The 121,896-nt window shown below is 43.9% G+C and overlaps 5 protein-coding genes across 13 annotated transcripts in view; 1 reads left to right on the top strand and 4 right to left on the bottom strand.

Annotated features, from left to right (window-relative positions):
• Positions 1-1,400: 1,400 nt before the first annotated feature.
• Positions 1,401-8,563, bottom strand: Xkr8 (XK related 8). Of its 2 annotated transcripts, none has more exons than XM_071617528.1 (3): positions 8,151-8,563; positions 5,265-5,485; positions 1,401-2,799 (listed from the first exon to the last, which is right to left on the bottom strand). In XM_071617528.1, the coding sequence occupies exons 1-3, from the start codon at positions 8,441-8,443 to the stop codon at positions 2,102-2,104; spliced, it is 1,212 nt and encodes a 403-aa protein (XP_071473629.1). In that variant the 5' UTR covers positions 8,444-8,563; the 3' UTR covers positions 1,401-2,101. The 2 variants fall into 2 exon arrangements, with proteins under 2 accessions (XP_071473629.1, XP_027792778.1); XM_027936977.3 differs by having other exon boundaries at positions 5,265-5,461.
• A 756-nt stretch (positions 8,564-9,319) lies between these two features.
• Positions 9,320-32,396, bottom strand: Smpdl3b (sphingomyelin phosphodiesterase acid like 3B). Its single transcript, XM_027937089.2, has 8 exons — positions 32,336-32,396; positions 22,701-22,914; positions 19,128-19,225; positions 14,920-15,063; positions 13,782-13,954; positions 12,365-12,545; positions 12,146-12,279; positions 9,320-9,685 (listed from the first exon to the last, which is right to left on the bottom strand). The coding sequence occupies exons 1-8, from the start codon at positions 32,394-32,396 to the stop codon at positions 9,320-9,322; spliced, it is 1,371 nt and encodes a 456-aa protein (XP_027792890.2).
• Positions 32,397-42,933: 10,537 nt separating this feature from the next.
• On the top strand, positions 42,934-62,936 carry Rpa2 (replication protein A2). The gene is made up of 9 exons (XM_027937259.2): positions 42,934-43,222; positions 43,429-43,538; positions 47,518-47,619; positions 47,750-47,863; positions 54,697-54,771; positions 55,414-55,530; positions 60,554-60,661; positions 60,864-60,958; positions 62,268-62,936. Exons 1-9 carry the CDS (start codon positions 43,213-43,215, stop codon positions 62,350-62,352), a joined length of 816 nt encoding a protein of 271 aa, XP_027793060.2. The 5' UTR covers positions 42,934-43,212; the 3' UTR covers positions 62,353-62,936.
• Positions 62,937-69,556: 6,620 nt separating this feature from the next.
• Themis2 (thymocyte selection associated family member 2) lies at positions 69,557-85,230 on the bottom strand. The gene is made up of 6 exons (XM_027937101.3): positions 85,087-85,230; positions 80,004-80,144; positions 77,380-77,790; positions 73,714-74,780; positions 70,738-70,897; positions 69,557-70,350 (listed from the first exon to the last, which is right to left on the bottom strand). Exons 1-6 carry the CDS (start codon positions 85,178-85,180, stop codon positions 70,295-70,297), a joined length of 1,929 nt encoding a protein of 642 aa, XP_027792902.2. The 5' UTR covers positions 85,181-85,230; the 3' UTR covers positions 69,557-70,294.
• Positions 85,231-104,269: 19,039 nt separating this feature from the next.
• Ppp1r8 (protein phosphatase 1 regulatory subunit 8) overlaps positions 104,270-121,896 on the bottom strand; it is a 63,493-nt gene continuing 45,866 nt past the window's right edge. For 6 of the 8 annotated variants that reach the window (XM_027937092.2, XM_071617522.1, XM_071617524.1 and 3 more), the window contains 5 exons: positions 117,100-117,253; positions 114,925-115,145; positions 112,811-112,955; positions 108,145-108,209; positions 104,270-105,713 (listed from right to left, as the gene is read on the bottom strand). In XM_027937092.2, the coding sequence (XP_027792893.1) occupies positions 105,360-105,713; positions 108,145-108,209; positions 112,811-112,955; positions 114,925-115,145; positions 117,100-117,253 (939 nt within the window). In that variant the 3' untranslated portion in view covers positions 104,270-105,359. Of the gene's footprint in view, positions 105,714-108,144; positions 108,247-112,810; positions 112,956-114,924; positions 115,146-117,099; positions 117,254-121,896 lie in introns of those variants that run through there. The other 2 variants (XM_027937094.2, XM_071617525.1) reach the window with 2 other exon arrangements.

Here is a 121,896-nt window from a genome sequence, read left to right as displayed (position 1 = left end):
CCACATTTTCTTTATCCATTCATCTGTTGAAGGGCACCTCGGTTGGTTTCATAGCTTAGCTATTGTGAATTAAGCTGCTATCACCATTGATGTGGTTACTTCACTATAATACGACCAGCCCTTTATTATTTATTTATTTATTTATTTATGATACCCAGGATTGAACTCAGGGGCACTTAACCACATCCCCAGCCCCCTTTTGCAGGTTACTTAGAGACAGGGTCTCACTGAATTGCTTAGGGCCTCGCCAAGTTGCTGAGGCTGGCTCTGAACTCAGAATCCTCCTGTCTCAGCCTCCCGAGCCACTAGGACTGTAGGTGTGCACATCGCACCTGGCCAGCCCTTTATTTTTGAGACCTAGTGTTGCTATGTTGCCCAGGCTGGTCTCAAACTTTCAACTCTCCTGACTCAGTCTCCCTAGTCACTGCGATTACAGATGTACACCACCATGCCCATTCTCATGTTAGCCTTTTGACTGGTCTGTGAAATGCAGAAGTCTCAAAGACTGTAGGATTTGCAAAATTCTTTCTTCCTATAACATTCTATGTAAAACATCTTCCCGGAGCCTCTTCCTGGTGCCAGCCTTCAGCTCTGGGTAATCCTCAGCTTCAGGCCAACACCACTACAAGTCCTCCTTCATCCAGCGGAACTGCAGTCCTCAGGAATAGTATTTGCAATCTTCCTTACCTTAATAGTGACTCCAGGTCCTGCTCCTTATCACATTTATAAGCAACAGGCTATAGTCACTACTAAAGCTTCTCTCCCTCACCTTTAGGGATTACCAGTTCCTCAGGGAGGTCTTTCTTGGCCATTCTTTCTAAAGTTGCTAACTCCCACTCCCAACATACAAACACCTTCCCCGCTCTGCTCTATTTTTCTTTTAGCACTTAACACTATCTTAATAAGTAATCCTGTTTATTGTGTCTCTCTACTATAATAAATAACAGAACTAAACTATTCCAGATGCCATCACAGTAGTAACAAAACCATCTTCTCAGACTCCAGTGTCCTCTTCCTATTCCTTGTTTCTCCAACCCACAGACTCCTCCAAGCAGCAAAAGACTTCACCTTCCTGGGACCACTGCTCACAACCATGTCCCTTAAGTGATCTTACCATATAACCTCAAAGAGCTCCCAACAAAGAACCTTCTGCACATGGCCTCTCATACTTCCTAACCCTAAAGATGCTTGTAGCTGCTCCCACTAGGCCCAGCAGCAGAGCCGTGGTAAGAGAAAGCACCAAGTCCACCAGATCCAGGTTTCGATTCCCTGCTGAATGTGTGGGCCAGCCCACTCAGGCTCACCAGCTCCTGAAATTTGGAGTGTTCCAATTTTAAATGATTCCACATCCCTGATCCATTTTTTCCGGGAGAGGTAGTAGACTTTAATGACACAGACCAGAGGATTGCACAAGTTTTTAATAATAACATATTAATACTGTTAAACAAAAATAACACGTGTCCTCACTGGCAGCAACACGTATATATACACATTCTCTTCCTCTCACATCAACTCTGAGGTAGGAGGTACACTGGTTAAAGAATAAAAATACTCAATGGGCTGTGCATGGTCCAGACCACAGGCCCACAAGGCACTTGGGCAAAAAGCAGCCCCTGGAGGAGCCAAGGCTGAAACAGCTGTGCTAAGACCGTGGAGGTGCTGGCAGGGGCTGTGCAGAGTTGGTCCACCAGCCTTTGAGATCCTACTCAGGATTGGCTGGAGCAGGCAGAGGATGAAACTATAGAGCAGCAGCTGGTTCCACAGTTAGAAAAATGTTCCCAGCACATAAAGTGCTCTCAGTAAACATTTGTTGAATGAACTGAACAAATGGGGTAGTGCAGGGAAAAATTCCAGAGAGCCAGCCCATAGGTGTCCTGGGGCCTTCTAGGCAAGATGAGGAAAACAAGGGTGGCATGGCACTTCCACCAATTACTTGAAAGGTGAAAATACCAGCCATGGGAAGCTCTGGGACACCAGCTATACTGGTTGGGGAAAAGGAGAAAAGTGTCTCCTACATAATAATTGGCACCTTTGGCCCTCCAGGGCCCAGGCCTTCTCATTCTATTACACTGTGAACTCCCTAGGCTGGTCTGACCCTGCCTCAAAGGACCCCATTCACCTCTCCCTTCCCTGACAAAGCAGCCTGATTCTTAGCCTTGGGGAAAAAGTTCCGAGCCAAGTGAATCATGCGCCTGTTCTGAGGCAGCTGACTGTGTGGCAAAGGAGAGAGACTTCGGGCCCCATCCACCCGGTCAGGCTCCCAGCGGCAGCTAGGGTGGAGCCAGCGGTAGTAGACAAGGCGCAGAGCCAGACCTAAAAGTAAGCAGACACCGCCCAAGGGAAGCCACATGTGCAATGGGAGCCAGGTGCTATGAGTCACCCAAGTGACCGCCAGCAAAACACTGTCACTTAGGAGGAATGCCAAGTGAATGGTGGCCCGGCCTCGGGTATGGCCCTCAGACACATTAAACCAGGAGAAATAGAGGATGGTGGCCACTGTCGCCCGGTACAGCCACTCAGAGGTAGGGCCTGGCATAAAGTCTGTGCCCTGAAGCCAGATCCAGAGCAGCAGCACCAGCCACAGGCCCAGAAAGTGCAGGGCCACATAATGGGGGAAGAGGGCTGAGAACAGGGCCACCGCCAGGACTCGGGGCCCCAGTAGTAGCAGGTTCCACAGGAAGTAGATGACAGAGGAGCCCAGGCTCAGGAGGGGCTTGGAGGGAAGGCAGGTGCGCAAGGCCTGGTGGTAGTCCAGCAGTGCCCATGAGATGCCCAAGAAGGATGTGCAGATGCTAAGCCCTATAAAGAATAAGAGGAAACAGGTGAGCTCTGTGAGCAGCCTGCCTAGCATCCCCAGGCACACAGGTACCCTGGGGGTTCTCCTAGCAGCCCTGAGTTGGGTATTAGAATGCCCCCACTTGTAGACGGGAAAACTGCAGTGCCAGAACATTCAGTGAGTTCACACAACCAGAGGGCAGGGATTCAGTTGTGTAGCCTGACCTCACCAGGAGGCTTTACTTTAGGTGCTATCCTGGGACATCTTTCAAGAATGAGAAGGTATGAAACTTGGCACCCTTCGGCCTTGGCTGCACCCTGAGCATCTTCTAAGGACCCATAACCCTTCCTTTCTCAGAAGAGCTTAAGCTTTTCTTGGGTCTGAAAATCAGTTATCAGAAAGGGGCTGATTTCTCCATGTCAGAGAGGTCTTTGCCTGCAGCTGTCCTCAGACTAGAAGAGATGTCCCTGTGGCATGGCAGAAGTTCTCCTCATTCCCCTCTGCTCCCTTCCATGGACAGCATGACCCTGGACTTGCTTTCCCAAGATCCAGAAGCTGACGATAAGGTATTTATCCCACATCCTCGTTGCCCAACCTGGACTGGAACCCTAGGACCTCCAAGGAAAGATGGAAGCAGTCCTGAAATGTCTCTAGAATGCTTCCTCCCCTTTCCCATCCACCTAATTCACTCAAATGTTTATTGGGAACCTATCATATACCCATCAGATCTGTGGCCATCCCTGTCTCCAACTACCCACCTTCTAGGTTTGAGCAGGGCTAAAGTTTTTCCAGTTTGTCCAGCATGCCACAGCCTGTGACTTTTGACAAGCTTGTCTGGTTTATTAGTAAAGCCAGAAGCACATGCTTCACTTCCCTTGACCCACTCCTCCTCACCCTACAAGCCCCAGCTTGAATATCCACTGGGGTCACCCAGCCCACACACTCCTTGTGTCGGGTATCTCTATAATACCCCACCCACTTCTGCATGGAGTCTGATCACACTAATTATTACCTACTTCCTTATTTCTAAGTTCTTGGAGGGTAGAGAACAGATTCTGGCTGGACACAGTGATGCACACCTATAATCCCAGCTACTAGAGAGGTTGGGACAGGAGGATTAAAAGTTTGAGGCCAACTTGGGCAACTTAGTAAGACCTTGTCTCAAAATTAACTAAAAAAGGATGGGGATATAGCTCAGTGGTAAAGTGCTTGCCTAGCAGGTGTGAGGTCCTGGGTTTGATCCCCAGTACTGCAAAAGGCAGGCAGGCAGGCAGATTTTGCTCACCTGGGATAATGTTTGCTAAATAAAAAGTTGAGAAATCAGTCTCCTCCACCCAACATATGGTATAGTCTGTCTCCACATGGCTCTGGTCCTAGATATTTTAGCACCTTAAAACAGGAAAAAAAAATGCACCCAATGAATGCTGACTGACCCAGGCTGTCACTTTACCTTTTATACCTCTTTCCTCTGGTATAAAGTGAAGATGGACTCCTGTGTCACACTAAAAGTGATGGCAGAGTGGGGACTGGGTTCTTTGGGAGGCTGTGGCATTTTTAGCAGGGGGCTTCGGGATGTACTGGGGTGGCAAAGGCAAAGCGGAGGCACTGGACTCTGAATGAGCTGTGAGTTGGAGTCTAGCGTGGCCACCCTTGACTTTGGGCAAGTTACTTCCCTTTTCCGAGAAAGCCTCCCAAGACTCCTTACTACACAAACTTTCCCAGTGGTTGTTGAGGCTCTGCCAGCCTCCGCCACCTGCCTCTGTTTTCCAGTCACTCAGCACATTTATTGTAACTACTTGTGTTTATAGTCACTCATCCTGGCTGGGCAGAGGCTCCGCGTGTCTTACTCACTGCTGTGTCCCTAGCACAGTGACAGGTACAGAAGAGATGCTCAATAAAAACTTGACTGTATGAAGGTACTCAATAAATTGTTTATTGAATAACAAGTTGCTTATTATATATCAGGTACCCTACATGCTTTATCTAATATCATCAAACTAATAAAAATTATAATTAAGATTTATTATGTGCCACTGAGCATTATATGTAGCACCCCATTTAATCCTTTCATCAGTTCTATGAGGTAGGGTTTTTTTTTTTGGTACTGCAGATTAAACCCAAGGGTACTTTAACACTGAATTACATCCCTAGCCATTTTTATTTTTCATTTTGAGGCAGGGTCTTGCTTGCAATCCTCCTGCCCCGGCTTCCTAAGCAGCTGGGATTATAGGCATATGCATTGCATCTGGCAAGATCATACATTATGTCCATTTTTCAGATGAGGCCAAACTGATACTCAGAGAAGTTATGCAATCTTCCATACTTATGCAGCTAAAGATTAACTTTAGATTTGAACCCAGATTCACTGCCTAAAGTTTGGTCTCCTATTTTCTCAACAGTCATTCTAAAAAAGCAAATATATTGCTGACATTGAAGGGAAATTCTGCTAATCCATAAAAGGAGGGCCAGTTGCTGGCCTGGTACTCACACTGGTAATACTCAGCGCGGCCACTCTGTAGCACGATGGCCAGCCCCAGTGTGAGTTGTGGCGTCGTTTCCAGGAAGGTCTCAAAGAGCCGCAGCATGCTGATGTCCAAGGACAGGAAGTCGGCATAGGCCAGGTCAAACTCGGAAGGCTCCTCCTGCTGCCACACCAACAGCCCCTGCTGCAGCCCCTGCAGGCATCTAGGCAGTACACACAGATGCCCACTGGGCCAGGTCAGCGTCCAGTGAATTCCTCAGCCTCTTACCCATCTGGCAGATGCAAACAGTCTCCAATCCTAACTTGTCCACTCATATGGTAGAGGGACTTGGGCAAGCTACCTAACTTCTCTGAACCTCATCTATAAATTGGGATAAACACAACTTTTAGTCCTGCTGGTTAGGCACTGCCCCAAGAGCATCACAAACCTTGTCCTGTTTACCCCTCACAAGAGCCCCATTTTACATCTGGGGAAATGGCATCAAAAAGCTAGTAGTGGGGCTGGGGATATAGCTCAGTTGGTAGAGTGCTTGCCTCCATGCACAAGGCCCTGGGTTCAATCCCCAGCATCACAAAAAAAAAAAAAAAAAAAAAGCAGCAACAGCTAGCAGTGAGGGAATCAGAAAGGGACCCAAAACTGTTTGAATTTGAAAGGCATGCTATAAAGTTGTCCAAGGCAGTAGTTCTCACTTTTACTATGCCTAAGAATCTCCTGGGATCCCGTGGGCAAGGAACTATGGAGAGCTTCTGAGCATGGGCAACATGGGATCAGATTGTGCCCTAGAAGACACTGGCTGGGGCGAGGAGGAAGGGTGGGAAGAGTTACAGTGGAGCAGAAATCCCATTTTAAGAGGATGCTGGAGCCAGGCACAGTGGGACACACCTGTAATCCCAGTGACCCAGGAGGTTGAGATAAGAGGATTCCAAGTTCAAGGCCAGCCTCAGCAATTTTGCAATGCCCTAAGCCACTTAGCAACACCCTGTCTCAAAATAAAAAATAAAAGGACTGGGGATACAGCTCAATGAAAAAATACCCCGGGTTCAATCCCTAGTAACCCCACCCCCAAAAAAAAGAGAGATTTCTGAAACAGCCCAGGGACAAATGGGGGGTGCAGGGCTGGCCCAGATGGGTGGGGATAGAGACTAGGGCAGAATTAAGGTTGTCCACACAGGCCTCAGGGATTAATTGGCCTGAGGGGACAGTAGTTCTGCACCCAGAACTGATCTCACTTGGCTCTAGGGGGAGAGTCCATTCCCTCCATGCAAATTCATTCATCAGATGCCAGCTGTCACTTGCCTGTATAGACCTGATAACACACTGAGCGACAGGCAGGCAGGGCTCTGTTGGGGCTCTCCCTCACAGGAGCTTCTGCCTTTGGTCCTCTAATGCCTCAACAGAAGCCCCCACTTCAGCCTTGTCACGAGCAGGAACAGAGACCCTATTTTCAAGCCAAAAGTCAGCAGAAACAGGAGAAGGCAAGATGCATGAAGCACTCATGAACGCAGGCCCAGTGAGGCCTCCCAGACAGTAATACTGTGCCCCTCCATATCCCTCTGGGTTTTACTGGTGTCTCCTGCAGTCCCTCAGGAAAAATGGCGACATCAAAGCTCCTCTCTCTACTTCTGGAGACTCCATGCAGCTTTGTCAAGGCAAATCTGAATAGAATTTGTAAAAATGGACTCCAAAGCAGATTTCGCCTCCAGCCATCCTAACCCAGACCACACAATGAAGTCCTGACTTCATGGCATGGCTCTGACCCTTTGATTTCAGTTTCACTGTCTCTACAGGCCCCTGCTAATTCTAAAAAGGAGCATAGTCTGCACATATTTTCGGAGACCCAGCCTGTGCCCAGCCCTGGCTGGCTCCAGGGGTGTTAGATAAGTCAAACTGCATGATCTCTTTGTTGTTGTTATTGTTTTAATGGTACTGGGGATTGAACCAGAGGCACTTTACCACTGAGCCACATCTCTAGTCCTTTTATTTTTTATTTTTCGTTTTAAGACACGGTCTCACTAAGTTGCTTTGGGGCTCGCTTAGTTGCTGAGGCTGGCCTCAAATGTTTGATATTTCTGCCTCAGCCTCCCAAATCACTGGGATTACAGGAGTTCATTAGGGAGCCCAGCACACCTCTGCCCTCTTGCTCCATCTGGGGATGGGAAGCCAGTGTTGAGGGAGAAGCACACAACTGGGAAAGAAAAGGGGAGAGGGAATGAGCATGCTCTGGGGGTTCAGGGCTGCTGAAACTCACAGGGTGGCCCACATAATCATGAAGCTAGCTGACATTTGTTGGATGCTTACACTATGCCAGGACAATTTACAGGTGTCATTTCATTTAATCCTCATAAAAGAGAAGTAGGCATTGCAGCAATGAGTAAACAGATCTTGAGAGGTCAGTGACCTGCCCAAGGCCCTGCCCAGGACTAAAAGGCACAGCAGCGCTGAACAGTGCCAGCACAGCCTGAGGTACCTTCCTACTCCTTCCATTGACTCCTCACAACTGACCTGCCTGCCAGACCTCTCTATCCGCAACTGCCTCTTTCCATAGAGGAGAACACTGAGGCTCAGAGAAACGCAGAAAGGAAGTCACAGGTGGCATAGCCAGACACGGACTCCAGAAAATCTGACTGCGAAGCCCTCTTTCCCTCTTCCCTGAACACCGCTTTCCTTCACCGGAACCTGACGGGTAGGGCTAGATGAGCTCTGGGGACTCTAGACCTGGATTCTCTTTCCTTAAGGGTCTGGAGGCTCAGCTGCTGAGATCTGGTTCCTCTTCTGGCGTCCATCCTCTCCTCCCACCCCCTTCAGGGTGTCAGGAGTCTCGCCTCTACTACCAGTAGCCCAGGTGCAGGAGGTACCGATCTCCCTCCCCTTTCCGAGAGCGCGGCGCTCACCTGTACAGGTAGCCCAGCTGCAGGAAGTGCAGCAGCGCCAAGCAGCGGCCGGGAGGCTGCGACTCGTGCAGACCAACGGGGTCGGCGCGCAGCCAGACCCAGCTAAAGAGTTGCAGCGCCACCGATGCGAGGACTAGCAGCGCCAGCACCAGCGCGGCCCACAGGTAGCGGCCGCTGAGCGCATACTGGCCGGCGGCCCACAGGTCCGCGCCCAAGTCGAGCAGGAAGGCGGCGGTGCCCAAAACGCCCAAGATCAGATCCCGAAGGAGAACGGCGCGGGACGACCAGGGCATGACCCGCCAGCCTCTGCCCGTTCCCTCCCCTTGCCCCTGGGACCCACACTCTATCCCAAGGTCGCGGTCGCAGGAAGGAGGCGGGAGCAGCCTTTAGGGCAGCCCCGCGCCGGGGCCTGCTGGGCGGGACTTCCCAATCCCGCCCTGTCCGGGGAGGAGCGAAGCTGGTGTATTGCCCGAGCCCCCAAGCCAGCCCTTCCGCAACCCAAAAGGCGCTCCCGAATCTGGTCCTGTCGCCAGCCCTTGGGGTTTCTCGGACCAGCTCAGTGGAGCTGCGAGGGCCAGGAAGACCGATGCCTTTTGCTTGGCTGGCTTCTAATTGACTGGTTTTACATTCAGGAGCCTGGAGACTCCAGAAGGAGAGAATGGCGGGAAAACTAGAGCCTAGAGTCCAGGCAACAACCGTGATCCTTTACGTTTACATTATTGCAAACCCCAACGAGGGCGGGGCGCCGGGAGGGAAAGACATATTCTGATCCCTAAATGCAGTATTTTTGCAAACTACAGGTGCTCAGTTTAGACTTGAGCAGGGGATACACCAGGAGCACCGGACGGACAGGGCACATCTTCATGGTGGTTCATTTTGTCAGGTGATTGAGTGCACTTGAACTGCAAGTGACCCACTTTAAACATCACTTACATATTAAAAGGAATAATGTACAGAATAAAATGCACCATGAGCATTGTTTTGTGGATAAGACATGAAACTTTAAAGAAATGTGCTTTTGGAGGAGTCTTTGGGGCTTCGTTTTCTGATCCGGCAGTCCCAATCTAGTTTACTCCCCTCGGATGCGGGGAAATGGGGGTGAAGTTCAGGGGGTGGTGCTGCTCCAATTTGCCAGGAGGAAGACGAGCTAAGCACGGGGACAAACAAAGTCACGGTGCTAACAGTGCGTGCAGGCCCAGAAATGATGCCAGCAGGAGTGGCAGCAGGGGCTCAGGCGCAGTGGCAAAAGCCTGTAGGCAGGTGGCATAAGCATTGAAGGCAACCTGTTGGATGGCACACACGTGCTCTGTGCGGCAAGGCTCACCACAGGATGCTAAGTCGTAGCTGACTGAGTTGTAGACGTAGTAGCGCTGCAATGTGCCCTGGTTGGTGGCGATGCGGGTCAGCGCAGAGTGCATGGAGCGGGCGCCTGCATCTGGCACCCCATAGGCCTCAGTCAGCCGGTACTCGAGCTCCCAGCGTGGGCTTTCCTGCGAGTTCGCCAGGCTTAGGTTCATGAAGTAGGTCACCATGTCCTGAAGAGCGGGCACAGGGTTAGGTGAGCAGTGAGCAGTTGTTTAGTTGCACCCCTAATTCTACCTTGCATTTACCCCTACATTCTTTATAGTCGTAATAATGACTGCTATTAGTGAATGTGTAGCCACCTACCAGGTATGCTTGGCAGACATCCTCTGATGAGGTAACTGTGCTTATTACCCCCAATTTACTGATGAGACAATGGAAGGCCTAAAAAAGTTAATTCACTTGACCAGGGTCATATAGTGGCATGGGTAGCATTGGGACCCAGGTTGTTTACCCCACTGCCTATTTTCTGTTCCATAAGGGAGTAGCCGGTTGACAGAGGTTATAGAACTGTAGTTGATGGGGATGTAGAATACATTCAAGCAAGACTCCTTAGGGCCCAGAAGCATCTTCAGGTCTAGAATCTGAAAGGTCCTAGACCCTTTCCAGTTAAATTTGTGGCCACCAAAGATCTGCCATGTATGGATGAGAGCTGACAATCTGGGCATATTACATTATTACTTACACTTACAAAAGGAGAAGCTAAGTGCCAACATGGACAACAGGCTACACTGCTGGGGGTTGGAACCCAGGGCCTCGCACATGCTAGGAAGTGCTCTACCACTAAGCTATACCCCAGCCCCAAGCCACACTCTAAGATTCCTCAGGCTTCTTTCTCTACATGAGAATCAAGAACCTAAATGATTTCACCTGTCCCTGACTGTAAATGCCCTCCTCCAACTTGCTTTTTCCTGTCCTTTTTAATTTTTTTATTTTTGAGACAAGGTCTCATCAATATGCCCAGGCTGGCCTCAAACTTGTGTTCCTCCTGCCTCAACCTCCCAAGTCACTGGAATTACAGACAGTTGCCTCCATGCCTGGCTTCTCCCAGCCATTTCTACTTGGATGCCAAACTGGATCTTCCCTCTGAAACCTCATCTTCCTGCAGTCACCCTGTCTCAGTAACCAGAAACTTCATCTTCTCAGTGCTCAGGCCAAATGCCTCAGAATCCTCCTTCATTCCTCTCTGTCATGCCCCATATCCCACACCAGTCCACTAGCAAATCCTAGTTACTCTGCTTCCAAAATACCTACAGGATCAGACATTTCTCACCAGTGCCCTGCCACCACCCTGGCCCAAACCACCATCATCTTGAAGTTGGTTTTTGTGACACTTATGTCCTAACTGCCCTTCTGCTTCTCCCCTTGCCCTGGTGACCTGTTCTTGGCACAGCATACATGGTGATTCTGTAAAACTGTAAGTCAGAATATTTTTTGCTCTGTCCCAAACCCTCCCAATTCAGAGTCTTGTGCCCTGCATGACCTGGCCTCACCCCTTCCACTCTTCCCTGTGCCTTCCACTGTGGCCACCCTGTGCTCTTCCCCTAATGCGCCCAGCACGTTCCCACCCCAGGGCCTCTCACTTGCTGTTCCCTCTGTCTTCCCAAGACGCCCACCTGGCTCAATTTCTCAATTGATTCAGAACCCAAATGTCACCTTGCCTGTGACCCTTTCCTCCTAAGAGCACACAAAACCCTTTACCATCGCTACCCTTCTCCTCTTCCTGTTTTTTCCTTCCTGGCTGTACTCTCTGTCCCTACTCAATTTTAACCTATTCATTTATTATCTCTCTCCTGTCAGAACATCAGGTCTAAAAGGGCAGCAAGCTTGAACAATGTCCTGAGCCAGAACAAGACATATCACAGAGGCTTCATGTTCAACATTTTGTTGAATAGATGAAGGAATAGTATTCCTTTGGCATTTCAACAATCATAGCCATCTTAGGAGGTGAGGGCTTGCTTGACAAGTTAGGGCCTAGAGCCTACTCAGTATTTGGGAAGAGGTGGGCAATGGACTTGAGATCAGAGTGTGGGAAGCCTCAAATACCAAGCCAAGGAGATCCAACTTTATCTTGAGGGCACTGGAATGACATTTGGACAGTTTGTTGTCTGTTTTTGTTACTGGGATTGCTTGAACGCTGAAGCACTTTACCATTGAGCTACATCCCCAGCACTTTTTATTTCTGAGACAGGGTCTTGTTAAGTTGCTTAGAGCCTCACTAAGTTGCCAAGGCTGTCCTCGAACTTGCTATCTTCCTCTCTCAGCCTCCCAAGTTGCTGGGATTACAGGCTTGCACCAAGGCATCCCACTCATGTGGATGAAAGCAGTGCTTCAGAGAGATGAATCCCTTCTTTGTGTATAGTGGTTGGGTTATTGCATGCAGGTCAGGTGGGAGACAAGAAGACAGGGAAGGAGGCTATGGCAACCATCCTGGACGAAGGAGGATTTGGGGAAGAACTGACTTGCTTTAGTGGCAGGCAGCTCCAGGGTTCTGAACCTGAGCCTGAGAAGAGTGGAAGTAGCTTGACCTTCCTGAGGCTCAGGGGTCGGCAGCAGGTAAGCTGGCTGGCTGAGAGTTAAGGAAGTCCCTCTCACCCTCCTCCTCTGGCCCCAGCAGACCCAGGGCCCCTGACCTGTAGCTTCAGTGTGGCTCGGTCATACTCCAACACCCGGATGCCTGGATTATTGGCCCCGTTGACGACTCCAGGTAATGTGGTTTTCCACGGGGTGACCCCAGGTGTGAGAAACATGACGCTTATGGGGGCACCTTTTAGGAGAGACAAAGTGGGACTGAGAGAGGTTGGTGAGAGAAGGAGGGGGGCATGCTGGCATTTGCCCTCCAGATCGAGTACCTGCATCATCATAGAACATCCGGAAGCTGTCGGTATGGTGGTGCCCAAAGAACTGCCCTGCTATGACTCTATGGTGCTTCCGGACCAGCTTCAGGTACTCCTCATTGAAGTCCTCCCGGAACCACGGCTTGTTCCGTGTCTTCTCAAAGAAGCCGGGGGGCACGTGGCCAATAATGTACACCTGCAAGGAAGGGGTGTCCGGGACACAGATGTTCTCTCCGGATCCTCATTTCTACCTCTTAAAATGCCCATCTCGGGGCTCGGGATGTGGCTCAATTGGTAGAGCGCTCGCCTGGCATGCGTGAGGCACTAGATTTGATCCTCAGCACCACATAAAAATAAAATAAAGATATTGTGTCCATCTAAAACAAAAAAATAAATATTAAAAAAAAAAAACTGCCCATCTCCCAAAGGCAGGTGGGCAGCTCACAAGAATCTCCTCCCCGACATTCCTCCCATTCTCTCCCCTGACATTTGCTCTATACCCCAAAACAGGTGAGTCACATGCCTTCCCACCTCTGTGTCTTTGTCCATGCTAGGCGTGCCAACTGGAGAACCCTTCTTGTTTTCTATAAATCCTACCCCTACTTCCGAACATTGCTCCAAAATCACCTCCTCCATGAAGCCTTCCTGTTCCTTTTAAGACTAGTCTTCTCAGAGAGCTTGAGCATTCTTATGTAGCATATGCTACGTAGCCATGTATGTTCATGTCTTACACTCCCTGAGTCACTTGGTTAATAATCCCTGGCTACTCGGCCACCTTTGCAGGAGACAGAACAGGAGACAGGATTAAGAACATGAGCTTTGGAGTCAAACTGCTGCTTGGACACCAGCTGTGTCACTCTCTGAGTGTCAGCTGTCTCTCATCTGGAATAGCAGCTACCTGGTGGAGTTTTCAGAGTTAAATGAGATCATCCATAAAAAGCACTGAGCTTGGCATCATGAGTGCTCATGAGCGCTCACGAGCACCAGCCGTGATACCCTCCTGGAACATTCTGGGCAGTGCAAGAACTCAGGCCCATGAGACACTGTGCCAGTCCTTGAGGTGCCAGCCCAGCAGACTAGATGGACACATCTCAAGGCCAGGGCATCCCCCTGAGATCTAGTGCACAGTTCAGGTGGCCAGGGTGGTGTAGGAGCAGTGGAAAGAGCTCTGAACTTGGGGTCTAGAGACTGGGGTTCTACCTCCTCTCCATCATTTACTGGGTGACTTGGGACCATCACTGTTCCCATGGGCCTCAAGGTCTTCATCTACACAGGCTCCAGGACCCTCCTAGCCCACAGGGCTGTCGTGGGAGTAGAAGCTGCCCCTTCTAAGATGTGTGCATCTCAGGGTGGGCAGATGAGTTTGTGCCAAGTGGGAAACTTGTTCAGGAAGTAACCCAGAAGAGAGGGAAGAAGAAGCAGGAGCGCTCACCATCTCCCCAGCCTGGGACGCATTGGTCAACACATCTTCCAGCCACTGGAACTGCAGGCCCGGATCAGCCATGCCAGCTGTCTGCTCATTGTTGCTGTAGTATAGGTTGGTGTTGAGGACCATGATGCGCCCCGCCCTGCTCGGACCTGGCAACTTCTCAGAATAGAAGGCACCTGGGATGTCACAGGGAGAATCTGAAGGGGGCTCCTGCCCGATTCCACCTCACTCTCCCACCTTCTCCTTCCCACCTTTCCCCTACGAGGGGCAGTGAGGAGTAAGACCAGGGGCTCTGTCATTCATTAGCTGTGCAATTTGAGAAAGTTACTTCACCTCTCTATGTCTTAATTTCCTCATCTTCTAATGGGAATAACAATAATGTGTGTTTGCCCATCCGGATCCACTGTTGACCCTCCTCCACTCAGCTATCTGTTCCAGGAGCTGACCTGTTCAGACTAAAGCAATGGGCTTCTGCGCTGCAGACTTGTGGTTGGTTTAGACCCATGGGGAGTCCCAGCAGCAGGAGACAGAGGAAAGGGAAGAAAAGGGTCAGGCACCCCTGGGGCTGGCTGGGTCTCTGGACCAGTGGTTCTCAACCAGGAAAGTTTTGACCCAGGGAATATTTGACAATGTTCAGAGAAATTTTTAGTTGTCACAACTGGTGTGTGAGTGGCATCTAGTGAGTAGAGGCCAGGGTTGAAGCTAAACACTCTACAATACTCTCACAGAGGATGGCCTTCTATAAGAAAGAATCATCCATATCCAGGCCACAATGTCAATGGTGGCAAGGGTCAAACCAGGTTGAGCTGAAAGTCAGCTCCTTCCTCGGGTTGCTGTGAAGATTTTAGAACTGTGCTTAAGAGACGCTGGCATACAGTAAATGCTGAATATCTATTGGCTTATGATCATCATTAATACTGTGAGGTTAAAAGCACAAACTTTGGAGTCTGTCCTGGATTCTGCTCTCAAGCTTGCCTTTGCTAAGCTGTGCAACCTCAACCAAGGGATTTGATACCTTCAGGCCTCAATCTCCTAATCTGTAAAATAAGGATAAAATCAGTACCTATTTCAAGGGATTGTTGTGAAGATGAAATTAGATCATACAGTAAGTGCTCCTTACAGTAGCAAATGGCTTTTGTACCTTCTTTGAAGAGAGTGACGGATTCGTTACTAAGCCATGGTCTCCATAATTCTGCTACGTGATTGTAGATGTTGTTGCTCTGTGCTGGGAACTGGTTTTTAGGGTGAAAGTCATGATTTCCCAAAGCTGCGTAGACTTTAGTGTCTGGGAGGAAAGGAAGAAATATTTTTACAATATGCAAAAGAGGGCTGGGGCTGTAGCTCAATGGCAGAGCACTTGCCTAGCATGCGTGAGGCACTGGGTTCGATCCTCAGCACCACATAAAAATAAACAAATAAAATAAAGGCATTCTGTCCATCTACAACTACAAAAAAATTTTTTTAAATATGTAAAAGACTTGATGGAGTTAGCCATTTTCAGTTGACTACTGGCCATTGGAGCTGATGGGAAAGAACAATAACAGATGAAGAAAACACAAAAATAAGTATTAGAAAACCACATTTGATAAAATCTGGCTGAACTTTGATCAAGTCTGGGAAGGAAGAGCAGTGAGTTGAAGGATCCCAGCCCCTAAACCCATTCCCAGCAGAAAATTTTTTGGTCATAAGGAGGCCCCAGATGATAAGGGGAAAGTTGGAGGGTCTAAATAATTCATTATCATCAGCAGCCACTTGATACCTTGTCAATTCCAGATCCATCTTACTGTTAGGGGAACAGCCTCATTCACTCTGAGAGGACTTAGAAGTTTCTCTCATTCATGAAGTCAACAAATTTTTATTAAGCACCTACTGTGTGTCAATGCATAGACCTGGGAGCCAGGTTCTCACTCGCAGTCCCAGAGGATCTGCAGCACAGTAAGTTACTAGGTATTGAGTAATTAGAGGTATGAGCGCTGTTTAAAAAGGGTTGGGGGGGCAGGTTATTTGCTATGGGAGTGATAATGAAGGTCTGAAAGTGGGGGATTAGGGGATGCCTCCCTGAGGAATTGGCCTGTGAATATGTACAGTGGGATAGGAGAGCTCAGCGGACTTATTTCCTCCTTGTTAACAACCTTACTACTGCTTTTATTTTATTTTAGGCTCTATGTCTGACACACAGTAGGTGCACAACAAATATTTGATAATGCATAAAAACCCCTCTAGAAAGAGAAGGGGTAGGGGGAGACCCTCTTGTTCTCAGAGACACGGGCCTTGCTCATATACAAGTTTGATACATCCCAGGGAGTGACCTTGAACCACCGTGAGAAACAGGAGCCTTCAATTCCGGGCTGGGAAACGAATGCCTCTAACAAGCCCATTGCCATGTATAACCTACATGATCTGGAAATGCAAAGAACTCTGAATCAGGAGGAGGTTGTTTAATGGTTTACCCTAACTGCCCGGAAGCAGCTCTCTAAAGTACATGCCAACAGCCACTAAGAATCCTGGGAAGGGCTGAGGGTGCAGCTCAGTGGTAGAGCATTTGCCTACCATGCACAAGGCCCTGGATTCAATCCCCAGCTCTGAAAAAAAAAAGTGAAGGAAAAAAAGGCAAGAATTATTTTAAAAAAAAGCACAAGCCCCCAGGGTCCTAAAGGCAGATGAGAAGGGAAGGAATCACTTCATTTTTTTTTGAACTGTTGCCATGTGCTCCTTGCAAACATAAGGTCCTGTATCATCCCTAAAGAAAAGGCAACAGGGAAACATCATGTCCCTGAATGCCCCCTTTCTGTTCCCAAGAACCTAGCCAAGTTAAGGGAACAATGACGGGAAGCCTCGGCCAGAAGTTTCAGATACATATATCTTGAAGGACACTGGCTTTCTCTTACACACACTGGGGACTACGACACTCAGTAGAAAGCTGTAGAAAGCTTTCTTGCACATACACCAGGACAGTTGCCCCTGAGGATGCTGATCAGACAGGCGAACTAAGCTAATGCTGATGATGTCACTGCCTCTGCAGCCCAACATATAAAACTCCTCTCTGAATGGGACAGGTGCAGAACTGAGAGTACTATGGAAAGGATCTGTGTTATTCATCCAGCCAGGACACTGGACAAATGCCACAGGGGAGAGGAGGCTCTGCTTGACAAAGTGCCCTGAGGGAGGAGGTGCTATCTGTCAGCCTGTTGCCTCTGAACTTCCTTGGAGCAGTCACTCATCTCTTGTAAACTTTCCCCCAACAAATCGCGCGTCTTGCAAGACTTCATATGGCCTTTCAGCAACTACCCCACTGCCCTGGCACAACTGGACATGATAGCTCCATCAAGGGCATGACCTGGTATCTTGTTTATTGTCCTATCCCCAGCCCCTATAGTGGTGTCTCACTCATAGTACGTGCTCAATAAATTTTTGTTGATTAATCAAATGAGTAAATGGGTTACCTTTTTTCATCACCATAACAACCCAGGGGGCAGAGACAGGTCCCAGTGTTCTCTTTTATTCACAGGAAGAAAACAGAGTCTAGATGAGATTACCCAGTCAGAATGTGGCAGAGTAAGAATTAGGATCTGGTTTTTGTTGTTGTTTTTAATTTTATAAACCTGCATGCTAGCAAGGCAGGGCCAGTGTCCTCAGTGACTGGTGGTCATACAGGTGATATAGAACACGAAATCTCTGTGTCCTTTCCTCCTCTTTTTTAAAAATTAATTTTGGGGTGCTAGAGATTGATCCCAGGGCTGGGTATATGCTAGACAAGTGCTTTACCACTTTCTCTCGAACAAATTGTTTGACCTTACTTATTTAAAATGGGGGTGTTCTGTTTGGCCTCTGTTATTATAATTCTCCAATAAGATAATGTTTCATTTCTTCTCTTCCATTTTGGTCTCATTTTAACATCTCTAAAAGTGAGTTGTGTCTTCCCATGATGGTCATGAGAAAGCACTATGCCATTCTCAACTGGTAGCATTGTCTTCTTGGCCATACATAAAATAATGACATATCATTTAGTCAGTGGCATCTTAGATATTAGGAAATTTAATAAATGTGCCAGGGTGACCTAGATTACAAAATCTTATCATTTATATTTGTGTGTTAAATCAGAGTAAAAAAAAAATTTCTTATTCATTATTTCACTTCTATTATAGAAGTTCCACGTGGAGCAGAGGAAAGAGGCTCAAATTGGACCTGAATGTGAATTCTTCCCTAGAAAGTGACTAGCTCAGAGCCACAGTTCCCTATGTATGATTTGGAGTAATAGTACCTTTTGCTGGGTGAGGAGGATGTCCTGGTTTGACCCTAAGTAGTAACATCTGCTGGAAGATAAATAAGCCCAAATGCATCTGGTTTGGGCATGAGTTAAATAAACTGGAAAAGGTTGAGTTAAATAAGCTGGAAGCTTCCAGGCATCTCTTTGACCTAGTTGTTTTATGTTAAGGGGAGGAGGCAGAGGGAGTGATGTTAAGAACAGTGTTCAGATTAGGATTTAGGGCCTCACCCTTGCCACATGACCTTGACCAGTGGACTTGACCCAAAGGCTCAGTAGCAAAGGTAAGCAGGTAAGAGCTTCCCTCTCTGGGACTATCATGACAATGAATGAGCTAAAATGTGAAATTCTCAGTGTGGACACTTGGCTCAGTTATTAATGCAACTGTTACTTATTTTTATTATCATTGTTCCATATCTGGATTCTGGGGACCCATGATCAAGACTTTTAGAAGGAGCAGCTGTACTAGAACTGAAGAGGGTGTGGGCAGCTATCTCAAGTCCCCAGCTGGCAGCCTGTGGACTTGATTCAGGCCCCAGGACCTCGCATTTGGCAGAGCCCACTGACACACATATTCAACATGAGATGGGGCATACGGACCCTCTCCTCCCTGTTGTGTGCCCCAAAGTCATTGCCTCACTCCATCTCCATACCTGTCTGTTCTGCCAGGCTCACAAGGCCTTGAAAGCACACAGACAGCACCTTGGCTAGAAATCAGCTTTTCCCAGAGGCCTTGGCAGTCTGGATGGTTTGAGGACAGCAAATACCAACTCCAGGGACACAGCAGGACATGTGTGTAAGCCCACATGATGCTTACCCAAAGACACCACAAAAGTGTAGACAAATGAGAAAGGTTTGAGTCTAGTGTTCATAAAGAAGGAGCAGAAGGTAGTAAAACACAGGCATCTCCTTCCGTGTCCCTTGCAGGATTGTGCAGAAGGTAAGAAATGGTCACTGTGAAGCACCTGGCAGAGGACCTGGGCAGCAGCCATCATGGTCAGAGGAGAAAAGACTCACTGCTGCTGTCGTACCCCTGTGCCAGGCACCATCTGGAGTTCAGGGACCAATCAATGGCAGAGTCTTACCTGGAAAGACCTCCCTGAGGAGGCTGGTCAGGCGCTCCACAATTTCCAGCACAGCTGCCTCTCCCAGCCTCTCATTGGGCACGTGAGGCGTGTCATCACTGAAAAACACCACAGAGACAGTGGGGGTAGGAAACACAGAAAGGGACAAAAGAAGAGGAAGGGACAACACTGCAGTGAGAAGAAAGTTGTGGAACTGGGCTTCACATATCCACATGAAGGGGAATGGTCAGGCTGGAGCAGAGACAGAAAAGCATTCTAACATGGGCTCTGCCATTTGCCTGCTGTGGGTCCCTGGCCTGGTTCTTAACCTCTCTGAGCCTCTATTAGCTCATCTTTATTTATTTATTTGTTTGTTTGTTTGGTGCTGAGGTTTGAACCCAGTGCCTCACGTGTGCCAGGCAAGCATTCTACCACTGAGCTACAATTCCAGCCTAGTTCATCTCTAAAACAGGGGATAATAGGCACCAACTCATAGAGTATTGATGAGACTTCAATAGAGATGAAAAAAAAAATATATATATATATATATATATATACACACACACACACACATATGTGTATGTATAACATATATAATGTATTAACAGCATCTGTTAGGTTGTCATTAATATTAGTTATTAGCATTATTACTTTCTAAAGAAAAGAGGTTTATTTAGCTCATAGTTTTGGAGACTGGTGGTCCAAACAGTCTGGAGCAGTTTCTGGTGAGGGCCCCCATTGGCTGAATCACATCGTTGCAGAAATATGTTTGCATCTCTATTTTTGTCATTTAGGGAAGAAAACTCTGCAGTCCCAGTCCCACCTATAAGCCCAGAGGGAGCTCAGGGTTGAGAGGCACCTCTGAATTCTATTCCTTTCCCTAAAGAGCTCTAAAGAAACTGGAGCTGACTTCAGAGTGCAGGGTTCAGATCTTCTCTAGGGCAGGTCCAAGGCCATTTTGTCCCCCATTCAACTGACCTAAATTCTTGGGTTCACCTAAAAATCTCAGCAGGGTGAGGGGAGAAGGAAGGAGAATGGTGACAGGCAGAGTTCGGGGAGTAGCAGGAGGCAGGGGTAATCCAGACAATCATATCCTAAGGCCTCAGCTAGACCGAACAGTGAGGCAATGGCTGTCTAGGTTCTCACCCAGGGAAGTTCATTAGCTTAATGCTAACCACTAATGCTACTGTTGCTACTAAGAGCTCACAGCTGGCTTAATTTATGGTGGGTTCTTTTCTTTTTTTGGTACTTAACCACTGAGCCACATCCCCAGCCTTTTTTATTTTTATTTAAAATTTTTTTTAGTTATAGATGTACATAATACCTTTATTTTATGTATTTATTATTTGTTTATTTATTTATTTTATGCCGTGCTGAGGCTTGAACTCAGTGCCTCACATGGGCTAGGCAAGCATTCTACCACTGAACTACAACCCCAGCCCTGCCCTTTTTATTTTTTACTTTGACACAGGGTCTTGCTAAATTGTTTAGGGCCTTACTAAATTGCTGAACTTGGCCTTGAAGTTGTGATCCTCCTGCCTCAGCTCCCTGAGGCTCTGGGATTACCAGAGTGCTCTACTGTACTGGGCTTGTGCTTAGTTTGGATATGGTTTGAGTGTGTCCCCCAAAGATTTGTGTGCTGGAAGGTTGGTTCTCAGTGTGGTAATGTTGGGGGTGGTAGAACCTTTAAGAGATTGGGAGCCCTACTGCAAGATAATTAAGTCATGGGTGTGTGCCCTCAGGAAGTATTAAGGTAGTTCTCACAGGACCCCAGCTCCTGCCAGAGTGGGTTGTTATTTAAAAAAAAAAAAAAAAAGTGAGCTTGCCAGCTGGTGACACATGTCTACAATCCAGCAACATGGGAGGCTGAGGGAGAATTGCAAGTTCAAGGCCAGCTTCAGCAACTTAGCAAGACTCTGTCCCAAAATGCAGAATAAAAAGGGGATGTAGCGCAGAGTAAAGTGCCTGGGTTCAGTCCCCCAATAACAAAAATAAAAATAAAAAAGTGAGCTTGGTTCCTGATCTCTCTGGTTTCCTATCCTTTCATGTGACTGCCCCTCTCACATGTGTTCCCACCCTGATGCCATCACCATGTTGTGATGTAGCCAGAAGGCCTTCACCAGAGCTGAGCAGATGCCGGTATGACACTCTTGAATCTTTACAACTGAGATCTAAATAAATTTGTTTTCCTTATAAAGTACCAAATCTTGGGTATTTTGTTATAGCAACATAAAACAGACTAATACAATAGCCACATCTACTCATTTGTTCCTCATAATAACCTTACAACATAGGTTCTATTATTAGGCCCATTTAACAGATAAAGAAACAAGGAACAAAAAGGTTAGAAATTGTTCCTAAGTGTATAAGCTAGAAAGTGAGGGGCCAAGATTTGAATGTAGTCAGCCTGGCCCCAGGGGCTATGTTCACACATAATACATCCTACCATGTCTCTGATACCCTCATTAAGGCAGTAAAAATTGCTGTTAGTCCTGACAAACCCTTGGGGACAGGCCAGGAATGACATGGAATCAAAACTCCACTTTTTAATTTTTTTTCTAGCTGAGAGGATTTAATTTGTTTCACAGAAAACAAATCCAATTTCCATGGGCTGTTCTGCAAGGGTTTGCAGCTCTCTCAGAGAAGTAAACTTCTTTATAAATGAGGACAGCCAGGGGCATTGTGGGCTTCATCCTGCCTTCCAGAAGTGTCCATGGAAGCTGGCAGATGAACACTAAGTCTGAGCTCCCTCCAGCCCTTCTCCCCAGCTCCCCTGGTTCACCACTTGTTGTAAGATGTCCTCTCCAATCCTACCACATGGGTCAAGTGTCCTGTGAAGCTCCCATATGCCCCAGGTGACCCTCTTTCCTCACTGGGATGTTGTGATTTTGGAGGCTTCTCTGCATTTTCTGCAAGACTGAGCTCCTTGAAGGCAAGTCTGTGCTTGCCATCCCCGATCCCCAGGGTCTACCCCAGGGCATGTGACAGGTTGACCCACCAAATGAGGGAGTGGGCAAGGGCATGGGGAGCCCTTGAGTGAGGAGGAGGACAAGTGCCCAGGAAAGTTGAAGGTCTTACAGCTGCATCCTTGTCGGAGTAACAGAAAGTGAGTCTCTGTGGCTGAGGGGAATCACCCCTCCAGCTCTCCCCATAACAAGTAGTACCCTGACCCACAAGTACTCTAGGGCCACCAGGAAGCCCAGGGGTGGCATGCAGCTGACCAGAACACATGGCCCCGAAGCTGGACCACTTTCAATCCTCATCCCTTCTTCCTTCCCTGGATTTGGATCTCTCAGGCTTAAAGTCCCTAAAACACAAAGGGTGTAGCTCTCTTATCCCTCCCTAGCTTAAAACCTGAGTTCTTCAGGTGCCCAGATGGGCTATATCCCTGTCCCCAGCTCCAGTGAAGGCTGTGATCCACTGGGACCAGAACACAGAGGTTGAGAGGAGTCTTTGGAATCAGCCAGGGTCCCTTGGCCAAATTACATAAGTTCCTGAAACAGGACCGATGGGAGAACTAAAGGAGATGATGAGGACAAGAGACCCACTTGGAAGGTGCCCCATGAAGGGGAGTTCTGTCATGACTGCTCTTACCCCGTCCAGAGAATGAAGTCTGGCTCCGGCTCTATCTCCTTCATGGCGTAGATGGAGGAATTGATGAGGACCCAAGGAGAATCACAGAGGTAGTCACCCCAGGGGCCTGCATTGGGCACCGGCTGGGAGCCTGCTGATGGGCACACCCGGAGGGGGTCTTTGGATACTGTGTAGTTGGGGTCGAGGTGCAGGTCAGAGATGTGCCAGAACTTCCCTGCAGAGGAAAACAGACCTTCTCTCAATGCTGATCCCTTTGTGAGCTTGGATGGGAAAGAAGTCCAGAGGAAGCTGGGCTGGGGCGGACATGCTGCACAGGTGGACGGAGGCCCTCTCTGGGAACCCAGGTTCAAGAACGAGGGCCCAACAGCCAGGCTTTGACCAGGATGGTATTGAGCAGAGAAAAGGCTTCCTCCATCCCTGACCCGTGCCCCTTGGCAAGACCCTTTCTATTGCCCACCCCAGCATCCATAGTGGCCGTATGGGGGATAGGGCTTCATGACCCTCAAGATGCTCAGACTAGGGTGCTGGTTTTCAAGCAAAGGCAAGAGTGAATAGAGGTTAGTGCTCAGGCTCTGGAGCCATTTATGGGCTGTGTGACTCCAGGCAAGCAAGGTCACTCTCTGAGCCCATTGCTATAGCCAGATCCTGTCATCTGCCAGTGGAATACATACAAAAATTTTTACTGGAGGAGACTTGTACCCCAAATGAGTTGGAAGATCTAACTAATGAACACCAGCAAAAACCCTGTGGGATATGGGCAGCAACAAAGTCTTCGAGTACTAGATCAGAGAAGAAGGAAGGTGATTCAGTGTGGGCTGAGTTTCCGGTGTGGGTGAACCACGGTAATTCTGGATTCAGGGTGGCAGCTCAAGCAGCTGGGAGTGGTGCTGTTCACTGACATGGGTTCAATCCTCGGCATTGCATAAAAATAAATAAAGATATTGCGTCCATCTACAACTAAAATAAGGATTTAAAAAATAAATAAAATGGCATTGTTTTTACTCCCTTTACACCCAGCTCCAAACCAAGGGAAGTTGAAATGACAAAAATATTCTTGACATCATACGGAGAAAGGAATCCCAAGAACAGGTCAAACAAAGTGGGCTTCTCATGTGTACCCAGACCAAGCAGCTTTAATGACTGCTTATTGAAGGAGGATTGAACAGGTCTGGCCCGTTTCCTAAATCCTGTGTTTCTAGCTAAGATTAGGGTGAAGACTAAGATATCCTCACTTTTCTGCTGTCTCTTCCTCCTCCACTTCCTGGGTCACTCACAGCACATAATCAACATCTCTCACCCAAGTCTGGGCTGCTTCTGTTGGTTTCAGGGCTGGATAGCCAGGACCTCACCCAAGCCACATGATATTCCATGTGAATCCAGGACAGGCCCCTGACTCTCTTGACTTTTCCTCCTGGATCTTCTTGAGCTCTTGCCCACCTCTACTGATCTAAACCTTCAGAAAAGGATCTGAAACTTGTTTAGACTAAAGTGTAAATGACTGATTAAGCAAATCATTACCCCTCCCATACACTGTACAGTCATCCTCACCACAGCCCTGGGAGGTTTTGATCATTATCCTATTTTAAAGATAGGGAAACTAAGGTTTGGAGGCCAACGTGTCTGAGATCCCATGGTCAATGGTGGGGGGTAGCCTATGGCTCAGCTCCCCTCCCAGAGAGACATGATTGCTAAGGGAGTAAAAACAATTCCATTTTATTTATTTTTTAAATCCTTTTTTGTTTTAGTTGTAGATGGACACAATATCTTTATTTATTTTTATGTGGTGCTGAGGATTGAACCCAGTGCCTCACACATGCAAGGCAAGCACTCTATCACTGAGCTATAGCCCCAGCCCGCCATTTTATTTTAGATGTGCTTTTTTTTATTGACAACATATGTCTGCATTTTTTTTTAATTCAAACTGAGTCTTTGCTTATAATGGGTGGAATTTAACCCTTTCACACATATTGTGATCCCTAATGTATTTGAAATTGTTCCTATAGCGGGGCAAAACCCTAAGCTAGAGTAAAAGATCAAACTGCCCCATTCCGATTAGTAGGTGGGCACAGCTACTGGACACATGCTGAGTGGGTCACATCTGTGTCTGAGCCTCAGACTAGTTTGGCCAGGCTGATGCAGCAAGAGGCCTTTGTCCTTCTTGTGGTTCCTCACTTCCTTGACCTTGACAGGAGATATTTCCCTGCTTCAAGTAGGCTGTTTGTCAGTTAGCCACAAAAACTGAGCAATTTGGCCCATGTGACATCAGCTCACAGTGAACATTTCTCCACCTCCAAAACTGGTGCTGGAGACTCATTTCCGTTGTCAGTTTCTAGCAAGTGTGTACAACCGAAACTCATGCCAGCCTCCCTGGCACTTCCTTCTGTTGGGTGTGTGTGTGTGTGTGTGTGTGTGTGTGTGCACATATCCCCCAAGACCTAACTTCAGAGGTGGCCAGGATTGTGGAAAGAACCGCAGAGAGTGCTAGAGATCCAAGCAGGTGGCTCTTCCTCCCGTCACCTCATTGTGGAAGCTTGGATCTCTGTGACCTCATCTGCTGCTAAGCCCAGTTCTGCCTCCTCAGCCATGACTCATTCTCTTCACAGGGCGTCTTCCCTGGCTTCCCCAGCCGTGCCCAGTCTTCCCCTGTCATCATACTGTTGTTTGTTCCTCCTCATTCAGGCCTTAACCCAAAGGTCACCTCCTCAAAGAAACCTTCCCTGATCTGGTCACTAGCTATGGCCTTCTCCAGTTTTATTTTCTTTGGAGCACTCTCAAAAATGGAGTTATCTTGCTGGCTTGCTCATCCTCCATTCTCCAGTGTACAGTGTCAGCTCATGAGAGCACAGAGCCTGTCTTGTTCCCTTCTGTGTCCTGAGCACCTAGAACAGTGCCTGGAATATGGAAGATGTGCCAATATGTACTCAGACCATGGGCAGGATGAGTCAACCAGGAAGCACTTGGAGAATGTCAGCTAGGAACCTGGCCCATCAAATGCTTGCCTCACTGTATCCTTACAACTATTGTGTGCCCTGGGGATTTTTTCATTTCTTCTTTCTTTTTGGTGTGTGTGTGTGTGTGTGTGTGTGTGTGTGTGTGTGTGTGTTGCTGGGGATCAAATCCAGGGCTCTGCACATGCTAGACAAGGGCTTTTCCACAGATATACACCCTCAGCCACCATCCCCCCACTCCCTCACTATGTTACCCAGGCTGACCTTCAACTCCTAGGCTCAAGTGATCCTCCTGCCTCAGTCTCCTGAGTATCTAGGAATATAGGCACATGCCACTGCACCTGGCTGAGGTCATTCTGGCTGACTTGAGGCCCGGGAAGGAGGATGTTATAATACACATACCATAAGCGAATAGGAACCACAGTTTTCTTTGGAATTGACTGCAGGTGGTAAGGCTCAGGCCCTACTCCAAAGGAATTAAGCCCTAATTAGCATGTGTTGGAGAAATCCTGGGCCCCAGGACCTTGGGTGGGAGCACCCAGGTGGGAGGTGGCCATCTGGTTTCTTTCTGGAGTTTGGGGGGGTGGGTTTGGTTTGTTTGTTTGCTGTTGTGATGCTGGGGTTTGAACCCAGGGCCTTGATATTAAACAAAGTTCTATCACTGAGCTTCATCCCTAACCCTGGTCATCTGGTTTCTAATCCAAGCTCTTTCATGTATTGCCCAAGGGACTTTGGACAAGCCAAGCCACCTGGCTTTGCCGAGCCCAAGGATGTTGATATCTGATCTGTTCCCTGTGAGCATCAAATAAAATAATGAACAAGAAATGGCTTGTAGAGAAAAAATTCCAACATACCATACTGTTACCTGTAATTACCCCTGGTCCAAGAGTGAGGCTGGAAGGTATACGGAATTTTTTACTCTAACACTACCTTTTAGACAAGAGCTTCCCAAACTTCACTGTGCAGATGCCTCACCTGGGTATCTTGTTAAAATTAGGAGGCTTTATACAGACTTGCAATGCTTAAATCTTTTACTGTAAACTCTTATACTGAGGTTTTATTTATTTTTTTTATTTAATTTTTTGCGACACTGGGGATTGAACCCAAGGGCACTCTATCACTGAACTATATCCAAGTATTTTTTTTACATATTTTTTAATTGTTGATAGAACTTTATTTTTTATTTATTTATATGTGGTGCTGAGAATTGAACCCAATGCCTCACACATGCCAGGCAAGTGTGCTACTGCTGAGCTGCAGCCTCAGCCCCATATCCAAGTATTTTTATTTTGAGGCAGGTTCTTGCTAAATTGCCCAGGCTGGCTTCAAACTGTGATCCTCCTGCCTCAGCTTCTCAAGAACAGAAATGATCATAGTGCACTGAACTCTGCTATTAGCTGTCAATATGACCTTGGAGATTATCTATATTTATATCTATGTCTGTATCTACATCGATCTATCTACCTACCAACCTATATCTATATCTATTATATGTGGTCCTTTAAACTTGAACAGCATCTTATCATGTACATGCACAATATCACTTAACTATAACACTTAATCTTTCCTCTGCTATCATCCCTATTTTATAGATAGCAAAAGAGAGGCTCACAGTCACATAGGTATTCAAGGAAGGACCAGAGCAGGATCCAACCCACCGGTTTGGGGCAGTGGGTTGTTTTTGCAAGAGTATACATAAAATTTGCAATCAGGGAAATCTTATTTTGAATCCTGCCTCCTCTGCCGCAGTCTGGCTGGGCACAAAATAACCGAGCCGCCATGAGGCACTTGTAGGTTCAAACAGGAACTCCTTTATTGCCCGAACTCCCGGAACGCCACCCACGGGGCCCTTTCAGGAACACCACACACCAACCGGAACTCCCTCCACCGGAACTTCACCAACCAACTTGAACTCTCCAGGAATCCCCGCAAGAGCTCAACAGGATGGGGAACTCCGCAAGAACTCAAAAGTAGTGGGCTCCCAAGGCAGCAGGAGCCGCCCTATTGCCGGACAGCAAGGGTCTAATACACAACTGAATACACAGCCTGTTTCAATCCAGCATCATCCAGTCATAGCAATTATACACAGCTTCCCTTAATTATCATTATTTTAATGGCTCGCTGGCGTCACCTCTCAACCACTCCTTCTGGCAAAAATGCCAGGCGTCATCCCAACTTGGCTATGGCTCTCAACACTCCTCCACACAGGCCATGGTGATTTGAGCCAGGTATTTCCCTAGCTGAGCCTCAGTTTCCTCATCTGGAAGATGAAAATGAGAATGCCCTCAGCAAAGGTGGGTTGTGTGGCTGAGTTATCTCCTATGGAGCACCTGGCCATGGGATGAGCAAGCTAGCCAGGGCTCATTCCCTGGGCCAAACTAGCCTTTGGGCCTCAGTTTCTTCTTTCTCTCTCACTCTCCCTTTTCCCCTTGTTCCCTCTCTCCTTTCTCCTCTCTCTCTCTCTCTCTCTCTCTCTCTCTCTCTCTCTCTCTCTCTGATTTGTCTCCTCCCGTGTGAGAGGAAAGCACTAAACAAGGTTCTCTATAGGCCCTCCCAGATACTATGACTTTGTCTTTTATTATATTATAACCCACACCACAAAGGGATCCTGATTCTTATTTCAGTCCTTGGCTACTGATGTTCAGCAATTAATCCCAAAGCACTTGGATTATGATTCCTTCTCTGTAAAATAAGCCACACAGGGTTCTTTTGTCAAAACCAACACTTGCTGTACTTGTGCTAACCACCTGGATTACTCCTCTCACAGCAGCTCCCCAAGTTAGACAAGGAGTCAGAGGCTCGGGCCAGACACTCTGGGGGCTATCAGTCCCCTTCCCCAGCTGGTCCTGCTCCCTCAGACTTGAGAGGCTGTTTCCAGTTACCATGCTAACTTGCACTGGAAGAACTTGTCTGTTTCTCTGCAATTTGAAACTGAGGAACAAGTGGAAAGTTTCACAGGTATGTGGTGGGGAAAAGGCACTAGCAGCTTGGCCTCCACCAGAGCTCTTGGCCAAGGAAGGGAGAGGTAGAAGCCCCACAGCTTCAGGTAAGCAGGGAAGGCTGCTCTCTGACTGGGTGTCTCAATGTTCTCTTGCACTTCAGGAAGATATGGAATCTGAAGAGGAAAAAAAACTTGCAAGGGAATTATTTTTAAATTACTTTTGTTTTAAAATTAGACATATGTACATCCCAGCAAGTTTGGAGAGAGAAGATAATACTTTAAAAATCTACTATCCTAGTCAGGTGCAATGGCACACACCTATAATACCAGTTATTCTGGAGGCTGAAATAAGAGAATCGTAAGTTTGAGGCCAACCTGGGCAACTTAGCAAGATGCCATCTTTAAAAAAAAAAATTCCAAAATAATGTGTAGAAAGATACAAAACTTATCTCAGGCAGATGCTATGTCTCCCAAGGACTCCTTATCTGTAAAATGGGTATAAGGGTAACAGTACCTACTTTACAGAGGCTATCCAAATCAAATGAAGCTGGGCAGGGTGGTATGCCCCTGAAGTCCAGCCACTAAGAAGGCTTCAGCTCGGGAGTTCAAAGCCATTCTGGGCAATATAGTAAAACCCTGCATCAAATAATAATAATAATAATAATAATAATAATAAATTTAAAATTTTTTTCTTTTATTTTTCAAATAAGTTTCAAAAGGATAGTGTATGCCAGGTGCCTAATATCCAGTCTGACCCATTGTAAGTACTAAGTGTTAAATCTTGCTATTTTTGCCAGGCACAGTGGCACACACTGGTAATCCTAGTGGCTTGGGAAGCTGAGGCAGGAGGATTGCAAGTTCAAAATCAGCCTCAACAAAAGCAAGGCATTAAGCAACTTAGTGAGATTCTGTCTCTAAGTAAAATAGAAAATAGGGATGGGGATGTGGCTCAGTGGTCAAGTGCCCCTGAGTTCAATTCAAACCATGGTACCAAAAAAAAAAAAAAGATTTGGAATAAATCTTACTATTTTCCTTAGTGGCTTGCTTGTATTTATATAGCATTGTGTTATACACAGAGTGTAACTGGACAGCCTGGGTTTATGTCCAGACTCAGACACTTAGATGTGTAACCCTGGGCTAGATGTTTCTCTAAAGTTCAGTTTCCTTGTCTATAAAATGGGGATGATAATACTTCGCAAAGCTGTTGTGAAAGTATGATGCAAAAATAATATATGTAGAAATTTTAATGGTGACTTGTACTAAATATTATTTATTGTTTTAGTTTCATTGTATTGTCTTGAAAACTTTCCACCAGATGGTTAGCCCATAATCTACTCAGCTATTTTATTCTTGCTGACAATTTTTTATTATTATAAACAATGCTACAATGAATATCTTTGTGCAATTAGGGAGGAAGGACATTCCCTAGGCTGAGGTTAAAGTGCCTATTGGCATTTGGATTTGTAAGAAAATATTTAAAAATGAAAGAGTGAGGGAGTGGAAGATTCTTTCTATCATTCCCAAACCACAAATCAGATGGGCAGTGTCAAATCCCCCCAGGGTCCTGGGGTATCTGTCTCCAGGGCAGAAGGAGGACTGTCATTCATAGCCTTCTCCTGAGCAGGTTGCCCACTCAGGGAACAGTCCTCTCAGGGATTTTCCTAGAGGTACCTTCCACCTCTAAGTCTCAGCTTCTGAAGGTCAGTCCTTCCCAGGCAAAATGCCTCCTGACCACCTAACACTGGTGTTCCTCCTTGCTGGCTTCTGCAGATGCCTGGTCACACCAGCAAAGTTCTTTGCCAAGGTCCCTTTTACTCTTGAGTGTCTAAGAAGTGGACTGACCAGAGGAGATCCTTAGGAGACACTGACCCTTTGAACTCCAGCCAGGACACAGAAGTACTGAGTCCTGCACCTCAGTTGTCCCCACCTCAGAAAGGACAGTTAGATCCTTCCATTTGCTGAGGCCAAAAAACAGTGGTGTCGCCCTCGATCCTTCCTTCTCTCCCACAGCCAATCTTTTTTTTTTTTTTTTTTGGTTGGGGGGACACTGGGGATTTAACCCAGGGGTGCTTAACCACTGAGCCACATCTCCAGCCCTATTTTTTATTTTGAGAAATGTTCTCGCTAAGTTGCTGAGACTGACCTCAAATTTGGGATCCTCCTGCCTCAGCCTCCAAATCACTATGATTACAGGCCTTCACCACCGCACCAGGCATCTGACAGCCAAATTTTATCCAGATTGGAGCATTTCCCTTCACCCCTACTTCTACCACCTGCTCCCAGCTCCACCCCGTCTCACTGGATGACAGCAGTGGCCTCCTCCCTGCATATATATATTTATATATTTTAGTTGTAGACTACATAATACCTTTATTTATTTATTTATTTTTTAGAGAGAGAATCTTTAATATTTATTTTTTAGTTTTCGGGGGACACAACATCTTTGTTTGTATGTGGTGCTGAGGATCGAACCCGGGCCGCACGCATGCCAGGCGAGCGCGCTACCGCTTGAGCCACATCCCCAGCCCCTATTTATTTATTTTTATGTGGTGCTGAGGATCAAACTCGGTGCCTTTCATGTGCTAGGCAAATGCTCTACCACTGAGCCACAACCCCAGCCCCCTCCCCCCCCCCCCCCCCCCCCCCCCCCCGGTTTTCTTGCTTCTCCTTTAGCAGGAGACAAACTATTCAGTTTGCCTAGGACCAAGGGAATTCCCAAAGCACTGGATTTTAAGGAGGAAAGTCTCAGATGAACCAGGACAAGTTGGTCACACTCCCTGAACCCATTACACTCTCTTCCCAATACCACAGTCCAAGTCAAATCATATTATGTTTAAAACCCTTGAATGATGTCCCATTTCATTTTGAGCAGATCTGAGTCCTTAAAATTGTCCTCAAGGTTACCTGTGAGCTGGCCCCAGCCTCTACCCCCTTTGCACTGATGATATCCCCTGTCATCCCTTTGTCTGCTCTGCTCCAGCCACACTGACTTCCTTGCTGTTCTTCATGCATATCACCCATGCATCCACTTTAGGGCTTGTGCATCTTCTGGCCTCTTACTGGAATGTTCTGACATCCACATGGCTCTCTCCTTCACTGCCTCAGGAATCTTTGCGAATGTCACTTAGACAGCTCTTCTCTGGACGCTCTGTGCATGCTCCCCTTCCCCGCATTCCCTACCTCCCTATTCTATTTTCTTATTCTCCATAATACTTATCTCCTAGAATACTATGCATTTGTTTATCTGGGTTTTTGTTTGTTTCTTCCCAGGTGAAGGAATGATCTGTGAGGACCAGGACTTTGTCTTCCTCTCTGCCTTCTTCCTGGACCCTAGAATAATGAATGCCTGGTACAGAGAAGGCCCACCACCAACATTTTTTTTTTTTTGGCTTTATTTTGTTAGGTGGTGCTGGGAATCAAATCCAGGATCTTGCACATGTTGGGCAAGCACTCTACCACTAAGCTGTACCCCAGCCCTCTACCAGTGTTTTTTGAATGAGTTCATGAATCTTTCCTACCTCTACCAATCCACAGGCTCTTACACACATAGGGCATTAACAAAGTCAGGATCCTATCCCTGGCCCCAGGTAAAATCTTCAGGCTTCTGGCTTGCTGCCTCTCTCCACAGCCTCCCTACCTTGCTATTTTTAGCAGCACTTTGTTTCCTGTGAGTGGCTTCCAGGACCTGCTGAAATCCAAGTTCACAGTACAAAACAAAGACATCACAGTCATTCCTGACGCCCTACCTGGTTCAGCCCAGGTGACGACCCAGTGGGCCAGGAAAGTCAGCCACTTGAGCAACCTCATGCTGGGCAATCTCTTCGCAGCAGCAGCAGCAGCAACAGCAGCAGCAATAGGTTCTCCAGAACTTCCCAGCTTGTTGTTGCAGGACATGTGCCTGAGCACAACTTCCCGTCCTGTACCTGTGTTCCAAGTGATCCAGGGCACAGGCTTCTCTTGCTTTTCCTCCTTTGCCCAGCAGGGTGTGGGCGGAGGAAATGTACTGGTCAGGGCAGAAAGGCCGGCCTTTGCACTCTTCAGTGGGAGCAGCACTATCTTGCCAGGAGATGTGTGTTAGAAAGAGTTCATATCTTTTAGGGATATACACTGAAGCATTATGGGCAAGAGGATATAATCTCTGTAATTTACTTCAAAATAATTCAGTAGGATTAAAAATGTTTCAGTCCAACCAGCAACTGCAATCTCCAGAAAATTCACCTAACCTCAATCACTGAAATGCAAATATCCACTTTCTGATTACATTACTCCATCCCAGCAGAACTGACAAAACCATATGAAATGGCTGGCTTTGGCCATCAAAAGAACTTAACTGCTAGTAGAAGATGCTCAAACACAAATGAACCAAAACTTACAGTTCATTCTGCCAGGAACCATGTAGTTGGGAAACGGTGGGACTGGTTAGCGCCTGCCCTCCAGAGGCAGGGTAAACCACTGGATCCCAGCTCAGCAGTGAAATGACAAGCCCAGAGGAGGATCAGACTCAGATAGTGGAACCTGAGAGTCTTCTGGGAGAAGATAACACAGGCTTAATGCCTTTGCTTAGTTGTTGTTTGCATGCTGGGGATCAAACTAGGGCCTCACTTTTGCTAGGCAAGCACTCTACTACTGAGCCACACCACCAGTCCCAATCAATCAGCTTAATCTTAATGCACAAATAGGAGTTAGCAGAAGGGAAAAACCAGGGAGGAGAGCATCCCAGGAAGAAGGAACAACTTTTCTAAAACACAAATTGTGTTACTTCTTGATCCTGAGACACTTCTGTGTCTCTCCCAGCTCCGAGCTCAAACAAATGAGCACACCCTGGGATGCTTCAGCATCTCTGCCTTTATTTATTTACTTACAGTACTGATATTTATATCTAGTAAGGAAGAAATTTAGCCAGGCAAAATTTTTTTTTAGAGAGAGAGAGAGAGTTTTAATATTTATTTTTTGGCGGACACAACATCTTTGTTTGTATGTGGTGCTGAGGATCCAACCCAAGCCGCACGCATGCCAGGTGAGCGCGCTACCGCTTGAGCCACATCCCCAGCCCATAGCCAGGCAAAATTATGCCTATAATCTCAGCTACTTCAGATACTGAAGCAGGAGGATTGTAAGTTTGAGGCTGGCCTAGGGGCAACTTAATGAGTCTCTGTCTTTAAAAAAAAAAAAATCCATGGCTAGGCAGGTACTTCAGTGGTGCAGCACCAGTCTAGTATGTGCAAGGCCCTCAGTTTAATTCCTAGTACTGAAAAAGGGAAAAAAAAGATTTAAAAAAATGCAGAGAGGTACGGAAGTATCCCAGGGAATACTGTCAGGTATTGTTGGACCTGGGCTCTTGGGGCAAGGGAAAGAGAAAGCAAGCAAGAACCAGATATGCTCAGCTGTTTGAGCTTACTGCTATAGGAGCCATGGAAGAGTCTTAATTAGGAGCAAGACACAACCCAATTTGCATTTAAGAAAGCTGGGCTGGGGATGTGGCTCAAGCGGTAGCGTGCTGGTCTGGCATGCGTGCGGCCCGGGTTCTATCCTCCGTACCACATACATACATACAAACAAAGATGTTGTGTCCGCCGAGAACAAAAAAATAAAAATATTAAAATTCTCTCTCTCTTAAAAAAAAAAATAAGAAAGCTGACTGACTCTGTAAAAGATGGATTTTAGGGGCGACCAGCAAGGAACCTGAGGCAGAAAAGTTGTCTTGGTCCATTTTGTGCTGCTATAACAGAATACCTGAGTCTGGGTAATTTATGAAGAACAGAAACTTATTGGCTCACATGTCTAGAAGCTGAGAAGTCTAAGGTCAAAGTGCTGGCATGTTTGGTGTCTAGTGAGACCATTCTGTCTCCACGATGGTACTTTGAACACTAAATCCTCTGAGGGGAAGAAGGTTAGATCCTCATATGGCAGAAGTGCCAAGGGACAAAAGGTTCAACTTGCTCTTTTTTTTTTTTTCAGTTGGACACAATATCTTTATTTTTTTTTTTAATTTTTATGTGGTGCTGAGAATCGAACCGAGTGCCTCACGCATGCTAGGCGAGCGCGCTACCACTTGAGCCAAATCCCCAGCCCTCAACTTGCTCTTTTATAAATAATATTAACCCCTCCTCCCAAAACTGCCACAATGGCAATCAAATTTCAACATTTTTTTTTTGTACCATAGATTGAACGAGTGCTTAACCACTGAGCAACATTCTCAGCCCTTTTTATGTTAAGTTGTTTAGGGCCTCACTAAGTTGCTGGGGTTGGCTTCAAACCTGCAATCATCCTGCCTCAGCCTTCTGAGCCACTTGGATCAACATGTGACAAACATTCAAACCAGGCTGGAGTTGTAGCTTGGTGGTACAGTGCTTTCCTAGAATGTGTGAGGCACTCCGTTGGTTCCTTAGCTGTTGAACCATGATGCAAAGACTACTGACTCCAATTTTAAACCAAGTTAAAGCAAGCTTATATTGTGTACACAAGAGAGCTGATCAGCAACTGCCTCACCAGAAAAAAACAGGGCCAGAGGACAGCATCTTGTCTAAGGCAAGGCGGGGAATTTACAACCAACAGGGTCTGACCAGCATAATACAAGGGCAGGGAGCAGATTAATGATCTACATGGCTTGACATCTCAAGGTAGGGAGTAAACTCAGATCCAACATCAATGAGGAGCAGCTGGGATTTCGGGGAGGGTTGTTATCTGGTCAGGAAGAGATGGGCACGGATAAGTTCAAAGCACGGTCAGGAATCCCAGGCAAGTTTTTAAAACATCAAAGTATGATCAGGCCAAATAGAAATCTTAGTATTGTAAAATAAAACAAAAATGATCATGACTTTATTATGAGGCTCCCAATCTTTTTTTTTTTTAAGTTGTAGTGGACACAATATCTTTACTTATTTTTATGTGGTGCTGAGGGTCGAACCCCATGCCCCACGCAAGTGAGGCAAGTGTTCTACCACTGAGCCACAACCCCAGCTCCCCCGAGGCTCCCAATCTTAAAATAGAATTAGGCTGGGTTCATCGAGCACCACATAAAAATAATAAGTAAAAGTATTGTGTCCATCTACAACTAAAAAAAAATATTTTAAATAATATTCAGGTCAGGTGTTTAGCTCAGTGGTAGAGTGTTTGCCTCGAATGTGGAAGGCCCTGGATTTGATCCTCAGCACCATATAAAAATAAAATAAAGTTATTGGTCCATCTACAACTAACAAAAATATTTTTAAAAGAAGAAGAAGAAATATTCAAACCATAACAGAAATCCTCATGAGGAGTGGGGAGAGTTTACATTAGGAAACTAATCAGTACTGGTAGGGAGGAATTAACTAGACTATGACAGTTGATCAGTTGGGGTAATTTGTGTTCTCACCTTTTTTTTCTTTCAGTGCTGGGGGTTGAACTCAGAGCCTCACATATACTAGGCAAGCACTCTACCACTAAGCTACAATCCCAATTCTATATCTGCTTTTTAAAACCCTGTTCCAAGTAGATAGACAAGATTGCTTTTGTGGGGTGGGGAGCACAGTGGAAAGCCATAGCACATTGAAGATAGCTACTTTCAGGCTTTTGTCCTCTGTTCTGTTAGTGAGGATAGTAAAAGTAGGGAGGGGACACCAGTGGGGTGGGGAGCAGACAGAGGTTGTGTTCCAGAAGAGTCCAGGTCATCTCTAGGAGTTAGCAGATCCTCACATTGGAAGTCCTTGGATATTTGTTTGGGTTCAGTAAATATTGAGTGTGGATTAGGCTGCAGACCTTACAGACAATGTGGTGAGTAATGGAAGACTCTGTCCTGGTAGAGCTTGCATTCAGCAGAAGAATGGACACCACCCAGATGAATCCACAAAGCCCCCAATGGGCAGAGCCGCAGCAGAACTGTGGAGAACTGTGGCCCCCAGGAACAGTACAGGCTGTATCAGTAGTGCCTACAAACCATTAAAACTAAAACTCCATTCCTGTTCAGAGCCCTGGGTCACTCCAAGCAGAAAGACACCATCAAAAATAACCAATGAGGGCTGGGTTTGTGGCTCAGTGGTAGAGCGCTTGCCTAACATGTTTGAGGCCCTGGGTTCGATCCTCAGCACCACATAAAAATAAACAAAATAAAACTATTGTGTCCAACTAAAAAATAAATATTAAAAAAAAAAAAAAAAAACCATCGAGAGTGAATTTTCTGCCAGTCCAGAGGGCTTGGGCTCAGAGACCAAATAGTATTGATTTTAAAAAAATAAAGCTATGTGAATTTTCTTGTATGCAAACCTGTGGCCTGATTCACAACTTCTGGAAGGCGTCTAGGGCATCCTGAGATCCTTTTAGAAGGTAACCAATGGGACTGGTGGGGGCAGGGCAGGTGAGGGGTCTAGGGCCACCACCTCCCCAGGGCTGAGCAGGGTATTGGCAATGAGACTCAAAATTGGAATGAGGGGAAGAATCAGGAGCATAGGAGATTCTCATAAACTCACCTGAAGGGTACTGGGATCCCACTCACTTTTGACTGGGGTACAGGGGCTTCCTTTAAACACTCAGCTTTTTGGTCAGTATTCCCAAAAGCCCCATCACCATCACCACCACTAACCTATAAGACATCTTTAGGCAAGTTTTAAAAAGCACTTCTCTAGGCCTCTGTGTGAATTAGGAAAAGATTCCCTCAGGGGCTGGGGGTGTAGCTCAGTGGTAGAGCTAGAGCCTTTGTCTGGGTGGAGGCCCAGGTTGGATCCCCAGCACCACAAAGATGAAACATAAGCAAACAGAAAGGAAAAAAAAAAAAAAAAGGAAGAGGGAAAAGAAAAGATGCTCCTATCCCTGATGAACACAGCTGGCACCAAGTGGAGCCAGAGGGGAGTCCTGTCCCACCCAGCCCTCTACCAGGAGCCTGTTACTAAAATGGTAGTGGCTTCTTCGTGGGCCAGGTCTGACCAGCTGGCCCAATCTGTGCTGGGTTTTCTGGGGAAGTAAACAGATCAGAAATCAAAGAAATCTTAATGATTCGGATTTTGCTTTTTTTTTTTTTTTGGAGGGGGGAGGGTACTGGGGATTGAACCCAAGGGCACTCGAACACTGAGCCACGTCCCCACCCCTGTTTTGTATTTTATTTAGAGACATAGTCTCACTGAGTTGCTTAGCACCTCACTTTTGCTGAGGCTGGCTTTGAACTGGAGATCCTCCTGTCTTAGCCTCCTGAGCCACTGGGATTACAGGTGTGTACCTCTGGGCTGGTTTAGACTTTGCCTTCTTAAGTACAAAGAATCCCCTTCTTTAAATGACCAAAAACATTTGTTTGACTCTTGGTAACTGTAATTTTCAGAAAATCTCCATCACTCTTAAGGTAAAAGCATGTTGGGGTGATACTAACAAGAGGCAAGCATTCTTCACATTCACCTTTGCATAGCCCCTTCAATCCCATCAACTCAACAGTGTACACAAAACAAGCACCCTTGTGGCAAATCCCTCCAAGGAGTGGAGTGGTGGGTGGGGGCCAGCTCTCAAATGCCAAAGACCTTTGTCCATTCCTAGCCTTGGAGCCTCTGGGAAGGCAGGCTGCAGCTGTGGTAGATCTGGGGTTCAAGTTCACAGAGAACATAGTCCAAGAAGGTCAGGAATGGGGTCGGGACAGAATTTGTGAATGCTGACATGCGTCCCAAGCACTCTAAAGCAAAGGTACATTGCTCTTTTGCCCTCATACAATCATCTACTCATTCTTCAAATGTTTATTAGCAGATACTGAGCCAGGTGCTGGTGAAAAAAGTATGAACAAAAATGTTTACAGTTTAGTGAGATAAAGAGGCTTTAGGCAGATTCACACAGATAAATGTAAAACCATAACTGTGTTGGTATCTGGTTTGGATGCCATTCTAGGACCTTGAACTTCTTCCTATAGATCATAGGGAGCCACTGAAAGTTTTGGAGCAGGGGAGTGAAAAGATCATAGAATAATTATTCAAAATATTCCCTCTGCAGCAGTGACTGATCCAAAAGAATAAATATTTGATGATGGAACTGTAGGGACAAACGAGGCAAGGCACTGAAGATAGCAGGAAACAGTTTTATTTGGCTGCAGCCAGGTTCAGGGGCACAGCTTTTGCTGTAATCAATTAATCCCCTGAACCTCGAGTTCAGGGAGTTTCAGAGTTTTATACCCAGTGTGTAAGAGGAGGGGCTCAGAAGTTCACAGTCTGCAGAAGTTCACATAAAAGCAGCTCTTTCTTTCAAGTTAACTCTTTAAGGACAACACCTGAGAAGGGGAGAGCTTCTTCTCCCCTTTCTTTCCTCCCCCTGCCAGCTGTTACCATGGAGCCCAATTGTAACTTATCTTAAAAATGTAGACATCTCTGTGAAGCCCAGCTCAAGGCCAGAGGCCTTGTTTGCACATTTATTCAAAGTACTATACTTGATATGTTTGTGAAAACTAGTAAGGGGGTGTCCAGCACTTGGAGTGCTGGTATGTTCTCCGCCAGTGGCCAAGTAAACAGGGCGACACGAAAATAGTAAGTTTATCTACATTGGACTCTTTTGCAGAGACTGCTGACAGTCCTAAAATCAGCCATGTTGAAGATTTCTGGAGAGGCCCAGTTAAGATTTTTCAGTTGAGAAAGGCTAGGAATGGACAAAGGTCTTTGCCACTTCAGAACCTGGGAGGCCTTAAATTATACCATAGAGTTGTTTCTGCTGTAAGCTGAGTTTTTGTAATTGCTGCTCTTTAAAGAACTCAAAGACAGCCAGGTGCAGGGACACATGCCTGTAATCCCAGCTACTCAGAAAACTGAAGCACAAGGATCACAAATTTGAGATCAGCCTCAGTAATTTAGCAAGACCTTGTCTCAAAAACAAAGGAAGGCTGGGGATTTACCGCAGAGATAGAACACCCTTGTGTTCAATACCCAGCATCAAAATAAAAACAAAACAACAAACAAACAAAAATCTCATAGAGAAATTCTAAATTTGGCCACAGCTGACAATATGGGCACAACCAAATATTCACTGAGGAAACATGCTTCATTCGTGGTTCTTCACCTATAAAGTTCCTTGTCACCCAGGTTCACATTGAGAGTCAGTTCAGGGTTAACACATCTCTTCGTACAAGATATGCACTCATAAAACCAATAAATGTATGTTGAAATAAATGAAGTTGACTAGATGAATAAAAAAATTAATGACTAACACACCTTAAATCTTCCCCTTTTCTATGACTTCTGCTTTATCTGTGTTTTATTTATTTATTGTACTGGGGATTGAACCCAGAGGTGCTCCACCACTGAGCTGCATCCCTAGCCCTTTTTTATTTTTTATTTTGAGACAGGGTGTCACTAAGTCCTCCAGGCTGGCCTTGAACTTGCAATCCTTCTACCTCAGCCTCCCAAATCACTGAGATTATAGGCAAGTGTACTGCACCCAGTTTATCGGTCCTTTTCTTTCCCTCTGTGTCTGGTGTGGTTCGGGCCCCCACCGTGGCTACCTTGGTCTGTTAATCCAGTTTCCTAACAGATCTCCTTGCCTCTTATCTCAAGCAGCCCCAGTACTCCCTCACTCTGCCCACAAGATCATCTCAAAACCTGGAAATGATTTTGTAACTCCCCTGTTCTAGAACCTTCAGTGGCTCCCCATGGCTGTGGTGAAAAAACAAAGTTCTTAGCATGACAACTAGATTGGGCACTATCACCCCTTTGTAGATTTCTCTGTCTGTCCTCCTGGGTACACTTCTCCCTGGGGTAGTCTAAAATTGCAAGGTTTGGGGTTGTAGCTCAGAGGTAGAACATTTGCCCACCATGTGAAAGCCTCAGGGTTCCATCCCCAGCAACACACACACACACACACACACACACACACACACACTGCAAACTTTTTAGCAAAGTGACTGTAAGCCTCTTTTTGTTACTATTTGATTGACAACAGTGCCAAAGTACCAAGTGAGGGCTCAAGTGCTAATGAGGTTGAGGGAATGAACAACAAAAAAAAAAAAAAAAAAAAAAACAACGGAAAAAGCATAAGGAAAGACAAAGCATTGTGGGAAAGACTTGGGCTCAGGAGTTATGCATTGCTGAAATTGCTCCCAGCTCCTCTATTTAGCAGCTGTAACTAGGCTGACCACTCAGTCTCACCAGAGTGGCCAAGTGCACTGATGTAGTTCTCAAAGGTCAAAGGTGGCCCACACCTGTAATCCCAGTGGCTCAGGAGGCTGAGGCAGGAGGATCGAAAATTCAAAGCCAGCCTCAGCAACAGCAAGGCGCTAAGTAACTCAGTGAGACCCTGTCTCTAAATAAAATACAAAATAGGGCTGGGGATGTAGCTCAGTTGTCGAGTACCCCTGGGTTCAATCACCAGTACCCCCACAAAAAAAGAGGTTGGGGGGGACTGTGGTTGTAGCTCAGTTGTAGAGTATGTGTGATGTACTGGGTTTGATTATCAGCACTACATATAAAAAATAAATAAAATAAAGGTCCATCAACTAAAAATATATATTTTTAAAAAAGGATTGAGGACATAAGTCAGTGGTACAGTAGAGTGCCCCTGGATTCAATCCCCCAGTAAAACAAACAAAAAATCACAGGAGTTGGGCTGGGGATGTGGCTCAAGCGGTAACGCATGCGCGGGGCGCTGGGTTCGATCCTCAACACCACATTAAAAAAATAAAATAAAGATGTTATATCTACCAAAAACTGAAAAATAAATATTTTAAAAATTCTCTCTCTTCTCTCTTTCTCTCTATCTTAAAAAAAAAATCACAGGAGCAATGACATAATGAGGTAGGTATTCTTCATAAATCAGCCAGAAACCTTGAACAGCACCTCTCTAGGGTATGTAGTCATCTTAGTTCCAGTGAGGAGTGGAGGGGTGGGGCTATGTCCATGGGACAGGGTATTTCCTGTTTGTCTAAAAACAAAATTATGACATTTTGATTTAAAGTTGCTTTTTTTCTTTTTACTGTGCTGAGTATCAAATCCAGAGCCTCTCACGTGCTAGGCAAGCTCTCTACCACTGAGCTACACATCCAGATTCCTGATTTATTTTTAAACATTATGATCTTATTTGTTGAATTTATGACTAATTGAACCCCAAGTGATGCCAATGAACTTGAGTGTACCTTCATCTTAAATTCCCCAGAATGCTATAGTCTTTATTTCAAATATATTCATATTAGACATTAAAAATATGCTTAATATCAGACTGTATGTTTCAACTACCTTCGGCTTAATAAACTAATGCCACCTTGGTATGCCTCAGTCTTCTCTCCTTGGCTATATCTTGTTTATTTCTCAGTGATTTGGGGGCTTATAGAATTACAGAATCTAAGAAAGAAGTGGTACAGAAATTAACATGTGCTGATGTGCTGACTGCTGCTACTTTTTGTTTGGCCCACAATATGTTTTTCAAAATTTTAAATTTATTTATAAACATGTAAAATTCAGAAATTTTGACATAAGAAAAAAGATTTGTCATCTTCTAAAAAAAATTTGATGACCAAGCACCTAGCAACAGTTATTATAGCAGTTATTATTATTCTTGTGTGGTTTTTGTACAGTATAGAAAAAATATTTATTGAAAATTACCTGCTCCAACCCACCATATTTAGTTTTCTTGCCTGAACCCCAGTTGTCATTATGAGCTCTTGACCCAGTTCTAGTAGATGCAGTAACCACATCGGTTAATGGAATCACCCTCCCTGGGCTTGAATGCAGACTCCAACAATTTAGCCTTTCTGTGCCTTAATTACGTCACTTGTAAAACTGCAAATAATAGCACATCACAAGATTTAGTAAATGTGGTAAACATGGTGGTTCACGCTTGAAACCCCAATGACTTGGGAAGCTAAGGTAGGAAGAATGCAACTTCCAGGGCAGTCTCAGAAAATTAGAGAGACTCTGTCTCCAAGCCGTAGCGCGCTCGCCTGGCATGCGTGCGGCCTGGGTTCGATCCTCAGCACCACATAAAAATAAAGATGTTGTGTCCCCCGAAAATGAAAAAATAAATATTAAAATTCTCTCTCCCCCCCCTTAAAAAAAAAAAAGACTACCGTGTGGGTGGTGTTACAGTGAGACAATTTGACTCCTTATGATAAAGAAAAGCAACCCCCCGAGGGGTAGCTGGGAGGCTACCTAAGGTGTGCAAATGCCACATGACGATGAGGCCAGAACGTCAAACTGGGATCTGTACAAATAGCAATTTCGATTAAGCGTCGATCGCCCAGTGACATTTGGCGGGAACTTGAGAACTTCGCGCAAAGGAAGTGACGTAAGGGGTCGTTCACTTGACAGGAGTGGAATTACGCGTTTTACGGAAGTGTTGTTTTGATTGGCTGTTTTCTTTAGATACCATCCTATCAGCATCTCGTACCTCGTTTCGTTTGCTTGTGCGACAGGTTTTGCCCTTAGTAAAGATGGCCGCAGAAGCTTCTGGTTCTACTTGCGGCTGTGCGCGTTTTGGGAATCCTGGCCTGAGGAGACAGGAAAAAGCGTAGGATTCGTGAGCGTTGATTGGCCGAAGTGAGAAACGTCATTGGCGCTCACTGGCTCCGTCATTCGCGGGAAGGAATTTGTGGCGCCAGAAAAAAGTAGAAACAACGTTGTCGCAGCAGCGGGATTCTGAGGAGTTCGGCGAGCCCTCCAAACCGGAACTTTCTGGACTTCTTTCCCAAAGAAATCGCGACATGTGGAATAGTAATGATGGGTGGGGCTGGAGGAGGAGAGGCGGGGGAGGATTTAGCCGGAGCGCGAGCCTCGGGTGGGAGAGACAGGTGGCGGCGGGTGGCGCGGGGAGTGTGGAGGAGAAGTTGAGGAAGATGGGGCAGTGTTTGGGAGGCCTGAAATTTCTGCTCCCAGACCCGGCAGACAGCACAGATACTAATACTGTCGTTCAAAAACAGGTGGATTTGAAAGCTATAGCAGCTCCACCACCTTTGGGGGAGCCAGCAGCTACACTCAGTCCCCGGGGGGCTTCGGATCGCCGACACCTTCCCAGGCTGAAAAGAAATCAGTAGGTTGAAAGACTTTGTTTTGTTTTATTCCATTCTGTTCTGAAGCTCTTCACTCACCCATAAGAGAAATTTTTTGAGGCGAAGTAAGGGTGTTAAACACGAACTGATGATGTCCCATGTCTTTATGATTAGATGCTGTAAACTTTAAAAATGACATTTTCCGGGCTGGGATTGTGGTTCAATGGTAGAGCGCTCGCCTAGCACGTAGGAGGCCCTAGGTTCGATCCTCAGCACCACATAAAAATAAATAAATAAAATAGAGATATTGTGTCTAGCTACATCTAAAAAATATAGATTTTTTAAAATGACATTTTCCCTAATTTCGCATCCGCAGTTCTTCGGTTTTGTTTTGAACTTGACCATAGTTAGTGAATCAGTCTTGTGGAAAAACTCTGAACTTATGTTAATAACTTGTTTTACATTGTTTGTGTATTCAGAGGCGTTTTCTAATTAATTTTGGGGAGGTAACAAACTGCAGTGGAAAGAGCATGATTCTCTTAACTTTGCTTGCAGCGGAGCATTGCATACTTTTCTTGACCCATTGTGTCTATCGTTTTAGATACAGAACATCTATAGAAAATGATAAAACTTATAGGACATCTATAAAATCGCTCAATTAAGTTTGTATAGATGACCTGCATAAAGAACAGTGAGTCGATGGAATATTATTAATCTTCTTGGGAGTCAGTTTGGCACCCACTAAATGAGGTTAACACATACTTACCTTACAGGGTTGTAGAGAGACTTAAATACAAAGTGCCTTCCTGGTATAAAAGGGTCCCTGATGTTATTACTAAAAAGAATATGGGTTTTAGAGGCAGAATACATAGGCTACATAATTAATTTTGCCTTTTAAGTGGCAGTCTGACTTTGGGGAAGCAACTTGAAGCCTGTGACCCTTCACTTTTCACACTGGTTGATGGTACCAGTACTACTGATATCACAGGATGGATCTGAAAATTGGTAAAGAGAACATGTAGGAATGTGATCTATAGGAAGCTGTCTAAATGTTTATTCACTCTTAACCATATGCTGTTGGATTCATCTTGTAATACAGAATTGATTTGGCTTCTCTATAGATGTCAGATGTGTTGTTAAAATTCAGTATGAGCAGGTTGTATGTTGCCATACAGGATGATAAGCCTTACCTAATACTTTTAATTCAGAAGTATGTGTGGGTGGTGGTGGAGGGGAAAATTCACTGATAATTCCTATACATTTGGTCATTGCTTTATATTTTTTATGCAGATTATTTCATTTAGTTGTATAAGGTGGTTATTCCAATGTACAGCAGAGATTCAGTGTATTTAAGGACATAGCTAGTGAGTAATTGGAAGCAGAGAATGCATATGTGATACTAGGCAGATTCAAAATCTGGTGAGCAGCAGCTTCTCTCTTTTCTTTTTTCTGGAAAATCAGAGGTGACTTCACTCCCTGTCTTTCAATTTTTTTTTGGTCTGGGGGATTGAACTTAAGGGCACTTGACTACTGAGCCACATCCCCAGCCCTATTTTGTATTTTATTTAGAGACAGGGTCTCACTGAGTTGCTTAGCACCTTGCTGTTGCTGAGGCTGGCTTTGAACTCAATCCTCTTGGCTCAGCCTCCTGAGCCACTGGGATTACAGGCCTGTGCCACCATGCCTGGCTTCTATTTTTAAAATTAAAAAATTTTACATGGAATCCAGGGCCTTGTGTACCAAGTGAAACTACTGAGCATACTCCCAGCCCCTGGGGTTTCATTTCTCCAACTTTGTCTTTCTTTTTTTTCTTCTTCTTTTTTTTTTTTTAATTATTTTTTAGTTGCAATTGGACCCAATACCTTTATTTCACTTATTTATTTATTTTTTATGTGGTGCTGAGGATTGAACCCAGGGTCCCGCACATGCGGGGCGAGTACTCTACCACTGAACCACAACACCAGCTCCAACTTTGTCTTTCTTTAAAGAGAAAACAGGAGATGGATTACTAGTTCTTATTTTTTCTCAAACTTAACTATTTTTCTCCATTCTGGTTATTAGAATTTTTAATCTTAAAATCTCCAGTTTGGGCTATGCATTAAGACAGCTTCTCAGAAAAGAATGATGGTTAGTAAGTTAGATAAAAGCCCTCTCTAAAATGTTTCCTATGGATTATAAATTTGTTATATTTGGTTGAAATTTCCTATGCTGACCATTTCTTATCTATATTTTGATTTTTTTCATACAGTACTGTTAGAATAGCCCATTATGAATATTTAATTTAAAAAAATTAAACGTACTTTTGCAGGTACCTTTGAACAAACCAAGAACCCTTTTGATCAGTTCCTGACATACAATATATGCTAAAAAACAAAACCAAGAAATACCTGATTTAAGATGAATTAGAAGACATTAACACCTCAACTATGTCCCATATGTAACTTTTTTCATGAGAGGAGTAATAATATTTATTTAATATCTACTATGTACAGAGATTGGCATTAGCACTTTATATACATTGTATGTTTTGCTTAGAACTTGAAAGGTAGAGACACTCACTTTCAGAACAGTGGCCACAGCTTCAAGCTGAGTATCTCCACATCTGTCCAGGCAGGGGGCCAGGAAGGGGAGCTGAGGAGATGTCCCCAGGAGGGAACATAGCTTTCTTTCCAGACCCTCTTCGTACCACTTCCTCTGTTGCACCTCCCCTACCCTGCCCCAATTCACTGGACTCCAGACAGACTGAGCTACAGAGGGAAGTTAGGATCTGGGACAAAACTCAGACATTAGGAGGGGCGGGGAGTGGAAGGCTGAGGAAGACAGGGCTCTGAGGAGCAGAGCACAGAGGAGAGGGTTGGGCTTAATGGGTCAGACCTGTTGTGCAAAGCCTCTGGCTCCTCTGCACCCATCTATCCTGCCATTGCCTATGGTATTTTATAGGTGAAGTTATATGTTATGTTAATATTTATATTATTTTCAGAGGTTCTAGGATTTATGTCTCATAATCTACCATATTTCTGTTTTAACCTTTCACAACTGAGATGTTCATAGTATTTTCAGCATAAACTAGGAACCTGCACAGAAAAGCAGCAAAGACATGGTTATGGGGCCAGAAAGTACTCTAGACCTGTACTCAAATCCCAGCTCCATAGCTGTGGTTATGCCACCACCACCTGGTTTGACCCCAGCACTGCAAAAATTAAAAAAAAAAAAATCCAACTCAAGAAAACTCTTTTAGGAAAATGCTATTTCAAATTAAAAAATAAAGGGCTAGAGATGTTGCTCAGTGTTAAAGTGCCTCTGGGTTCAGTCCCCACCAAAAAAAAAAAAAGGTGTTGAAGGAGGCAAATCCTGTTTTACTTATCTTTATGTCACCCAGATTACCCCTTCTCGGTGACAGGCAAAAATAAGAGTTTATACTTTTGTCACGCTGCTTTAGGATATGATTTGAGTGTCTGCAGTAGAATCTTCTGTCCATCCCATCTTCTCACAATTAAAATGTCCAACATGGCTAAGCTAAGCTCTTGCCTCATTTTCCTTAGAAATTCCATCTGATTGTTAGAACATCTGTTCTTAAGAACTTTTTGTTACATTTTATTAGAAGACTAGAACTCTAAAGTTCTATCTCTGCTGCCTATTTATCAAACCCTTTCCCAATGGTTTGTCATCTCATCAATGTCCTGAACAGCCTGCCTTCACCCTAAAGCTGTGGTTTTTTCCTAAATGTTCTGGCAGCAAACCTTATCTTAATCTCCTTTTGGGTCTACATATTTGGGAAAATCCACAGTGCAACACAGACTCATTCTGTAGGAACTTTGGAGACAGGTAAACAAGTGTTTGAATTCCAAAACATTTGTTAGCTTTATGACCTTAGTTTCTGTCTGTAAAATAAGAACAATGAGTTTAATTTTTAAAGTTCCATGTTCTAATATATTAAAACTACTTGGCACATGGTGACTATTAAATGAGTGACAGTTGTTATTCTCTCAATTTAATTTATGTACAATGTTTTCTCTTCAGAGAGCCCGAGCCCAGCACATTGTACCCTGTACCATATCTCAGCTGCTTTCTGCTACTCTGGTTGATGAAATGTTCAAAATTGGGAATGTTGAAATTTCACAGGTGTGTAAAAGAATTTGTAGAAAAGTCACTTAATCATGAAAAGAATGAAATAAGACTTTTTTAAAAGTATATAAATGTTGCTTTGGTTTCCAGAAAAATTGAACTCTTGTATTTTTCCCTCCTAACCTAGGTCACTATTGTGGGAATAATCAGACATGCAGAGAAGGCTCCAACCAATATTGTTTACAAAATAGATGACATGACAGCTGCACCCATGGATGTTCGCCAGTGGGTGGACACAGATGTAAGCGACTGTTTTTGGATCAGAGTGGGGTTACTTTGGAGATGTTGAACTCTTTTTTTTTTAGTCTTACCTTTTAAAGGTTTTTCTTATAAAAATAATATATAAGCAAGATATGAAAGGCAGAAACCCTAAAGTGAAAGGATATTTGATTATATAAAAGCTTAAAACCTGAATTTCCTAAAATACTGTAAATTAAAAGGGAAGTGGCAAGAGACAGTAGAATGTAAAGTTCATGAGAAGGATTTTTATCTTGGTCACTAATGTATCCCCAGGCGTTGAGTAAGTATTGTTTAGATGAATGGGAAGAATATTTGCACATTTTACAAACATCTAAATTATATATATAAATTTTTTTTTTAGTTGTATTTGGACACAATACCTTTTTGTATTTTTTTTTTTTTTTTTAAATGTAGTACTGAGGATTGAATCCAGGACCCTACATGTGCTAGTGAGTACTCTACTGCTGAGCCACAACCCCAGCCCCCTAAATTTTTAATTAATAAAAAACACTACAGGGGATGGGGATGTAGCTCAGTGGTAGAGTGCTTGCCTAGCATATGTGAGGCCCTGGGTTCAATCCCCAGCACCACAAAGAAAAGAAAAAAAGCAATTGCACCTTACAGAAGTGAACAATAGAAGATGCACGGATAATTTAAGAAAGACACAGTACAAATGGTGACAACAATAACAAAAGCATTGCAATAATAAACATTGAAATTTTTTTTTAATATTTATATTTTAGTTGGATGCAATACCTTTATTTTATTTATTTTTATGTGGTGCTGAGGATCAAACCCAGGGCCTCACACATGCTAGGCAAGTGCTGTACTACTGAGCTACAACCCCAGCCCTGAAATAATTTTCTTTTTAATATCTTTATTTATTTTTTCATGGTGCTAAGGATTGAACCCAGCACCTTGCATGTGCTAGGCAAGTGCTCTACTGTTGAGCCACAACTGCATCCCCCTGAAATAATTTTTAATGTATTAGATTGGCAAAGGAAAAAAACAATATTGTCTGGTTCTCGTGAGAACAGCAGCTAACACAATATCTCTACTGCTTAGAAGGCACTTAAACAATAATTGATTTGTCATTGTTTTTCTAAGGAAATGGATGCCATACAGTCTTGAGAGTATGAGTATAAACTGGTATAACTTTTCTCAAAAATAAGCTTGTATCAGAATAATCAATCATAAAAAATGTTGACCTTGAATGCCATTAAGGAAATAATTCAAGACACATACAAAGATTTAGTTTAAGAATGTTGATCAGGGCTGGGGATGTGGCTCAAGCGGTAGCGCGCTTGCCTGGCATGCGTGCAGCCCGGGTTCGATCCTCAGCACCACATACAAAAAAAAAAAAACAAAGATGTTGTGTCTGCCGAAAACTAAAATAAAATATTTTTTAAAAAAAAGGGGCTAGGGATGTGGCCCAAGCGGTAGCGCGCTCGCCTGGCATGCATGCGGCCCGGGTTCGATCCTCAGCACCACATACAAAGATGTTGTGTCCGCCAAAAACTAGAAAATAAATATTAAAATTCTCTCTCTCTCTCTCTCTCTAAAAATAAATTAAAAATATTTAAAAAAAAAAAAAAGAATGTTGATCATATTTTCGCATGGTGGTCTAGGCCTGTAATCTCACTATTTGGGAGGCTGAGGTAGGAGGATCATAAGTTTGAGGCCAGCCTTGGCAACTAAGTGAGGTTTTTTTTTTTGTTTTGTTTTGTTTTTGATACCAGGTATTAAATTCAGGGGCACTTGACCACTGAGTCACATCTACAGCCCCCCACCCCTTTTTGGTTGTAGATGGTCACAATATCTTTCTTTCTTTTTATGTGGTGCTGAGGATTGAACCCAGTGTCTCACACCTGTGAGGCAAGTGCCTTACCACTGAGCTATAGCCCCAGCCTCCCAGCCCTTTTTTGTATTTTATTTAGAGACAGGGTCTCACTGCATTGCTTAGCTCCTCACTGTTGCTGAGGCTGGCTTTGAACTCATGACCCTCCTTCCTCAACCTCCCAAGCCACTGGGTAAAAAAAAAGAAAAGAACTAGGATGTAACTCAATATAAAATGTCCCTGGGCTCAATCTCTGGTACCAGGGAAAAAAAAAATACTGCAAATGATTTAGAAATATATGTTGTCAAAAAGAAATGTGCTGGGGCTGGGGATGTGGCTCAAGCGGTAGCGTGCTCGCCTGGCGTGCTTGCGGCCCGGGTTCGATCCTCAGCACCACATACAAACAAAGATGTTGTGTCCGCCGAGAACTAAAAAATAAAAATTAAAAAAAAATTCTCTCTCTCTCTCTCTCTCTCTCTCTCTCTCTCCCACTCTCTCTTTAAAAAAAAAAAAATCTTTAAAAAAAAAAAAAGAAATGTGCTCCATAAATTTTTGAGGAAAAAATATGTTACAAGATAGAATGCATAATTTGGCTGCGTTGTTATAAAGTAACATGAGCATATAAAAATGGAGAAAAGAATGAAAAAGAATACTTTTTTTTTTTTTAAGTTGTAGATGGACACAATACCTTTATTTTGTTTATTTTTTTATGTGGTGCGGGGGATGAAACCCAGTGCCTTACGAATGCTAGGCAAGCACTCTACCACTGAGCCACAACCCTGGCCCGAACACATGCTTTTTTATCCTTTTCATTTTATTATTTTTTCATTGTCTCAGGGTTTTTTGAGGTGGGGATCTTGCTGTGTTGCACAGGATAAACAAATTCCTGAGCTCAAGTGATCCTCCTGCCTTAGTTTCTCCAATAGCTGTGACTGTAGGTGTGTGCCACCTCACCCAGTTTTGTGGGTTTTAAAATGTATTCATTATAGCATATTTGGAATAGACACTTTTAAAAGCTGTTTTCACTTCAAAAACCCCAAGTCGTCTGTGGATATATAACTTGATAGTTATGGTTTATCTTTTACTTTCCAGAAAAATAGAGAGAAGTTTATTTAATTGTTATTATTGAAATGCCAGTTGTGAACCAAACTGAGCTTTGTCCAGATATACAAAGATCAAAAGATACAGTCCCTGCCATCAAGTGGGGAGGTGGTTACTACAGATACCTAATAATACATTCTCATACAAAACATGCCATGCTTACTTATAAAACATTTTTTAAGGGCTGGAGATGTAGCTTAGTGCTACATATATGATCCCCAGCACCACACATTTTAAAAATCACCTGGGGGCTGGGGTTGTGGCTTAGTGGTAGAGCACTTGCCTAGCACACATGAGGCACTAGGTTCAATTCTCAGCACCACATAAAATAAATATAAAATAAAGGCATGTGTCCATCTACAACTAAAAATAGAGCTGACTACTATTATAACACATTTTTGGTAACTAGCTTTTCATGCATCTGTCTCAAAGGTCTGTACATAGAGTTGTACACATATATTTTTTACCAGATAGGTTATGCAACTGTTTTGTAATCTTCTCTTTTCATGCAAAACTATGTTGTGAAACTGGCTTTTTTTTTTTTCTCTTAGGTGAGCACCATACCTTTATTTTGTTCATTTAGTTTTATGTGGTACTGGGGATTGAACCCAGGGCCCAATACATGCTAGGCAAGTGCTCTACCACTGAGCTACAACCCCAGCCCCATGAAACTGATTTTTTAAATAATAGATAGAAGCTGGGCACAGTGGCACACGCATGTAATCCTACCAGCAATTTGGGAGGCTGAAGCAGGAGGATATCAAGTTCAAAGCCAGCCTCAACAACTTAGCAAGGCCCTAAGAGCCAGGCACTGTGGTACATTCCTGTAATCCTAGTGAGACCCTGTCTCTAAATAAAAAACCAAACAGGGGTGGGGATGTGGCTTAGTGGTTAAATACCTCTGGGTTCAATACCTGGTATCAGTAAACAAATAATAAAAAATATAAATTTGCATCATTTTTTAATTACTGCCTATATCATAGTGAGAATATATTGTCCTGTAACAATGGACACTATTAGGAAACATTTATCTTGTTTCTAATCATTTACTGTGGTAGACAATGTCCCAGTGAGGTGTTTTGTTTTGCTTTTGTGGTGCTGGGTATCTGAACCTAGGGCCCTCACATGTGTTAGGGAGATGTTTTATAACTGAATTATATCCCCAGCCCCACCCATGAGTTGGTTTTTTTTTGTGTGTGTGTGTGTGTGTGTGTGTGGGCAGGGGGGCAGATCTATCCCAGGGCCTTGTGCATATAAGGCAAGCACTCTACCAACTGAGCTATATCCCCAGCCTAGCCCCCATGAGTATTTTTATATAAATTTCTTAATGATAACAAAGTATTCTCCTTAAGATGAATTCCTAAAATCAGGTTTTCTAGGGGGAAATAATACTTTTTTTTTTTTTACTGCCTTCCATAAATGTACCAATTCACTCTTCAGTAGTACATGAGAGTGCCCAGTTAATCTCCACACCGTTTTTTTTTTTCCTGCACTCCTTTCTAATAGTTTTATGAATCTTATATTTTTACCAGTATGATAGTTTTTAAAAATTGTCTTTTCTATGAGAATTTTCTCATTCTTATTTGTATTTCTTTGGCTTTAGCAAGATTTTTTTTTTAATATTTATTTTTTAGTTTTAGGTGGACATAATGTCTTTATTTCACTTCCATGTGGTGCTGAGAATCGAAACCAGTGCCTCACACATGCTAGGCAAGCGCACTACCACTTGAGCCACATCCTCAGCCCAAGATTTTTTGTTTATGAGTTTTTTAGCATAATTGCAAACCACTTCTGTAGTGTTTTTGTTATATGTAATGGTAGAGATTAGGCAGATATTCTGCCACTGAGCTACAACCCCAAAGTGTTATATTTTAATTATCCATATTTCCTTCTGTTATTTTTGTGGTTTCTTCTCTTTTATAATTAGATTTAAATATGGAATACAATTTTAGTAAAAGGAGAGATGTAGAGATCCAGTTGTCCTTTTCCTACCCGGTTTTAAAATGCTATCTGTGGAGCCAGGCACTGTGGTACATTCCTGTAATCCCAGTGATTTGGGAGACTCAGGAAGATCGAAAGTTCAAAGCCAGCCTCAGCATCTTAACAAGGCCCTAAACAACTCTTGAGACCTTGTGTCTAAATAAAATACAAAAAAGAGCAGAGGATTTGGCTCAGTGGTTAAGTACCCTGGCTTCAAAAGTTAGCTAATATAGTTTCCTTATAAGTAATATGTACATCTTCTAGGAAACTCAAAAAGAAATAGTTTGCCAGGCCTAGTGGCACATACCTGTAATCCCCATGACTTGGAAGACTAGGGCAGGAGAATCGCAAATTCAAGGCCAGCCTCAGCAATTTACTGATAACCCGTCTCAAAAAATAAAAAGGGCTAGAGATGTAGCTCATTGGTAGAATGCACCTGGGTTCAATCCCCAGTACTAAAAAAGAAAGAAAAAAAAAGATAAGATAGTAAAATCATTTGTAATTGTCCCAGTTGGCCATTGTTAATATTTTTAGTGTATATTTTCCCCCTCTAGAGAAGTCAGCTTTTATCCATTTGTTGCCACTGTTCTTCCTAGACAGTGAATAGAATTCTGTCTTACTGCTTTCAGTAATGTGAAGTATTTAAGTGCATACTTTCAATCTCTGAAACTGCTGTAGTTACCATTCCTGCCTTTTAGCCCAGTAGCAAATTAAAAGGATTGTTTAAAATTCAAAATAAAAGTTGCATAGTTTTGGTTTGATATTTAGGATGTTTTAAATTTTTCAATAGTTTTTTGGGGGAGGGTACCAGGGATTGAACTCAGGGGCTCCCAACCACTGAGCTACATCCTCAGCCCTGTTTTGTATTTTATTTAGAGACACGATCTCACTGAGTTGCTTAGTGCCTCGCCATTGCTGAGGCTGGCTTTGAACTTGCCATCCTCCTGTCTCAGCCTGCCAAGCCGCTGGGATTACAGGTGTGCACCACTATAACCATCATATTTTTCAATATTTTAAATATGATGAATTTAAAACTTACTGCATGTTTTAAATTATTTCCTTAAACTCCTTAAAGTAAAATTGCCTTGCTGAAAAGTATCCACCAGAAAACTATGTGCCTGAGAGCAGTGAGTACTAGAAGAGTATCACAGCTGGTTTATTTATTTTAGTTGTAGTTGGACACGATACCTTTATTTTATTTATTTATTTTTATGCGGTGCTGAGGATGGAACCCAGCGCTTGCATGTGCTAAGCGAGTTCTCTGCTGCCGAGCCACCAACCCCAGCCCCTCAGTCCTTTTAATTTTATTTTGAGACAGGATCTCATTAAGTTGCTTAGGGCCTTGCAAAGTTGCTAAGGCTGGCCTTGAACTTGCTATCTTCTTGTACCTCAGACTCCTGAGTCACTGGGATTACAGGTGTGCAACACCACTCCTGGTAGCCGTTTGCTTTTTTGTTTGTTTGTTTTTTTGGAGGGGGGTGGCCTGGGGGTACCTGGGATTGAACTCAGGGGCAAACCACTGAGCGATATCCCCAGCCCTATTTTGTATTTTATTTAGAGGTCTCACTGAATTGCTTAGCACCTTGCTTTTGCTGAAGCTGGCTTTGATCTCACAATCCTGTCTCAGCTTCCTGAGCCACTGATTATAGGCACACACCACTCGCCCAGCTGTCTGTTTTTTTTATGATGGGTATGATAGAACTTTGAAACTGGAAATTACCCTTAGATATTTTATTCAAGTTTTTGAGTTTTACAAAAACGTAAGTTCTGAAAGGCAGGACAACTGGTTAATGCCATTTGAGGATTTAGCTCTTTTACTTTATAATTTTCTTTTTTCTGTATATGTTAGAAATTTTAGAGACGCTTTCACCAACATCATCAAAACCTTGGTGATTTGTTTGTATTTTATCTGTTAGGACACCAGTGGTGAAAATACTGTAGTTCCTCCAGAAACATATGTGAAAGTGGCTGGCCACCTGAGATCCTTTCAGGTAAGGTCATAATAAAGTGGCGATTTAAATGTATTTGCATGAAATAATTTCTGGATTCATATATGGGTTTAGAATACTTAATAATAAGTCTCCCTAATTAATGGGAAGTTATTTTATTATTTTCTTCTTCAAGAGGAAATAACTTTTTCACTTTAATACACAAGTAACAACGGTAGAGAACAGAATCTCTGCCTACAATTGTCAGTTATGGTGTCCATTAGTGTAGAAGGGAAAACACTAGATTTGGAGCCAGGAGACTATAAACTGTCTTTTTTTATATATGTAATATACATATAACTTGTAGATGAACACAATATCTTTGTTTTATTTATTTATATGAGGTGCTGAGGATCGAACCCAGTGCCTCCCACATGCTTGGCAAGTGCTCTACTACAGAGCTACAACCTCAGCCCTGGTTTTGCAGTCCTGAGCAAGATGTGAATATCTCTGAGCTAGTTTTGTTTGTGTATTCATTATTGACTATATTTGGATTACCCTGAGTAAAAAATTTTAAGGATATAACAGTTATTTTCTTCACATTGGCAAAATTTTATAAGCAAGAAAAAGGCCACAATGTTTTAATCAGAAATTAAGTTGAGTCTGCTCATCCTTTACTTACATTTTTCCACTTTATTCTAATAGAACAAAAAGAGCCTGGTAGCCTTTAAGATCATGCCCCTGGAGGATATGAATGAATTTACCACACATATCCTGGAAGTAGTCAATGCGCACATGGTGCTGAGCAAATCCAACAGCCAGGTGAGCAGCATCACTCTTTGCATTTTTTCCTTCCCTGAAAGAACATAGAATACTTTAGTGCTCTGGCTTTGATTTCCTTGACATTTTGAAGGTTGAGCCAGAAGAAAGGCATCTCTCAATTCCTAACATTTCCTCCATGACTTTTGCTGTTGTATTTTATTCCAGATGAAGCATTCATGTTTTCAGAATTATGAGTTACTCTGTCCCCTCCAGCCTTTGATGATTGAGGCCTAAGACAATCCTCAGGTAGAAAATAGTTATAGACTGAGCTCTTAGCTCCCAGATTGTCAGTTTGTATTCAGAGAAAAATCCCAAATATGATAGCATTTTGCTGCTTATCTTTCACCCTATTGCTCGAGTAGGGAAAACTATGCATTGTTATTTTTTCCCTGAAATCCTATGTCTTGGTTCGTGTTGAAATATCTCCATATTATTTTTTGTTGTATGAATTCACTTTGGTGAGTCTCTCTAGGACCACTCGAAGGGTTTGTTATTCTAATATTAGAAAATCCTCTGATGATTTGAGTTGGCAAGGTGTAGGATTGGTTATGGTAGGAGAAACTGGAGAACTGAGAAGCTATTAAAGACGTTATTGCAGGGGCTGGGGTTATGGCTCAGTGGTAGAATGCTCGCCTAGTACACGTGGGGCACTGGGTTCGATCCTCAGCACCACATAAAAAATGAAATAAAGATACTATGTCCACCTACAACTAAAAAATTTTAAAAATAAAAATAAAGGGGAAAAAAAGATGCTATTTCTTCTCCTCTATGCCAAACACTGTTAAGCACTGTTAAGGAGGCAGAGAAACTCATTCATTCCTTTTTTGGAAAAATATTTATTAAGCCTACTAAACACCAATCATGATTCTAGACCCTTGGAATATAGCTGTGAACAGATGGATAAAGTATCTGCCCTCTGGCAGAGAAGCAGGCAGTAAACAAAACTAGTATGTAGTTTTAGGTAGTTAGGTGCTCTGAAGTAAAGCAGAATAGAAGACAGAGATGGCAAGAACAAGATGGTACAATTTTCAATAGGTGAAGAACATTCTAAGGAAATAGGAAGTTCAAGAGCTCCAAGTGTGAAGCAAGCTTGCTATGTCTTGAGACATACAAGGAAGGTGGATCAGAGTATGTGGAATGAAGTGAATGACAAGTGGAATGGAAGAAGGATATAGGCAAGGATGCAAGACCCACATCGTGTAGGGCTGGGGATATGGCTCAACAGATTCAATCCTCAGTATTGCAAAAAAGAGGGAAAAGGAAGTGAGAAGGGAAGGAAAGAGGAAAAGAAAAGGAAGTGTTAAAAAATTATTCCTAAGATTCGGGTTTGAGGAGGTAGATGGAGAAAGCATATTTAGAAGGTAAAATCCAGAGCTCTGTTTTGGACTTGCCATTTATGAGATGCCTGTTAGATATCTAAGTGGGCAGTTGAATATATAAGGTCTGGACTCAAGGGAGAGTTTCGAGGCTAGAGATTCAGCCTTGAGGGCCATCATCATGTAGGTAACATTTCAAGTCTTGAATTACAAGAAAGCTAGGGAGTTCAGAGGCCAGAGATCTGAGCTTTGGAACACATAAGCCTTAAGAAATCTGGAAGCAGAATAGCAATTACTGAAAGTCATCAAAGTCTGGCCCTGAATTCTTGGGCTGAAGTGATCCTCCTGCCTCAGTCTCCTGAGTAGTTTTCTGAGGTATATACTATAAATGTGCATCACCATACCTGGCTTTGGAGAATGTTATGAAAAAAGTATTTCAAGAAGTAGCTGGACACAGTGGCATTTCTATAATCCCAACAACCTGGAGGCTGAGGCGGGAGGATTACAAGTTCAATGCCAGTCTCAGCAAGTTAGTGAGGCCTTAAGCAACTTGGTGAGACCTTGTCACAGAATAAAAAAGGTCTGGGGATATGGCTTAATGGTTAAGCACCCCTGAATTCAATCTCCAGTATCAAAAAGGAAGAGGGAGTAGAGATAAATTGTAGAATGCTGCCTGAAGTCAAGTAAGATAATGAAAGAGGTTACTGTGGGAATTAGAAATGTGGATTTTCAAAAGAGGGGCTTTCGTAAATAATGGGGAAAGTGGGTTAAAGAAATTGGGATTGAGTAGAAACTAAATTTTAAAGTGTCAGATATGGTAAAAATGGTTTTAAAGTGAGAATGAGTGGTTAGGGAATAAAACTGAGCGTAACAATAATATTGAAGATTATAGTAGAAGTTTAGATCCTTTATCTCCATGAAAGCATTGATAAATGGCAAGCACATGAGACCACAGAGAAGGATTTCAGATCTCAGTGTGGACATTAAGAAAGCCCCCCTAGTGGGGGCTGGGGTTGTGGCTCAGTGGTAGAGTGCTCGCCTAGCATGTGTGAGGCACTGGGTTCAGTTCTCAGTACCACATGTAAATAAATAAACAAAATAAAGATATTGTGTCCATGTATAACTAAAAAAAAAATATTTTTAAAAAAGTATTTCAAAGCTACAGGAGTCAAAAATAGTGTGGCACTGGCATAAAGACAAGTAGATTGATGGAATATTAGGTCCATCAACAAAAAAAAATACATATTTTTTTTAAAAAGGAAAGCCCCCCCGCCTAGGATTAGGCATGTAGCTCAGTGATGAAGCACTTGCCTAACATGCATGAGGCCCGGGGTTTGATTCCCCAGCACCACAAATGACTAAATAGAAAGATGAGCCACCTGAAGCAGGAAGTAAGGTGTATTCCACAAAGGTATTTGGATAAGAAACAGCCTGCAATTTAGAACTGCTGGATTGTAAAATGTAAGCCTCCTTACCAGGAGGCAGTGTGAAGGCATTTAGCTTGAAAACAAGGAATGATAATTGGATTTTGCTTAAAATAACAAATATACAGTGGATGTTTATTGTATTAAGGAGCTTCCTGTTTGGATAGGATTTCTTGTGATATGCTTCCACATTGCTCTTATATCTGCTGTGGTGAGTATGTAATATTTTAGACTCTCTGTCAGTCTTATTTTTTCAGTTCAATAGATGAAATATAGACAGCAATCTCATATCAACCAGGCCTGTGCAAATAACAAGATGAACTGACTTGTATAGGAAAGTGACATGCAAAGAGTGCAGTGGGTTCTATCATAGTAGAGGAACCAGGGGTTGAAGCCAAGAAGGAAAATAGCTAACTTGGCTTGGGGAATGTCAGTGAAGGCTTTACAGAGGCAAGAATTAAGTTGGACTTTGAAGGATGAGGAGTGTTTAGCAGGTAGATAAGGGGAAGAGCATCCAAGGCAGGACACAACATGTTTAGGACAGAGATGTTTCAGGATGGCAAGAATCCCAGGTGCAACTGGAGAGTAAAATGTGTTGAGAAATCATGAATAAGAATAAAATACAGATTATGATTTCTTTTGTGGTGTCTTGAATATATAGGTGTTTCGTATTTTCACAGGCAGAGGGAGCTACTTGAAAGCTTTTTAAGTGGAGGAATGAGTTGATCACAGGAGCTCAAGACTTGTAGCAATGGAGAAGGTTGATTGGAGTTTGAGAGACTTGATAGAGGATGAGAGGTTCCAGTCACAAGTCTAGGCTCTCATGACATTGTGGGAAGGTAAGAGCATGGACACTTGTAGATAGCTCAGGTCCACAGGATTGGATTTGGGCTTGGATTTGCAATAGAGGTGGCATATAGCAGGGCAACCTGATTTGGAGAGAAAAGTAATTTTTTTTTTTTTTTTTTTGTAATATCTGAGATATATATGTGGCTGCATCTTATAGGTAGGTGGCTGGCTGGCAGTGAGAATTTATGACCTTAGGAGGCTTGAGAGGAAACACTTGGTGGAACTGTTAGCTTTGGGGGGAGACATGTAGAAGAGGAGGCTAATGAGGGATACTGAGCAGTTGCAGTTTAAGAGGTAAATGGAGAACCAGAAGGATATGGTGTCAGGCAGCCTAGGGAAGAACACATTTCAAGAGGACTAAGGTCAGCAGTCTCTGCTTCTTGAGTGATCAGGTGTTGTGAGGACTGAGCCGTGGCTAGTTGGTTGAAAAGTCACTGGTGACTTTGGTGGGAATGGTTTCTGAGGTATATATTTGGGAGAACCCAAATAGTGGTGGGCTGAGGAGTAAATAAGGAGAAGGAAAATGAAAGCAACTATTATAGACTACTTGTTTGAGAAGTTTGATGGTTGAAAAAAAAAAAGGAAGGAGGATGATGGGGACTATGTCTTCTTTTCTCTCCCTGCTTCATGACAATCCATAAATTATTGAATGACTGAGCCCTGAGGAGACCATTACAGCAAATCTCTTGAGTAATTTTCTTCTTGGTGTTTCTTTTCCTCTGGTTCCTCTCACATGAGAAAGAAAAGGAGGAGCCAGAATATCTTCCTCTTTTTGATACCATATGTGTAAGAGGGTTACTTTTGCATCCTATGAAGTATTCTTTAGATAATAGCTGTCCCTTCCCATATAAATGTGAGTGGTTGTTAACTAGGAAAACTTTGTTTTTTCCAGGGGCAGGGCAGTATCAGGGATTGAACTCTGGGGCCTCGACCACTGAACCACATCCCCAGCTCTGTTTGGTATTTTATTTAGGGAAGGAGTCTCACTGAGTTGCTTAGCACTTCATTTTTGCTGAGGCTGGCTTTGAACTCGAGATTCTCCTGCCTCAGAACACGCCCGCGCCGCCCAAGCCAATGGATTATAGGCTTGCGCCACTGTGTCCAGTACATTTAAGAAAATTCTTGAAGTGCTACTTATAAACAAATTATGTGAGATAGCATGGTTTTTTTTTTTTTTTTTTTTTTTTTTTTGTTGTTGTTGTTGTTGGTTTTTTTAAGGGTGGGGGGGAGAGAGAGAGAACTTTTTAATATTTATTTTTTCAGTTTTCGGTGGACACAACATCTTTATTTTATTTTTATGTGGTGCTGAGGATCGAACCCAGGCCTTGCGCATGCCAGGCAAGCGCGTTACCGCTTGAGCCACATCCCCAGCCCCGAAATAGCATATTTAACTTTGTGAATTTTCTAATGTTGTGAACTTACTTTTTAATTCAGCCCTCAGTAGGGAGAGCATCTATCAGCAATCCAGGAATGGGGGAAGCAGGAAACTTCAGTGGGAATAACTTCATGCCAACAAATGGCCTCACTGTGGTCCAAAACCAGGTAAACTCCCTGAGGGGCTCCAGAAATGTGAAACACAGACAAATCCTGTTATTTTCTTAATATACTAATGTTACCTTAGTGTCTTTTTTTGTTGTTGTTGTTCGTTTGTTTTGTTTTTCTTTTTCACCTATAAACAGACTCAGGTTTCCAAAGGGAAACTTGTTTGAGTTTTTAGTAAAATATTTTTAATTTGAATTGTTAGGTGCTGAATTTGATAAAGGCTTGCCCAAGACCCGAAGGGTTGAACTTTCAGGATCTCAGGACTCAGCTCCAACACATGCCTGTAGCTTCAATCAAGTGAGTATTGGTCACCATGAGCTAGGACACCAGAATCATAATCATTTCACCTCTCTAGTATTTCCTGGTAATGAGAAGTGAGTTTAAAAAGTAGAGTTGTGACCTATTGACAGAAGGAAAATGGTTCAACCCAGGAAAAACTAAAAAAGAACTCAAAAAGATAGCACTACCCATCACATCACTGATTCATTTGCTCATTCCACAAATACTAAGGTGTATTACGTATGAGGGATATAATTCTGAGCAAAAATTGATCTAATGTTTTTTGGGGTTTAGTCTGAAAGAATCTTAGCTCCTGGTCATCAGGTACACATTCAGTGCATTTGGTGTTCCTGTCCCCACGATAGACATGTGAGTGCATTAAGCTATTAGGACATGAAGCCATTAGACAGTCCTTTCTACACCCTTGACCTGATTCCATTTTAGATAAGCAGTCTCCTAATTCCAGCATAATGAGCTAATAGAACAAATGGAGTGTGATGGTGCTTGTAATAGTTGTTACTATAGATCAATTGATACTCCAGGCTGAGGTTAAAAATGCTGATGTGCTGGGTGTGATGACCAGCAACTCGGGGCAGCTGAGGCAGGAGAATTGCAAGTTTGAGATTAGTCACAGCTACTTCTCAAGGCCCCAAGCAACTTAGCAAGACCCTTTCTCAAAATAAAAAGGTCTCGGGATGGAGCTCAATGGTAAATTGCTCCTGGGTTCACTCCGTAATATCAAAAAGAGAGAAAGACTGACGTGTATACTAATAAGATTTAATGTGCAAGCTGTACTACAGTTTTAGAATCTTGTTCCACTTTGCTTAGACTGATATTTAAGTGAGACTCTATTTTTTTTTGCCTTTCCACAGTTTGGGAGAGGGATCCAAGGCAGCCCTAATAGCTGTATGGTTTACAATATTACTGACATTCTCCCTGCAAGAGCCTTGTATGAGCAGAATGGCTGTGAATTTTTCTTATCAAAGATAGAAAGTGCAGAAGTAGGTAATGTTTGCATATTTGGCCATATCCAAAGGCAGTTTCCTTTCTTTCTTTCCTTCTTTTTTTTTTTTTTTTTTTTTGTACCAGGGATTGAACCAAGGGGCACTTAACACTGACCACATTCCCAACCCTCTTTTATATTTTATTTAGAGACAGGGTCTCTCTGAGTTGCTTAGACGCTAAGTTGCTAAGGCTGGCTTTGAACTCACAATCCTCCTACCCGAGCACTGGGAATACAGGTGTGTGCCACCACACCCAGCAGGCAATTTCCTTTCTATTATACTGGTTTGAAAATGATCCCCCCCACTTTTTTTTCTCTTTCTAGGCAAGCTGTGGATTTTCTTAGCAACGAGGGACACATCTATTCTACTGTGGATGATGATCACTTTAAATCCACAGATGCAGAATAACTGGATTTCATTGGGTACCTGAGATATTTCCAGCTGGATCTGTTTGCACAGTCCATTGCCTCCATCTCTGTATATATATATGGTCAAGTGACTTCAAAGAAGGAGATTCATCTGTAAAGAGTTTTAGCTGGCTTGAAACTTACTGACTGCTTTTCTGTTTTTGTATCTTGTGGTTTTGAAGCTCAAAGGGAGATGGACAGTTGACAGGGATGTAAACCAGGATGGAATTTCTCAAGTTTCAAGTAAGCTCATTAGGATATCAGGATAGATGGGATTAGAAGAGATGCGCTACCAAGAAAGTTGGGCATTTACCTAACACCTGGGAGTTTCTGTTCTTGAAGTTTTTCTGTTCAAATGAGCAGGATGAGGGTCTGTGGGCAGAGCACCAACCAAGGAACCCACTGCCCTCTGTCTATTTTTGTTTCCCACTCTGGTTTATGGTTACCTTCAAAATTGCACTTTTGTTCCCCTTCTTGCCTTGTCTGCTGCTGAAGGTGGGTTTATATGAAAATGAGATTTAGCATGCTAGCATTATAGGACGGAGGAGGAGAAGAAATGTTAAATAAAACAGTTCTGTTATTGCAGTGGCTTATGAAAATGTTGTTTTTATTCTAATCTGCTATAATGCTACTTTATCATTGGAGGCAGTTAGCATAGTAAAACTTGAATCTTGGCTCCCACATTTTAGTAAGGATTTTGTTCCCTTTTTTTTGGGGGGGGGGGGTTACTGGGGATTGAACCCAGGAATACTTAACCACTGAGCCACATCTCCAGCCCCAATTTTTAATATTTTGAGACAGGATCTCCCTGAGTTGCTGAGGCTGACCTTGAACTCATGATCCTCTTGCCTCAGCTTCTGGAGCCGCTGGGAGTACAGGCATGTAATCCTTCATTTCCCCTTTTATGGAGAGAAAACTGTTATCTTAGAGATTTAAGACAACGTTTATGAAGTATAACATGCAAATAAGAACTTTATGGGCTGGGGTTTGGCCCAGTGGCAGAGCGCTTGCCTAGCATGTGTAGACACAGGGTTCAATTCTTAGCACCACGTATCAATAAACGTATCAATGACAACTAAAAAAATTTAAAAAAAAAAACTTTATATCTGCTTTAACTCTTTCTAAATGAGATTTAACAACTGTTTAGAGAAGACTCTACCCCTGGCTTCTAAGGGTGAACATCCAGTTATTTTCTGTATGTGCATAGTAGTTCCCGTTTGAGTAGTTATGCAAATGCTTAAAGCTTGGTCATCCACTGTGATATTTGTAAATGTGTCCATTCTTGGAAAACGAAGAAAGAACCGTGGCTAAAGACAGGTTAAAAAAATTTGAATTTGTAACATATGATAGGTTACTTGAATGGGTGAACAACTTCTCTTTCTAGTTATTAGGCTATCAGGCTTCCCTTTCAGATGGGCAAAGTTATGGCTGTGATTCTTTTTTTTTTTTTAATAATTTTTTTATATTTATTTTTTACCTGTAGTTGGGCACAATACTTTTATTTCACTTATTTATTTTTATGTGGTGCTGAGGATCGAACCCAGGGTCTCACACGTGCGAGGCGACCTAAGCCACGACCCCAGCCCAAGGCTGTGATTCTAAGAGTGCAGAAGTACTCCTAGAAACAGAAAAGCAGTCAGTAAGTTTCAAGCCAGCTAAAACCCTCCACACTTTTGGATTTTTTTGTTTATTTGTTTTTGGTACTGTGATTGAACCCAGGGATTCTCTACCACTGAGGTAGACACCCTGCCCTTATTATTTACTAAGTTTCCCAGGCTGGCATCAAACTTGTGATATTCCTGCCTCAACCTCTCAGAATTTAGATGATGACTTAGCAATCAAAAGAACTTGCTCATTAATTGAGTAAGTGTTGGATACCAGCTGTGTCAACTAGGGAATATAAAGCACAATAAGAGATTGGCATAAGCTGGCATGATGATGCAGGCCTATAATCTCAGTGACTTGGAAGGCTGAGGCAGGATGATCACAAGTTCAAGACTGGCCTGGGAAGCTAAGCAAAAAGGGTTTTGCTAAGCTGTCTCAAAGTGAAAAATTAAAAGGGGTGGGGATGTAGCTCAATGGTAAAGTACCCCTGGATTCGATCCTCAATACCCTCCCTCCTCCAGTAAAAAAGAGGTTGGTGTCATGGGACTTACTGGGGCAGCATTCCCAAGAGCAGAGAATAGCCTCACAGTAATACTGACCTCCCTGCCACTTTGGCATTCGACAGTATACCAGGAGTTGTGTGATTTCTTTATTTTCTTATTTGGTACTGGGGATTGAACTCAGGGGCACTTGACCACTGAGTCACATCCCCAGCCCTATTTTATATTTTATTTAGAGACAGGGTCTCACTGAGTTGCTTAGTGCCTCACTTTTGCTGAGGCTGGCTTTGAATTCAAGATCCTCCTGCCTCATCCCCCCGAGCTTCTAGGATTACAGTTGTACACCCAGTGAGTTGTGTGATTTCTGAACACTACAGGGGCCTGTGGGGCTAAGCAGTCTGGAGAGCGAGCCAGGCCATTCCTCAGCAGAATAGAACTTAAGCCTTCTTGCTTCTGCTCTGTGCAAGCAGGAAAAACTTGCATCTTGGGCATTTGTGGTCCCCTGATAATGTCTGACTTTTGCACAGAAGGAACAGCATTTCTTAGAAACCACCCAGTGTCAGCCTAGCAATGGGTCCATCCTACTCTTAGGAGAATCCTTCAGGTCTACAGGTGGGAAATGAGGCCCCATGAAGAAAAAGATAAAAACAGTTGGGGGTAGGATTTTAAAACTTGGTAATTAAAAATTTTTGAGCCAGCCGGGCACAGTGACACATGCCTATAATCCTAGCAACTTGGGAAGCTAAGGCAGGAAGTTTGCAAATTTGAAGCCAGATAGGGCAACTTAACTACCCTTAGAATAAAAAAAAAAAAAAATGGCTGGGGTTGTAGCTCAGTTGTAGAGCACCCTTGGGTTCAATACCTAGTACCAAGGGGAAGATTTTTATATTTATGTTAATGTACTTAGAAATTATTTACATTAATATGTCAATACATTATAAAGCATTAAAAATGAGGGCTGGAGAATGTAGCTTAGTCATTAAATGCCCTTGGGTTCAATCTCTGGTACCAACCAAAAAAAAGAAGAAGAAAAAGAAATATAAAGGGATATATAATACCTATTTTCTGTTCCCATGTCCTGTGAACTACCCTGGGAGACCATTGACTCAGGAGGGACATCTCCAGACCCATTGTAACACCCTCCCAACCTCTCCCTAGGAGCTATTCAAGAGATTTTTAAAAAGCACCCAGAAACCAGTATCTGCCTCCAGTTTCCTGCCAACCCTTTTTTTTTTTTTTTTTTTTTTGCTCTGATAATAGTCTACAGTTGTGGTTTTTAAGTAAGTTTTCTTTTTAAGCAGTGCTTTGGTAATGAAAAATTGCTTCTTTTCTCCACACTGCAGCATTTGGTTACTCAAAAAGCCCGTTTTGTAAGAACTGTCTGCCCTCCTATTGTGGCTTTGATATTTATCTTGCTCAATTTTATGCCAAGATTGAATGCAAACATGGGAATGAAAACTGGCATTTGGCCAAGGGTTCAGTGCCAAGAAGGCACTTTTTGTCTCAGTCTTATAACTTCTCCCATGATACTCTCTTCCTGAGGGTCCTATGCAGTGTAGATTAATCTCTCTGGAGGAGGGCATGGGAACTGATGGGTAGATGAGTTTGGGATGCCAATGCTAGGACTGTAGTAGCCTAAAAGAGCCAGTCAGAAGTCACCTAGAGAACTCCATACAGGAGTATGATGCCAGGAAGACCTGTGAAGTGAAGGAGGTCCAGACAGCCCAGCAAGGAGCAGGCAAAAGAGGACACATAAAGTGCAGTGCCTTGAATCCAGAGCTAGAACTCTGATCTTCTCAGGTCCTCCCTCAGTTGGAGACTCAGAATATCTTTTATGTCTGTCTTCACTACTGACCTAATGTTTAATTCCATGAATACCAGGTAACCAAAGTTTCAGCACTTTCAGGAAATGGTGGCCTTACTTAACAAACATGTTGAACTTGGAAGCTGAGGTAATCTCTGCAAAAACAAGAATTGGTATTTGTTACTTTATCTCTACTGCACTGGATAGGGGAGGCTCTCCAGCCAGCATATTGGCTCTGTAGTATAGGGCCCTTTTTTTTTTTTTTTTTTTTTTGGTACTGGAGATTGAACCCAGGGCCACTCAACCACTGACTCACATTCTCAGCCCTATTTTGTATTTTATTTAGAGACAGGGTCTCACTGGGTTGCTGAGTGCCTCACCATTGCTGAGGCTGGCTTTGAACTCATGATCCTCCTGCCTTAGCCTCCTAAGCTGCTGGAATTACAGGCATGAGCCACTGTGCCCAGCTTTTTTTTTTTTCTTTTGATAGTGGGTATTGAACCAGGGATGCCCCACCATTATCTCCATCCCCATCCCTTTTCATTTTTTACTTTGAGGAAGGGCCTAAGTTGCTGAGGCTGGCCTCAAGCTTTTGACTCTCAGCCTTCCAATTCACTGGGATTAAAGCCATGTATCATATTAAAGCCATGTTGGTTGGGAATGACATTTTTTTTTAAATTTTTTAAATATGACTGCAGAATGCATTACAATTCATATTACACATATAGAACACATTTTTTCATATCTCTGGTTGTATACAAAGTATATTCACAACACTTTGTCTTCATACATGTACTTTGGATAATGATGTCCATCACATTCCACCAACATTTCTAACCCCCTGCCCACTCCTTTCCCCTCCCACCCCTTTGCCCTATCTGGACTTTGTCTTTTCCTCCCATTCTCCCCCTTCCTTCCCCACTATGAATCAGCCTCCTTGTATCAGTGAAACCATTCAGCATTTGTTTTGTTGGGATTGGCTGACTTCACTTAGCACTATCTTCTCCAATTCCATCCATTTACCTGCTATAAACATTGATGTGGCTGTGTCCCTGTAGTATTCTGTTTTTTAAGTCTTTTAGGTATAGACCAAGAAGAGGGATAGCTGGGTCAAATGGTGGTTCCATTCCTAGTTTTTCCAAGGATTCTCCATACTGCTTTCCAGATTGGCTGCACCAATTTGCAGTCCCACCAGCAATGTATGAGTGTGCCTTTTTCCCCACATCCTCGCCAATACTTATTGTTGTTTGTATTCATAATAGCTTCCATTCTGACAGGAGTGAGATGAAATCTTAGAGTAGTTTTGATTTGCATTTCTCTAATTGCTAGAGATGATGAACATTTTTTCATATATTTGTTGATTGATTGTATATCATCTTCTGAGAAGTGTCTGTTCAGGTCCTTGGCCCATTTATTGATTGGGTTATTTATTTATTTTTTTTGGTGTTTAGCTTTTTGAGTTCTTTACATACCTTAGAGATTAGTGCTCTATCTGATGTGTGAGGGGTAAAAATTTGCTCCCAAGATGTAGGCTCTCTAGTCACCTCACAGATGGTTTCTTTTGCTGAGAAGAAACTTTTTAATTTGAGTCCATCCCATTTATTGATTCTTGATTAAGGAAGTTGGGCCTAATCCAACATGATGAAGATTTGGGCCTACTTTTTCTTCTATTAGCTACAGGGTCTCTGGTTTAATTCCTAGGTTCTTGATCTACTTTGAGTTGAGTTTTGTGCATGGTGAGAGATAGGGGTTTAATTTCATTTTGTTGCATATGGACTTCCAATTTTCCCAGCACCATTTTTTGAAAAGGCTATCTTTTCTCCAATGTATGTTTTTGAACCTTTGCCTAATATAAGATAATTATAATTTTGTGGGTTAGTCTGTATTCTGTACCATTGATCTACCAGTCTGTTTTGGTGCCAGTACCATGCTGGTTTTTTTTTTTTTTTTTTCACTGTTGCTTAAGGTCTGATATAGTAATGCCACCTGCTTTACTCTTCCTGCTAAGGATTGCTTTAGCTATTCTGGGTCTCTTATTTTTCCAGATGACTTTAATGCCTGCTTTTTCTATTTCTATGAGGAATGCCATTGGGATTTTGATTGAAATTGCATTAAATCTGTATAGTGCTTTTGGTAGTATGGTCATTTTGATAATATTAATTCTGCCCGTCCAAGAGCAAGGTAGATCTTTCCATCATCTAAGGTCTTCTTGATTTCTTTCTTTAGGGTTCTATAGTTTTCATTGTATAGATCTTTCACCTCTTTCTTTAAGTTGATTCCCAAGTATTTTATGAGTGTTGATTTTATATCCTGCTACTTTGCTGAATTCATTTATCTAGTTCTAGAAGTTTTCTGGTGGAACTTTTTGGGTCTTCTAGGTATAGAAGCAGATAATGCTAATTTAAGTTCTGGAAATGACATATTTTAAACATGGTATGAATTTCATTACTAGAAAACAGTGTACACATGTGGGAAGAGTACATATTAGAGACAGACACAGCTACATGATCTTGGTCAACAATGCTACTATTAACATGTTTAGTGAGTATTTACTGTGTGCCAGATACTGTGCTAAATGCTTTGTAAAGATATCTCACTTGATCTTTAAAACAGTATTGTTAGGTAAATAACTATTAGTTTTATGTGTCAAGAAATAAACTTAACTGGGTGTGGTTGTGCATGTCTGTAATCCCAGTACCACTGGAGGCTGAGGCAGGAGGATCACTAACTGAGGCCAACTTCAGCAAGTTAGCAAGACCCTCTCAAAATTTTTAAAAAGGAGAGGAATGTACTCCGTGATAGAACATCCTGGAACTTCAATCCCTGGTATCAGAAGGCAAACAAACTGAAGCTTAAAGAGGTTACAATAACTTGTTGATAGCTAAAGCTAGTAGGTGGCAAGCTGGGATCCTAACATAGGCTCTTGCTTTTGGGGAATTCACCCTTATTTACTGACTGCATTAATCTTCCTTCTGAGGCTCTTGATCAATCTTTCTCCTAATCTTTAAAAATCAAGCCATTGTCTGCCTCTAGGAGTTAAGGAATTGGATATGGTTTGTAAAGGGTCTGGCGTACAGGCAGAAGTTAAGAAAAGATAAAAGATACTCATGTAGAAATCCAGCCAGGTGTGGTGGTGCATGCCTGTAATCCCAGCAACTCCAGAGGCTTAGGCAGGAGGATCACAAGTTCAAGGCCAGTCTCAGCAACTTAGTGTGGCCCTAAGCAATTTAGACCCTGTCTCAAAAAATAAAATGTGCTCCTGGGTTCAATCCATAGCACTAAAAAAAAAAAAAAAATCCAGATGTTACTTTTATTACATGTTTTTAGAAGAAACAATATTAATAGTCACTTATAGCTTTAACAATGTCAGCACCACCTATTGAAACCTGTTAGTCTTCCACAGCTTTGGGTCTCTACAAAGTTTTTTCATGTGTGTTTTGCTGGGAATTGGATCCAGGGCTTCATGCATGCTAGGCAGTGCTCTACCAACTGAGCTATATTCCCAGCCCCTCCCTTAGATTCTTTTTGAATTGGCTCCCCTAGTTCTTGAGAACCAAGGCCCTAAGATTTTGTTCTTGAAGCCAGATCCACACACATTCATACAAATCCCATTTAGCAAGTGCTGATCATGTGCCAGGTGCTATCAAGATGAGGATGACACAGTCCTAGCCTCTGAGGGGCGAGAAACCTGGGAGGGGTGGCAAACATGAAGGGCCCTCAATGCAGTGTGGTCAAAGAAGTCCCCTTTACTCAGTGAAGATTGGTGGCCTTTCTGACTTCTCTGCATCCACCAGTGAGACAACTGGTAGGGACGGACACAAGACTGAGTAGAGCCCAGCTAGCTCCTCTGGATACCAAAGCTCAGGCTGAGGGATCCACAAGCAAGGAGCTGGTGCTGTGTCTGCTGTTGAGTTCCATTCTCTGCCTGAATGATTTCTCTGAGACCTTGTGCCAGATGCTGGAGGCTTTCAAGGGTTGGCTGGTGTCCTTATTCCCCAAGATGCAGCAGTTAGGAGGCTCAGCTTCTCCAGCACCTACAGGGTTTTCCGAAAGTGCTCAACTATTTCTTCATAATCATGTTCATCGGTATCTGCAAAAGCATTCCAAGTCAGTGAGAATCTTTGGCATTAGGCAAGTTCCTTCCCCTCTACAGTTTCCTCACTTGAATAGGGAAGAAATTGGCCTGGGTGTTCTGGGTCCTTGGTAGCCAAGAAACCACAATTTGTTCTTTGAACACCTCAGCTACTTGGTTTGTCCTGTGTGCCATGGGGAGGGTAGTGTGTTGGGGATTGAACTAGTTTCTTTGCCAGGGTTCTTCAGCCCAATGGGAGAGAGACAAGGGACCTTCCTGGCTCAGCCCTCAAATTGGGACCACGGAGGTGAGAACAGTGCATTTTCCTGATGTACTGAGCAGCAGAGAAACAGGGTAGGAAGGGGAGAAGCAAGGACAAGGTGGGCAGGCATATAAGGGACTCACCTGGATTCTCTGTTTGGGACTCAGTGGGCCTGATGCCCTTTCGGGTGGTAACCTTGCTGTACATATCTGATTTGTCCTTGAAAAACTCTGGCAAGGTCTTCGCCTTTAGTTTGGGCAGCAGAGAGATCTTGGGATGCTTTGGTTTTGAGACTTTAGAAGACTTTGGGAGAAAAAACAGAAATTAACAAGGTTGCAAGGAATGGCAATAGAGTCCATGAAGTATAATTTACCAACAATGGTCACTTCTCTCTACTTGCTTTACAAGTTAAGACTTCCCAGGAAGCTTGTTTTTGGTACAAGCACATAAAATACTTGGTGGGGTAGGAAATATAGGGTTGGGGACTAGAGGCAGGGTATCCCTGGGATTCTCCACATAGGGAGCCAGTGAATGGCCTTTAAATCTGTGGTTGGAGGGTGGGGAGAGACAAAGTGGAGAGACCATGAGAAGATAATCACAAAGCTTCAGAACAAAGCTGCTGGTCTGAGGGCTCCAAGAGGACTTTCACTGAACTACCATGGGCCATATATGTGTGCACACTGAATCCTCAAGTAACCCTCTGAATAGGGTCTGTTTCAGTTTTCAATTTACAAATGAAGGAAGAGTTGTGCCTTGTCAGCTATCCCCACAGGGCAGAGGTCCTAAGTGGGGCCAAGGATTGGACCCAGCACCACATCGGTGACCTATGAAGCCAGTGGCCTTTTCACCACATCCCAGTCTCCTGATCAGAAAGGGAGAGCCTGGTGTCTAGAGAGGAGCAGGTGCTGTTCAAGGACCATAGCAGTGATTCCTTGTGGAGTCAAGGCTGGGACTGAGGGCTCTCCGTCCTTTGTACAGTATTCTTTCCAGCACAGTCATATGCCTGTTTCAGGGACCCCAGTCTAGCCTGTCAAAAAATGACTGTCTCACCCCTACCCACAGATGTGAGGACAAGACCACTCAGTACTAATCTTCATAATTTTCACTGCTATATAGCTACCAACATGGTACTAAGTACAGTCCCAAGATCCAAAACAGCATGCTTGTTAGTTTGCAAAGCATTTGTTTTATAGCTCTCTGCTCATTTTCTAGGCAGAGCAGTAGTAGTTAGGTGCACAGGCTGTACAGTCACACCTGTTTTTAAACTTAGCCCTGCCACTCTGTGAGCTCATGTTGAACTTGCCTTTCTGTGCCTATTTTCTCAATGAGAAAAAAGAATATTGGATTCTGCTGAGCATGGTGGCACATGCCTATAGTCCCAACTACTCTGGAAGTAGAAGCAGGAGAATTGCAAATTCAAGGCCAATCTGGACATCCTGGTGAGACCCTGCCTCAAAATTAAGAAAAAAATCTGGGGATGGAGGTCTGGTAGAGTCTTGCCTAGCATGTATGAGGCCGTAAGTTCTATCCCCAGGGTAAATGGTTTACCCTGGAACAGCTCCCTCCTGTATTTAGTGTAAGAATGTTCAGAAGTGAAATAGATTAATAGGAACTATAACCTAATCAGTGGATTAATCCTTTGATAGATTAATTATTTTTTATTTTTTTTAAATTTTTTTAGTAGTTGATGGGCTTTTATTTTATTCATTTATTTGTATGCAATGCTGAGGTTCAAACCCAGTACCTTACACATGTAGGCAAGCACTCTCCCACTGAGCCACAACCCCACCCCTGGATTAATAATTTAAATGGATTACTGGGTGCTAACTGTAGGCAAGTGGTGTGTGCTTGGAGGAAGTAAGGCACTGGGGCATAGCCTTATAGGTTAAATTTTGTCCTGGGCTCCTTGATTTCTCTGCTTCCTGGTCACCATGAACTGAGTAGCTCTCCATCAACCTCTCCTGCCATGATGTTCTGCCTCACCTTGAACCCAGAGCAGTAGGAGTTACCAGCTATGGACTTAACCTCTCTGAAACCATATGTCCAAAATAAACTTTTCCCCATCTTAGGTTGTCAGGTATTTTGGTCATAGTGATTAAAAACTTAACACCCAGCACCACAGGGGGAAAAAAAAATAAAAGAATTGGTTCCTACCTCAGGTGTACTGAGAGTAGGTGAGCTAGTGCTACAGAAGACTGCCATGGAGTAGGCGCTCCCCTGGAAGGCAGCTAACAGCAGCAGTGCTGGTGAGGCCACCTCAGGGTAGACCTGAGATGGCCTCATCAGCACATGTGGAGGAGTGGCTTGTGCTGGTGGTGAAATGTAAACCTGGTAATGTAATGTCTGGAATGTAAGCCTGGTCTTGTGCCTATGCTTGGGTCTTTTGTCACACCCGATTCCCTGTGGTTCAGTTCAGTGGAGCTCACTGGCCCTGCAGCTGGTGGAGTTCCTGCCCCGCCCCACCCCCAGCTCTCTAGCCACAGAGCCTGGAGCATAACTGAAACACCAGGGGACTCTGAGCCTCACTTCACCCCATGGAAGAACGATGCTGGCCAAAGGCCGGGTATGTGGGTATGTGCACATTGCCACTAGGAGTCCTGGCCCCCTGTGTGAGGCTTCAGGAGTCCTCGGTGGGTGGAGTGGGGATTGCAGAATGGGTTGTGGGAAATGGCTCAGGAAGGCCAGACTAGAGTTAACTCAGAGGACACTGATGCCATGTGGAGTACATGGAGTCAAGGCCTAGCAATAACCAGAGAAGGATTGGGGAGGCTTCTGACAGCTGTCCAGGAAGGCTCAATGAGGCTGCTGGAACAGTGTAAGTGAACAATGCTGAGGCTCAAAGTCCAGAGTGACAGCAGGTGGCAGAGAAAGGAAAAGAACCATAAACTTGGAATCAGCATGGTTATGCTCAAGTTTAGGCCTCCCACTTACTAATTGGACTTTGGGTGAGTCTCAGGGCCTCAGTTATCAATCATATGGATAATCACACCAACCCTAGGATGGCGAGGACTGAAGGTGAGTAGTGGGGCAAACTACAAGTTAGAGAAACCTGGCAAAGAAGTGACGGAAGAGCCCCTGAGGAGCCTGAGAAGCGACCCCTCCCTGCTGTAAATTAGTACCTCGGTGCTTTCCTCCTTGCTGCTTGCTTTCTGCTCGTTGAGGTTCTGGCTTTTCGGGGGCCTGGGCGGGGGTTCCTGGTTCTCACAGAGTGGTAGCTTCCGAAGGTTGTAGTAGAAGGCCTCTGACAGCTCCTCCACCGTAGCCACCGGCAGTGGCCCAGCCGGCGGCTCTGGCTGCCTTTCGGTCTCTACCACAGTCAGGTCCAGCCAGCGGGGAGGGATCTCGAAGTATGTCCCTGGCTTGGAGTCCAGGCCCACCACCAAGAACGGCTCTGTGATCTTCTCCTCTAGCCGCAAGCCAGGGAAGGAGACCAGGGGATCAGCAGGGTTGCTGGAGTCCTTAGCCACCACCTTGACCTCACAGGGCAGGGAGAACTGGGCAGTCAGATCTGCCAGGCTGTAGCGCCGGCTGTCGTTCCTCTCCTCCACAAAGCCACCAGGCATGTAGAGGGGCAGCAGAAGCCGTTCTTGGTCTTCCACCTCTTCATACTCTTCATTTTCCTCCCCAGACTGGTCATTTAGCCGCTGACAAACCAAGACATCTATGTCCTGGCCTTGGGCCCCATAGACTTGGCCAGACCCTAACACCTCCAGCCGGTCACCCACAGCCAGAGAAGAGAACTCGGGATATTCCTCCTTTTCCCCCTCACAGTCTTTTGTGACCACCACCCGGAGGGGCTGGCCTGGCCGGAGAGCACCCAGGAGGTCATAGGCTGTGGGGAACTCCCTTGGCCGGAGCCGCAGCTTGCCCTGGTAGGCCCCAGAGAGCATAAAGTGTTTGGGCACCTTCCGGCCCTTGCTTGAGGCCAGGACCCGCCACGGTGGTGAGGCCAGGCCATAGATGCAGAGCTTCTGGCCTTTGCGCAGAGAGCCCACCCACGGGCTGAGGAAGATAGGGGGTGCCTCTGGAACTTCCAGGATCTCTGTGGAGAGGGGGAAGGGGCCCCCCTGGGCCAGGGCCTCACTCAGCAGCAGTGGTTTGATGAAGTGGACATTCTGGGAGGAGGCGGTGACGTCCTGAACATCGACCTCCAGTGTGGAGGGGATCTTGACGATGGTCTTGCGCACTGTGGGGGGAGGTCAGCTCAGGGGTGCACCACACAGACCCGATGATGGACCCCACCCCAGCAAAGAGCATTGTCAGTACTAGGGCCTCCTTCCTATTTGTGGCTTTTCTTTCCTACCAGCATTTTCCTCTTGTACTAGATTCTTTGCCCTCTCCTTTCCTTAAGCCTCTTTTTTTTTTTTTTTTTTTTAACAAAATCACTATTTTTAAACATTAATAGAATAGTTTAATGTACCCAATATCCAGCTTCAACTTTTAACTCATGGCCCATATGCTTCTGTCTGTATCCCTAGCTACTCCCCCCCACTAGGTTCTGACTCAGAATAATCACGTCATGCCATGGGTGCCTATTTCAGTGTTTTCTCTAAAAAGGGGGATAATTACAATTTTTAAAATGCCATCACTGGGCTGAGGTTGTGGCTTAGTGGTTGAGTGTTTGCCTAGCATGTATGAGGCACTGGGTTCGATTCTCAGCACCACATAAAAATAAATAAATGTTTCTATCTACAACTAAAGAAAAATAATTTTTAAAAAATGCCATCACTGCTTCTAAATAATTATTTGATAATTCCTTAATATCCTAATAGCCAATCAGTTCAACCACTTTTTTCTCTTTTTTAAAAAATTATATTTATTTATATGCATGCTGAGATCGAACCCAGTGCCTCACAAATGCTAGGGAAGCACTAGACTACTGAGCCACAACCCCAGCCCGGTCCAACCTCTTCTTAAATTTTAATTTTAAATACAATTTCATAAAACTTCCTGTCCCAATCCTTTCTGAATTTAAACAGAAAGATAAAAACTATTGAAGAAAAAACACTTTGGGCAACTTATTTCTTCATCAGGCACTGATTTGCATCCTGATGGATAAACTCAAGAAGTGGCTCTAAAAGACTATGAAGCAAACTGGCCCATCACTGTATGGTTTGATCACAACACATGAAAGATAGGGCAGAGAATACTCTCCCCATTTTACAAGTGAGGACACTGAGGCTTAGAGGGTGGTGACTTGGGACTTTTGCTCCACACCAGAGGAACTGATAATTGGTTGAAGCTGGGAGATGTTCATATGGGGCATTTGTTATACTGTTCTTTTTCTTCAGAATAGTAACCTGAGTTGCCTAGTTATTCGGGGAAGCCTGCCAAGCCTCAGCCACCACTCAAGTCCCTGGATCCCCAGACTATGGTCTCTTACTACCATTTCCCAGAGTGGTTTCAGGGCATCCTGGGAAACAACTTCAGTTCCTCGACAGGAAGTGTTCAAAAGGAGTCTAAAACACCTTATACCAGAGAGCAAGAAAATCTGTTCAACCCCATACGGTCTGTCAAAAAGATTCAGGAGCCTGAAGCGGTGGCATGCACCTGTAATCCCAGCGACTCAGGAGGCTGAGGCAAGAGGATTACAAGTTTGCGGCCAGCCTTGGCAATTTAGTAAGAGCCTGTCTCAAAATAAAAAAATAAAAAGAGCTGGGGATGTGGCTCAGTGGTAGAATCTCTGAGTTCAATTTCCAGTACCAAAAAAAAAGAAAAGATATCTGGGGTCTGTCTTAAAATAATCAGGTGGAGTAGGAATGGGCAGAAATGAAACAAGGAGGATTATGAGTGGTCATGTGATGCTGGCTGGCAGGTCATGGGGCTCCTTTTACTTCCCCCCTGCTTTAATATGTTTGAATTTTTCCACTGTAAAAAAATTTAGGGCTTGGAGTGCAGCTCAGTGTTAGAATGCTTGCCTAGCATGTGCGAGACCCTGGGTTCTATCATTAGCACCACCTTTAAAAAAAATTTTTTTTTTTAGTTGTAGTTGGACATAATACCTTTATTTTATTTATTTATTTTTATGTGGTGCTGAGGATCGAACCCAGCACTGCACATGTATTAGGCGTGTGCTGTACCGATGAGCCACAACCCCAGCCCGTCACCACTTTTTAAAAAGATTAAAGAATCACACTTGGCACTATGGTTTGCAGTCAGCCTGAACTGCTCTGCAGGTAAATGCCAGAGAGCTGAGCTGCAAATAATCTGTGCTCCAGGAAAGAGGCCCAGGCCCCCATTCTACCTCAGCTCAGCCTTAGCCTCTCACTAACCAGCTTTGGCCAGGTTCTGCCTGTTTCCTCAACCCTGATTTGCATGCTGCCACCAGCCTGAGAAATACACCAAGAAACAAGGAGAAACAGCTGGGGGTTCACTGATCGTACCCTCTGGTCATTCAACAGAGGGGGCCTTCAGGAACAATCCTGCTCTCCCCAAGTCAGGAAATGTTCCTCCCAAACAACTGGTCAGCTTTTCGCTTGGCAACAACTGCAGTTCCTGGAGAGGAAGTGTCTCTTTGTACCAGCTGCTAGCAAGCTCAGAACCCAACTTCTGCCAGTTCTACAAAGCACTCATGTTTATCCCATTTTCTTACTTCCTTTTACACCAAATTCTCCACTTGGGCACTTTTATTTGATATATTGTATATACTGGGCAAGCCACCTGGTACCCCTAAGAGTAGGGGAGACATCGCCCCATGGAGGGATGATGTCTTCCATCAGACCAGCTCCCCAGGGCCCTCTATCCCCCCACATCCACCCCCCACCACCCCCGCCCAGGCTACTCACTGTGCATGATGGCTTGGACCTCATACTGGGGCCTTAGGATCAGGGAGTTCCAGGGAAGGCTTGGACAGGTAAACATGCCATCCTTATAGGCTGGGTCCTGCAGAACCTGGAGCAGGGTTTGGGGGGTTCCAGGCTTCCATCTCCAGAAGGGCCCCTTCTGGGACAGGGGCAGGTGCAGGACAACCTGCTGGGCTCCTGACACCAAGACACAGCGTGCACAGTGGGTCCCATGATGCATTTCCACAGCCTCAAGCATGAGGGGCTGGTTCTCAGTCACCACCCTGTTCTTTGTGACAATGCTGTGGGTTGACGTGAAGTAAATGGGCAACTGTATGGAGCTCTGAGTTGTATCACAGACAAGCTCCTCTAGGGTTCTGAAGCTGTGGGGGCTGGTGAGAGGACTGAAGTGACCTGTGGGATTCAGAGGGAGGGAAAGTCAGGATGGGTATAGATCTTATTGGATCCAGGTCCTGGTCTGGCCCTGCAGACAACCCAGCCAGAATACCCTGAGGGTGGGCCTACATCTGGACATCCAGGCTGCAGAATTGAGGGACAGAAGGCACAATGACAGTGTGAATGGATAGTAAGGGTCAGAAGTGGTGACAGAAGGGGACTGTCACCAGAGGCAGAGAACAGAACAGTGTCCCCTTCCCCAGAAGACACAGACGACTTCCAGTTTTCCCCTTCAAGACCTCCCTGCCTCTTACTGTGCCAACTTGTCATTTCTACCTGATGCCACACCGCAGCTCCAACCCCACACATCCAAAACCTGTTGTCCCCCCACTCCACACCAGGGGTAGTGCCATTCTCCCTCTCTCCAAAACTCCAGGAATTACTGGCTAAAGTGTTTTCAGGTCACCACCCTACCCCTTGTCCTGTCTGCTAGCACTTTCTGACTGCTCCTCCGCTGCACCCCCAGCCAACAACCATTCATCTGCCATAGTGGCCTAAATGCCCATCTCCAAAAGCGATGTTTCCTGCACCAAACCCACAACTCAAATCTAACCAAGGAAACATCACAAAGCCTGGACTGAGGGACATTCTACAAAAGTACTGGTCTAGGGGCCAGCAGTGGAGCGTGTACTTAGCATTTGCAAGGTCCTGGGTTTGATCCCCAGCACCAAAAAGAAAAAAAAAAAAAGTGCTGATCTGGAGTCTTTGAAATGTCCACATCAAAACAAAGGAAGTCTGAGGAGATATGCTAACCTGAAGGAGACTAAAAAAATAGGACAGGCTGGGCACAGGCCTGTAATCCCAGATACTTGGGAAGCGGAGACAGGAGAATGGCAAGTTGTAGGCCAACCTGGGCAGTGTAGTGAGGCACTGCCTCAGAATAAAAAATAAAAGAAGCTTGTACAGTTCAATTCCCAGTTCCAGAAACAACAAACAAAATGTCACTTGTGTATTTAAAAACCTCACTGACCGCTCAGCACCTTCAAAACAGAGACCAAGTCCAGTGTAGTGGCCCACCCCTGTAACCCCAGAAACCCAGGAGGCAAGAGGATCCCAAATTCAAGGCCAGCCTCTGCAATTCAGTGAGGCTATAAGTGACTTATTAAGACTGTTTCAAAATAAAAAATAAAATGACCTGAAAGTGTAGCTCAGTGATAAAGTGCCCCTGGGTTCAATCCCTGGTACTGAAAAAAGAAAGAAAGAAAGAATAAGAGACCAGGAGATGGGGTGTGGCTCGGCAGTAGAGAGCTCACCTAACACGTGGGAGGCCCTGGGTTTGATCCTCAGCACCACATAAAAATAAATAAAGAATAAGAGACCAAACTGTGCTGAGCCCACCTCACAGCCTCAGGTGGTCTGGCTCCTGCTAACCTCTCTCAACTTCCCCTCACCTGGAATCCACACCCTTTCACATCAGCCTAGAGCAAGTCCTCAGAGTGTGCTTGCTGTGTGCCAGCCCTGTTCCACGTCACACACCCAGCTCCTTTAATCCTCACATCAAGCCTAATGCCCTCACTACAGAGGAGGAAGCTATGGCCGAGTGAGACCACAGGAACTTGTGGTGGTCAAGAGATAATAGCAGATCTGGGATTCCCATCCAGGCTGCTGTTCAAGGTCTGGGCCATGGTCCACCATGGTACAGGTCTCGTGTGATCACTGGGTGCCTTGGGGTTTTTTAAACACCACATATACATGTGCATTTCAAGCTGGGATCCTTCTTCTAGCTTGAGAGCCACTGCTTCCAGCAAGCCTTACGGAGCACTGGCAGGGCAGGTTTCTGCACCCAGAGTCCTCTCTAAAGTATGTGCCTATTCAGCTGTTGTCCACCCCTCACTGCCACCCTGGAAGCACCTAGTTCATCCTGAGTTCCACACTCCTGCCCCTGCTAAGGCCTGTCACATATGGGTGTTGGCAGATGTTTGATGAGTGAATATGTGAGTGAGCACAGAGACTGGCACCTGGCAAAGGCTTGGAACAGAAGCAGACGCGATCAGAGTGTCAGACTGCTCTGAAGTCATTCATCCTTGGCCTTGAGGCTGGATAGTGGTGGATGTGAGAACCTTGTGTGTAAAGCCAGAGGGGTAGGAGTAGGTACTAGGATCAGCAAACACACCCACAAGTGACCCACTGGCATGTCTGGAGGGTGCCAGGGGAGGCAAAGGTGTCCTTACCTTGAAAGTTGGGAGGGAGCTCCAAGGTCTGACCTGTCCCTGGATCCTCACAGATCACCTTCTGGAGGCAAACCTGGATGACCTTGATCAGGTCCCCTGTGGAGAGGCAGCACTCATTCCCATCGATCTCATAGATGGAGCCTGTGGAGACAAGGACTCAGTTTCCTCAGTTGGCAAGGGCCAAGCCCTGGGTGGCCTGTGCCCTGTTCCCCATGGACTCTGCTCTGCTGTACCTTTGCATAAATTGCTGCCTAGAATGCCCTTCCCTGGCCACCCCTCCTCTGCCAGCTGGCTCAGCCATCCTCAGGACAACCCTGTCATTGCTTTCTCTTAGCGTTAGTGCTGCCTTCTCTGGCCTTTTTCACATGGCCGTGCCTCCTAGCATGAGCTCTCAGGTAGGACTGGTCCATCTCAGCATCACTGCAGCCAGCATGGCCTGGCTCTGACTATATGTTAAAAACATGAGTAAAAAATCCAGTGACCCTCAACTCCCTGACTGTACAGACTCAGAGAGAGTCAGTGGTTCCTGCAGGTCACACAGGTAGCCGCCAGACTCTCCTAACACCTTGTTTTCTGCTTCAAATGCTTTTTTTTTTTTTTTCTTGTATCAGGGATTTAACCCAGGGGTGCTGTGCCACTGAGCCACATCCCTATCCCTTTTTTTTTTTTTGAGACTGAGTCTTGCTTAGAGCCTTGCTAAGTTGATGAGACTGACCTCAAACTTGCAATCCTCCTGCCTCAGCCTCCTGAGTTGCTGGGATTACAAGCATGCACCACCACTCCAGGACAGATGAGTTGCTTTTATTTTTTAATTAATTAATTAATTAATTAGTTTTGGTACTGGGGATTGAATCCAGGAGCACATAACCACTGAGCCACATCCCCAGCCTTTTTAAAAAATATTTTATTTAGAGATAGGGTATCATGAATTGCTTAGGACAGCTTTGAACTCATGATCCTTGATCCTCCTGCCTCAGCCTCCTGAATCTCTAGGACTAAAGAAATGCACTACCACGCTTATCCTGATGAGAGGCTTTTAAAGGAAGCACAGTAGACAGTGGAGGCCACTTAAGGCCCATTGGCCAAGGTTCTGGGTGCCACCTACAAGCTTGGCAGCTCTGCTTTCCTGTTTTAAATTGCTAAAGCCATGCAGAGAACTTAGAAGATGCACAGTAGAGATCTCTCACCGCATAGAATGCACAGGGCTCCCCATCCAACTGATGGCAGACAGAAAACTGCAGGTGGAAGGCCTTGGGGCCACCTGACCCCACCCTATTCCCAGGGAACCCCCAGGAGAATCCCTCACACTGGCCCAGAGAACTTTACTCATTTTTTTAGGTTCATTTTAAAATTTGTTCTTCTTAGATATACATAACAGTAGAGTGTATTTTGATATATTATACATACATGGAGTATAACTATTCTAATTAGGATCCCACTCTTGTGATTGTACATGATGTGGAGTTTCACTAGTAGTGTATTCACATATGAACATAGGAAAGCTATGTCGATTCATTCTACAGTGTTTTCTATTCCCATCCCCCCTCCATATTTCTCCTTCCCTCCATTCCCCTTTGTCTAATCCACTTAACTTCTATTCTTCCCTCTACTCCCTTATTGTGTGTTAGCATCCACATATCAGAGAGAACATTTGGCCTCTGTTTTTTTTTTTTTTTTTTTGGTATTGGCTTATTTCACTTAGCATGGAAATCTCCATTTCCATTCATTTACCAGCAAATGCCATAATTTCAGTCTTCTTTGAGTAATATTCCGTTGTGTATATATACCACACTTTCTTTATCCAATCATCTGTTGAAGGGCACCTAGGTTGATTCCATAGCTTAGTTATTGTGAATTGAGCTACTAAAAACATTGATGTGGCTGTGTCACTGTAATATGCTGATTTTAAGACCTTTGGGTATATATCAAGGAGTGGGATAACTGGGTCAAACAGTAGTTCCATTCCAAGTTTTCTAAGGAATCTCCATACTGCTTTCCAGAGTGGTTGCACTAACTTGTAGTCCCACCAGCCAACAATAATTGTAGTCCTCGCCAACAATTGTTGTTATTTGTATTCTTTTTTTTTTTCTTTTTTCTATACAAGTGCTGGGAATTGAAACCAGGGAGGGCCTTGTGCACGCTAAACAAGCACTCTACCAACTAAGCTATATCCCCAGTCCCTACTTGTATTCTTAATAATTGCCTTTCTGACTGGAGTAAGATGGAATTTCAGTGCATTTCTCTAATTGCCAGAGATGTTGAACATTTTTTCATATATTTGTTGTCCATCTGTATTTCTTCTTCTGAGAAGTCCCTGTTCAGTTCCTTTGCCCATTTATTGATTGGGTTAAAAACAAAGAAAAAATTTTGATATATTTTAAAGGGGGCAGGGGATTATATCTCAGTTGGTAGAGTGCTTGCCTAGCATACACAAGACCCTGGGTTCAATCCCCAGCACCACCAAAAAAGAAAAATTTGATATTGATTGGGTTATTCATCTTTTTGGTGTTAAGTTTTTTGAGTTCTTTTTATCTGTCTGAGGTGCAGGTGGCAAAGATTGTTTCCCTTTTTATAGGCTCTCTCTTCACATACTTGTTTCCTTTGCAGTGAAGAAGCTTTTTAGTTTGATACCATCCCATTTATTGATTCTTGATTTTACTTCTTGTGCTTTAGAAGTCTTATTGAGGAATTCGGTTCCTAAGCTGACATGATGGAGAATTGGGCCTACATTTTCTTCTAATAGGTGTAGTCTCTGGTCTAATGCCTAGGTCCTTGATCCACTTTGAGTTGAGTTTTGTGCAGGATGGGATTTCAATCTACTACATATGGATTCCCAGTTTTCCCAGCATCATTTGTTGAAGAGGCTATCTTTTCTCCAATGTATGCTTATGGCACCTTTGTCTAGATAACTGTATTTATATGGGTTTCTGACTTCTATTCTGTTTCCACTGGTCTTTGGGTCCGTTTTGGTGCCAATACCATGCTATTTTTGTTACTACAGTTCTATAGTATAATTTAAGTTCTGGTATCACGATGCCTCCTGCTTCACTTTTCTTGCTAAGGATTGCTTTGGCTCTTCTGGGCCTCTTATTTTTCCAAATGAATTTCATGACTGCTTTTTCTATTTTTATAAAGAATATCACTGGAATTTTAAAAGGAATGGCATTAAGTCTGTATAGCCCTTTTGGTAGTAAGGCCATTTTGACAATATTAATTCTGCCTATCCAAGAACATGGGAGATCTTTCCATCTTCTAAGGTCTTCTTCAATGAGAGCTTTATTCTTACCCCAGGAAAATGCCCACGGGCTCACCACATTCCGTCTACAACGTGAGGATGTGGACCGCCCCCAGCAGGTGAGAGCAGCAGCTGCAGAGCTACATATACCTGACCCTCTGTTAAGTGCTACACATGCATCATTGCATTTTAAACCTAGGCATGCCCTGGAGAAAGGAGCAGTTTCTCATTCTTAAATAATGACTTAGACTGAAGAGGTTGAGTGCACTCATCAGATGATCTGGTAACAGAAGGCTGAACTGGGATCAAGCCCAAGGTAGCTGCCTCCAAAACCAGTGCTCCTAACTACATAGTCAACTAGTCCAGAGTCCCCTGCCCTGTGTCTGCCCCTATCGGAATAGCCAACTGACCCTCCTCCACACTCATCCCATCTGCACACTCACACCCTGTCAAGCTCTTCTCTAATCACGTCACTCTGACTTCCGCCATTTCCCACCACCCTAAGTCAGGCAGAATGAGGAAACTCAGATATTGTGACATGGGCAGGCAAGAGAGCTGGGAGGTAAGAGGAGCTTGGTTCCAGGCTGGGGAGAAAAACAAACAGATCCCAGGTGCCTGTCTGCAGGAAGCCCCCAGAGGTGAAGTCAGAACTTGAACTCAAATCCTTCAGATTCCCAAATGGATTTGGAGAGACCCAGCATGAGGTGGTGCCCCTCGAGCCTCAGGCCAGCCTTGGGTGGTCCTCTGTGTGTCTCAGTTTTAGCCTAGGATCCCATTTGGGTCCTCAGAACACTGCAGGAAATGGCCGTGGCCCAGAAAGTGCTCCTCCAGAGAGGGAGCAGGATGGCGCAGGGCACTTCTGCAGAAGAACTGCGCACAAGTCAGGAGCCTGCACCCCACCCCCAGCACTCTCAGCTCCCTTCCTCCTCCACCTCCCCTTCTTCCACTTTGGCCCAAAGTTTCTCCCTCCCCACAGAGCAGCCTAGCTTTCCATCCACTGCCTGTCAATCCCTCTAGTTCTTTCAGGCAATAAATTATCACTGTGCCTCTGCAGGTGGGCTGTGGGCAGAGAGCAATGTGCAGGTGAGCCAAGGAGCAAAGAGCGGGGAGGTCTTCCCGGAGTAAGAGCCGTTTAAGTTGAAAACTGAAGACCGGTCAGATCAGGTACTGCCCACCATCTAGCGAAGGGCCAAGACGAGACGAAGCAGAGGGAAGACAGAGTAGGGAGGAGTGTATGGCAGAGATGGGAGGACCGACCTGTCACTTAAGCATTGGGGGCTGAGATGTAGCTCAGTAAAGAAGCACTTGCCTGTTGGGTTCAAGCCCTAATCCCCAGCACTACAAATGGTCAAACAACAGCAACGCTCCAAAGCGCCCTGATGCCGCTCCCTGGGCACAGTCCCGGCTTCTCCAAACGCACAGTATATGGGGCTGAGATCGTAGCTCAGTGGTAGAGCGCTTGCCTCGCACAAGTGAGGCCCTGGGTTCGATCCTCAGCACCACATAAAAATAAACAAATAAAAATAAAGACATTGTGTCCATCTACAACTAAAAATAAAAATTTAAAAAAAAAAAAAAAACCGCACAGTATGCAAACCGTGGTTCCACCAGGTCTTGGCTCGCTTCCACCCACCTCCCGTGCCGAACTCACTGACTTCCCAGCACCACCTGCAAGACAGGTCAGCGGTCCCCGATTCCACGAAAGCAAAAGCTGAGGTGCAGAGGGGTTGATTGTGGCCCCAAACCACCAACCCTGGGCTGTGGAGATGTCAGCATTGGAACCCCGGCTGAAGCTTCCCTAGGTTACAACGCCCTCGCCGCACACCTGGGGAAAGCCCGGCCACTCACCCTCCAAATAGACTCCGGAGTAGACCCGCAGCACGCGCGGGAGGGAGGCGGTGTCCACGGAGCGCACGAAGTCCTGCAGCGGCACCGGCTCCATGGTCCCCGCGGCTCTTTGCGCGCAGACCAAATGGCCCCAGCCCGCCAACCCGGGAGAACCGGGCGGTGCCTCCCCGGGACACCGACGGCCCCGCCCACTCGAAGCCCCGCCCCCACAGAGGCTGGCACGGTAGGAGCCGGGTCTCAAGAGGACTGACCTGGCGCCCTTGGTGTAGTCACTTGCTTCTCCTGGTCTCTCAGAGAATCTCTCAGAGATTTCAGTCTCTCTGAAATAGGACCAGGCTCCAATGACGCACGTCTGAAATCTCAGCTCCTCGGGAGGCTGAACAGGAGGATCGCAAATTCGAGGCCGGCCTGGGCAATTTAGCAAAATCCTGTCTTAAGAAAACAAAGAAGTAAATAATTAAATACATATGTACATATATATTCACATTTTTATATTTGTATAAATACATACTTATATGTTTATATATTTATATATTTTATATGTATTACATGCCAGGGGCGCTTAACCACTGAGCCACATCCTCAGTCCTTTTTATTTTTTATTTTGAGTCAGGGTCTCCTTAAGTTGCTGAGGCTGGTCTTGAACCTGGGATCCTCCTGGCGCAGTCTCCCAAACTGCTGGGATTACAGGCATGTGCCATCGTGCCCGGTTGGTGGTAGCTCAGTGGTAGAGCTCTCCTGGGTTTAATCCCAGTACCAAAATAAATGAATAAATGAAATCAAATTCTGTCATAACGTCTCACGATTTAGAGCATCTAAATCAGGACTTGACACTGGAAGGTGACTAAAAGCTGTCCCCTCCTCTCCAGTGTGACAGTGATGTACCCCCTCTAGATGGGGCAATGGTGAAGACTAAGATGGAGAAGCCCCAGACATCCACCTCCAGGGTGCCAGCGATCCAATGAGACATCATAGCCTATCTTGTGTAGCTCTGGGTCTCCAAGGAGAGACAGTCCTGCCAGTTAGGTCTGAGGAAGAAGGTATAGTGTCAGTTCTCCTTGACCCCCCTCCAGGACACTCAGTGGTCCTCTATTTGGACATCATTAGTGACAGGGAACTCATTCCCTTTTCAGGATGCCCATATTCTTTGGACAATTCTAGTTAAAAATTCTTCCTTGGACTAAAGAGAAATCTGATTGGGAGAGAGACCACCTACTTCTGATTCCAGAGACAGCCTAAAGCTTTGCCATTTCTGCATCCCTCTGGACTCAGACCAACACAGGTTCAAATCCCAGATCCTCCTCTGGTATGTTATAGGTCCTTAGGTGAATCATCCTGATTTTCTGAACCTCGGTATCCTCATCTGGAAGACAGGGAAAGAATCTTAGCTGTTTGTGAGGATTAAATGAGCTGATATAGGATAGGCATTGTGCAAAATGCTTTATTTAGTTTTTGTTGTTGTTAACTATAAAACTGATATGAGCCTTGTTTTCAGTACTAGGGATGGAACTCAGGGACCCCATTCTATCACTAAGTTGCATCCTCAACCCTTTATAACTTTTGAGACAAGTTCTCACTAAATTGCTGAGGTTGGCCTGGAACTTGTGATCCTCTTGCCTTAGTCTCCCCAATAGCTGGAACTACAGGTGTGCATCATCAATCTTGGCCTACTAGAAGACCTCTAATCCGAAATAATAAACATTTTCAATACAAGGAATAAGTCTGAATTAAGGAACATTTACCAAAAACCTGTTTTTCTTTTCCTATCACCCAAACATAGCAGCATTTTGCTGTTTTTGACTAACTTGCTGAGCTGACGTCAAACTTGCCATCCTCCTGCCTCAACTTCCCTAGTTTCCGAGGTTATAGACATGTGGCACCCCCCCTGGCCTCTCAGTTGTTCTTTCTTTTCTTGCAGTGTTGGGAATTGAACCCAGGGTTTCACACATGCTAGCCAAGTGCTCTACCGCTGAACTACGCCCTCCACCCCCTGGATTTTTTTGTTTATTGTAAAGCTGCAAAAATAGTACAGATTTTAAAAATATCACACACCTAATTTCAGTTTCCCTTTCCATCTCACATTACCAGGGTGCAGTTTTCAAATCAAAAAAGCATTACATGGCAGCAACTAAACTGCAGACCTACAGGGATCTTAACTGTTTTCCTATTAATGTCCTTCTCCTCCAGAAATTTACAGAGCTCCTATCATGAATGTTTCTGTCTCTCTTTGTTCCACTTTTGACCTTTGGGTTATGGATTTAGGGGAGACTACTGCAGAGCTGAAGTGACATCGTTATCGGGGAGCATGTGATATACCCATGATTATCACTGATGATGGTGACCTCGATGATTTGGTTGAGCTGGCGTTTCCAGGTTTCTCCACGTTAACATCTCTGCTTTCCCTTTCCGACCCCTGTCCTTTGGAAACAAGTCACTAACAAGCTCACACTCAGGGGAAACATAGAGGGGAAGCATCCAATAAGCTATTTGGAATTCTCTAGGGAAGACTTGTCTCTTTCTCCTCATTTATTTATTCATTCATTCACTCAATTATTTACTTATATCAGTAGAGATGCATGAATATTTATTTTATGGTTAGACTAATAATCTGATAATGTAATATTTATTTTGTCACTCTAATTCCCAGCTTTGGAAGTTCCTTCAGAGTGGCCCCTGAATCCTAGCACCACTGTATTTTTTTTGTCGGGGGGGGGGGGGAAGTACCAGGGATTGAACTCAGGGGCACTCAACCTCTGAGCCACATCCCCAGCCCTATTTTGTATTTTATTTAGAGAGAGGGTCTCACTGAGTTGCTTAATGCCTCACCATTGCTGAGGCTGGCTTTGAACTTGTGATCTTCCTGCCTCAGCCTCCTGAGCTGCTGGGATTACAGGCCTGCACCACCACACCTGAAGCTACCCTATCTTTAAAATAGGATAGGGCTGGGGTTGTGGCTCAGTGGTGGAGCACTTGTCTGGCATGTGCGAGGCCCTGGGTTTGATCTTCGGCACCACATAAAAATTAAAAAATAAAATAAAGATATTGTGTCCAACTACAATTAAAAAAAATTAAAATAGGATAATAATCAAAACCTTCCAGGGCCCCTGCCCCTGCCCTAAGATCAGTCATTTCTTCCCAGAGTCTCGTTCTTTCCATCAGATAAACCAAGATCTGGATGCTGGAAGTGTCCCTGGCCACTGGATTGTCTATTATTTTTGTTTGTCTTTTTCTTTCCTTGAATAAACATTTATGGTCACCACAACTTACCCCAGGACTCAGCTGAACTTAGATGCAGTCCTAACCTTCTAGGAGAGGCACCTGGCTGTTAACATTCAACAGATTTCAGATTCCCTATTTTGCCTTGCCTTCATCTCTTGAGCATTTTCCCATGTTCTAGAAAATATAGTTGTTGGCTAGACATGGAGACACACACCTGTAATCCCAGATGCTTGCAGGAGGCTGAGGCAGAAGGATCACGAGTTCAAGGCCAGCCTCAGCAACTTAGCAAAGACCCTCAACTATTTAAGGAGGCTCTAACTCAAAAAAATAAAAAAGGGCTGGAGGTATAGCTCTGTGGTCAAGCACCCCTGGGTTCAATCTTTAGCACCACAAAAATAATAAAAATAATGTGTAGCTATTTATTTATTTGTGTGACTCTTTTAGCCCAGCTCTCTAGGCTTCTCCTGCAGACCAAAGAAAACAGCAGCTTCTCACGTCTTTTCCATGTGTATCAGCCAACTGTGGAAGCCTCATGGATTTCTGCTTAGCCCAGAATTGCAGTAGAGGGTGAAGACTTAAAACAAACAAACAAACACGCAAACAAACAACAAAACCGGGCTCAAATCCTGGCTGCACCAACTCTTGGCTGAATGACCTTGGCAAGTTCCTTAGCTCTCTGAGCCTCAGTCTCTTCTGTACAATGGGGACTGTCAGCAGAAAGGCTACTGCAATACAGGCACGAGCACATGCCAAGCTCTTGATGTCATTGCCAAGGGCCTGCGTATCTCTGACACATCTTAGATGAGATCTCATCTCACTCCTCCTGTCACCTCACTTCCTATTTCAGAAAGTGAGACTGAGTGGGAAACTTTTCTTGCGGTTGCACAACATGTCGATGGAGGAACAGAAACAGAAACGCAAATGCCGGGAACGATGGTTACCAAAGGCCATCTGTAAGCTTTCATTTGTTTCTTCGATTTCTCCATAACATGGTTTGAGTACTTTTATATTAACGAATGAAACAGAAATACTCTCCACCGAGATGTCGAGGGGACTGTCTGGGAGTGTGCTCCCTCCCCACACAGATGCTCCCCAGGGAAACTGGTCACTCTTGGAAAGAGATGCTCAGTGTGGGTGTGTCCCCTCAACTAGCTGTGACCCTTAATAGAGCCTCAGCCCCTCCTGGTTCCCTGACTATATGGACAGGGGACAGAAGAGGACCTTCAGAGCCTCTGGGCAGGGTGAAGGTGAGGGGAGGTGGGGAGGAGAGGTGGGAGGGGTGAAGAGAGGAGGGAGGAGGGGAGGGCCTGAGAAGGGCCTCAGTCCAGCCCCAGGGCCAGATGCAGATGCAGGGATACCCTAAGGAGATGGAGAAAAAAAGGGAAAACAGGAATAAACTCTCTAGACTTAGCCCACTTTGCCCCCCTTAATGACTCCTTTTTTTAAATTTTTTATTTTTTTTATTTTTGGTACCAGGGATTGAACCCAAGGACACTTAACCACTGAGCCATATCCCCAGCCCTTTTTATTTTTTACTTTGTGACAGGGTCTCACTAAATTGCCTAGGGCCTCACTGAGGGTGGTCTTAAACTTGCGATCCTCCTGCCTCAGCCTCTCAAAATGCTGGGATTACAGGCATGTGCCACTGTGCCCGACATGATTTACTTTAAATTTTTTTTTCTTTTTTGCAGTACTAAGGTGGAACCCAGGGCGTCACACATGTTAACCATGCATCCTACTGTTGAGCTTGCTTGCTTTTAGTTGACTTTAAAAGTTACCAGTGTTAAAATAAATAAATATTAAATGAAAAAACCACAAGTGTTAGTTTGAGTACTTTTATATTAACAAATGTAACAGAAATACAATCCCAGCAATTTGGGAGGCTGAGGCAGAGGAGGACTGCAAATTCAATGCCAGCCCCAGCAACTTCACAAGGCCCTAAGCAACTTAGTGGGACCCTGTCTCAAAATAAAAACTAAAAAGGGCTGGAGATGTGGCTCAGTGGTGAAGCAGCTCTGGGTTCAATCCCTAGTACCAGCAGTGAGGAAAATCACCAGTGTTACAGGTAAAGCTAACACCTCCCACCTGTGGGCCATGGTGGTGACAGCTGAAGTCTGATCAAGCATGCTCAAACCACTGATTACTTCCTAACTTCCAACCACCTTTCCATGCATCTGGGCCCAGAAATATTCTCAAGTCCCCTCCAGGAGGCAGATTTGAACCATGCTCTGTTTCTACACTCGTTCTCCTGGTTGGTATACTGTGCAGCCTGCAGAGCAAGCCTGGTTCAGTAAACGTGGGGTTCATAGACAGATGTTGCAGGAGCAGTAATTGGGGAGGCAGGGGCTGAGCAGAGAGGGTGGCAGCTGGTGCAGGCAGAGCCTTAAGTGAAACTTGCAAACTTGGACCTGGGGAAGTGGCGTGGAGCACAGAAGTCTTGCTTCCTTTCTTTCTTTTTCTTCCCATTTTTTGGAGGTTCCAGCGCGAGACAAGTGTTCAACCACTGGGCTACATTCCCAAGACACCACAAAGAGCATTTTGCCCCTGTCTCTTCCTAACTGGGACTGACTGGCAGCTGCAGTCCTGCTCCCTTGTGTCAGATACATCTCTCTGAGGGATCACAGCCCTGAACCAGAGAGCAGAGACTTGGCCAGTCTCTGGGAGTTTTGTTCTAACACTATAAAAACATCTGTGCAATTTCTGAGTATTAGGGCAGCAGCTGGGGCCATTATCTCCCTTTCAGCAAAGGTTAAGTAAAAAGTTATCTCTTTGTCAAAAAATTAAAAATGCTTAAACTTTCTTTTTTTTTAAACTTCTCGCTGGGCATGGCGGCATAGGCCTATAATCCCAGTGGCTCCAGAGGCTGAGACAGAAGTATCTTGAGTTCAAAGCCACCCTCAGCAATGGCAAGGCACTAAGCAACTCAGTGAGACCCTGCCTCTAAATTCAAAATAGGGCTGGGGATATGGCTCAGTGGTTGAGCACCCCTGAGTTCAATCCCCGGTAACCCCGACTAAAAAAAAAAAAAAAAACTTCTGAATGAAAAAATATGCAATTGCCATTATGATTCAGCATTTCCATTTCTGGGCGGATACCCAAAAGAATTGAAAGTAGCACCTCAAATAGATGTTCAAAGCAGATATCTCTACCTTGTGTTCACAGAAGCCAATAGCAGAACTAACTTATGTCTGTCAATAGATGAATGAATGAGCAAAATACAGTGAAATACGCTGGGCATGGTGGCACATGCCTGTAATCCCAGCAGCTCTGGAGGCTGAGGCAGGAGGATCATGAGTTCAAAGCCAGCCTCAGCAAAATTGAGGTGCTAAGCAATTCAGTGAAACCTGAATACCAAATAGGGCTGGGGTTGTGTGGCTCAGCAGTTGAGCGCCCCTGAGTTCAAGCCCCGGTACCCCCTTCCCCCAAAACATAGTGAAATACATGCAATGTTAGATAATTCTGTTATTAAAAGGAGGGGGAAGCTGGGTTGGGGCTGTAGCTCAGTGACAGAGCACTTGCCTAGCATGTGTGAGGGTCTGGGTTCCATCCTCAGCACCACATAAAAATAAAATAAAGGCATTCTGTCCATCTACAACTACAACTACCAAAAAAAAAAAAAAAAAAAAAAGGTAGGGGGAAGCTGGTTGCAGTGAGAAATGCCTGTAATCCAAGCAGCTGGAGAGGCTGAGGCAGGAGGCTCACTAAATTCAGCCAGCCTCAGTAATTCAGCAACACCCCAAGCAACCTTGCAAGACCCTGTCTCTAAATATAACGTAAAAAGGTCTGGAGATATGGCTTAGGTTCAATTCCCAGTACCTAAAAATAAATAAAAGGAGGGGGATTCTGGCACATGCTACAACATGGATGAAACTTGAGGAAGTTATGCTCAGTGAGCTGTCACAAAAGATAAATGCCATGTGATTTTACTCATCTGCGGAACCTAAAGCACTCATAGACTAAGACAGGGAGTAGAATAAAGGTAACCTGGGGACAAAGGAAGAAGGAAATGGAGAGTCGTTTAATGGGTAAAAGTTGGAGTTTTGCAGGATGAAGATTATTTGGAGGGCTGGGGATGTAGCTCAGTTGGTAGAGTGCTTGCCTCACATGCACAAGGTCCTGAGTTCAATCCCCAGCATTGCAAAAAAAAAAAAAAAAAAGATCTGGAGATCTGTTGTACAGCATTTTGATCCAAGTATATAATGTGTAATGATCAGATTAGAGTAACGGGTGTATCTATCACTTCAGACAAAAATCTTTTCTTTGAGTTGGGAATGTTCAAACCCTCTCTGCTAACTGTTGTACAGCTGTATGAACGTGCCTAATACTACTGAACTGTACACTTGGCAAGAGCTTAGATGGGACATTTTGCCAGGCCCTGGGTGTGTGTTTTACAGTTTTCTCAAACTGTTCGTAAACCTAAGACCAATGTGCAGTTATTTATTCTTCAACAGTAGTCTGGCTAGTACCAAGTGTCAGGTTGAAAACTATGTTCCCCAGAGTGTGGGAGTGTAGCTCCATGTCCGTGGTAGCGTGCTAGCCCGTGGGAATTCAAATAGCCTTCTCCTTCTTCTTCTTCTTTTTTTGTAAGGGGGATTAAGCCAGGGACCCAGGGGTGCTTTACCACTGAGCTACATCCCCAGCCACTCCCCACCGCGGTTTTGTTTTTGTTTTTTTTTTTGAGACAGGGTTCAGGAAGTTGCTGAGTCTGGCCTTGAACTTGCCTCAGCTGCTGAAATTATAGTGTGCAACACTGTGCCCACTTTGGGGGACTTCTTGCTTGTCCCTAGGGCTCTGATATTTCATGTGCTCACTCGTCTGCAGGGCTTTCATTCTTACTCCCAGGCTTTTGTGGATTTTTTAAATCTGGGGACTCAGGCTCCTTGATTCTGGAAACATCTGTGATTCTTTGTTTTTATTATTTCTTTCAGGAGCTCCTTTTAGTCAAATGTTGGATCTTCTGGATCAATTCTTTATCTCTTCACCCTTTTGTTCTACTTTCTACAAGATTTGATAGATTTCATCTTCTTTTTTATATTAATATATTTTTAATTGACACATAGTAATTGCACATATTTATGGAATACAGTGTGGCATTTTGATACAAGTTTATAATATGTAATGATCAGATTAGGGTAACGGGTGTATCTATCACTTCAGACAAAATTTATTTCTTTGAGTTGAGAATGTTCAAATCCTCTCTGCTGTTTTGAAATAATCAATTAAAGCCAGCCACAGTAACACACACACCTATAATACTGGCTACTCAGGAGGCTGAGGCAGGAGGATCACAGGTTTGAGGTCAGGCTCAGAATTTAGGGAGAAATAAAAACTGAAAAGGACTGGGGACATAGTTGAGTGGAAGCGCACCCCTGGGTTTAATCCCCAGTACCAGGATTAAAAAAAAAAACAAAAAACAGTCAAGTCATTATTGCCAACCATAGATACCTTACTGTGTAGAGAACAGAAGTTATTCTTCCCATCCATTCATACTATGGTACCCACTAACCATCTTCTCTCCATCCTTCCCACCCCACACTTGTTGCTAGAGGTGGGATTTTTTTTTTAAATTTTTTTGGTTGTAGATGGACACAATCTTTATTTTTTTTAATGTGGTGCCTCACGCGTGAGAGGTAAGCACTGAGCTACAACCCCAGTCCATGGAGGTGAGATCTTTTGTTATGGCAATGACAGAAAAGAGGCTGAACACCTATGGCCAGGCTCTAATTGGAGTTTCAGCCAAAGGACACAGCACTAATCAAGAGGGGAACCACACTGTTCCTGAACACAGGGAGATGTAAGCTTTTATTGATTGTCTGGGTGGACTGATTTGGTAATTTTTCATTGTCCAAGGGTAGGGCTTCAAAAGATGTTTTTTTCTTTTTCTTTTTTTAGCGGGGAGGTAGGGGGGGCTACTGGGGATTGAACTCAGGGGCACTTGACCACTGAGCCACATGTCCAGCCCTATTTTGTATTTTATTTAAAGACAGGGTCTCACTGAGTTGCTTAGGGCCTTGCTAAATTGCTGAAGCTGGTTTTGAACTAACCATCCTCCTGTCTCAGTCTCCCCAGCTGCTGGGATTACAGGCATGGGCCACCATGCCTGGATTGTTTTTCTTGTGCAAACATCCTGGTTCCTGCCCTCATGAAACTGGACATTAAATTTATCCTAGGAACTGCTGTATTTCTTCCACTGCAGCTGCCATCCAGCACCATCTCCATCTCTAGTTGGTTGGGCTGTGATAGCTGCCCAGAGAACACATTTATCTATCGATCTATTATCTATCTATCTATCTATCTATCTATCTATCTATCTATCTATCTATCTATCTATCCAACCATCCATCCATCCCAGGGATTGAACCCATCATGTTTCAACCACTGAGCCACATTCTAAGCCTGTTTTTTTTTTTTTTTTTTTAAATTTTGAGACAGGGTCTCACTAAGTTGTTGAGTCTGGCCTTGAACTTGTGATTCTCCTGCCTCAGCCTCTGGATTCACTGGGATTACAGGTGAGCACCACTGTGCCCAACTTATACCATGCTTTAGTGAGTAACAGGTCAAGGGTCCAGGAGTTTGTCTTCTGTCTTTTTGTGGTGACCCCAACAGTTTCATTTTCTTATTTAGTTTATTCTTGGAGTCGTGCTCATGAAGGCACCCTGGTTTTCACGGGGCAGCTTGTTTTGGGGGTTGATAAGATTGTTTGGGAGAGGGAGCCAGAAGGGAAGAACACATACCCTCTTTGTAGTGGGTAACAGCCTCAGGGGGCCACCACCCTCTGTCTTCACGGTGGTCCCTGGCTGTCCCATACCCTTCCCAGGGTCTGGTGACCACTATTCTCTGCTTCTTTGCAATCATCTTTAGCTTCCACATGTGAGAACACGTAGGGTTTGTCTTTCTGGGCCTGACTAGACTTCATCTAATCATTCTGATACTGGAAGCTTGGTCCTTGTCCCTGATGCCAATCCAATAAGGAGGACAAGGTTTTGAGAAAAAGAAAAAAAATATTTTATTGCTTTGTTAGCAAAGGAGACACAGGGAACTCCTGTCCCAGAGGCTATGATTCTGTCAGTAGGCTTTTAAAGAGGTGATTCAAAGGCTCAACTTCAGCTCTGCAGTGTGGGACTGGAGATTCATTTGTATTCTCATGAGATGGTCTTGCTTCTACAGGTGCATACTCCCAAGTCTGGACTCTTTCATTCTTGAGGTCTGTGAGTTCAAGGACAGATAACTTGGCCTAGGATGGGAAGAAGGCCAGTCTTGCTTCCCTCATGATTAGGAAGTGGAAGAAGAGAAGAGGAAGGGGGGGGGAGTCAGTTTTAAAATAAGCCATAGTGAGTCACACATGGTGGCACATGCCTGAAAACCCAGCCACTTGGGAGGCTGAGGCAGGAAGATTGCAAGTCCAAAGCCAGCCTCAACAACCTAGCAAGGCCCTAAGCAACTCAGCGAGACCCTGTCTCAAAATAAAACTTAAAAAAGGGCTGGAGATGTGGCTCAGTGGTTAATGCCCCTGGGTTCAATCCCTGGCACCAAAAGTAAATAAATAAGTAAGTAAAACAAGCCACAGTGGCAGAGCATTAAGGGTTATGTTCAAAGCACAAAGTTAACCCCTGTTAAAATTCCATCATTTTAAAAATTTCCTGCTTTCTCTTTTTTCATTTCCAGGAACTTCTTTAAAATTCCTCTGATAAGTGCACGCTGTTATTTCATGCTTGTCATATATCATGTAGGAGAAGGAAGTTGCCAAAAATCTTTTGCTTTGACTCACCCTTCCAAAGAAAAAAGCTTAGAAGTTATTAAGAGATGTCAATTTAACATGGCTCAAATTTTCATGGCTCAACTGGTTAAGAGCCAATTGTCATCACAGACTTAATTTCTGGAATGTAACAGTTACTCCCACAGGGAGCAGAGCAATGGGGAATCTGGAATCTGGTTGTCTTTTAGGACTCTTGTATAAACAGGTCTTTCTGGAACAGATGTATAGTAACAGGGCTCTCTCTTTTTTTTAAATATTTCTTTTTTAGTTATAGGTGGACACAATATATTTATTTTATTTTTTTGAGGTGCTGAGGATCAGATCCAGGACCTCACACATGCTAGGTGAGCACTCTACCTCTGAGCCACAACCCCGGCCCAACAGGGCTCTCTTTTTTATCAATAATCTTGCACATTGCCACACTGATCAGGAAAACAAGATTGATTCTCTTGTGAAGTTCCTGTTTTGATCCTTATTTTATCTGAGTTTTAAACAGCTTTCTTCCTTTTTTTTTTTTTTTTTGGTACTGGGAATTGAACCCAGGGGGCACTTAACCACTGAGCCACATCCCCAGCCCTTTTTTGAATTTTATTTAGAGACAGGGTCTCGCTGAGTTGCTTAGTGCATTGTTAAGTTACTGAGGCTGGCTTTGAACTAACGATCCTCCCGCCTCAGCCTCCCAAGCTGCTAGCATTACAGGTATGAGCCACTGTGCCTGGCTCTCATTCTTTTTCTCCTTCCCTCCTTCCTTCCTTCCTTCCTTCCTTCCTTTCCTGGTGTTGGAAATTGATCTCAAGGCCTCCTGTATGCTGGGTAAGTGCTCTACCACTGAGCTACCCCTGCCCTGTCTACCCCCAGCCATTAAACTCATTTTGGGGATGGAGAATAACAAATATTTCTGTTTCTGTGGCTTCAGAGGAGAAAGGACAGTTCATTTTCCTCTTTATGAGGCTGTTTTTTGTTGGTTTTTTTTTTTATAGAGAGAGAGAGAGAGAATTTTTTAATATTTATTTTCCAGTTTTCGGTGGACACAACATCTTTGTTGGTATGTGGTGCTGAGGATCGAACCCGGGCCGCACGCATGCCAGGCGAGCGCGCTACGGCTTAAGCCACATCCCCAGCCCCGAGGCTGTTTTTTGAAGTAGTTATTAACAAGAAATATTTTCATTCCCAGAGCCAGGAATTGGCCTTGCATCTGTTTGCACTATAAGAAAGAGCAGGCCTGCTAAAGTTCTCTCTGATATGAGGATGCTAACACATAATAAATGGGGTGGGGAAGGAAGAATAGAAGTTCACTGGGTTAGACAAAGGGGGATGAAGGGAAGGGAGGGGAATGGGAATGGGAAAGACAGTGGAATGAGTGGGACAGAACCTTCCTTTGTGCATATGAATACACCACCAGTGTAACTCCACATCATGGACAACCACAAGAAGGGGAAGTTATTCTTCAAGTATATAAGATATCTCAAAATACATTCTACTGTGGCTGGGATTGTGGCTCAGTGGTTGAGCACTTGCCTAGCATGGGTGAGGCCCTGGGTTTGATCCTTAGCACCACATAAAAGTAAATAAAATAAAGGTCCATTGACAACTAAAAAAATATTAAAAAATACATTCTACTGTCATGTATAATTAAAAAGTACAAAAAGAAAGAAAGAAAGAAAAGAGCAGAACTGAAGAGATCAAAGTTTAGAACCAGGGCTGGGGTTGTGGCTCAGCGGGAGAGCACTCGGTTAGCATGTGCAAGGCCCTGGGTTTGGTCCTCAGCACCACATAAAGATAAATAAATAAAATAAAGATATTGTGTCCAACGAAAAAATAAATATAAAAAAGGTTTAGAACCAGATAAAAGGCCACAATATTTAATAATTTCATTATTTAAACAAAATGGAATTGGGAGCACTTAACATTTTTCTGCAATATTGTAGTTTAAGGCCAGAAACACCTCCCTTGGTTGGGGTATGGTGGAGCATGCGTATAGTCCCAGAGCTTGGGAGGCTGAGGTAGAGGACCACTTGAGCCCAAGAATTCAAGGCCAGCCTGGAGATGGTAATCCCCAAGGCAGAACAAAAAGTCTTCCTAGAAAATGGAGTTCCTGTTTCTTATTTTCTTCCTGTGTGTGGGTGATTTGGGTGGAAAAAAGGGAAAGAAACTGCCCTCTTGAGAAGGCAAACTTTGGCCTTCTAAATTGTGCTGTGCTCCTTCCTATTGTGGGACATTTGCATATGTACTTCCTCCACTAGAATATATACCACCCTTCTGGGTAAACATATTCATGCTTACTGTTTCAATTCAAGCATCACACCCTCCAAAAGCCTCACTGAGCATACTGCGTAAAATGATCAAATGTGCGCGCGCGCTCTCTCTCTCTCTCTCTCTCTCTCTCTCTCTCTCTCTCTCTCTCTCTCTCCCCTCTCTCTGGTACTGAGGATTGAACTGAGCTACATCCCAGCCCTTTTAATTTTTGAGACAGGGTCCCGCCAAATTTCTGAGTCTGGCCTTGAACTCATGATCCTCCTGCCTCAGCCTCCCAAATTGCTGCGATTACAAGCATGTGCCACCATGCCTGGCTCCATGGTTTCTCTTCTTAATATCTCTTCCCCAGTCAGCCTAAGTCCCATGAAAGCCAGGCATGTCTCTTTTTCATTTGTCTCTACAGAGCCTGGCATTTGTTGAGTAGTTAACTGGAAGATTCTGGAATGTGGGGTCTCACCTTGCTTCTGTAGCCACACTTTCCTCCAGGTCCATGAGCATGACCCCTTCCTCTCAGGTAGAGAGACATTCCCTGGGAAGTTCAGAGCCTGAGTACCTGGCTGGTCTCGGTCACAGTCCCTTCCCAGGGCTGCAGAACAAACTAGTGTCCAAATAACACTCAGACAATAGCTGTGACTCTCTCTTAAGCTTCATTTTTCCTAGCTACACAGAAAAGAGATTGAAATTGAAGGTCAGAAGTCCTCTTCCTCTGTTTCTTAGGATTTCCTGGTCCCTATCTCAAGGCCCATAGCAGCATGCCTGCTCTGATGTCATCTGTCCCTTCTAGTTAGTCTGTCCTCACCATCCCTAGCCTGGACACGACACAAACTTGAGTCTTCCTGTATCTGGGGCTGGTGAGAAGGCCTGGGACCCTGGGGAGTGGGGAGGGAAACCTGGCTGGCTCTAAGCTTGTAACACCATGAGATGCAAGTTTTCTCCTTTCCATTTTACAGACAGGAAAGCTGCCACCTGGAGAGGAAGATGTGTGCCTGAAGCTCTCGGCCAGGAAAAGAATGAGAACCAGTGAGAACCCCCTCCCCCACCCCCACCCCCCACCCTGCCCCGCAGCTCAGTGGAGAAAGATGCTTTGGGCAAGTTCCCTTTCTCAGACCTCTGAGCTCCACAGAAACTTCTCACTCTGTCACCTCGGGGCTTCTACTTCCCCTAGGGGTTTCTGACTTTCCTTGAAACTTAGTGTGGCACTGTCTCCTCCAGCACTCCTGAGTCCCTGGGTTCAGGGCTGAGACCACATGGGTGGCACAGATGAAGGGCCACAGCTCTGAACTTAAGCTGTTCTTTCTAGCTGTTAGCTGCCCACTGGTGGGGAGGGATCCAGGGACCTGCCGGGGAGGAAGGAGAAGGTCCCCTCTCAGGCATGCCCCTATTTCTGGCCCATCTATTTAGGGTCTGCATGAGGTTGCCAGGAAACAGAGTGGGTGAGAATTACTCAAGCAGCCCTTCCTTCTGCAGCCTGGGGACCAGTGAAGACTGCCCAGAGGAAGTGCTGGGTGACTGAGGGTGACTGAGGGTGAGTGGAAGACAAGGGGCAGAGAAACGGAGGAGAGCACATTGCAGAACTGAAAGAAATTGAGTGGGAGGCAGGGAGGGACTGGTCACATGGGGGTCAGGAATGAGTTTGGCCTTTGTCCCAGAAATTTTGGAGAGTGATGTGATGTGAATTGCATTTTACCAAGATTCTGGTCTAGGTGTAGAAGAGTCTGGTTTGGCAGGCAGGGAGAGGGAGACGGGGTGGGGCCCAGCCTGTGGCAGATGGGAGAGGCTTGCAGGAGGTGGAGCTGAGGGTGAGGGACGAAGCCCACAGTGTCTGGGTGAAGGTGCTCACCCCTGTTGCCTGGGCAAGGCTGCTTTCAGCTCTGGTCAGGGTCTGAGGGGTGGAGGTAGCTGGGGGTCATCGTGACAAGCCTGTAGTGCTTGCCCTGCAGTCCCGCTGTAAGCATGCAAGGATGACCGTGGTTTGGATATTCTCTAGTGACCACCCACAATGGCCCCAGTCCTGTGCTTTCTCAGAATAAAAGGGGTGAGGAGGTTTGAGTCCCTGGGCCAGGTTGCTGTCGCCACCTACAGGTGGTTCTGATTCGAGAGTACTGCTGCTGCCGTCTGTGCTGGGGCCTCTGTCTCTTTCTATTGTTTTCTAATTTATTTGTTTTTGCAGCACTGGGGGATTGAACCCAAGTCTCTCTACAACTGAGCTACATCCTTAGCCCTGTTTGTTTATTTATTTATATGTGGTGCTGAGGATTGAATCCATTGCCTCACACCTGCTAGGCAAACGCTCCACCACTGAGCCACAACCTAACCCTTTTTGTTCCAGACTGACCTGGAACTTGTGAGCCTCCTGCCTCAGCCTTCCCAGTTGCCGGTTATAGGTGTGCTGCGCCCGTGCCAGGCATCTTTGTCTTTCATTATGGTAGGAATATTGGCAAGTCTTAATGCTGCTGTGAATGGCCTGGAGGAGAAGTAGTCATGGACCGTGTTGTGGGTGAGGGAGGACAGGCTGTACAGAGTCACAGTAGTGAGACGGGGAGGCCAAGGCAGCCAACCTGGGATGTTCTCTTCTAATGGGCACCTTTGGCATCTCACTTGCACTTCCTGTTGGGAACCTTGTCCCCAGGCAGTGAGAGCAAGTGTCTATGAAGAGCTCCCTAGCCCTAGCCTGGCCTAGGTTGAGACTTAATACTTCAAGCCCCATTTACCACAAAGGGACCAGAGATGGCAGTAAAAGGGATAGGAAACTGGACTGGGGATATGGCTCAGTTGGTAGAGTGCTTGCCTGGCATGCACAAGGCCCTGGGTTCAATCCCCAGCAACACAAAAAAAGAAGGAGTAGGAAACTGAGTAAGAGAAAAATCAGAAAGAGACCTAAATCCAGAGCACTCTTGGACTCCAGAACAGACAGGGCAACAGCCTTGTCAGGAGCTGCCCTGTGCTATTCACAGTCCAACACATCAGGGCCAGGCACCAACTCCTGCTTTATCCTATGCCTGCAGTATGACCTTGTCTAGATGCTCTGAGCCTCAAGTTCTCCATCTGTAAAATGAGGATACTACCACCACCACCCCCACTCAGTGCAGGCAGACAACACAAAATGCCTGGCAGAGTGATCAACAATAAGTCACAATAAGTCAGATTAGTTCCCGTCCCTGTTTGCCCAACTCCTGCCCTGCAGCCCTAGAGGTCCTAGCTGGTTTCCATAGTGGTTCCAAGAGTGGGTGCAGGCCCCCACCTGCTGGTGGACTCTGGAACTGCACCTCTGAGCCCAGAGGAATGCCTGACTCCAACCACCTCCAGGGAAAAGGCAATGATTTTATTCCTTAGCAAAAAGAGAACTCTGGAGGTATTCAAGGGACTTCCCATCATCCCATCACACGCCAGGGGCTTCAACCCATTCTGCCCCATCTTTACTTCTTTAATTGCCCCTGTTTGGAGTGGCCTCCCCTCCATTACTTGGAGACATGGCCCTTTTTGAAGATACCCATAATGCTGTTAGCCACAATCAGAATTAATGGGAACATGCAACACTTGGACTTGTTTGTAGATTTGCTAAAGTGAATATAGAGAGGAGAGAAAGAGAGAGAACTAGAACACCTTCCTGAGTGTTCTAGAGGCCAGGCAGGGGTATTTTCTAGTATCTGAACCCAACCGCTTACCATCCTTGCCTAAAATACCTGAAATTTCCCCAGGGAAATCTCCTCTCAACTCTGGGTGAGGAAGGTGGGTTGGGAAATGTGTTTTTTCTAAAATAGCTATACAAGCATTTTTTTCCCCCCGATTTTCTGTTTTGTAGTGCTGGTGAATGAACCTAGGGCCTCCAACTTTCTAGGTAAACACTCTACCACTGAACTATATCCCCAGGTCCCCAGTCCTTGAATTTTTTAAATAAAGGAAAAAATTGCTTCCTGGTACTTTCAAATTCCCAGAGGGCTTACAGGGTACTCTCCTCCCTCCCCTGAAATGCTGCATTCCCATGCCATGTCCTCCTTCCATGCTTCACAGTGGTCCCTCCACCTGGGACTCTGGTCCACACTCCTCGGCTGCCAAGTTCCTACTTGTTCTTCCATGCTCATCTCAGTGTCATCTCCCTGGATGCCTCCCTGACTCCCCAGGTCTTGGTCAGGGGCTTGCTGTTCTCACTCTCACCTTATCTATTCCTGCATTAGAGCTCTCAGCTGTCTAGATGACACCGTCGGTGGGGAGTGGCTCTTTCTTTCTAGAACGTGGGCTTCTTGTGGGCAGGGGTATTACACTTGCATATGCCCAGCTCAGACATTCATCCTTGGCAGTTGAATGCAGTGAGTCCACACTAGCAAGGTTTGCTCACCACCAAAATGAGGAATCTGGACAGATCTCCTGAGTTACTTTTGACCCTGGAATCCCAACTTGCTTATGATAAGCAAGCAGTCTTCAAACAGCCAATCCTGAGCAGGGACCCCAGGCACTGACAGGTCTGTTTAGTAGGTATTCTGAAACCAAAATGCATGGCATAGTTCCTCTTACCAAGAAGGATATATTCTAAATCCTTTAATTTCAGGAATTGTTCAGTTTGGACATTTTTAACTTCAAAACAAATACCCAGGAGAGAAAATCTAGCTACAGCCATGCATAACAGAGTGCTAACCACAAGCCACATAAACCTAAGGTGCTGGATTCAGAAACTTCACTCCAGATGTCAGGTGCGGTGGCACACGTCTGTAATCCCAGCAGCTCAGGAGGCTGAGACAGGAGGATCACAAGTTCAAAGCCAGCCTCAGCAAAAGTGAGGTGATAAGCAACTCAGTGAGACCCTGTCTCTAAATAAAATACAAAATAGGGCTGGGGATGTGGCTTTGTAGTTGAGTGCCCCTGAGCTCAATCCCTGGTATGTTCCCCCCGCAAAAAAAAAAAAAAAAAAAAAAAATTCACTCCAAACTTTTTATTATAGTGGGCATATAGGCAAATGATTTTGTCTCCAATCCTCAATTTTCTTACCTGTAAAACGGGCATAAAGACACCTTTTAGGGCCACAAGAATTAAATGACATATTCTAAATGGTTAGGTGGTAGGTACGTGCTCAGAGTGAAAGTACATTACCACTAGCCTTTGCTATAATGAGGAAGATATTAGCCTCATAAGATGACTTTCTCAGTACCAGGGATTGAACCCAGCTATGCTTAACCGTAGCCACATCCCCAGCCCATTTTTAAATTTTGACACAGGGTTTTGCTAAATTGCAGAGGCTGACTTTGAACTTATGATCCTCCTATCTCAGTCTCCTGGGCTGCTGGGATTAGTCATGTGCCCCTGAGCCTGGCAAGGACTCTTCATTAGAACCTGTGGAGTCAACTTTTTGAAAATCTGATTGCATGGATCTGTTTTCTAGAAGGCTGCTCCTGCTGTGAGTCCACAACCCCTAGGATTCGTAACCTAATTGGCATCTCCATCACAGTCAGGTGTGAAAATGCATCTCACTACACGTGCCTACTGTGAGATTCCAGTGTGCAGAAAACATCCATTCCATCCAAACTCCTGCTGAAATCCCTTCTAAAGTCACACAACTTCAGCTTCTTTTGGTTCCTTCAAAACAAATACCCAGGAGAGAAAAGAAGCTGGGTATTTGTTTTGAAGGAACAGCCACAGAGCTGTAGCACAAATGCAGAGAGTGGGTGACTAGGTTTAAATCATGCCCATCCTTAGGACAAATGCCAAAGTCTCCCCTTACAAGATTCCTTGTTCTGTTCCCCAATAAAGAGCAACAGTCACCTCTTAACCCACTTTTCTTTGTGAGGCCTCAGTCTGGGGACTGGAATCCCCAATTAGAAGTTCCAGTTTTCTGAGACTATCTTCATTTGTGGTAATAAAAGGGGACAAGTCATCACCTCCCAAGCCAACATCATACCTCTGACATAAATGTACTCTGATCGCAGTGGGAATCAGTGATGGTGAGGACAGACTCTAGACTGCACCAGAATGACAAAAGTTACATTTAATTTACAATGTAATAAAGGTTACAGGTAAAAAGCTACACATAAAGCGTGAAAAGGCCTATTACACAAATGTACAAATCTCTGTACAAAGCTCATATCAATGTTTCCTACCTTTGTCTCCTGTTTGTTAGCCAGGTCTAGTCTTGCTCTGAGCAACCAGAGCTCTCAAACGGGGGGGGGGGGGGGGGGGGGGGGGGGGGGGGAAGAGCCTCTAAACCAACAGCTAAAAACGTCCTCTTAATAGACTTCAGTTACTTGCAAAGTAAATCTTTTCATTTTTAATCTTACTTGCCCTAACTAATCATATCCTTTAAAAATTGCCTCATAACACACTCAAAAAGAAAAGTAATGCCTTGGAGAGTAGAGGACAGTACTCTGAAAATAAATGAGAAACATAGGCAACTGGAGTGCTCAGGTTTGACAAGAAAAGTTCACACAATACTATAAGTTAAAACTATAAACCTGTGCCTCTGGCACTGGTCACAGACAAAGGGGAGTCTCATTCCAACAGAAAGGATCGAAGAGAAAAGCCTAACCATTGGACCTCAAAACCAAAGACCCAAGAAAACACTTCTGAGTTTAAACTTTAGCTTAACCGAAGAATACTAAACCTTTTTGATCATCCTGGGATCCATGGCAACCCTTTTGCTACCTGGGACTTGCAAAGACAGTAAATATAAATGAGGCTGTGGGGACCCGGAGACTGGTGAGGCTACTGCTACCTCCACAGCTCTGGATTCAACCTAGGTTATGTGACATCACATAAAAATGATCCTAGAAAGGAGAAGGAAGAAAGAGGCAATAAAAGGCCTGGGAAAGAGCCAGGGCAGTCTACTTAAAGGACCTATGAAACCTTTCTCTACATAGAAAGTGTTCTGAATACAGGTCTTTATGGTATATTTGAGCCCCACCCCCAGTCTTAATATTACATGGTTAGGACCCCAGGAGACATTCTGAAAGACGATACTGCACACATGGAACGTTTTTCTCCCTAGTTCATTAGTGCCCCATCACCCTTCCACCCCATTCCCACCCAATCCCACCCTTCTCCATGACCAAAAATATCAAATCAGTAAGGAAGGCGTGGGCTTCTTGCCCGGCCAAGCCTCTTTTGCATATTTCTTCTTCTTGGGTTCATTAACAGCTTCAGGGTTATAGACTGCAGGATTTGGTGTGGGGTTCATGTTCACTGCTGATGGTACGACGGGAGTCAAGTCCACATCAGGGGCGAGGTTCGGGTATGGCATGGGCAAGCCACCGATGAGTGCTGTCCCATGAATGCCATGCGGCTGGGAGCCTGCTTCACTGTGTGTGGGGGGCAGGCCCCCGTAGAGTCCTCCACTGAAGGCAAAGTTCTGCATGCGCCTGCTCCCTGATTCCTCCAGGCCCAGGGAGCCAGGGCCCTCCACCCGCTTCTTCTGTGGTTTGCCATGAAGAGAGGGAAAGAACAGAGAGGAGACAAGAGGTGAAACAGATTGTAACTTTTTCTTCCATTCCAGCCTTTGGGAAAAGTTCCTAACTTCCAGCTTATTTTATTTCCCAGACAACCTATTCCATGGTCCTGAAATCTTACAGTTTGAAGAGACCTCACAGCTGTCATCTAATACAGTGGCTCCCAATGTTGCCCTACAGTAAAGTTTTCACTATTCTATGTAATCAGAAAAATGAGAATAGTGTTATGAGTTTTACAGGAAGTAAAACTTATTCAATTTAAATGACTACTCTCTATTTAGAGTCAACCCTTCCTCTCTTATTAATGTAAAAACACCCCATTAGGACATGGAGGTGATAATTCAACTATTTTCTTTGGAAGGGGGTAAATACAAAGGTAGCATTTCCATATTGGGTGCCTAATTCTTTATTCAGTTTATTTTTTAATAAGAGACAGGGTCTTACTATGTTCACAGGCAGGATTGCAGTGACTATTTATAGGCATGATTCTATTACTAATCAGCACAGGAGTTCTGACCTCTGACCAAGCCAATCTATTCCCTCTCAGGCAACCAAGCCACATCCCTATCTATCTATCTATCTATCTATCTATCTATGGTATTTGTTTATTTATTTAGAGTCAGGGTCTCAATAAGTTTGCTGAGGCTGGCTTTAAATTGGCAATTCTCCTGCCTCAGCCTCCCGAGCCACTAAGATCATGGGTGTGCACCAGACTGATTGCCATTTTTTAAACATTAATCTGAAAGCAAAACAAATCTGCAGTGGAGAAAGTAGTCTACTGGTGGCCTGGGGTTGAGTAGGAGGGGAATGGTTGTAAAGGGACAAGAAGGTGCTGGGCTCAGTGGTGTACACCTATAATCCCAGCTACCTCAGGAGGCTGAGGCATGAGGTTTGGGAAGTTCAAGGCCAGCCTAGGAAATTTACTGAGATCCTGTGTCAAAAATAAGATAAAAGCTGGGTGTAGTGGCTCATTTTACAATCCCAGCAACTTGGGAGGCTGAGGCAGGAGGACATGAGGGCAGCCTCAGCAACCTAGTGAGAAACTGTATCAAAATAAAAAATAAAAAGTGCTGGGAATGTGGCTCAGTGGTTAAGCGCCCTTGGGTTCAATCCCCAGTATTAACCTCTGCCCCCAAACAAACAAAAAAGTAAGATTGCAAAGGGCTGAGGATGTAGCTCAGGGGTTAAGCACCCCTGGGTTCAATGCCCATATTGTAGAGGTACAAGAAGAAGTACATGAAGGATTTTTTTTTGGTACTGGGAACCCAGAGGTTCCCTACCACAGAACCACATCCCCATGGTTTTTGTTGTTGTTGTTGTTATTGTTGTTTGTTTGTTTTGGTGCTGCGGATTGAACTCAGGGCCTTGTGCATGTGAGCTTAGTTTTTTTTTTTTTTTTTTTTTTAATATTTTTTAGTTGTAGTTGGACACAATACCTTTATTTTATTTGTTTATTTTTAGGTGGTGGTGAGGATTGAACCCAGGGCCTCACACATGCTAGGTGAGCGCTCTACCACTAAGCCCCAGCCCAAGCCCCAGCCCGAGCCCAGTTCTTTTTTTATTTATTCTGAGACAGGGTCTAAGTTGCTAAGGTTGGCCTTAAACTTGTAATCCTCCTGATTCAGCCTCCTGAGTGGCTGGAATTATAGGTATGTGCTATCATAACTTTCACTTCTTAGTTCTTCAAAATATCTAATCTTTAAACCTATTTCCAGACTGAACTAACCTTCCTATCTGTGCCATTCCTGTGTACAAAATAATGGCATGGCAAAAAACACAGGTGCCTTGCAGTACTGCAATAATGTTTTTCCCTCACATAAAAGCTTACTTTGAGTCAGAAGGGAATGGCCACAGGAAGATGGGTCTCTCTGCACCCTTCTAAAAGTTAAATTTATAGATTCACATTAGCACATAATTTATATGTTTCACATCAAACTGACTGGTCACCTGTATCCCTTCTGTGGTGTTCCAAGATTCCCTACACATAAACAGGGGTAAAAGTACTTCCACAGGGTTGGAGATAAAGCTCAGTTGGTAGAATGCTTGCCTTACATGCACGAGGCCCTGGGTTCAATCCCCAGCACCCCCACCCCCACACAAAGTACTTCCACAGAATGAAAAATATGAGAGGAACACAGAATGTGTTTTAAAGTTACTCACTAGGGTTAGGGATAGAGGCTCTCAATGGTAGAGCACTTGCATGTATAAGGCCCTGGGTTCAATCCCCAGTATAGAAGGGGGAAAAACAAACAAAAAATAATGCATATAGTATTGGGGTTCAAACCCAGGGCCTCATACCTGCAAAACACACATGCTAGCTACATTTCTACCCTCTAGAATGGGTTTTTGACTCCAGATCACATGTGATTTCAAACACTGTTAAAATGTGCTTCCTACCTTTACTGGGACTACTGCAGTTTGCACCATGTTCCGGAAGCGACCAACTGAGGGATCCACATCCTCTGCAAAAAGAGATGAGGGCAGGGTTGGGTTGGTACTCTGCTGGAAGGAATAAAGGTACAGGGCTGACTGCACACTAAACCACAATTCAAACAAACGGTCAAATTCAGCCAACACCGGAAGTGTTCACTGTGCACTGGACACTGTGATAAATCCTCCCACAACCCATGAGGTAGGCACTACTGCAATCAGCATTAGGTAGATGAGAAAACAGACTGAGGTTGAGAGGAGTAAAGGGACTGGCCCAGTTTCCCCACTGGAGAAGCTGGGACTTCAGTCCAAGCAACCAGAAACACATCTATGCTCTACACCACAATGCTGCATTGCCTTCCCCAAGATCTTTCCCATTCCATGCATTTCCCTCTTTTAAGGGGAGAAAACGAATAGATATTATCAATCTCACATTAGTGTTAAAACAATGACAAGAGGTCACATACAACAGATCTTGCCAATACCTGCTCATTAGTGAAGAACAGATTTAGGACCCAGACTCAGAGCTTCAAAAATTTACCCTGGATTTTTGACTTGAATAACTTGAACTTTATAAAATCAGTACACATATATGCATATCAATATACATGTATGTATCCGAAGCCTCCTGTCCAGATAAGATGGGAGAATGGCTCCCTTTGAATTGCTTATACATATATCACTGTGCCCTACAAACCTTCTGGATTTATTCACTCTGCAGGGAGAAGGCACTAGACTCAGGTTGTTGCTCTTCAATCACTTACTCTCTCAAGTCTCATGTACTGATCACCAGGTATGGAAATAAAGAGCAAGACTGAGGAGTGCACAATAACAGAACCAGAGAGGTTACAACACAACAGAGATGCTTCAAAAGAAGTGCAAAACAGGGCTGGGATTGTGGCTCAGTGGTAGAGCGCTCGCCTAGCACATGCGAGGCCCCGGGTTCGATCCTCAGTACCACATACAAAGATGTTGTGTCCACCGAAAACTAAAAAATAAATATTAAAATTCTCTCTCTTAAAAAAAAAAAAAAAAGTCCTCTTCAGGTATGAGATGGGAAGCCGCCCAACATCACTTAGAAAGGTTATGTTTGATTCATTCTACTATCTTTCCTATTCCTATATATGTCTATTTTAAATGCACCGAAGTTGTCTGCTATTGAAAAAACATTCCTATGAATCCCGATGGAAAAAAACAGAATTCCGAATTTAATTTGAATAATTTGTTTCTGATTTATTTAAGTGTAGTTTTTCACATATTAGAATGCCTCTAAGAATAGAACCTGGTATCACATTCACAACCAGTCTTTGTTCAATGAATGGCTTCTACTTCGAAGAAAAAAAAGGAAAAGATCTAGGGTCATTAGGAAAGAGACAAAGTCCTTCCAAAGGTGCTCTAACTTTTCTCTTATTGCTATAGGAGTGCTATTCCAATCACCTTTTAAGCAAGGAGGGCTAAATGAAGCACAAGAGCAAAGGAAGCCAGATGCACTGGTACACAACTGGAATCCCAGCTACCCTGGAGGCAGGAAGGGATATTGTAAGTGCAAGGCCAGCCTTGGCAACTCAGAGAGCTCCTACCTCAAGGATTAAAAAATAAATAAAAAAGCAATTAGTGGAGTTCTGCCCTCCAGACATCCCCAAAAGTGCTCAGGGTTTTACCCTCTGCTCCTTTTTTTCCAGCCATTCTAGTTCTAGAAAGGATACACTGTTCCAGTATATCTGTGCTTCTGAAGACCTACACACAAAACTCCTTGCTAACTTTACCTCTGGCATAGGTGAAAGACAGATGATGATGATGATGGTGATACCAGTTAGCATTTATTGAGAATTTTATACCAAGTATCCTTAAGTATTTTTTAATGTATATATTTTTAGTTGTACGTGGACACAATACCTTGATTTTATTTTTATGTGTTACTGAGGATCGAACTCAATGCTTCCTGATCGAACTCAGTGCTCTACCACTGAGCCACAACCCCAGCCCCAAATATTTTTCAATATACTAATTTAATCTTCCTGATAATCCTGTGAGGTCATTAGCCTGTTAAATCACTTGGCCAGGTTACACGTTACTAAGTGGAAAGGTGGATTTCAGACTCAGGTCCCCTGATTTCAAAACTCTGCTCTTAACCACATTATATTAATAAAGCTCCAGGGTGCTAATTTTCAAGGAGAAAACAGCAGCGCATGCCATGACTACCAAGAGACTTTGGAGATGATCTAAATATTTTTCAAACTGCTGGCTGTTTATTAGTATAAACACAAAGTGGTTTTTTTTTTTTTTTGGTTTTGGTGTTGGGGAAAGAACCCAAGGTGCTCTACCACTGAGCTATATCCCCATCCCTTTTTTGAGACAGGATCTTGCTAAGTTTCGAAAGCTGGCCTTGAACTCAGGATCCTCCTGCCTCAGCATCCCCAAATTCTGGGATTAAAGGGATAAGCCACAGTGCCTAGCCAGAGGTTAGCTTAAAAACAAAATTCTAGGGGGTTAGAAGCATAGCTCAGTGGTAGAGTACTTGCCTAGCATATACAAGGTCTTGGGTTCAATCCTTAGCATAGAAAAAAAGAATCTAGGTCTAGCCCATGGAAACTCTTATTCAATAGGTCTGGGGCCCAGAAATTGGCTTTTCAGATTGGTCTAGTCCCTGTCTGAAACTTCTCTTGCACACTTACTCCTTTGAGAAGGAATCTACTCCACTTCATATACCATCAGAAAGTGAATTTGTAGTCACTAGAAAGAGCGCCCTCATCTTTTTTTCCTAATGAACCCATATTTTTTAAAAATTAGAGCATTATAATTATATACAGTAGTTGGGTTCCTTCTGACAAAATTTATACAAACAAGGAATTTGATTTCAATCCCCACTCCCCCTCCCTTTTTATTCCCTCCTCTACTTAACAGATATTCCTTTCACTTCTTTATTTAAAAAAACTTTTTTAAGTTGTAGACAGATACATTTAAGTTGTAGACAGATACAATAGCTTTACTTTATTTATTTATTTTTATGTGGTGCTGAGGATCAAAGCTAGTGCCTCAAATGACTAGGTAAACACTCTATCATGAGTTACAACTCCAGCCCTTTATTTATTTTTGATTGATTGGTACTTTCTACATATAATAAAGGAGAAATTCCCTTTGGTACATTTATATATGCCCTGATCTCTTTCATGTGAATCTTTAATTCTTCTAAATATAAGTAGGGAATTTGCTGGTTTCCCCTTTTTCTTATGCTGCACCAAATACTTGGTACCCACTAGTTCTGAATTTGTCCCATTCCTTTCTGACCATTCCATGCTCCCCACTTCTCCCCTTAAATTCTTGGCACCCAGGGTACTCACTCCAAAAGCCTTCCTCCCTCAGGACTACACATTTTGGGGGTAGTTCTATTCAGAACACAGACTAGTAGGGTTACTGTCCCCACCAGTCTATTGTTAATGCAATCTTGAATTGCACTTGATTTGTTTCTATATCCCCTGATGACTCAGACTGCATTTAAATTAACTAAAATCCCTAGATCTCCCTGCCCCAACTCCTTGGGCCATCAGTGGAACAGGTATCCATCTGAATAACTTAAAACTTAATTGCAGAACCTGAAAGTTATTCTCATAGCATTTCAATCTAGGAAGTAAAAGCAACTTGTTAGGCTGTATTTTTCATTTTCATATCCATTAATTTTATTCCAAATAAGGTTTAAAAAAGAAAACAAAAAACCCAGGCCTATCACTATTATATTAACTATATATACTCCTACCCCCATGTCAGCCATCTGCCAGAGCACCTGAATGATATAATAAATTGGCAATTTTATTGTGGCCATCCCTACAAACTGAAGCTTGAACCCTATTCAATTACCTGTAAGTGACTTCCTTAGAGACAAACAAGACTTCAATGTGATTAATGATGGCAGAAGGTATTCCAACCTTGGAGCTACCAATCCTACTCAGAACGTCATAAAGACAATAACATTTTATTGTAAGGTAAAGATAAATACCCATATTTCAGTTAAACTTCCACTATGATAGGGAAATGCTGGGTCAGCAAAGAATAATTATAGCCTTATTATTTAATATCAAAGACCCTTTTTTAAAAAAATGGTCAATGGAAGACAGAGAGAGAGAGAGAGAGAGAGAGAGAGAGAGAGAGAGAGAGAGAGAATTTTAATATTTATTTATTTAAGTTTTCGGCGGACATAACATCTTTGTTTGTATGTGGTGCTAAGGATCAAACCCAGGCCACACGCATGCCAGGCGAGTGCACTACCGCTTGAGCCATATCCCCAGCCCCCAAGACCCTTTTAATCTTTTCTTTTTCTTTTTAATTTTTTTTTTTAGTTATACATGGGCACAGTATCTTTATTTTGTTTTGTTTTTATTTTTATGTGGTGCTAAGGACCAAACCCGGGTCTCACACATGCTAGGCCAGCGCTCTACCACTGAGCCACAACTTCAGCCCCCTTTTAATTCTTTCTTTGTCACTGTACCTGGATAATTCTTGGATGTTTAGGGTACTCCACCTATGTTGCCTCTAATCCTAATCTTTGTTGAGAAACATTCCAATTGACCTGTCGGTTGTACACACTACTCTCTGAGATCACAACATTTCAACAGAAGAAACCAGGAAAAGATCTCACCTGGGTTGATGATCTCATCATCTTCGCTGAAAGTCACCCGTGAGTTCTTCCTCTTCCTCTTTGGTCTCTGAATGTCCAGATTTCCTTCCTCAATGGTGAGGGTAGAAATCCGTTTGTTGTGGGCAGTGTTGAACTCTGTCAGATTCTAGGCCAGGATTCACACAGAAAAGACAAGAGTCAGTACAGGGACTTTGATGGAAAAACAGTAATAAAGGGCAGAAAGGCAGTAGGGGCTTAATCAGACCTCCAAGACTCTCTTCTGCATTTAGGGAAGATTCATACTATCCTTAGACTGCTAATACTAACAAGTCTCATTTGAAAGAAAGTGGAACATCCACATTGACTAGTGTGGGAATACTATTCAAAAAAGGACGTAAAGAACACTGAGAATAGGTCATAATCTGTACGAATACGAATACCCTTCAGTTGAGGGTTTTTTTTTTTCTTTTTCTTTAAAAGGAAGGCTATCATATTTTCATGCTGAGAATTAAAATGTGTCTGGGAGGACTCCAAGAACTGTTTTAAAGTAACTAAACAGATGAAAAAGGACAACTGACTGTTCTTTTCAATAGCTCTTGCCTTCAAAATTCTTAAGGACATTATCAGTGCACTTGATTTTTGGCATTAATATTTTGTCACCCTCCTTCTTACGTTTGGCCCCACTTATATTCATAAGCATCCATCCACTAATCTTGATGATTAACCTGGCCTTAGCACTGTTGCCTGTCTTCTTCTCAGTCCACTGGACTTATTTCAATCTGCAATGCAGTTTGATATATTAGAATGAAGACCTAGAGAAGACCTAAAATACTGAACTAAAATATAGGCAAACAGGCTGGGGATGTAGGTAAGTAGTAGATGATCTTTCTAGATTATGTGAGGCTCTGGGTTCAATCCCCTGGTATTGTAAGACACAAAACAAGAACAAGAACAAGAACAAAAAAACCAGAGGAAAGCAGCCTGTAGGGAAAAAGAGCAAGCATAACCACTGCAATAGCCTTACAATGACTTCTAAATTATAAGATTTCTATTGTATTTTTCTTCCTAAAGACTAGGAAACTGCCTTGGTGTATAGGAAGAGTAAATACATGTGGGTAGTTAAGGACATGCTTTCATTTGGTCTAACTGAACAGACAAGTTACATCAGTGCAGTGACACACGTGAAGGCTACTAGTGTCAGCCTCTAGAAAAGGAAAACTTGGGATGGGAATATAGCTCAGTGGTATAGTGCATGCTTAGCATGTACAAGGCTCTGGGTTCAATCCCAGTGCCAAAACAATGACAAAAAACTTCCAGCCTTCAGGGCATCCAGGCCCATAAGAACAAAAGCAGTCTAATTCTAGTCAGAAGACTCCTGGGCTGTTCAGATACTACCAAAAAAAGCTACGTAAATGAATGAAAGTGTCAGTTGCTAAATTAATGCTGTCAACCTTTTTGCAGTGATGGAAAGAATTACCTTTAGGTATCTGAAGAAGACTGGTTCCAGGACTCCCTTCCCCATGGATATCAAAATCTACAGACACTCTGGTCCCTCAAAAAAAAAAATTCATATAACCTATGCACATCTTCCTATGTATTTCAAATCATTCTGGATCACGAATAATATCTAATACAACGTAAATGCTCTCTAAAGTTATTATACTGTATTTTTTAGGAAATAATGAAAAGAAAAGTCTGTACATGTTCTATATAGAAGCAATTTCCCTCAGTGAACAACTTATCTGCTGTTGGTTGAATCAAAAAATGCAGAACCTGCTGATGTGAAGGGTTGACTCTATTTGCACTATCCAATTATGGTATCCACTAGTTATATGTGACTGATTATTTGAAATGTGGTTAAGTAACTACTGCATCGAACAACATAGCTCTAAGCAGTCCCAGAGACAGAAAAATATAATTTGCAGTCTTGGCTTCTAATAGCCAGTGAAGGAGCACAAGACCCCTAAGAGGAGGTCTAGTGGCAGGAGACTCACACAACATTGCCAAAACTCATTATTTGGCTCAAGAAAACCTCCTGCTGCTAAGCCACTGGCATTAAAAGCTACACAGAACAGCTATATACTCCAAAAACCAGTGTCCCAAAAGACAAAACAATGACATAAATATGGAATTACATCAAGCTCAGTTTCTTCCTCTGGAAGCCCCAACAGGCCCTTGAGTTCATCATCCTCTCCACTCATCTTTTCATCTCCTTTCACAGCTGATGGCAACGTCTGAGGCTTCTCGCGCAGAGTGTATGCCCTTGTGGAAGCGCCAAATGAGACTGTGGAATCGATGGGAATTTGTTGTGGCTTGTGAGGTTCCAACCGAATGTGACCTAAGAAAGTGCCATGTGCTGGGAATAACCAAATCAGAAACGTAAGAGGAGAAACCAAAAAAAGCCTGAGTTTAGAAGGGAGAGCATCATCTTTGACTCGTATCAAATCAGCTTCTCCCAGAACATCAGTTTTGCTTTTTTCGTTTATTAAAAAAAAAAAAAAAATGCCCACATTCAAGATTATGGTCAGAGAACAAGTCTTTTAAAGTGAAAATGGTACTGGATCTATTGCATCCTCTGGTATGTCTTATATCGAGAAGGAAAACTTCTTCACTAAGCCTTCAATCTCTTCAATAGATTTGTTTTTCTGAGATGGGGTGTCACTAAGTTGTTGAGGCTGGCCTCAAACTTATTATTTTCCTGCTTTACCACCCAAGTGACTGGGACTACAGGCATGCACCAGTATGTCCAGTTTCTTCAGTGGATTTCTTACACATCTTCAGACTGTTGTTCATCCACATAATAAATACTACTGCCTTTTTTTCTGCTGTCAGACAGGCTTGGCTCCTTTGGGTCCAGTAGGAATGGCTCCAACCCAACAGAAGCCACCAAGGCATGAGATAGGCATTGCTGTGGTCTATATCCTCTCCAGCTTCAAGCATAAGGAACACAAAAATTGCTGGCCTTGCAATTCCCCATAAGACCAGAAAGGGGCCTGGCCAAAATAGGTGCACTGTCAATGCCAAGGCAAGCCAAAATCCTACTAGAGATTCTAAATAATTTTCCATGTCACCATTCTGCATGTGATTAATGCAGAGAAATGTTCTTGTGAGACAAGGTGACCAAGTACCTTGCATAAGATATGTGTCTATGTGGTTTAGGAGTTGGGGAAGAGGAGTCAAACACAATGATGAGCCTTACAGGAAGCAGCAGGACCATTTACACTTCACATCATATTCATATACAGGCAAAATAAACAAATTTCAGGGTCCCACACAGTGAAGCCTTATTTGTACTTCTGTGGCTTATCTTAGTAAAGGTTTAAAGTCTTACTAGTTGAAATTAAAACTGATGTAATCACAGTCAAAGCAAAAAGTAGCTGGTTGTGGTGGTACATGCCCAGGTACTCAAGAGGTAGAAACAGAAGGATCAAAGTTTTGAGTTCAGCCTGAGCAACTTAGCAGACCCTGTCTCAATATTGTAAGAATGAATGAATAAATGAATGCATGAATAAATAAATAAATCTGGAGATGTATATCAGTGGTAGAGTACCCCTGGGTTCAATCCCCAGAACTCGGAGAAAAAAACAAACTAACAAACCCAAAATGTACTTGGGATAAAGAACCTAATATAAATAACTAAATTTGCTCAAGTTTTTTTGTTTGTTGATGGTACTGGAGATTGAACCCAGGGGTGCTCTACTACTGAGCAACATCTGCAGCCCTTTTAAAAGTTTCTGAGACAGGGTCTCACTAAGTTCTTGAGGCTGGCCTCAAACTTGTGATCCTCCTGAGCCACTGCATTTTTTTTTAAAGCCTTCTTTCTTTTAAAAATACCTTTGTTTTATTTATTTATTTTTATGTGGTGCCAAGGATCGAACCCAGGGCCTCGCACATGCTAGGCGAGCGCTCTACCACTGAGCCATTACCCCAGCCCCTGAGTCACTGTATTTTTTAAATGTCTTATATATTGTTGCTTTCCTACATTAATGCAGTTAATCATGGTTTCTGCTTAAATTGAACTTCAATTTATCAGGGACTTATAATACTCAAATATCAATACTCCCTAATTCCTTGGTGCCATTTTTGTTTGCTATGTATACATTGTGACTTCCTTAGGACAATTCTATAAAAGTCCTCTTCTCTCCCTAGTCATTACTTCAGGAAAACAGAACCACTGAAATAGAGAAGGATTTAAAAACCAAATAAACTTTTTCCTCGATGAACAATAAAACATGTTTTCCTAACTAAAAACCCCAAAAAGCATTTTTACACTGCCCACAGGGAATATGTAAAGTGGGAGAGATACTCACTACTGTTGAGATCTATCAGGAAAACTCTCTTCAGATGCTTGTGGTAGACCAATGCAGCATGGACCCGAGAGCAAGATTGATGGTCAATGGTAAAGTCACACAAATCAGGGTTTCTCCCAAATAAGTAATACTTCTTCTCATCAATAATGAGTTTCTAAATAAATATTAAATTAAATATTACTTAAATCTTGTTACAACAAGGTTTACCAAAAACTCCAAGTAAATAAGGATTTTGAGTTGATACAATTTCTTGCTAAGGAGAAAAAAATAAATTCCCATTGCTTGTTTATTTTTTTGGTACTGGGGATTTAACTCAGGGGCAATTACCACTGAGCCACATTTCTAGCCCTTTTTATTTTTTACTTTGAGACAGGGTCTCACTAAGTTGCTTAGGGCCTTGCTAAATTGATGCAGGCCTTGAACCTGCAATCCTGATTCAGTATCCCAAGCTAACAGACTTATGCCACAGTGCCCTGCTTTTTTTTTTTTAAACTCCAGAGCACAATAAAATCAGTTCATTCCCCACCCCCACCCAATGAGATCCCCCCCCAGTCTTTCCCACAGTGTTCTCCTAAGCAATCATCAAGGTCTAATCAGTCACATAAGGTACTAAATGGGGATGATCCTTCACATTCATTACATTAGTTCCTAAATGATCAATATCCAGTATCTTCACCTCTGGGCAAGAGAAAAAGTATTTTGATACATTATTTCACCTACTGGCTCCTGGAAGACTTACTACTATTACAAAAATGTGTCATCAATATCTTGAATGATTTTTTCCTAGGGCACTGGATTTATCCAAATTCAGCAGAAACTCTTTTGTGGCGAAATTGTTGGGAGAACTGAGGTCAGGGGGTTACTGAACGGGAAAATATGTCTCTGTCCATTCCATAAGCATGTCATTAACCATTTTTTCCAAGCCAGAGGGTGTAGATGACCAAGAATGCTTCACCCATAGACTGCTGCACCTTGGTATGCCCATTATTCCTTAACATAAAGAATAATTTACTAAGACATTATGGAATGGAGGAATGTTAATTAACCTACCCAAATGCAGTGTTTAATTGTCTAGTGTTGGGATGAAAATAGCTTTTCCTAATTCTCCTAGAGGCAATAAGTCTGTCTCCAAGAGATAAAAAATTCTTCTGCCTATTGGAAATTTTCTTGGTTATTAAATTTAGTTCAAATAGGAAATAAGAAGTGCAAAATATGTCCATGAAGTAATAAGACTGCTCTTCAACTGGATGCAGTGGCACATGCCTATAATCCCAGAGGCTTGGGAGGCTGAGGCAGGAGGATCACATCACGAGTTCAGAGGCGCTGAGCAACTCTAGTGAGATTCTGTCTCTAATAAAATACAAAATTGGGCTGGGGAATGTGGCTCAGTGGTGAGTGTCCCTGAGTTCAATCCCTGGTACATCCCCCCAAAAAAAACAGATTGCTCTTCAGAAAGTATACATTCAAATGAAGATCATCACTTGATTGGAAAAGGAATGGGGTATATTTTAATCATGCAGCCATATCCCCCAAGAATTTCTGGAACTTTCTTTCTTTTTTTTTTTTTTTTAATATTTATTTCTTAGTTTTCGGCAGATACAATATCTTTGTTTGTATGTGGTGCCGAGGATCGAACCCAGGCCGCACGCATGCCACGTGAGCGCGCTACTGCTTGAGCCACATCCCCAGCCCTCTGGAACTTTCTTTAGATACTGGAATTACATTAGACATCACTGTATGAATGCCCAAATCCAACTTACCGTCTCATTTTACTCTGGCTACAAAAAAGTATTATATAGAGTCAATTCTAATGAGTATTTACTATGTCTAAATGTGAACTTCCTTAAGTAGCAAAGACTTTCCAAGTTTGGGGGAAGACAGTATGAGAATTAATATTTACTGAAGGACTATTACTGCTAGGCATTTTAAACACTATCTCATCTAATCCTCAACTCTGTGAAGCAACTATCACTTTTTTTTTTTTTTTTTTTGTGATGCAGGGAATTGAATCCAGGGCCTTGTACTTGCAAGGAAAGAACTCTACCAACTGAGCTATATCCCCAGCCTGCAACTATCACCTTTATTATTAATGATGAGAGAACAGAGTCAGAGATGAAGTCATCTAATGTGGTTGGGTAAGTATGCAGCAAAGGTGGGACTTAAACCCAGGTATGACCGATCTGTAATACTAATATCCTAAACAATGTGCCATGGGTCTGGAGCAATTCTGAGAAGAACTCTACAATGTTTCAGCTGCTATAATATAACAGCAGAAAGCAGAATTTCATGGACTAGCAAGCTATTATTAAAACACTGTGGGGCAATGGGTTTGATTCCCAGTACAAAAAGAAAGAAAAACTGGGGAAAATGCTGACATGTTTACCTTTTATTTTGTCAAATAAGGGTGTGTGTGTGTGTGTGTGTGGTGGAAGGAGATGCTGGGGACTGAAACCAGGGGCTTGGGAATGCTAGGCAAGTACTCTACCACTAAGCTACACCTCCACAGCATTTAACTGTCATGGCCCAGTATCATCATCATTTTATACAAGAAGGGTCAAAGATGAGAAGGAAGGGCAAGGATGAAGGATCATTCTTTGAGCTGAATTTAACTTTATAAAAAACTCACCCCACTTCTGTTTTTATATTTCTTTTAATCCTGATCAATAAATCCTTTGCCACAGATTGGTGTAAACCAAATTATAACAGAGGAAGGGTTCCAGGGTGAATTTTTACTAGCACTTTTTCCAATTCTAGCAGTCCAGAACATTGCTAGTGGTCCAGTAATCTAGTCTGACCACTGAAGAACATCCCTCATTCATATATGATGTATTTTATTTATTTTGGTACTGGGGAATAAACCCAGGGATACTCTACCACTGAGCTACATCTCCAGCCTTTTTTTTTAATATTTATTTTTTAGTTTTTCAGCGGACACAACATTTTTGTTTGTATGTGGTGCTGAGGATTGAACCCGGGCCACACGCATGCCAGGTGAGCGCACTACCGCTTGAGCCACATCCCCAGCCCCTCCAGCCTTTTTTTTATTGAGACACTGTCTTGCTAAATTGCTGAGAATGACCTCAAACTTGAGATCCTCCTGCCTCAGTATCCCAAGTTTCTGGGCTTACAGACATATGCCTGGCACCTTTTTCCTCTAAATACAAAGTAAAGCTCTAGTTTACATTTCACATTAACTCTTTCTATAATCTCTTGAGAAAAGACAGCACAAAGCTGAGAAGTATAGTCAAGTTAGTACTAGACTAGGAATCAAGAAGTTGTATTTATTCCTAGCTAATTTCTTGAAGTCAGTGAGTTACTGTTCTCCCCTATGCCTTTAGTGTCACTGTACCTCATGCAAAGAGACTCTCAGCACTGATAACAGTAATAACTGCTGAACATTTATGTGTCACATGCTGTGTTATGAAAGTTTTACGTTGTCATTTTAGGTGAGGACAGCATCTTATAAGGTGAGTAGGTACTATGCTTCCTATTTTTATAGATAAAAAATCTGAGACATAAATTAACATACTCAACTTCATGCAGCTAGATATTTGTGGGGTGGGTTAAAAATTGAGACCTTAGTGTCTAGGTTCTTTTTTTTTCTTTCAATTTTTTATTTGAACAGCATGTCTTTATTTATTTTTATGTGATGCTAAGGTTTGAACCCAGTATCTCACACGTGCTAGGCAAGTGCTTTGCCACTTAGTTACAGCTACAGCCCCAGCCCCAGCCCCAGCCCCAGCCCCAGCCCTGGTGTCTAGACTCTTTTAACCATATTAATATTTTCCTCATTCCTAACATCAAAAGATGTACCACATAACAAGGAATATTTTCAGGAGTGAATAAGTACTGTGGGTCACATTATTTTTCTTTAAATAACCACTTACCCAGTTTATTTCAAACTTTAGCTTGAAGTTTCAATGAGTTCAAGCTAGCTTGGATATGTGAGTCACCTCTAGGAAATCCATTTCCAACAGTGTCCATCTACTGCTGGTAGCACTCATTCCAGGGCCATACTACTACAGAGCACCAGGACTTAATGATTCAATTAGATAGTCACCCTTGTGTCTGCTTTGGCCTAAGTTTTAAGATTTGGGTTAAAAATAATACATTGCAGGGCTGGAGTTGTAGCTCAGTGGTAGAGTGCTTACCTAGCATGTGTGAGGCACTGGGTTTGATCCAATAAAAATTGTGAAAAAAATTCTTAAAAAACAAGATATTGCTTTAGAATTAAGAAAGCCCTGGGCTGGGGTTATGGCTCAGTGGTAGAGCGCTTGCCTTGCATGTGCAAGGCCCTGGGTTCGATTCTCAGCACCACATAAAAATAAATAAAATAAAGTTATTAAAAAAAAAAAAAGAGAAATAAAGGCTAATAAATTCTTAAAAAAAAGGAATTAAGAAAGCCCTGAAATTTCAACATCTTTTTTCTAGGTAATATTTATTCAGTCTGAACCTTAATACATTTTTCATTCATTTCAATATGCACACAGATTATGTTCTCATAAGTTTAAAAATGCCCACAATGTTCACAGTGGGTCATAAGGAATATATAAGACCACCAACTCTTGGATTCTGGAATAACAATGTCCAAATTTTATATTTGTAGGGTGCCACAGGCATACCAGAGATTAAGAGATCTGTTTGAAGCAAAAAGAAGAGGCCCTTAATTAAATGTATATATTCACTACCAGAGGCATCCCAATTGCAGAAATGTTCAAATGTATGGAACTTTAGTGGAAAACAGTATTTCTTACAATCAAGAAAATATGTTAAAAGGTGAATGAAATAATAAATTAG

Source organism: Marmota flaviventris, chromosome 10 (genome assembly GCF_047511675.1).
Source record: "Marmota flaviventris isolate mMarFla1 chromosome 10, mMarFla1.hap1, whole genome shotgun sequence".
Lineage (NCBI taxonomy): Eukaryota > Metazoa > Chordata > Mammalia > Rodentia > Sciuridae > Marmota > Marmota flaviventris.
This window is presented reverse-complemented; position numbering and strand designations above follow the sequence as displayed.

What these genes read in the sequence shown, in the direction of transcription:
- Xkr8 (XM_071617528.1), bottom strand. Translation starts at nt 8,443, where the DNA reads ATGCCCTGGTCGTCCCGCGCCGTTCTCCTTCGGGATCTGATCTTGGGC. An exon ending in CAGCTGGGCTACCTGTACAG is followed by an intron (nt 5,486 to 8,150) that starts GTGAGCGCCGCG and finishes GACCTGGCCCAG; the next exon opens with TGGGCATCTGTGTGTACTGC. An exon ending in CCGCGCTGAGTATTACCAGT is followed by an intron (nt 2,800 to 5,264) that starts GTGAGTACCAGG and finishes TATTCTTTATAG; the next exon opens with GGCTTAGCATCTGCACATCC.
- Rpa2 (XM_027937259.2), top strand. An exon ending in GCCACCTGAGATCCTTTCAG is followed by an intron (nt 54,772 to 55,413) that starts GTAAGGTCATAA and finishes TTATTCTAATAG; the next exon opens with AACAAAAAGAGCCTGGTAGC. An exon ending in TCACTGTGGTCCAAAACCAG is followed by an intron (nt 60,662 to 60,863) that starts GTAAACTCCCTG and finishes TTGAATTGTTAG; the next exon opens with GTGCTGAATTTGATAAAGGC.
- Smpdl3b (XM_027937089.2), bottom strand. Translation starts at nt 32,396, where the DNA reads ATGAGGTTGCTCAAGTGGCTGACTTTCCTGGCCCACTGGGTCGTCACC. An exon ending in GATGTTCTATGATGATGCAG is followed by an intron (nt 12,280 to 12,364) that starts GTACTCGATCTG and finishes CTCTCCTAAAAG; the next exon opens with GTGCCCCCATAAGCGTCATG. An exon ending in GAGCCACACTGAAGCTACAG is followed by an intron (nt 9,686 to 12,145) that starts GTCAGGGGCCCT and finishes CCCGCTCTTCAG; the next exon opens with GACATGGTGACCTACTTCAT.
- Themis2 (XM_027937101.3), bottom strand. Translation starts at nt 85,180, where the DNA reads ATGGAGCCGGTGCCGCTGCAGGACTTCGTGCGCTCCGTGGACACCGCC. An exon ending in GGTCCAAGCCATCATGCACA is followed by an intron (nt 74,781 to 77,379) that starts GTGAGTAGCCTG and finishes CTCCCCCCACAG; the next exon opens with TGCGCAAGACCATCGTCAAG. An exon ending in GCAAGGAGGAAAGCACCGAG is followed by an intron (nt 70,898 to 73,713) that starts GTACTAATTTAC and finishes TTTCTCCCAAAG; the next exon opens with TCTTCTAAAGTCTCAAAACC.